Source organism: Strix aluco, chromosome 12, assembly GCF_031877795.1.
Source record: "Strix aluco isolate bStrAlu1 chromosome 12, bStrAlu1.hap1, whole genome shotgun sequence".
Taxonomy (NCBI): Eukaryota; Metazoa; Chordata; class Aves; order Strigiformes; family Strigidae; genus Strix; species Strix aluco.
In genome coordinates this window covers 12,475,904-12,610,121 of record NC_133942.1, presented here as the reverse complement: position 1 = coordinate 12,610,121, position 134,218 = coordinate 12,475,904, and the positions used below count along the sequence as shown (strand labels likewise).

The 134,218-nt window shown below is 49.3% G+C and overlaps 2 protein-coding genes and 2 long non-coding RNA genes across 17 annotated transcripts; 3 read left to right on the top strand and 1 right to left on the bottom strand.

The window, feature by feature from the left end:
• Nucleotides 1-24,848: 24,848 nt before the first annotated feature.
• CORO2B (coronin 2B) lies at nt 24,849-70,822 on the top strand. The gene is made up of 14 exons (XM_074837594.1): nt 24,849-25,123; nt 32,261-32,350; nt 39,107-39,173; nt 48,181-48,381; nt 60,290-60,406; nt 64,579-64,728; nt 66,057-66,221; nt 66,788-66,904; nt 67,000-67,104; nt 67,438-67,534; nt 68,012-68,124; nt 68,816-68,906; nt 69,031-69,170; nt 69,668-70,822. The coding sequence occupies exons 3-14, from the start codon at nt 39,123-39,125 to the stop codon at nt 69,797-69,799; spliced, it is 1,479 nt and encodes a 492-aa protein (XP_074693695.1). The 5' UTR covers nt 24,849-25,123; nt 32,261-32,350; nt 39,107-39,122; the 3' UTR covers nt 69,800-70,822.
• A 6,165-nt stretch (nt 70,823-76,987) lies between these two features.
• ANP32A (acidic nuclear phosphoprotein 32 family member A) lies at nt 76,988-99,441 on the bottom strand. Of its 2 annotated transcripts, XM_074837386.1 has the most exons (9): nt 99,423-99,441; nt 99,216-99,312; nt 83,372-83,521; nt 83,102-83,224; nt 81,498-81,696; nt 81,193-81,291; nt 79,595-79,692; nt 78,606-78,666; nt 76,988-78,390 (listed from the first exon to the last, which is right to left on the bottom strand). In XM_074837386.1, the coding sequence occupies exons 2-9, from the start codon at nt 99,267-99,269 to the stop codon at nt 78,329-78,331; spliced, it is 846 nt and encodes a 281-aa protein (XP_074693487.1). In that variant the 5' UTR covers nt 99,270-99,312; nt 99,423-99,441; the 3' UTR covers nt 76,988-78,328. The 2 variants fall into 2 exon arrangements, with proteins under 2 accessions (XP_074693487.1, XP_074693486.1); XM_074837385.1 differs by lacking the exons at nt 99,216-99,312; nt 99,423-99,441 and adding an exon at nt 87,644-88,376.
• Nucleotides 97,576-99,169, top strand: LOC141928725 (uncharacterized). Its single transcript, XR_012624848.1, has 2 exons — nt 97,576-98,077; nt 98,685-99,169. It is a non-coding gene; the product is annotated as an uncharacterized LOC141928725 (long non-coding RNA).
• Nucleotides 99,442-99,469: 28 nt separating the features above from the next.
• LOC141928723 (uncharacterized) lies at nt 99,470-131,720 on the top strand. 13 transcript variants are annotated; one of them, XR_012624844.1, is made up of 9 exons: nt 99,470-99,850; nt 100,781-100,933; nt 101,214-101,662; nt 101,936-102,158; nt 115,040-115,184; nt 123,762-123,953; nt 125,514-125,720; nt 126,763-128,856; nt 130,564-131,720. It is a non-coding gene; the product is annotated as an uncharacterized LOC141928723 (long non-coding RNA). The 13 variants fall into 13 exon arrangements; XR_012624837.1 differs by having other exon boundaries at nt 125,514-126,111; XR_012624847.1 differs by having other exon boundaries at nt 125,514-126,981; nt 128,819-128,856.
• The last annotated feature ends 2,498 nt before the right edge of the window (nt 131,721-134,218 follow it).

Genomic DNA, 134,218 nt, shown 5'->3' with positions numbered 1-134,218 from the left:
CTTGGAGCAGATGCCCAGGAGGCAGCTCCAGCAGAAGCTCAGGTCTGACCATGTTGGGGCTGGGACACAGCCCTGAGCACCGACAGACCAGACCACACAGCCCAGCTGGGGATGCTCTGCTGGGGAGGTGGGACCAGCCACCACCTTGCTTCCACCTTTTCCAAGTGGAAAAGGTAAATCCAGTCTTTAGTTTATTTTCATACAGTAGATGTGACGCAGAAGGTCCTTCCTTACCTACCCTCCAGCCCAAGCCCTGTTTGCCAATGGAAGCATCTCTGCTTGCAGTTGCAGTGATCAAGCTCGGTGAGACAGACCTTGCAACCAGGAGAAAAGCAAAGCTGGAGTGGTCTGCCCACCGCAGTCACCACCATGGTGCCACCTCTCTCCCCTTAAAGCAGAAGAGCAAGTGAAGGTCCTTAATGGGGTTTTTTCCCACCCAGTCAAGAGCAAAGATCTTTTGAGACAGGTCCAAGCACTGACGTTTCTGTCTACCAAGTGTCTGTCAGACAGTTTGGGGTCTGTGGGAAGGAGATAAGCTCTGCTCAAGACACTCTTGGATGAAACAGTCTGTCTGGGAGACCCAGTTTCTTTTCATTCTCCCCTCTCCCCCCTGAAAATATACGTTTGGGGTCTGCAGGCAGGAGAGGACACATGTCTGGAACGGAGATCAAAGCAGCAGTAGGATCCAAAACGGCAGAGATGCGGATGCTCTTTAGCTTGTTTGTACAGTGCTCCTTCCACCAGCAAAACGCTGCTTGACAGATATTTTCAGTTCTTAACCACGTTTCCCAGCTGGTTTTCCCCTATATAACTATATAACTCTGGAGCAAAAAAGCAGAATTTCAGGGCACAGCAGCAATTGAAGGGAACAAAATGGTGTGGTGAAAGTTAAAAAGGATTCTTTTTAAGAATAAAAGGAAATATTAAAAAGCTCAGGCAGAAATCTCAGATGAGATTTAAAACAGAGTAACCAGGGCACAGAGGGAGGGATCCCTGAGAAGTGAATGCTCTGAGAAGAAGTCACAGCCTCGCTGCTCCTGCTCCCAGCCCAGGGCCAGAGACAGGGCACGTGAGGGGAAATCCCTCGCTGGGAACTAAACTCTCCCATGCAGTTGGAAGCCAAGCCAGTTTTTCATAAAAAAAAAAATTACACAAGGCCTATATAAACTTCAAATTTGCATCTTGCTTCAGTTTTCAGAGATTGTTTGGAAGCAGGTCGCTGGAACCAGACAGCTTGAAGGGTTTTGGAGGAAAGATGGGAAAAATAACACCAGAGGAAAGGTTCTGGGCCTCGTGTTATCTCTCCCTCCCCAAACAGAACAAGTGAGGTCTCAAGCACAACTTTTCAGAAGTTAAAAATCTCCATGGAAAACCAAGCGGCTGCAGCTGCCTCCTGCCTTGAACTCCTCGACGTGGAAACCAGCGGAAAGTCAGATTTACAGGGATCCACATTTCCACTCCAGCCAGAGGACTGGCCTTGGGAAGTTTCTCTGCACCAGCCACGGATCCTGTGCAGCAAAGTGAAAGGAGAAACCCCCGGGAGCTGCTTTGGGTTCATGAGCAATGTCCGTCAGACCCCTTCTGCTTCATCTCTCTTTGCTGCTTCTCCACAAGCAGCTTGTAAATCCCTGGGGGGTGTCTCATTAGTCTAAATTGGACCCAAGTGGGATAGCAGGGGAGCAGGGTCTTACTTGACTGATCTTCTGCAAAACTAGTTTTATCCATACAGACACTCACATGGCTGCACCACACTGCAGACCCCTCCTCTGCCGAGTTATCAGCACTCACCCTCAGACATCTTAATGTGACCGAGCCTCTTCTCATGAGCCAGAAATGCCGGGATTTCAAAGGAAAAGAGCTGTGCTGTGATAATATTGATGTAATACTTCCAAAATGTAAACAGCTGTCAGTGGAAGTGATGAATGGGAAAACAAAAAACAAGGAAATAATAGTATTTCAACCCCTTGGAAAAAGTTATGGGACATCCCACGACATCCAGCCGAAAACTCAGCAGCAGGGCTCCTTAATGTCTAAAAAGCCTACAGAAGATTATTTTCCTGTATTTATCATATGATATTAATCCTGTAAAAAGAAAAAAGCTGGGCACATATTTAGAGCTCCCTTCCCACTTAATCTTTTGGATCCCACTGCAATTTCAGTGCTGTTTCATCCAGCCCAGGCGGCACTTTCCAAAAAAAAATCTCTGCCTGCAGCAGCGTGGAGTGGGGGGCAGCTGGGGAGACCCATGTGTTGGGGTGAAACAAACTCAGGCAGCTGAAAGAGGGGTTTTTTTCATTTTTTTTTTTTTCCCCACATCCCAGCTGCTGCCTGCCATGAATGCAGCAGGAAGGGGAGCGGTTTCACACGTGAGCGTCGCAGGGGACGAGGACCAGCCGGCATCACTGCTTCCTCGCGGGGCCGGCACACACCAACCATCTCCAATAGAGACCAGAGCGGCTGCAAACAAACAGCCAGTCCTCGTGCAGGAGCTTGGAAGGGTGGTAGGAAAAGATTTGCTGCAAGCTCTGCCTGGCTCTCAGCGAGCCCTTGGGATGGTTTTATGTTGGGTTTTGCTGGGGGATGCAGGAGTAGGGGGGTGCTAAGAGCCAGGATGCTGGGCTTCTGCAGGTCCTTGCAGGATCTGTCCCCACCGGTTAGTCAGGCATCCCACCACGCTGCAAAACCAACCCGATGAGAGTGACATTGAACCCTCAGCACCCTCCAGCAGCCAGGAATAAATTGGTGGAGAAAGTGAGAAACAAAATAGATTTCTCCTGAAAACAGCAAAGCAACAGCGTTTGGTTGAGAAGGGCAGCCCTCAGCTTCCGACCCTGAAAAAGTCTGGCTCCCCAGAAAAGTTTCTGCTCATGACTCAAATGTCAGAATTTTGTGACCAGAAAAACCTCATATTTTCTCTGCAAGCCTGATAGCTTCCAAGAAAAGTGTCCAGGTGCCAACTAAGGCTTGTGCACCTCGGAGATAATCCATGCTCTGTGGCCAAACTCCCTGGGCTTAAACCACCCCATCCCTTCAGCAGAAGCAAAACCCAGGAGCTGAACTCTGCACCCACCTGAGCCCCGGGCAAGGCTTTTACCTTCCTGAGCATCAGCATTTTCTGCAAATGCCAGCACAAGTCAGTAAAAAGCAAGGAGAGAGCAGGCAGGGATGGTTTCAACCCAGGCAGCAAGTTCATCTGGCTGCAGATCTGGTCAGGGAATTACACAAGCCGTTCCTGAGTCATTCCCAAGCCATTCCCAAAGGGAAGATCTCGTGTCTTCCCCCAGTTAACATCCTTGGATGGGCTTCTTATAAAATCTGGATAATACTGCACTGACCGTGCCCTTGCAGCCTGCATGAGGATGACCCCATGCTGCATGGCTGAGCCAGGCAAGCCTTCGTGCACCTTTTAAATAGAAAATCCTACAAGTAATTAACTTTAACTCCCATCCACACATCCGAGTCGCAGCTCAAGCTCGCACCCTGACACCTCCAAACCCCACAGCAGTTTGTGTTACCGGCTCACCAGCTGCCTGACCTTCCTTCCCTACATTTTGAAGTCATCCCAGCAGTTCACTGTAGGTTTTCCCACGTGTGGTCATTTTTTCCAAGCTTCAGCCTTTCCCTGCGGCAGATGCCTCTTTGTGCCTGACCTTTGGGAGGGTGTCATGTATTGGATGCTATTGCTTCTGGAGTTTTGGAAGAATTAAGCTAGGATACAAAGAATGTAAACAGAGGCCAGGAATGAAAACAAAATCCCTAATTCACTAATATAAACGGAGGAAGGGCTGACGGTGTTTTGTGGGGGTTTAATCACAAGCTGCCCTGAGGTGATGGTGCCGCAGAGGGTCTGGGATGCACCCGTTGCTCCCAGGGTGCTTCTCCCACAATTTGGGGGGAAGGATGGTGCAGGTTGGATGCTCAGGTTGCACATATCCCCCAGCTCAGGAGCATCAAACGCTGCTCAAGTCTGGGGTCAGGATTACACCCGCAAGCAGCTCTGACGTGGCAGGAAGGGAAAAGGCATCATGAAGCTGGACCACCCGCAGCTCCCTGGGGGTCTCAACATGCTCAAACCCCTGGGTGGGTGCAGATTTGTCACCCATGGGTGGCTGGGAGCAGCTCAAAGCTGTCTGCTGAGGGCGAGCGCGGGCCAGCAAAGCACGTGGTGCCGTCATGCAGCCCCGCTGAGCTCAGAGCTCTGGAGAGTTGGTTGTCCAAAACAAATCTGATGTAAACAGAAAGCCAGCCTCTCCTGGAGACTGTCAGCTTCATGCAAAGCCTGGAAACGTTACATCTCTACAGAGCACAAGACCAGGAAGGCGAGAGCCTCCCCTGCCCTGCCAGCACAGCACCTGGGGGGAGTGACCCAGAGGTTTCCCACTTCGGGATGCTCCAGGGTTATTTCTGTGCCCCAGGGTTCTCCCCATCACTCGTGTTACCCCAAGGACAAGAGCAATGTCCCAGCAGGGATCATCCTGAGTACAGCCTGGTCCAGCAGAGCTGAAGGAGACCGAAGCCTGGGAAAGGATGGGAAGATGCTGAGCAGGGACCTAAAGCTCCCATGGGGGTCTGCCCACAGGATCAAGAAAATCCTATGAGACAGATATTCAACATCTGCCTCCTTGCCGGCATAGTTTGGGGTTCCTGCTCTCAGCATCCTGTGTTGGTGGGTCCTTCCACCTGCACTCACCCTCCCCAGCAGGTGCAGACCCTTACCCACCCACCCAGCTCCCCTGGGGAGCTAAGGAGGAGGCAGCCACAAGCAACACCCAACTCCAGAAGCAACGTCAGTGGCTAAAATATACACTAACCCAAGAGAAATTCCTCTGGTGAATAGGCACTGCAGAGACCCATTGGCTTTTTCCTTTTTTCTTTTTTAAAAAAAGTAATTTAGCCACCGGAAAGCAGAGACTTGGCACCCCGGCAGTGTTTGGAAGAACTTTGGCCCTTAGCTCCCAGAACTCAATTAGCATAAGCCATATTTATTAGCCCTTGCCAAAATGCTTCTCTCTTCTTCCGTGCCACCAAGGTCATGCTGGGGCCAAAATGCTCTCCTGGCTGGACCAGGGCTTGCAGATGCCAGGCTGAGGTAGGCAGCAAAGCCCCTGCAAGTGATATTTTTGCAAAAATATATACAAAATTCAATAGCCAAGACATTTCTTGTCAGGTGTTTCTTGCTGTCTTGGCAATAGGTGCCCAGCTATAAACATCCACCTCTGAACAGATGACTTTACCTCCAAAAGCTGCTTTCTGAAACATGCTAAAGCCCCTCTTAAAGGGTCACCGGAGCCCCCGGACCCAACTGTGAGGTCAGGGAGCCAGGACACCCGCAGCCTCCTCAGGAGGGACTGTGGGGTGCAGGAGGGCAAGGAAGCAGCTGTGGGGATGGGGTCCCCCCATATTTAAGGTCACTCCTGTCCCAGCTGGACCCGAGGCTCCCCAGGTGTCTGGTGCTGCTGCGGTGACTTCACGATTCAAGCAGCTTTCTCAACACCATATTTACAGACAACTAACCATAAGAGAAGTGTTTGCTACTGAGGAATTTCTTTGTTTACTTATCTAGCATTAATTTTTTTCTATTTATTTAGTCTCGCCCTGTTTATTTCTTACTTTGAATGAACAAACATCCACCCTGCCTGGATAATGAATTATTAGGATGAATCCCCTGGGGCAGAGCTTGTGCTGAGTAACCGCGGTCCGAATTCCCCGCCTGACCCGTGGCACACGCTGTCTAGACGAGTTCCCAGGTACCGCAGCTTAGACCCTGCTCACATCTCTTCCACGCGTACAGCACACAAAAAAAGTGTCACATGGTTGGGTTTATTCCCCTGCTACAAAGGAAGGCTCAAGAGTCTAGCGTTGTCCCTGCACATCCCCAGTGCATCACCCCAGAGAGGCCCTGGGAAAGCCCTTGCACCCCCAGCACTTAACCCCCTCTCAAAGCAAGAAAAAGAAATTAAATACCTCCCTGATCAAAATGGAATCTTTCCCCTGGGAAATTTTCCATTACAGAAAAAAACCCTCTTATATAACTATTCTGAGCTATCTATTATGACTATTATTTTATCTCCCACTCCACGGCAGTGCTATCCACAGCTGCAGGTTTCTGCTACCTCCATTTGCCCGCACGCAGCAATTCCTCCCTGTCTGGAGGCAATCGCTGTGCAATATGAATTCTAGTTTTTGGTTTTTGTTTTTTTTTTTTCTCCAGTTTAATTCTACCAAAGTGACACACGCAGCTAAGCCCTAAATACAAATGGTAAAGCCATTTAAACCTTGATTTGTCAGAGAAGATGCCAAACTGGCTGTGTGCAGTTGGCAGTCCATAAAAATCCCAACATCAGAGGAGAGCTTGATTAATACGCTGCTGAACCTCCTGGAGGGGAAAATATGCAACGGTAAAAGTAACTCTGGGCACAGAAATCTTTTTCAAAGAGGGAAGAAAAAAAGGCTTTTCAAACCTGCTTTCCTCCCTGTTGTGTGAAAAGGGGAGGCATGGCTGGGAGAACAGTGCTGCATCCATCTCCCGTGCACCATCCGCTTGGGCCCCCCACGTTCCCACAGGGATTAAACAAGGGGGATCGCTTGCACCCGCACAGCTTCGTGCTTCACTGGCCCTACCAAGGGGGGATTTGTGTTAATGCAGGTAGGGTGGGAGAAAAACACTCCACAACTGATGGACTCCGGGTAGGGACAGTGCCCTGGCAGCATCACCCAGCCATCTCCAGCAGAGCTCGGTGGTTTTGCTGGATGTGCTTCAGGGTAGGTTAAGGAAGGGGTGCTGAATTTTAATACCAAGACCAAAATGCAGTTTTTCCTTCTTAAAGGAAAGCAATGTAACAGCCTCTCTTAGCGCAAGCTTTGAGGGGATTCAAAAATTTCAGAAAAGGGAAATACAAGTTTGACCTGAAAGCTGGTTGAGACTCAAGATCATCATGGCATGAGTCCCACCAGCTCCTCCATGCCAGCCTCCAACCCTCCCTCCAGACCAGTGGCCTTGAAAGGGTGAGCCCAGCCCTCGCATCACTTACTGGGAATTCTTGCACCTCTGGATGCAGGTTAGGATTTGAATATTTTTGGTCATTTCTCCAGAACACTGCACTGCAGAAAATAAGCACGTTACCCGCTCCAAGACACAACTAGGTTACTATAACAAACCTTCATACTTCCACAAAACACTTCCTGCAAGCAGCTCACGTGCCTTTCCAAACCAGAAATGCCATCAGGCCTCAAAATCAGATCCCCTTTCACCTGACTCCAAGGGCACTTGGTGCTGGCATTTTCTAGACAACCCTCTCTAAAAAGAGGAAGAATGACCCATTTTTAGACTCTGGAGACAGATTTAACACATTCCAGGTGTCTAGAGAATGCTCTGCTTTGGTGTCCATGCTCTGGTAAGGCCATTTCTGGCCAAGTGCCTGTTCCCCTGCCTCACCAACACCGATGCCCAGCAGCTGGGTGCATCCCCGTGCGGAGGTGGCAGCCAGGATGTTGCCTGTGCAATAACATTTACAGATCAATGGCAGATCCCTGCCGCCCTGTGATCCATCCCCTGCAGTAACTTCAGCATCCTCTGATAGAGGGCTCCCTCCAAGCAAGCAGCTTCATACCCCTTCGGTTTGTCAGAAGGTCAAAAGCTTTTCTACCACTCAGTTTCAGGCATGGAAGTGTGATTTCAGCTGCATTTAGTGGCCCTTTGGCTGTCGTCTCTGAAGCCAATGGACTTCGCTGGGAGTGGTGTGGAGCTTCTGATTTCCAAAATTCTCTTGCATAGTGCAAACCCTGCCCATCGAGAAGGCTGATGTTTAATGGTGATTAGCATAGAAAAAACACCAAACCAAAAAAAACCAGAAAAAACACCAAACCAGCCTCCCTGGCTGCAGGTCCTGTGAGAGCAGAGGGGATGCACATTGACCTTGGACATGACAGTCTGGCCACGGCCATGCTGTGCAGAGCTGCACCTGGGCAGATGTTGGGGCCAGTGGAGCAAGGCAGAGAAAAAGCCTCATCCTCAAGGCATCATCTCTCTCAATGTGCACCGCTTTAGATTTGATACTGGGGTTAGTGCAAAGTTTCCTGCTTCTGCCAAAGAATTTGAAAGTTGGATTTTTAAGTAAAGATCAGCCAAAAGAAGGTGCTTTCTTTGTTAATGAAATATGAGGTTTTGCTCCGAAGCTGAATGCCAGCACATTCTCAGATTTATTTATTTTTTTTCAGGAAAAAAGGCTGAAGACATTATAAAGCAAGCCAGTTCTTCATAGAGAACGCTGACCCTACTTTTCACTGTCCCCTGGCTGCCTGTGCTGGCTGGAGCACCGGCAGCTCTGCCATGTAGCATTGTCTGCAGAGCAGGAAACGCCATCCCAAGGCATCCAACTAAAGGAACCAAGAAAAATGGAAAAAAAGGAAAATATGAAAGCTAAAACACCGCAGCCATCAGACTGGCTCTCACCAAAACACAGTCTCAATGTCTAAACAAATGCCTCACAGATTCTGGAGATCTACACGAGAAATATTTCAGGCTAAGGAACTTATTACCTCAACGAGCAGGTGGTTTCTTTTCCTCCCTCCAGTCCATAAAACCAGCCCAGAGATGTCCCAGGGACAAGACTGCTTTGAAACCACACTAGCATCACAGCTGCTCACTCCTGCTTCTGTCTGGGAACTCACTGAAGGTTTAATTCCATCGCTTGCTTAAAATCATATAACAGCATTGTTAAGCTTTTTTCCTTCTCCTTTGCTTGGATTTTGGCTCCCTCCATGGCTTTTGCCATGAAACGGGATGGAGGAAGAGTCACCCCTTTGCTATAGCAGCTGCAGGGAAGAAATCACCCAGCCACACACACTTTTTTTTTCTCCTAGTTCAAGCTCCTAACCTGCAGTTTCCTCTGCCTTCTCCCACTTCTTTCCATGTTATTTTAGCGTTATTATTTTCCAAGTTGTGGCCTGTGCAGAAGCCTTGCCTGCAATGGTTACTGGGGCTAGCAAAGCCCCTGATGCCCGGTGGTCCTGTACCTGCTCTCCACTTGCCCATTTTCGGGATTGCACCCCCAGGTCCATCCCCAGCTGGTGCTCCCGGGACAGGCAGGGGGTGATTAAGTGACTATTCCAGCAAGTGGGGATGAGTCAGTGTCACAGAAATGCCAGCTCAGGGGGAAGGATGCAGCATCAGCAAGAAACCTGCCCTGGCTTGTAACAGGAAAAAGATGTTTCGCTGCCCAAACCAGCCCAGGGCCTGGGACGGATTAGGAATAGAGAAAACTCCCTGCCAGTGCGCACCGGGGACGTGCCAGCAGCTGCAGGGGCTGGCACCCACTCAGGAGGACAGAGCAGGGATTAGTTAATCCCGGGGGCTGCCCACCTTCCTGGCAATTTGTCTGTTTTAAACTAAACTCCAGTATCTCCTCCAGCTGACAGTGCTGGATCTCACCCTCAGTCTGCATCGCTCCACCTCTCCCTGCAGCTGGGACCTCCTGAGACCTCAGCCGGGCCCTGCTGCTGCTGCTGTTCCCTTACAAGCCTGTCCCAAAGCGGGGAACACCCCCTGACCCAGCCCAGGGGTGCAGCAGGGGAGCCCAGCCTCAGAGCAGCCCCTGCACCCGTAACGCTGCTTGCCACTGATAAAATCCTATCCTAAAGGGATTCATGCACCAGAGTGAAACAAAAGAAAAGAAAACGGGCTGTCTACTTTGTATTTTCTGACTTAAATGAAAAACGATTCCATTCACAAAAGATATTTATACCAAATGTAGCACTTTAATAAACGAGCACCTTCATAAACTAAATAAATCTGTCAGGAAGCAGGTTTTAAGACCTTTCTTTCAGTGGACATACAGATTTTTCTATGCCACCTGCATGCCATATTTGTGATGGAGTCAAGTATTATGTATAAAGGCACCTCTTCTGATGCCAGGATGCTGTTGGGATGGAACAAAACCCGGTGTGAAGCACAGCTGAGTGCCACACACTGCTCCTCCCGTGCAGGTTGACATTGGTGTCCAGTATGAAAAACCACTTGGGTTTCAGATAAAAAAAAAGTTATATAATTTAACAGCACGTTCAGCAAATCTCATTTTCCAGAGCCCTCAAAAAAACAAGGAGTCAGTGCCCACATCCACGTCTGTCAACACTCCCAGTGCAAAGTATCACCAACTGCTTACAGCACATCCCAACTTTCTCTCCCTTCCATTTCAGCTGCTTCTTCATAAAACACTGCATTTTTTTAAGCTCTCAATAGCTTTTGGTCGTTACAGATTTAAAATGCTTGAAATCATCTTATAAACCCGGAGTTTTAATTATTTCCACATCATTCGCTTTTAAAACCAGCCTTTTCCAGTGGGATGGGCTGATGCTCCGCAGGAGGGACACTCGGCTCAGCCTCCAAGCTCAGCTGAACATGAGAATTCACAAGTATCCCCTTTGCTGCCTTTTTAATTAAGCATGTAATAAGGAAAGACAGCTTTCCTCACCCCACAAGCACTACCCATGTCAAAGCAGACTTTCTCCTGCTCCTCCACGGCTGCCGCCGGTGTTGCAGCACATCTACTCTGCTCCCTCCTACCCCCAGCCAGCAGAAGCAGTCCCACTCCTGACTTGAAGAGCCTATATTTAGCACTTCAGAAAAAGAAAAAATAAATACAATTTTGCAAACTGTAACTAGAAGAATATATCATTTTGCAGACGTTTTCCTCCAGGCCAGACTGCTGGGAAAACATGTGTTTCATTAGATGCAGCAAGTCATGCAGGTGGTCAGGGCAAGGGAAGCTAGTCCCATGGCATATGCACTTGTTTATTGTTTGGGGAAGGGGAAAAAAAAAGCCTCAAATGAGGTCATGAAACCTGCAGACACTGCAATTCCCCTGCTCTAAAAATGAGGAGGGATTTGCCAAACCCTTTAAAGGTGTTTTTCCCCCCAATGCCATCAGAATTGTATCAGGAGCGTTACACAATTACTGGCTGGAGCCTGAGGGGCATCAGGGAGCCCGGGTGCAAGCTGAGCCTGACTTTATAAATTCCTGCTTATGTGGGACTCCCACAGCCCCATGGGAGCAGGTCCTTTAGGTCAACTCTGTACTAGAAACACAACAAAAGCTGGTTCCTGTGCCAAATAGGACAGTCTTCACCCCAACCCCATCACGGAGGGAGGCAAGGCAACATCCAGCCCTTGGTGTGATCCTGCAGCCTCTGCACGGTCACCCAGGAAGGGTCACAGCCAGGGACCCTTCCTCCAGCACCCACCTTTCACTGGGACCATTAAGGTCCTTGCTTATCCCCCAGCTCCAAGCTCAGCAAGACCTTGGGGACAGAGGGTGCCCAGGCAGGGGCTGTGGTGACGTTTCACTCTGCTCCACAGCGATCCTGGCACAGGACACCCTAACAGTACCCTAACCGCGCTCAGATGGCACGACCTGCACCCATCAGATGCTGCTGATTCCTGAGCACCCCAGATCCAGACCCAGACTGCATCTCTCCAGTCCAGAAACCCTGCTATAACCATCACTACAGGACCTCTTAACTGTAAAATTACTACTTCAACTTTTTTTCCATACTCCTATCACTTAAAAAAAAAAAATCTCGGTTTATGTAGCCAAGTCTCTATTACTCTTAAGTATGATGTATTGTTAATACATTTATGGAAGCAAAACCATTTCTTTCATTTAGTGTTATAGCCCATGTTATGCTACCTACTCACACCTGAAAACCATTTAGGGGAGCTCTAAATTATTGTTCTGCTGCTGTGCTCACCTAGATCTGTTAGAAAAATCAAACCAGAGCGGGTGGATTGGTTTCTCCTCTGCAGCACTTGGCAGCCTGTCTCAGGCCCCCATTTCAGCTGCAGGGATTTATAGAAGAGGAATCTTTTACAGTATTTTTTCACTTCACACACATGCACACAGGCCCTTTTCATCACCTTTCGAAGCATTAAGTGGGCTCAGACCAAATGTGAATGCCTTTGATCCAGCATACCCAAGCTGTTTTGCAGCCAGATGCCCCCATCCACTGCCGGGCTGGGGAAATAGAAAGCAAAGCTAGAACACCCCAAAAGGAAATTTTGGGGATATTTCTGGCATTTGGGGGGGCTGCTCTGGACCCCCCAACACTGGAAGTGAATCTGCCATAGCCTGGCAGCAGGGTTTTCTCATGCTCAAGGTGCTTTTATTTCCCTTGCAAAGCTCTCCTAGCTCAAGGCTGGCAGAATGATGTGCAGAGGTCAATGCTTCAGAGAACCAGTCTTTTCCTGACCCCCTTGCAAAAGATGTCACAGGGTTGACATTAAAAACCCATTTTTCATTCCTGAGAGCTCGCTGTGCAGGGCAGGCTGTGCTCTATACCTCCTTCCAATTTATTGTACCACTGGGGAGGGTGAAGCTGTTTAAGATTCAGGATTCACATCCCCATGCCAGGACCCTCTAACGAGCTCACCAGGACACACAGCCTCCTCGGCAGCTACAAGGGCAACAACCCAGTTATCAGCACAACTGGCCGCAAAGCCCTTGGGGAGGCCCCTGATCCCCAAATTTCCATATTTTGTCATTGGGGTTTTTGCCTTGCAGGTAGTGTTTGAGCCAGGAAAACAGAGGTATACGCTAACTCAGACTAAGTACATAGAGAAATTTCCCATTTGAGAGATGAAATAGATGTCTCCAGCAAGTAGCTGAGATGTCAGCAGCAGAGGCCTGGCTCCACTGGAGGGGGTTAACAGCTCCCTTTCACCCTGCACAGAGCCAGAGAGGAGCCTGCAGAGCCTGGGGACACACTCAGGGCTCATTTCACTAGCCCAGGGATACATTTCCATAGCACTACAGGAGCAAGCCCACAGCCACATAACTTCATGCCCACATAAGCAGCATCCTGCAGAGCTGAGCCCCCCAAGTGAGAGCCAACAGCTCACTCCAGCCTTCTCTAACACCTCTTAGAGCAGCAAGACCATGAAGTGTTGCTCAGAGAAGCTGTCTCTGCAGAGCCCATGGGCAAACCCACACAGATAACCAACACCAGGGCCAGGCTGGACCTCCAGGACCCCAACAGCAAAGTGCTCAGAGCCACCTGGCACCCATGGGTGCAGCAGTAGGTAAGGCTGAGCTTTACTAACAGCCACAGACCAACCAGGATGGCATCTCCCATGCTCAATCACCCACAGAACACAGTACTCACCCCAGGCTGCCTGCACAGGGCTCTTCACTCAGGGTCATGGCCACTTGGGTCACCTCTCCCAGGAGAGGTACACAACAGCAGGTGACACCAATGGGAAAAGCCTCACAGGAGCACCAACCACAGCCAGGCACCCTCCAGCACAGCCTCACAGCACCCTTCATGCTGTGGATCCAGCCTAGGGAGACACTTGCTCTGGGTGCAAAGCCAGGCAGAAAGACTTGGGTGACTCTCTAAGAGAGGCTTCTGAACCAAGGAGACTATAGGACACCACAGCTCCTTCCTGCACCTCCAAAACCACCCTTAGCCCAGCTCCAACCCTTTTAAGCAAAGGCTGCTAATTAGCACCTGCAGCCTAACGAGCTCATTTGTCTTTGAACTCACAGCTGACAGCACATTCCTGCTGCAGTCTCAAAACAGATCACCAAGGTGCTGGGCTGCTCTCTCAGCAGCCCTGGGGACAGGGCTGTGAGGGACAGAGGGGAGGTCCCTGCCTGGTGTGTGCCTGTGAGAGGGCAGGATTTGGGGCCAAGCTGTAGCTCCAGGAGCTGCTGTCCTGGATCGGACCCAGGTGGCTCCAGCCCAGTCAGGGCTGAGCACAGCAACAGTCAGAACTCGTGACACGCACCCGTGCTTCAGCAAAGCCGACCAAAACCTCCCTGTTTGAGCTCTATGACCAGCCGCTGCAGCAGTATTTGGCCAAGGTGATAAGAATCACCTTGGCCAAGGTGATAAAAGAAGGTGATCAGAAGGTGATAAAAATAAGCAGGGAAGGACAATCTGAGACAAAACCGGTGCGAGCAGCAGTGAGGGACCTTTTTGCAGCAGTATTTGGCCAAGGTGCGCTGCATGCGGCTGTGCTTCCAGCCTGAGTCACCCCGCGGAAGTGGGGTCTCCATCACCAGCCCCAAACCCACGTTTCTAACAGGACCCTGCTGACATTTGCCAGAAAATTAACCTGGAGCTGCATGAAACATGTGCAGCATGTGTGGGTGGGCCGGGAGCGCTTCTGGCACCGGAGAAGGGTCAAACAGCCTCTTAAAAACTGCCAAGAGAGGCAAGAGCTGAGGCACTTTCTCCATGTGTTGTGCACGAAGGGTCACCTTCCCTTGCTCCCTGTGGGGCTGCAGTGGTAGGGCCAAAACTCTCCCCTCCTGGGGAGAAAAGCTTGTGATTAAATAAGCATTTAGAAAATAGCTGCTGGCAATGATGCTCAGAAGTTTTTATTTTTGGGGTGTGAAGTATTGTTCAGCCGATGTACCCAGAGCACTGCAGAAACCCCACGCCTGCCCGGAGTCAGCGCTTGGAAGGCAGCGACTTCCATGTTCTCTGGGTAAACTGAGGCATGGGAGGGTGTGAACAGCTGAGCCCCCAGCGGGCTCCATCGCCAGGAGTCTCGGGGTCAGTTATTTACCACGTGTAAAAACCAGCTGAGCTCTGGCAGAGCTGGCAAAGCTGCTGGAAACGCACCCCCTCGGCCCAGCTCCTTGGTCATGCTTTGTTTGCTTTTATTTATTTTGCTCAAAAAGATTTGTAGAAAGCTGGGGGGACGCAAATGCCTTTATAAGCACTGTGCCAGGTGTTGGCGTCGGCGCATCGCTGCTTGGCCTGGCGTGTCCCGTGAATTGTGTGCTGCCCTGTCCCCCCTCTCCCCGATGCTGTCACAGCCCTGTGTCCCTGCCGGGGTGCCTGTCCCCTGTGAGGGCTGAGCACCCCATTTTATGAGCAGCTAGCCTTGGTGCTGCAAGCCCTCACCGCCTGTGGCTAAAATAAGAGGTGATGGAGGAAAGTGTGATGTATTTTGATAAAAATACATAATTATTTCCTGCCTTTGGTGGAAATTGTGGTGGCTTTGTGCACCTTCTCTCAGCTCTGGTTGTGCACGGAGTCGTGCTGGCCAGGCCTGGCACTCAAATGCTGGGGTGCACCCTGGGATCAGCCCCCCAAAATGCTGCAGTACACTTTGGTTCAGCCCCCTAAAATGCTGGGGTGCATCTTGGGTTCAACTCCCCCAAAATGCTGCGGTGTGTCTTGGGTTCAGCCCCCCAGAATGCTGCAGTGACCTCTGGGCTCAGCACCCCAAAATCCTGGGGTGCATCTTAGGTTCAGGCCCCCCAAAATGCTGCAATAAACCTTGGGTTCAGCTTCCCCAAAATGCTGTGGTGTGTCCTGGCCTCAGCCCCCTAAAATGCTGTGGTGCATCTTGGATTCAGCCCCCCACAATGCTGCGATGTGTTTTCAGTCCCCCAAAATGCTGGGATGAATCCTGGCTTCAGCCCCCCCAAATGCTGCAGTGTGTCCGGGGTTCAACACCCCCGCCCCCCCCCCAAATACAATGGTATGCCTTGGGTTCAGCCCCTCCCAAATTGCTGTGGTGCATCTTGGGTTCAGCCCCCCAGATGCTGCGGTGCACCCCGGTTTCAGCCCCCCAAAATGCTGCAGTGTGTGCTGCAGCCTCTCCAAAATGCAACAGTTTACCTTGACTTCAGCCCCCCCCTCCAAATGCTGTGGTACATCTTGGCCTCAGACCCCTGAAAAGGCTGTGCTTCACCCTGCATTCAGCCCCCCAAAATGCTGCATTGTGCCCCAGAGTCAACCCTTGCAAGGTATTGCAGTGCATCTGGGGCTCAGCCCCCCGAAAAGGTGCAGTGCCCCTGGCTCAGCCCCCCCCCCCCCCCCCCGAAGGCTGTGGTACCCCAGCTTCAGCCCCCTAAAAATGCTGCAGTGCCCCAGGCTGGGAGAAATGCTATGGGGTGCCTTGGACTCACCCCCAGAGTGCTGAGATGTGCTTCAGGCTCAGCCCCCTAAAAATGCCGCAGTGCCCCAGGCTCAGACCCCAGAAATGGAGCAGTGTGCCCCGGCTCAGCACCCACAGAGAAGGGGACACACAAAAGTCCCTTGGAGAAGTGTTTGGCTTGGGGCTTGTTTCTCAACATTTTCCTCCTCCAGCTCGTCCTGCAAACCAGGTGGGAACGGCAAATGGGTGTGGGGGGTAAAGAAGTTGGGGGTGCTGCTTTGGTGGGCTCCCCTCAGCTGCTGCTTCAGCGGCCCCTTCCCCAAGCACTGCGTGGGGTCTTTCAGCTGGGGAGAGGATCCCACTTCTGGGGACGTGATCGCTGTGGGGATCCTTGGCAGGTCACCGACGTGGGTCAGCGGGAAAGATTGAGGGGACCTGATCACCCCCCCGCCCCCCCCACTGCCCCCTGAACCCAGGGAGACTTGGGGGTGCTCATCCTGCGAGGGGAAAAAGAGCAAGCGGGCCAGGCGTTTCAGGTTTGCCTTTAAAATGCATGTTGGAGGCAACTGCCAAACACATTCAGCAAACAACAGACTCGAGCTATGGAAAACCCTTCTTAAATTGCCCGGGCTGGCTTCCCACAGCCCAGGACGCTTGCCAGGATGCTCTCCTTAAAATGGAGTCCCATTTCCATGCCCTCCGTGCTGTGAGGAGAGCTCCCAAGTCTGGCCACGTTCCGATCTGCCACCGTATCCTTCAGGTTTCCAAATTCAACGTATGCTTTTCCCCAGCAGATGTGACTTAGTGCAGCCTTAAATCTGGACTCTGTTTAAATAGAAACTCATATCAGGCGTTTGCCTGGCTGAGCAGTGGTGGTTCAGCCAGGAAGACCCAGACTGACAAGGGTTAGGAAACGAGCTCCCTGTACAGCCCCTGGGGCTCAACTCGGGTCCCCGCTGGGACACTTTGCACTGCACCCCCTTGTCCTTTCTGCTGCTCTTCCCTGTGTCCACCCAGCATCCCCCTCCATAGGGGACAATATTAAGACCTTGGGAACCTCTTGAGATGCATCCGCAGCTCGCGGGGCCCATGGTACCCAAACGCGGCTGGGTTGGGAGCATCCTCTGTAGGAGATGGCTGAGAGGCTGAGGCTGGACGCCAGTGCGTGGTTTTAACCCAATATTGTCCTTCTGCTCTCTCGTGCTTTAGCCATTGGCACTAGAAGCAGAGAGGAGCTTTGCAAGAGGGGTGCAGGGGGTTACCACAACACAGAGCCCATGGTGGGAGCCACAGCTCTGCCTCGGAGCTGGAGAATGGGGGGCGGTGGCAGAGCAGAGCCACCCATGCCAGGAGGGCTCCTCACCTCCATCAGGCTGGGGGAAAAGCTGGTTTCCACAGGATCTTTGTAAGTGCCTTAGGTTTTCCCACTTATCACTCATTTCAATATCTTCTGCCTGGGTTTAGGGTTAGAGCTTGTTCTGGGACCCTGCAGGTTCATCTTCCTCCAGCAGAGAGCAATGGAAGAGCTCCAGGAGACCCCAGCATCTCTTCAGCACCATCTGACGCTCAGCCCTCTGGTTTTCCACCAAGAAACTCTGTATGGGCAGAAAACAAGGAAGCTGGGAATTATTTTCAGAAAGGAGGGCTAGGTCCTGGTTTGCACGAGGCGCAGGACAGGCCTTTTACAAAAAATTTAGCCAGGGAGCGGAGCTGGCAGCAAACTGAGACGCTGAAAGCTCAGCTCCCAGCGCTGCCTCTGATCTAGGCCAGTCCTTCTGTGCCTGCCAGTGCAAATCCACATGTCCCGGGGAGCCCGGCCATGCCAGGTGGACACCAGAAGCACCAGGAGCACCTCCGTAAACATAAGAAGAGGGGGAAGGCCATTGCTGTGTCTCACGAAGAGGATGAAGGCTTCACACCTCCTTTGGGCAGCAGTGTTTCACCCAAGCTCAGGAGCCAGCACCCATTTGTGGGTACCTGAATGAGCCGGCTGATTTCAGAGCTCCTCATGGCACGTGTTAGGGAGGCTGAGTGAAAAGCTGCTCTTACCAAAAGCCCCCTCCTTTGAAAAAAGGGTCAGAAAACCTCCCTGGGTGGGCAGCTCAAGGGGAAGGTACTGTCTCCTCTGCCACGGCCAGAGCTGTCAACACAGAGAGTGATGCTGCACGGGAGAAGATGCAAATCTGTCCTTGAGCTGTGTGTCCCAAAGGTCACCAGAAATATCCTTGCTGCGACACGACCCCCCAAACCTACAGCACGCCCAGCCCATCAAAAGATAGTGAACACTTTCAAAGGGCTTCTTTTTAAAAAAAAATTTAAAATCTTTTGCACCCCAAGCCCTTGGTTTAGCAGCCAGAGCCCGGCCACCTTCTGAAAAACCCTGGAAAAACCCCACTGACCTCAGGGTGTTTTCCACTCCAGTTAGCCCAGAGCCCACAGATCGCAGCCACGACTGGTGTGCTGAGATGCTGGGGAAGGAATGCCTGAAACCACATGCACACTCAGAGTGGGGCACGGTGACGAGCCACCGCAGGAGCCACCAGCTTGGTGACAGGCGCTGCTGCAAGCTGGCAGCTCTGCTGAGCTGGGGATACGCAGGTGGGCACCGGCAGCCCCTTGCAAGGCCAGGGACAGGGTGAAACATGTTCAGAGGTGGAGATCAGCTCTGCATTTCCAGCGAAAACCATCTCCCTGAGATGTTGGTGCGATGTCCCCTACGAGGGACGGGTTTTCTGGGATAGCTGGCACCGGGTGAAGCTTTCAGATGGTTTCACGGGCTGCAAATGCCATCTCAACACCTGAATAACTACAGTTTTCTTTGGGTCAAGTGAAAAAAGAAAAGAACCACAACTCCTTATCTTATGAGGAGTGGCTGAGGGAACTGGGGGGGGTTTAGTCTGGAGAAGAGGAGGCTGAGGGGAGACCTCATTGCCCTCTACAACTCCCTGAAAGGAGGGTGCAGAGAGGGGGGATGAGTCTCTTGAACCAAGGAACAAGCGCCAGGACAAGAGGGAATGGCCTCAAGCTGCGCCAGGGCAGGGTTAGACTGGCTCTTAGGAAGTATTTCTTTGCAGAAGGGGTTGTTGGGCGTTGGAATGGGCTCCCCAGGGCAAGGGTGGAGTCCCCATCCCTGGAGGGGTTTAAGAGTCGGGTTGACCCAGCGCTGAGGGATCTGGTGGAGTTGAGAATGGTCAGTGTGAGGTTAATGGTTGGACTGGATGATCTTCAAGGGCTCTTCCAACCGAGATGATTCTGGTATTCCTTTACAGGTGACTCACACTTTAGCTACTCTGCAGTGAACTCAGGCTGTTTCAGACCCCGCTCCAGGCAGCGACCCCGAGGGAGGACACACAGACGCGTGGTTAACGTGTCCGTCCCTGCTGCTGCTGCCATCAGGAGCTCAGGCATGCGTTGAATCGCTCCCCTGCGGCCGGGGGACTGGAGGTCTTTGCTTGCAGTACGTGACCGTCCTCTCCTCGCTGCGCTGCCCAGCTGCAGGCTGCTCACCTCTCACTGCGGTGAGTCCCGCTGTGGGAGATGATGCTCAAGCACTGCAGCAGCCCCCAACCTACACATGTGGAAGCAGCCTACCCAGCAGGGTCGAGCTCTGAGCACCCCAAGGAGGGTATTTATATATATAATATCTTGTATTTATCTCCCCCAAAACACACCAACCCAAAATCTAAACAGCTCTTCGTCCCGGCTCTCTTGCTGCGCTCCAGCCTCTGACGCAACGGCTGTTTTTCTCTCTGTCATCTTCTGCAAAGCGTTTCTGATCTGTCACGTGCTATCAAATTAGCAGCTATGGCAAGAGCTGGCTATAAACAGGCGCTATGTAAACAACAAGCCACAAGAAGGGGCTGGATTTAACTCGCTGGTGTTGAGAGGCTCCCTCTTGCTTGGTTTTTCTTGGGAATAGCTTTTCCCACTCGTGAGAGGAGGGTTCTCCTCCCAGCCAGCTAGTAGAGGCTGCTGGCACCCTCGCCGGGGAGGTGAGCGAGGAAGGCTGGCCCTCCTCCTTGCTGGAGAACACAGCAGTTTCTCGCTGGGGTGAGAAGATGATGGGTGCCAGGAGAGCGGTTTGGGATCCTCCGCTTCCAGCCAGCGCAGAGCAGCCCCAGACCCCGGCGCTGGCCCAGCCTGACCGAGCTGGGCTTCTCCCCCAAGCCCACACTTCAACCACAGCTTCCCCCTTGCCAGGGGTCATTGCTACCAGGCCTGGTGGTTGCCTGGGGACCGGGGACACGGCTCTGAGGTGGGAAACTCAGCTCCCACCCTCCATCTCCTGTGCTGTTAGAAGTAATTTTCCACCAGGAGGAGCTGCCATGTCTCTTTGATTCCCTTCTCATGCTGGAGCTCATTGCCTTTTCATTTGTGCACCACATTCAATTCATACTTGAAATGAGTAGAAATAGCTCCAAGTTCCCCTCCTAGTTCCCTGAGCAAAACGGGACCTTATCCAGGACTAATCTGAACCAGATGACTGCAGCAGAGGGGAAGAGCAAGGAGAGTCAGTAATAGAGAGATGTTTGTTCTTGCTAACAGTGTTTTTAAATGGAAACATCTTGCTTTCAAGTAGAAGGGCTTGGGCTTTCAGTGCAGTCCAAGTGCCAGGTTCTACCAAGTATTGCTATTCCAGATGAACTTTCATCAAAGGAGATGAAAGCTTGTCCCTGGACTTCTCTATAAATTATCTGGTATGAAATCCAAACATTAACCTCCGTATAATTCACAGCTGCAGTAACTCTGGGGATAATCCAGGACAATTTGCCATGCACAGACTGTATGTAGCATACTATATTTATTTCAAAGTAATTTTGGCCAGCGCAAACAATGCGCTCAGCTTTGGCCACCCTACTACACCCATCCAGCGATGGGCGCGTCTCTGTGAACTGTAACTCTTTTGTGATGGAGCAAGGAACCAGCTCAGTGGATCTTTCTTTAAGGATCAAGTATTTGCTAAGGGAGAACCTCATGCCTTTCATTTCAGAGGGAAGTGCTGAGAAGGAGCATGGACCTGGAAGACATAAAGACTTTTCCCACCTGTGGCTCATGCTCATGGCAGCATCAGGACCAACACGTCCGAGGGCAGCGTTGGTGCCGGCACGTCCCTCCGGTACTAGCGGAGCCCAGCCAGTCCCAAGCGCCGAGCGGTTCCATCTCCCCACCGGCTGGGCAGACACCTCGTGCAGGAGATATGGGGCCTGACCTGCATCCTCAGAGCAAAGCCATCACGGGCTCACAGCAAGCGGCTTGGCCAGCTCCATTCATGAATCATCTCCTAACCAGGGCTCTCTGGTGACACGGTAATTATGTGCTACAGCGTGGCTTCGTTATTATTCTCATACGTCTGCAAGCACAGCCCAGTGCAATAGAGATGTGCCTTTCTGAGCATTTCATCAAATGAAGGGCTAAACTCATCCGTGGTGTAACCAGCTCAACCTCGGAGCGTGACCCAGAGCCAAGCCTGGCTCGGGCAAGCCAAGTAGTGAGTAATGGGTTGATGAAGTCTCTCCAGACTTACAGTTCAGGATGAGTTTGGCAATATTCCTCTCAGGAGCTTTCCCTGAGCAAGGTGATGGATTGTGCTGAAGACAGACGTGCGTCTGCAGCGTTACATGCCCTGAATCTCCTGGACACAGGCACCACCAGCCACGTGCTTCCCGCAGCCCCTGCCCCTCTGCACAGCCAGCCAGGCAGGCTCCAATTTTCCTGATGACTTGTTTTAATTGCTCGCATCCACCGAGGCAGCATCTCCTTCCTCCCACTCAGCAGCGCCAGTAAATTAAACAACACAGATAAATGGGGGGGGGGGGGGATGAGCCGCATGGCAGGAAGGATGGAAATGCAGCCGTGCTCCGCGCGTGGGCTCCAGATGCTGCGAGGCGGGAGGTGGGGGGGCGCAGCCCCCCCCCCCCCCCGCCTGGTTTCGGGACAGCTTTTGTTAATTAGCCCAGCTCAGGCCCCTGAGCATCCGTCTGCCTGGGTTTGCTCTGTTGCAGCAATGGATTTTTGCTTGCCCCAAGGGATGTGCAGTGCCACATGCCCCCCCCACATTGTCCCCAGGCGTCTTCCATCCTGTCCCCACGCCATCCGTTGCAGCCGGATTGTGCTCACAGGCTCGGCAGCTTCCCATCCCCACGATATATGCACCAATTTTATCTCGACGGAGCCGGGAGAGGGAGCCCAAGCCACCCCCAGAGCTGGTCCTCGCCCCAGCCCCTGGCACCCACAAAGCTCCAGGCCCACCATGGCTGCTCCGTGGGGCACCCCCTGCTCTCAGCATCCTGCTGCGGGTGGGAAATCCCTGCAGCAAGGGCTCTGCTCCACAGCTCTGTGCAGCAGACACAGCCCGATCCAACCCCACAGGACTATTCCCCTTGGCCATCCCATGGGCATCCTCCTGGGCCACGGGAGACACGATCCCAAGGGCGTGGGGACGAAGCAATCTTCCCCACCCAGCCGATGTCTGATGCTGATTTCCAGGACGGATCCTGCACGATGCCAGCAGGAGATTTTAACTCTTTGCAGGTGCTGAGCCTGCAGCAGTACAGTCTGTGCAGCACTGGCAAACCCCCCTCCTTGGCCCCCCCACCCCGGGAGGGCAAGTCCAGTCTGGGGCTTGAATGGGGTCCCAACAAACCTTCAAAGCCAAACCCCAGTAACAAAGCCCCTGCGATCTATCACTGGCTTAATTTTGATGCAAAGTATAATAAAATCCTTTCCAGTCTGCCAAAAGCCAGATGATTTGGGGTTGGAGTTGTTGTGCTATACCAGTGAAACAAGGAGCCTGTGATATTTTCCCAGCCACGGGAAAAAACTAAGGGTCCATTTGCCCGCACCAGTTCTCAGCAGTGCCCCACGCAGCAGTTAATACCATTTGCTGCTGGGACCCACACAGAGATGCTGCAAAAGGTGCCCTCAGCCCACAGCATTGCCACAAAATCCCACCTTCCTACCCCAGCAAGGGATGAGCCCCCAGCACCCCTCCGGCTCCCCACAAAGTCTCAGCTGGAGGGGCTGCACCAGCCCTCCCTGCTCTGTGCGCTGCCTCAAAGCAGGTCCCAGTCCTTTCCCCAATATTTCTGGGCTTCCCCCAGCAGCAGCATTTGGGGGATGTTGGGGTTTACCACAACGTGGAGAAACCAGGGAGCTGCAGCCTCCCTCCATCAGCAGGATCAGGTCCCAGCAACACCTGCCTTCCCAGCAGCCTTTCCCTTCTCACCCTACCTTCATCAGCTGTCCCAGTTTGTCACTCCAAGTGAGTTGTTTCAATCAGCTAATTGGTGCTAATTAATCCCAGCGGCTCCAGACGAGCACAGAAGGCACAGTGGGCCCTGGGTGCTGCTGCTTCCATGACATGAGTGACAGTGGCTGGGGCATGGTGGCTCCTCTAAGGCTTTGCTAAGCCTGGTTTCTCCCTGCTCGGCTTATCTGGGCCTCGATGTCCCCTGTCTGTCACCTCCCTAGATCTGTTTAGTTTTAAACATCATCTCTGTCTGCATCGGGCCTTCCACTTCCACCACCAGCTCCCAGGAAAATGGGGTTTTTGTTGGGAAGGGGTCATTACTAGGTGGTTTGGGAACTAGAGGTGGCTTCTTCTGCTGGTTAATGTCATTAGTTCCACATTAATTGTATTACCCTTTCTCACAGTTTCCAGTCCAGCTCACAGCACATGGTTTATCTTTAAAAACAGAGTTGATTTTTAGAAGAATATCAGAGGACAGACTTTTTTTACAACCCTCAGTATTCACTTGTTATCAGATCCACTGATATTTTAAGGGGAGGCTCAGCACTAGAATAAAACTCAGTAATCTTTCATCAGACTCTTGGCTGAATAATCTCCTTATAAAAGGGAAATCCTTTGTTTATTGGCAGACCGCTTTTCTTTAAGGGGAATTGGAAATGCATTTGGTATTGGCCTCAAGTAGTTTTAATTCAGCAACAATAAAATAAGTTGGTGTGACTTCTAATCTAACGGCTGGATACTTCTGCGCCTGGGCTGTATCCTGCTGGTTTCATTCCCAAGTAACCAGGACACAACAAGCTAAAATGCTACTTTTTCTAAGTATTGCTTCTCCCATCTCCAGTGATGGGAATCTTTAAAAATGTGAGAAAATGCTTGTGCTTTGTGTCTGGTGCAAGGGTGCAAGGCCTGGTGACACAGGCCGTGGCTAGCAGGGATGCTCCTGTGCCTCCCAGTACCCCACACCCCTGAATTTATTTTGAGTCGGTGCCTGTTTGCTCGGTGGTGAGAAGAGGAAGCGGGATAGAATTACGCATATTTTATTCCTGTGTCAGTGACCTCGTAGCAGCTGTTTGGGCCCCCATCTGTGGCCACATGGTGGGACACCGGAGTCCTAAGTAACCCTGTGCATCTGAGTGTCCCCTCCAGTCTGGGCCACCCTTCTTTCACCTAGAAAATGGCACTGACAGCTCTGGGACAAGGCATTGGTCTCGGGTGTTGTCACTTGTCGCTGTCTATAACAGGGAAAAAAAGTAAATCCCCTTGTCTGTGAAGGGAAACAAGCACTGGGATGGATGCCTATGGATGCTGTAGGGTGGGACAGGGCAGGAAGGTGTGAACCCACAGCACATCCCGCTGCTGAAACCCGATGGGAAAAGATGTGACTCGGTTGCGATGCCCGTGCGGAAGCCAGTGACCAGAAACCCACGGTTCTTTCCTGCCTTCGCAATGCTGAGACCTACCGCGCTCCCAGCGTGTACACACCGGTCTTACTGGTCACCACTGGACCGACTGGGTGCAGGGAGGCCCCTCCTGGGTGGCCGCCCCCCCTCTGCGCATCCCCGAAGGGGCGGGGTGGGGGGGGTGGTGCGGGCAGCAGGTGCCTTCCCATCTCCTGCCCCCGCGGGGCATGGAAAATCGCCTTGGCAAAGACTGAAAACCCTTTTCTCCCCGGAGCTGAGCGTCCCCCTCCCCACCCTCGCCTGCCCCCCCCCACCCCCCCGGGGGAGGCGGCCGCTCCGTCACGGCGGCGCGGGCTGACATCACCGCCGCCGCCGCGCCGAGCCCCGATCGCTTCGGCTGCTCGCCCGGGCGGGCGGCGGAGGGCTGTGGGGAAACATCCCTCACCCCCCCCTCCCCGCAGCGTCCTCTTTCTTCCTTATTTTTTTATCCCCCCCCCCTCCTTTTTTTCTCCACCCCCCCTTCTCCCCACGCCGCCAGCGGAGCTCCCTCACCCCTCCGCGACTTCCCGCATGACTGTCACCAAGGTAAGGACATCTCTGTGTGTATGTGTGTTCCCCCCCGGCTCGGATGCTGTGCTACGACGAGCCCACCCCCCTGCAAGGTGCCTCGCTGGGGGCTGCAGGGCCCGGGCACCCCCCCCAATCCAGCTTGCTGCTCGTTAGTGTTTTTTCTTTTATTGTATTTTATTGTTTTCTTCGCGTCTCCCGCTTGCTCGGCCCCTCCGGCTCGCAGCCCTGCTGCATTTTTAACCCTTGGAGCAGCTGGGGGGGGGGGGCGCGGGGGGGGTGGGGGGGGCTGAGCATCCCCCGGGGCGGACCCCGCTCTAAGCCGCTTGTTGGCAGATGCTGCCCAGACCTCTACAGGTGGCTGGGAGGGGGAAAAACCTCGGGAACGGGGCTGGGGGGGGGATTATAGAGATGGGCGGGGGGGTTGCGAGGTGGAAGGGCCTCGGCAGCAGCTGAGGAAACCCACCCTGAGCAGAGCTGCCAGGTGCGGGAGGGGACACCGAGCCTCTTGGGTCCCCTCATTCTACCCTCTCCCCATCTGCTGGATCACCCCCAGAGCTCAGCTCTCCCAGTGCTGATAGGGGAATATGTTTTGCTTTCTGCAGACTGTTTTCCCGTTTCTCCCCATCCTCACCATCCCCGAGTTCGTCCCCTCCCGCTCGCCCCATCCTCCAGCGGGTCGGGCTTGTGCCGGGGTGAATGTTCCCCCCCCGGGGTGGTCCAGGGCGTGCAGCATCCCGCTGGATTAGGGCCTGATGTGGCATGAGATGGCGGCGGCCAGAGGGAAAGGGCCACCTCTGGCCTGCGGGAGCCACGGGGCTTCGGGAGCGTCGCGGTCCAAGCTGGACCTGCTTGGGCCAAGCCCTCCTTTCCGCTCTGTGGCCCCGCTGTGAGGATGATGAGTCTGGGGGAAACAGCTTGGTGCATGCGGCGTGGAAGCAAACGGGGCTGAAGCTGTTGTGGTCCTTCCCCAAGCCCCAAAGAAGGACGTGGCTGGGTAGGGCAGCCGTAGCTGTGCTCTCTTTGCTGCCTTTCACCCCAAATGTCGCTGCAGGACACGCAGCGGGGGCACACGTGTTGGCATGAGCATGTTGGGGACATCCAAAGAGCCTGAAGCATTCCAGGGCCAATGCTGGTGCATGCTCAGGCTCCCCAGCGAAGAGGCCGCAGGGGAGGAATCGCTTTCTCCCGTCTTTGTCCTCAGCAAATAACTTGCATTTTCCCTGCTTGGCTTTCACTGGGTGGTCACCAGCGTTTGCATTTGTTGTTGGGTGTCTTGCGCTGCGTCGTGCTGTCCCGCAGCCCCCTGCCAGCAAGACAAACCCACCAGCAACTGTGTTCAAGAAAAAATACGTTTCCAGCTCTTCTGGGTGCTGAGAAAGGGATTGATGGATGGACCTGAAAGGTCAATTGGGTTAAAAAAGCTACAAACTCACTGATATCAAGTGTCACAGTTTTAAACCAGGCTGACTAATTTGTAGTGCACATTAACGGATTTTTTTTTTTTTTTTCTGAGTGCAAACGGATTTATTCAGGGCTACGTTGAGAAAAGGCCGCAGGGCTGGGAGGAAAGCATCTTCAGTAGGATGGGGAAGGACTCTGCTGTTAATTTTTGGGGAATGGAGCTGCGAACTGGGAAGATCTATGCCATGTGCACAAAGTATGTTTTCGCTAAAGCACTGTAAAGCTCTAACACACCCTATAGATTTTATTTCCTGCAATGTGGACTACCCTGATACAAGCTAAATTAAACCCAAGAGCAGGGTCCTGCCCTGCCACAGCATCGGCTTCGGGGTCTTTACAGTCAAGTCAGGACACGGACCCCAGCACCAAGGTGGTGACCTTGACCTTCACTCATGGGTCCTTCCCGGGGCCTGGGGCTGGCACACATGGCCCAGGCTGATGTGGTGAGGGAAAAAGAAAGTGGCACGAGCACCCGTGTGAGAGGACGTGGTTTTTTCTGTGTGTTTTTGGCTGCCGGGAGCCACTGCGAGGTGGGGACTCGGGGAAGGGTCCGTTGATCCAAGGCTGGGGAGAGTGGGGGAGTTTTGGGGACCCCAGGGGACTTCTGGGGTCTTCACATCCTGCCCAGCATCAGGTGTCTAACTAAAACCAGTAAAGCCCACAGCTCCCAGTGCTGTCAGGGCCAGGAGTTTATGGCATTCCTGCAACAACTCCTCCCACGCTGGGGCCGCTTCCCAGGCGGTGCTGGAAACAGGAGCCATGGGTAGGGTTTTACAAACTTCGCAAATATTCCTGAGCAATTCATCCTTAGAGGAAAATTGATTTGAAAATCAGGTCTGGGTGCCTAGCGCCAGGCCTCAGAGCTGTCCTAGCACAAGTCCGAGGCATTGGGAGCCACAAAAAGCTTTTCTTGGGGGGTGTGTGTGGGGGGCTGGGGAAGGCAAGGAGGGGACAGAAATATCTGCTGTCAGTATGTGAAACAAGCTGGTTTCATCGGTGTCCCAAGCCACCCCCTTCCCTCCCACAGGAAGAAATGCAAGCAGCCGCAGCACATCCCCAGACCTCACTCTTTTGGGGGAGTTTGCTACCCGGGAAAGTTTAAGCAGGTTATAAATAGGATGGAGAAGAACCGATTGAAATGCAAAAAGAGCCCACGCCTTGTGCTCAGGGAGCTGCCCAAACTCTGTGACACCTCCCTGGCATCATGGCATGGCATGGCATGGCCAGGGCTTTCCTTCTCCAGGCTCTGCAGTAAGAGCTGTCGAGGTGGTGGCCTTTGGCTGAGAAGGTGCTGTAGGAATTGGGGCAACCTCGCCCCTGCTGTAGAAGAGCTGGTCCTGTGAGGGTCTGGGCCTCGAGTTTGGTCTCTGTTGCCATCCAAAAACCAGCCCAAACGCATTAACTATAAAGAAAAGGGTCTGTGTTACAAAGCTGAATGAGTCTGTTTGTATCAGCAATAGCGTGGCCAGCAGGGACAGGGAAGGGATCTTACCCCTGTACTCAGCACTGGTGAGGCTGCACCTCGATTCCTGTGTTCAGTTTTGGGCCCCTCACTCCAAAAAGGCTATTGAATGACTCGAGCGTGTCCAGAGAAGGGCAACGAAGCTGGTGCAGGGTCTGGAGCACAGGTCTGATGGGGAGCGGCTGAGGGAACTGGGGGGGTTTAGTCTGGAGAAGAGGAGGCTGAGGGGAGACCTCATCGCCCTCTACAACTCCCTGAAAGGAGGGTGCAGAGAGGGGGGATGAGTCTCTTGAACCAAGTAACAAGCGCCAGGACAAGAGGGAATGGCCTCAAGCTGCGCCAGGGCAGGGTTAGACTGGCTCTTAGGAAGTATTTCTTTGCAGAAGGGGTTGTTGGGTATTGGAATGGGCTGCCCAGGGCAGTGGTGGAGTCCCCATCCCTGGAGGTGTTTAAAAGTCAGGTTGACCCAGCGCTGAGGGATCTGGTGGAGTTGAGAATGGTCAGTGTGAGGTTCATGGTTGGACTGGATGATCTTCAAGGGCTTTTCCAACTGAGATGATTCTGGGATTCTGTGCTTGCAAAAGCAGCAGGCAAACAGTGCTGACACACCTGGGTCTCATGGCAAACAGGGAATTTCTCGATGGTTTACTGGGGCTGGGTGAATGATTTCTCACCCCGGATGACTTTGTGCTTTATACCAGTGAGCAGGAAGAGCACGAAGCCAGGCTGAGGGCGGGCGGGCGGCGCGGGGCTCGGGGGAGAAGGGATGTGAGTCACAGGATACAGAACACAAGTGGGAGGAAGGAGCCCATGGCTGGGCTCTCTGAATTTATTTGCCATCAAAAGGGTAATGGGATCTTTGGGGAGACCCAAGTGGGAACCCTGTGGTCAGGGAGGGGTTAGACAAATTTAACATTCGAGCGGGGGTTGTGCTGGGTGTATTTTGGCAGGCAGAGGCATGGCAGCAGTCTCTTGGTATGGCAACGGTGCTTCCGGCTCCCACCCATCAGCAGAGGCTGTTTCCAAAGCCCTAAATAAAATTAACCATGAACACAAGTTAGTGGGGGCCTGGGGGCGTGTTAATTTGGGGAATATAGTTTTAAAATGACTGGAGGTTTTTCTAAAAGATGCAGTTTAAAAGAGGGTGCCATCTGGGAGGTCCCACGGCATGCATTAGCCTGAATTATCCTATGGTCTCTTCTGGCTTTATTATGTATTAATTGGCATTAGTCATCGAGCCATGCTGCCTAAATAACGGCTCATCCTCATAGTTCAGCAAGCAGATGAAGCCAAAACCAAAACCCAGAGGGGAAATTACAACTGTGGCCTGTCGTGATCAAACACAGCAAATAAATGATGCCCTAACATGGGGAAATAGTAATTACTGCAGAGGTCCTTGACTGGGAGGTCGCGGTTATAACGCCATGAGGTTCCTGATGGCAGGTCGCAGTGTCCTCTGCCTTGTTGGGAAGGGCAGAGTTAGTGTCTGGGGCAAATGCTGATCCCATGGAAAAGCTGATGCTGGTTCAATCAATAGGAAGCTTGATTGAAGGCACTGGGCCATGTTATCAGGGAAAATGGCTTTGCAGAAATTAGGCTTTGGACAGCACAGCTTGGCTTTATTTCTGGGGAAGTAATGGGTGGAGTCCTCTCTAGGCAGTTCGCTAAAAAGGAATTGATGAAGCACTGTGTGTGCTCTGATGCTTGAGAAAAGGCTCCAAATAATACTAATAAAGCTCACGTTAATGGCTTAGGTGCAAGCTAACCAACACCTCTAGAAAACAGATGGACAGGATTTATCATTGCATGGGGCTTTGCTCATGGTGTTCAAATCCAGCTGAACCCAGCCGGGGCTGTGTGCTGGGGGGAGTGGGGCCAGGGCCCCATGCAGACACGGTGCTGTGACAAAGGGCAGGTGCTTTTCCCGGCAGGAGAGGGGCAGCAGTGAAGGCAGACACAACCACGGAGGGTGCGGGAGGAGCAGGGCTTTCTCTGCCTCTTGCTGCCTTAAAATCTGTATATTTTCAGTTGGGGTTCAACGACATGGCAGTTGGAAAAACCTTGCTTGTTTGGGCTGCCCAGGCCCAGGCTCATAAATAAGTAATTGTGCAAAAGGGATTCCTGAGGTGCATTCGAGGTGTGGAGGGATGGTGGCTCTTTTGGAGGAGCTGCTTTGCAGGACATGCTGGGTGGAGAGCATGTAATGGTGTAGGAGATTGCGTTGCTGACCAGCTGGACGGGGATGGAACAAGGCAGTCAGCACTGAATTGTTAATAAAGTACAAGTCCCCTTGTCTCCAGCAGGGTGGATGTTCACTAATCTTTAGCTTCAGTGGGATTTCTGGGGGTTGGGAAGAGGCATAACAGGCTGCTTTGAGTCTAAAAATGGAAGCTCCCCATCGCAAGAAGTATTACTCTCATCAAAGGCAACTTGTCTGGCCTGCGGCTTTTTAATGAGTTTTAATTGAGATTCAATGCAGCATTAATCTGGCGCTTTAATATTGCCTGTCTGTGGCCAGCAGGCTCGCTGGGCGCTGTAATTCATACCCTGGAAATGCAATGCAGGGTCACACACCCCCCCCCTCGCTTCTTCTTCTTTTCATGGAAATTTTATCAAATGATGAATAGTTCAATTCATTACCCAGCTAGAAGAGAGCTCGAAGGAGTCGAATCCTGGATTCCTATCTCCCGAGTCAGTGTGTCATTACCCAAATCTGGCAGCCGGCAAAATCTACATGACGGAGCCAGCTGCTAGAGTCCCCCACAAATCTGTGAATCCCATCGCTCCCGAGCTGGGAGGGGACCAGTGCCAAGCTCAGCTCCCAGAAATCCCGCGCTCCTTTGTTCATCACAAAGCTGTTGGCAAAGCCCCCTCGCTGCGGCTCTCGGGCCGGAGTCGGTCTGCAGAGCCTCGAGCATCGCCGTGAAACGCCCCGGGAGCAAAACTGCCCGGGGAGAGGCTGTGCCAGGGCAGTGCTGGAGCAGCCAGGGCATTGCTTGAGTTGTAGAGAGCAGAGAAATAGGGCTAAAACCTTCAGACTCAAGCCCAGATTGGGGTCCTGCCACGGCATGCAGCTGGGGAGAGGGACAGAGACCCTGCTTGGTGGGAAACCCGGGCGTCCTTGAGCAGGGCAGAGTGACAGCCGCCTTGCTGCACCAAAAATGAGATTTTTCCAACCTGTTGCTCCACGCTCACTGAAAAGCACGGCCGAGGAACCGCCCGCTCCTGCTCAGCACCGGGATGGGAGCTGTGCCTGCAAGCTGCAATGCGCTGCCCTCCCTGTCCGGGTGCCGCCCGCAGCCCCCATCTCTGCATTTTCCCCTCGGAGCGGTGGTTTCTTCCACCAACAACCTGCTGTGCGAATCCCTCAAACAAGCTGTTGGGCCTTATGGAAAAATCCTCACCCACCCCCTGCGCCGAAGGGTGGGGAATAGCTGCACTCCAGCCAAAAAGCCTCGCGGCGCAGCCGGGGAAGCTGCTGGGACCAAGCTGGGGATGTGCATGTGCTGGCGTTGGGGACGGGGGGGTGCCAGCACCGGGCATCGCCCTCACAGAGTTAATGCTGTTTTGCTTTTGGTAACGGGAAGGACCTGAAAGGTTGGTTCCCAGGGTTGTAGGGGTGCTGGGGCTGTCGCTGAAGCCCGAGCCGTTAGCAATGAGGGTCCCTTTGCAGCCATGGCTGCCCCTTCGGACAGCCCAGGCCTTGCTCTCCGCCTGTACAATAGCAGCTATAAATTTCCCAGAGAATAATGGCCTCTCTGTCCGTGCCCAGGACCATCTCTGCCTGCCCGCCCCGAGCCACACTGGCCCTCGCGGGGCTCCAGAGTGATGGGGGGCCGCATCCTGACCGATCTGTGGTGCTTGGGGGAGTTCCGTGGCTGCGGGCAGCTGCCGGCACCCAGAGACTCTGCACTGGCTGCTTTGGGGCTCAACATCCCCACCGGTGAAGGAGGGATTGCTCAGCCCATGCTATGAAATCCCTGCTCACAGCTGGGATAAGCAGCAGTTTTGCCATGCAGGGCTGGGGGCCGGCAATGAGAGCAGGGGGGGGCGGCTGCAGCTAATCCTGATATCAGCAGGAATTAGCTGCCTGCAGCTGCACTGGCACCGGTGGCTGCACCCCGGGGCGTGCTGGCACCCAGCATTTCTCGAGCTGGTTTGGTCCTGGCGGGGGCTTGGGGCAGGTGTCAGTGGTGCTGCTGTAACCAAAGTGTTTCCCTCTCTTCCAGGGTCGAGGAGCACCCACATTTCCCTGAGCCCCGCGTCCATTCCTGGGTGGCAGGAGGTGCCCAACCAGCCTGTGGAGCAGAGCAGGGCAGGTGAGGACCCCGTGCTGCGCCCACACCCCGACCGACCCCGGGGTGGCCCTGCGGGGGGACCAGGGAGGGATGGAAACAGCCCAGGGACACAGTGCCGTGCCCAGGGTGGGGGTCTGCCACCAGCAGCCCCTCTCGCCCATCGCCAATTGCTCACAGATCGCTGGGCAGGCGGTTGCATGTCCAGAAAAGCATTTTTTATCAAGAATGCGGCAGCTGCTGCAGCTCTCCTCCTCCCCAAATTTGACCCTGTCCCCCAAAGAAGCTCTGTACGTCAGATGAGAGCAGATCCGTGGAAGGCTCGGTCCTTGTGGAAATGCTGAGTGCTTTAAATAAATGGCTAAAAAGCTGAATGTACAGAAATATTGCTGGGGTGAACACAAGCGAGGCTGTGGGCATCCCGTGCGAGCTCAGGCTGCGGGACGCCGGCTCCTGCCCCTTCCCGGGGGGTTTCACAGCTCCGGGTCACTTCACTACGACCCTCTGGCAAAGGGAGTCGCTTTGGCTGCTCTCAGGATTATATGAAGTGCAAAGAAACCCGATTCTAGAGCATTGTGTGCTGAAATACAAGGGAAAATAGGGAAAAGGGGAGATTTGAGGCTCTGCTGAACGCATGGACATGACTGAGCAGGGGAGGAATATCGCAACCGTTCCCCCATGAGCTTCCTTGCACTCTTGTTTTTGCCGGAATAACAAGTCTCCGTTTTGCTTCTGTGGATGGTTTCCCTCTTCCTGGGAGCTGGCGCACAAGGCAGGGTTTGTCTGGGCTCCAGCTCCCCGGCGGGCACTGCGCGGGCTGGCAGCGGGGGGGTCGGTGCCTCCCCCATCCCAGCCCCGCTGTCCTGTGACCTTCATCCACCCAGACTCTGGCACTTCCTCGCGCTGGCCAGGAAACGGATTTCTGAAGCCTGAAATATTTAGAAGATACTGTTTGTTTTTCTTATTCTTTTTTTTTTTTTTTTTTGGTCTTCTTTCCTTCTTCTCTTTTGGAAAACTTTTGCCCCCAGCTGGGATAAATTTCCAAAAAACCCTTGCAGTTTTGTAAGCTGTCCAGGAGCGAATGGCTCCGTGTGGGGGCAGCTGGGATGCAAAAGGAGCCGCTGGAGCCCAGGCTGTGGGATGCTGCCCCATGCCCTGAGAAGCACCCCAGGGTCCTCATTCCTGGGAACATGTCGAGGTTTTTGGGGGAAAACATCAAGTGAGGGACAGGTGTCTGAGCTGCTCACCCGTGCACTGTCTCCCTGCTTTAGAAAAGTCCCATTTGCCAGGATAAATAAGTTTCTATGGTTCATGTCCTGTACAAAGCTGGGGCTTCGTAAGGACTTTTTTCAGGCTGTCGCAAAAGTAGAAATGTTAGTGCTCCCAGCAGTCCTTTTTGCCCCAATTTTTTTACCTTCACCCACATGTAGCATCTTCCCAAGCAGTTTCTTACCTGTGGGGTCCAGCAGCCGCCTGTCCCCCCACTGTCCCCCAGCCTTTTAATACCTGTGTGTGTATTTTCACCTCCTTATAATTAAAAAGCAGGTGAGTTAAGGAGGGGTTGGATTTATGACATCCTCCCACTGGAGGCTTTCTCTTGTTATACAGGCAGCCCCGCTTATTCTGTTTAAAACTGCTGGATCCTGGCTGGAAAAAAAGCCTGTTGTAACCAAGTCTCTTGACTCAGTCTTCTTGGTGACGTGTGGTGTGATGTAAAATAACGCGCACGGACGAGTGCCTGGCTCGGTTACCCGCTCATCTCAACATGTGAAAAGAGACTTTTTTTCCCCTCTCTGGCTTTCCTAAAAACCTCTCAAGTTGAGAAAAAGCATGCAATATTTTTGCCCTCAAGGAAACATTATTCCAAGAAGCTGGAGGAGGGTAAAATCCCGTGGTCGGTGACCCAGGGCAGCTCTGGGGGCCAGAAACGCTTTGTGCTTCATCAGGATGTTTCCGTCGGCTTCGTGGGGTGGGAAGGAGTTGGAAAACAGAGTGGGAGGAAAATTGTGCTTGTTTACAGAATTTATTGATGAGCGTGAGACTTGTGTTTCTTCTCAGCACGTGGGCCCAGGAGAGGTTTGGTTTGCCTCCCCTGGAAGGTTTCCTGGGGAGAAAATGGTCCAAAATGGGGCTCCTGCCAGTACCACAAAGACTGGTGCCAGGGATTCCTTTTGCATCGTTCCCGGGTGGCCCATGACATCTGTGGGACCATGTGAAGTGTCTGGGGCGGGTGGGAAGCAGCACCGTGGTCAAGGAGGGATGGGGACTCATGGTGACAGCCCGGCCCCATGGCCAGGAGACATCTGGCCTCGCTTGCTGCTTTTTTCCCAGCGGCTTGGGAAGAGGAGAGGCTCTTCCCAGGCAGTCAGGGGGCTCTAGAAAGAAGAAGTCATTGAAAAGTTGAACTCCAGGGAAATCCCAGTCACTTCCTTCCAGGCTGGAAAAAAACTAGTTGGCAGATATCGCTTCAGAAATGTTCATCTGTCTTTTGTCCTTTGTTTAGACCATGTTAATGGGATTAATCCTTAATATTTGTAAAATCAATCTACTGCTTTTTACAAGTGGGATAAACATGGAGCTTTCTTTGCCTCTTCTCATCTGTGCACTAAGGACAAGCGGCTTTCCCAAAGTGAACCGTGCCTGCCCAGAATCCCATCTCAGGGGCTCCCTCCTTGCTCCAGGGTCACTGTCGGGGAGCTGGGGTGCACCCACCGCCCCGATGGGTGCAGGAGCAGAGATCTGCTCTGGCTCTTGGCAGCTCACCCCCAATTGGAGGGACCAAATCAGAGCTGTGCTGTGGCAGGGGGGTCTCAGCCCCTTGGGAGCTCTGCCCTGGGCTGTAGGGCTGTTGCCTGTCCTCAGTCTCTCTTCTGCCAGGATGTTGCCCCAGTACTAATTTCATCACAGCATTGTCCATCTAATCATGGCATTGCTCCTGGGCACAGGGTGCTGCTCGTCCCCTCGGTGCCGGCTGCTGCAGAGCACCCACTGAGGTGCTGGAGGGCTGGCGCTGGGCAAAGCTGATGCAGGGACATCTGGATTTGCACCACAACCTTGGAAACTGCCTTTTGGAGCATCACAATGCTGAACAGGAGCCAGCAGTGTGCCCAGGTGGTCAAGAAGGCCAATGGTATCCTGGCTTGTATCGGCGATAGTGTGGCCAGCAGGGACAGGGAAGGGATCTTACCCCTGTACTCGGCACTGGTGAGGCCACACCTCGATTACTGTGTCCAGTTTTGGGCCCCTCACTCCAAAAGGCCATTGAATGACTCGAGCGTGTCCAGAGAAGGGCAACGAAGCTGGTGCAGGGTCTGGAGCACAGGTCTGATGGGGAGCGGCTGAGGGAACTGGGGGGGTTTAGTGTGGAGAAGAGGAGGCTGAGGGGAGACCTCATCGCCCTCTACAACTCCCTGAAAGGAGGGTGCAGAGAGGGGGGATGAGTCTCTTGAACCAAGTAACAAGCGCCAGGACAAGAGGGAATGGCCTCAAGCTGCGCCAGGGCAGGGTCAGACTGGCCCTTAGGAAGTATTTCTTTGCAGAAGGGGTTGTTGGGCGTTGGAATGGGCTGCCCAGGGCAGGGGTGGAGTCCCCATCCCTGGAGGGGTTTAAAAGTCAGGTTGACCCAGCGCTGAGGGATCTGGTGGAGTTGAGAACGGTCAGTGTGAGGTTAAGGGTTGGACTGGATGATCTTCAAGGCCTTTTCCAACTGAGATGATTCTGGGATTCCGTGAATGCGCTGCTGTCCCTGGCCCCCTTTGCTCTGACAGGGCTCTGGGCTGAGGGCACGTAAGGCAGAGCCAACCCAGGAGATGCCCAGGCTCCTGCCTGCCCACCCGATTGTCACCCCATGGAGCTTCACAGCAGCCCTGGTGCTGCTCCTTGGGTCCAGGATGAGTGTGGGGCAGCCCAAATGCACCCCTGGATTGCGGCCACCACTCCTGCGTCACTTGTATCTTGCTGTTGAACTCTGTGTCAGTGGGGTCTGACCCCTCCACTGCCGAGGGGAGAAGTTTGGTTTTGGGGGGGGCACCTTTGTGGGGTGCAGCACGAGCAGACTGTGCCGGCCCCCCTGTGAAGGAGGCAGCCAGGCCACGTCCCCGCTGGTGCTCCTGCGCTGCGAGGCAGTTAAATCCATCATCCCATCACTGGTGATAGCAAACAGGGAAAAGCAAAACCCCACAGGTAAGGGCACAGAGAATTCAGCATCAAACCCCAAGCCTGGTTTTTTAACGCCACCTTCACGCACCGTTTGGTCTGGGGGCTCTGCGGGGCCCACGCCATGGATGTCCCGTGTGTCGGCACTCCGATGGGCTGGCAGCATCCCCTGCTGCAGAGCAACCTGTCCCCAGGCTGCTGCTGCTGTCGGGTGCTGTCAGTGGGGTGCTGTATGGGGTGAGACCCGAGCTACACCCCACACCAACCCCCCACCACCTCCGTTTTCCCCCCAGCAGATTTTTAGCTTTGCCAAACTTGTCCCCATTGCACAGCCCAGCTGTGCCGGGCAGGGCAAAGCGCAGCAGGACGGCAGGGATCGGGACATGACAGCCTGTTTGATGGGAACAGACTCTTTTTCAAGGCCTCACTCAGTGCATTTATTCCGGTGTTTATTAGAGCCCAAAGGTGTTTCCTGTGGTGGGTGCAGAGCTGAAGCCATTTGCTCAGCTTCCCCCTGCCGCTCCAGCTGTTTGTGCCATCAGCCAGATGCATAAATAAGGAGAAAACAAGGAGCTTTGCTGGTTACTGTAGGGTTTGGGTCTCCAAAGTGTTGTCAAGAGCAGGCTGAAGGGCTCTTCCCTCCTTGGTGGGCTGTGTATGTGTAAAGGGCTGGTGGGGACGGGGGACACAGGGTGTCTCGACAGTGGTATGAACACACACGAGCCATGGGACAGATGCTCCAGCGCCGTGTCCTGGCAGGAGCTGGTGGAAATGGAGCTGGTGGGGTGGGATGGGAGCAGGAGAACCCTCTCCCTGCCCAGCTGTTTCCCCTCTCCCCGCAAGAGGCGACAGGGCCAAGAGGGCTTTATCACACATGGCCTTGTGCAGCATCAGCTGGCAGGGACGAGGACTGGCGTGCCCGTGACTCGGCGCCTGCTGAGCTCTGCCCAGCGCAGTGCCCCGGGGCTCCATGTTCTGTCAATAAAGCAAAAATTATGCAATTGTGTATCAGCTTTCCATGGGGATCAAACCCGTATCAGGACCAGGGGAAAAACACTTCTTCCCAAGGAGACTCTTTTCTCTGTTCTTGAACATTTATAACTAATTTGGGCTATGTATAATGTTTTTTTTACTGAGGGATCGAAACATGCATAGAAAAACTTGATCTGAAAGAAGAAGCAGCTTCACGATGCTGATGGCATTTGGGACTGCATCCCCAGTGCTGGCAACGGAGCATTTCTGCTGTGGAGGGGCTTGCACGGGTCTGTGTGAGACCCCGGGGCAGGGGATTGGGGCAAGCAGAGCTGTGACCAGCCCCAGCCAGGGAGCCACTGGCAGCAGGAGATGGATGAGGTCCTGCTGCACCGCTGATGTTATCTTGGAGTCGTAACTACTGAACCATCCAAACCATAATAGCTGCATGGAGGCTTAATGGGGAGCTTTATTCTTCATTATCGACATAGTTATGCTGTAATGGGATCTGCAGTTTTGCCTGTCTCATAAGTACCCATAACTGCTTTTTAGTGGTCAATATATAATCCTGAACGACCTCATACAACTATTAACCCCCTTCTTCCCAACCTGGCCCCTGTAACAGTCTTAGACTGGCAGAATTTGGTTTCGGGGCTCCAATCGGCATCGCTGCTGTGCTGCTGCTTGTTGTCAGCCCGATGCGGGTGTGCAGGGCTCCGGCCGATGTCCCTGACGCCTGGGGCTGCTTCACGGGCTGGGAAAGCGTCAACAAGCTGCATCCATCAGCCTGTGCTGGATTTCACACAAACTGCCTTTTTCCAAAGGTCAAGCAAGGGCTTCTTGCAGAGAAGCACAAATTCTAAAATCAAAGCCTGTGCATCATTTTAGAAGTTTTCTCCATGGCAGCAGGTGAAACGGCTTCTCCCCACAGCTCAGTGCAACTCCCCCTTTTTTGCTGCTTGCAAAAAGCCAGTTGCACTGAAAATATCCAGCAAAAAAGTGTTCCCCCTCCTGTGCTTCCCCGAGGAAGGGGGAGGCTGCACGGAGCAGCCCCTCACCTGTCGCAGCCACCGCGGCCCCGCTGCCGTGTCAGGCCATCCCCGTGCAAGGTTTAGGGCCCGATCCTGCCCTGGCTGCGGCAGGCGAGGGGTGGTCGTGCCCATGCCGATATTTTGGGGGCTCTGGGCAAGATCATATCCCACACCTGGATGTATGAATAGATGTTGCTTTACATCCCACCGCTGATCCCAAGGTTTGCGGACAGGACAGGTTAATGAGCATGTTAGCAGTGTATGAGTCAGGTAAATGCTTCCATTTGCTAACGGTCTCAGGAGCAAAAACTGTTTGTGTTGGAATTACTTTGTTCTCTAGAAGAAAGTAGGCGGCGATGTGTAATTACCCTAAACGGGGCTGGCAGTCGCCGGGGAGGAGGAGACAGGGGTCGGTGTGATGGCTGCTGCCAGCAGCTGGGGGGCTCAGCCTCGTGCCCTGCCGCCAGCGATGCCAAAATGACCCGGGAACAGCCCCGTGGGGGTCGGACCCTGCCATGCGTTGCCCAACGCTGTGGCATGGAGAAGCAGGAAGGGGTTGTGTGTTTTATCTCAGCCTCCCGGGATGGTGAATTGAATGTTTTTGCTTTCCCTCTCTGCACAGAGCTCTTGTCGAGTCAATGAGAGACCTCCACAAGTCTAGCGTGCTGGGAAGCAAGCACGGCAGCCTGGTGAGTGTCCCGCGCAGGGCATTTTAATAAGGCTGGGACAGAGAGATGCATAGAAACAGCAGCTGAGCCCCAGTGAGCCAAGAGCCCAACTGGCTGGCTCTGCTCTGAAGGTCCCTTGGCACAAAAGAGAAACCACTTAATTTACACCGGAGACTCGGCAGTTCTTAGCCCGTCTGCTTTTAAGTCAAGCTCGGGCTGCAGACGCGCCCCGGTGCCCCGGCCGAAGCATCAATCCTGCAGCAACACTAAATCTGGACTTTCAGACACGTTTGGTGGCTGAATTACGCCTGCACACTGTGAACATGTGTTGCTCTCTGTGGTGGAATTGTTATTAAAATGAAGAACGGGATGTGCCTAAATGTTAAATCTTACTGAGCCTCGTTAGCATGAAAGCCATTAATGTGAACAAAAGCCGTTTTCAAGGTTGAATTGAGAAGCATCAGAGCATTAGAGTAGTGGAGAGATTAAAATCAGCATTTGTTTGGCTCTAATCTAATGTGCATGGAACAATAAGCATTTGATGACTAATTTTGGCAATGCTGGGTATCTTATCAAAATATAGCTGTTTAATTTCAAGCTTTTCTTTAGGGAGTGGATTCCAGCAGCATAAATCCTACATAAATGCTTTGCTAATGCACCGGGCATGCACTGAGCAGATCCCATCCTCCGTGTCCGGAGGAGTCTGGGCAGGACATGTCTTGGGGTGACACCATCCTGCCGCAGCCCACAAGTGGCTCTGCCAGCTCCTGCTTGGGCATTTTCCCCTCCGAGTGGAAAAAATGTTGGCTTTGCTCAAGCAAAGCGAGCAGGAATGGGCATGGGGCGGGGAGGTGGCTTTGCAGGGGCTCCCCCACCACGTTGGGCTTGCGGGGACGGTGTTTTGCTGTTTGCCAGTGTTGATTTAGGGTATGAGCACAGCCCTGCTCATCCCAGCGCTCCGCCAGCTCAGGTCCCCTGCCCCTGGCTGCTGCAGGGCCTGGGCTCCCCCTCAAGTCCGTGGCCAATATGTATCACATCCTTTGCGAAGGGGTTTAACCCCCCCTCGGCCACGAGGCTCCTAAACCCCCTAGTGCTGATGCTCACTGGGTGTGGAGGAGCATCAGGACCAGAGCAGGACTGTGCCTGTCTCGCGGGGGGCGTTGGGGACCATGGCTCTGTCCTGGAAGGCACATGGCAGTGTGCTCGGGAGTGTGGCATGGCAGCGAGTCTGGTAGTGGCTTTTCCTCTAAAAAGTTTGAGCTATTTTGATGTTTTCTTCCCCGCTCGCTGCACGAGGGAGCTGTCAGGGAGCTGTTGGGCCAGGGTGGGGGGGATTGGGCAGCTCTGTGCTTCCTACAAATGAAGCCATTTCCTTGGTTAAGACCTAAAAGCAGCTCTTGTTTTTGCCCGGTAACACTTCATTGCCTTAATGGCTGATCAATACTTGAAACCTCAAACTCGAGCACCGCTGACCTTTCTGATGGAAAATAACTTCTGCCCAGCGGCTGCCAGGGATGCGCAGGCAATGTGCTGGCTCCGGAGAGAGGGAAAGTAACCCCACGCAAGGGGGGCAGTGAGGGGGTGGGTTTCACTTGTATTTGTTTTTTTTCATACAAAACTCTGCCTTGATTTTAACTGGAAAGCCCCAGATGGGGAACGCTTGCCAGAACCTCTGCCTGCGCCACGAGGGGGCAAGAAAAAAGGGAATAATGTGATTTTGGAAAGGCATTGTCTCCTGGAGTGCCACAAACCCCCTCCTGAAAGCCCCAGATTTTCTAGGCAAACAATCACTGTTGGATTTCCTTTTCCCAACACACTTTTTCATGCAAATATATTTTCTCGCTAGTCAACCATAACCCTGACGCTTAACCATGTGCAGAACAACAAATGGGGGAGTCACGATGAAAGAGCACTGGTTTCCCATTAAAAAACCTCTCTAAGGCCATGGGAGATGCTACGTGTCATCGCAGCAACCCAAAGAGCTGCTGTAGGTGCCACAGCCTCCTTGTCACCCTGGGGGGCACCATGTGAAGGAGAAGGGGCTCCCACTGCGCAGGGGCTGGGGGGGTATTGCCAACCCCCCCAAAACGACTGCTTCATACAGGTGAAAGCAGAAATTCATTTCTCTGTAAAGCTTTCATGTTTGGGGCAGATTAAACGGGGCTATATATAGGAAATACAGATTTTTTAGGGATTACAGTCCACTGTGCTGTGTAACTGCCTATTGCAGCGTTAGGGGCTCTTTGCGCAAGCTCTCCCTCCCGGCTGCTGTTGCCAAGACTCCCGATGCTTGAAAAGATGCATTTAAAAATAAACACATTGAGACAAGAGCTGTGTCCTGCTGCTGCTGGTAGGCAAAGGCTGGAGCTGCCAGCAGATCAGAAAAGCCTCCAGAGAGGGGCTGGGTTTTTGCTTCTTGGTTCCTTTTTTTTCCAGGCGAATGGCAGTGCCGTTCCCAGGGGATGTGGGCAGAGCTGGTCCCCGTGGGGTTTGCGTGGGCTGCCTGGGACACGCGGGTCAGGTCCGCCTGCCCCATGGCATCTGCTCTGCCCGGCTGATGGGGGCCGCGGGGCGGGTACCAGTCCTCCATCCTAGAGAAAAACTCACAAAATAAAAAGTTGTTTGTTTGGTATTTTTTAATGCAATTGCTCCTGAAGCTGCTTTGTGCTGTAAAACCGAATGGCAGCCACTTAAAAGCTTATTTCCCCACCCTGCAAGAAGCAGGAGCTCGCGGGGTGCCCAGGACGGGGCAGCTCTGCCCCCCCCACAGCCGCAGGGTTGCTCGTGGGATGCTCCCTGCGCCGCCTGGGCAGATGCCTCCATTTCTTGCTTGTGGGTCAGCCCTGCACTAGGTGATGCAGTACTGCAGCTCCCAGGATAGATGGGGAAAAAGAGGGAAGTCAGGTCTCTGCAACCTCCGCTCACGGACCGGCCTGTGCTCCTGGGGAGGGAAACGTGCCCATCCCTTCCCTGGTACGGGGCTGCAGCCGCTCCTCAGCATCAGCACCTTAATCCAGGCCTATCGTGCATGGAAAATCTCTTGCTAACGGCCCTATGTGGCACGCTCCTGGCCGCCTTCTACCCATAGCTGCTTTTTCAGTGGGGCAGGGTCAAGTGAGATATTAATGTGGCTCTGTGAAGGTGCCAGGGAGTGCTGCAGGCTTCACCCAGAGTTGCAAACACCGAGCTCCTTGCCTATAATATTGTCCCTGAGGTCCTTCTCCACCTTCAGGTCTGTGTGTTTTCCTCTGGTTTTGAGGAGCAGCACAAAACCCGACGCAATGACACACAGAAACAACCCAGCACTCCTCTGCATTGCCCCTTCAGTGAAGTAGTTTTGCTAACGAGGGCTGTTCCCCCCAGCCTGGGCGCGGATGCCCGGTGGTGGCAGATATCGTTGCTCGGATTATGAAACCTCAATGAGCTGCTTTGTTCTTTTGTTTGGAGAGGAGGAGCGGGATGGCAGTGCTGCCTGGAGCTGCTGCGGGGAGCAGGGGTAGGGGAGGAAGGGGAAAGAGATGCTCTACACAGGCCTGTACCCCTGCTCTGGGCTCCCCAGCTCACCCATTTTTTGCTCAAATTGTTGTAACAAAGGAGATTTCCACCTTCCAGCTTGGGATTTCGGGACACGCTCTTCCCCTCAAGCACTTAAATAAGTAAAACATTGCAATGAGCCTAAAAACGCCGGAGCAGAGCAGAGAATTTCTCTGCTGCTGCTTGTTTCATGAGGTTAATGTTGATGCTGAATGTCGTGATTGGGGATGTGATTTATTTTATTGCCTCACTTCAAAGTGCTTTATAATATTCTCGTTTTTCATGTAAGTTCTGCTCAACCCAGAACAAGGGAGGAATTTTGTAATGAAAGGAAAAACCAGAGTCCAAGAATAATGCAGAACTAGAATGAACCTTGGAAATGGTGGCACATTAGTCCGATTCTGGAGATGGATGGAAATGACTCTAATAAATCAATAATACTTTTTTTAATGCCTCTGAGCCATTGAGAGTGAGGTGATGGAAAAATAAAGATGCCAATTAGCATCAGCAGAATGTAGAGAATTACTCAAAAAGCGAGTTTCATAAAAATTGTATATTGTAGGATTGCAAATGCTTTGGATAATAACTTCCAGAATTGCTGGATATTTCTGCATGCAAACCCCCGTGCAAAGCCCCCGGCTGCTGTCACCGTCCCCCTGGGAGGAAGCGTGAGGCAGTGGGGCCGGCGTGGGACCGCATCTGGGTCGCTTTTTCCAGCCTTTCCTCTCCCACTTTGTCTCGCCCGAGTCGAACTCCTTTGGGGAAGGGGCTGTTTTCCGCCCCGACTGGGAAATGTCAGCACCACCTGCAAAATACTCCGTGCCGGAGGGGTATGCTGAGCTGCATCCCGCCGGTGCCGAAGCATCCCAACATCCACCCTCCTCATCTTCAAAAGCCTTTGCTGGCCTGGCCAGGAAATAGGATGTTTGTCCAGCGCTGAGCTTCAGCGTGGCCCCTCGGAGCCTGGAAACCCCGGGGAGCGAAGGACTCTGCAAAGCAGCACGTGGAGGGAAAATAAATAAGTAAATAACAAAACTGTTTCCCATTTGAAAATATACCTCTACCTTGGATTGCAGAGACTGTGGGATAGGAGATTTTCATCCTCCTGGCTAGAAAATTTAACTTGTTTTCAACAGTTTTTCATCATAAAATGGTGTTTCTTGTGAAACCATGGATTTTGCTGTGATGACTTTCCACACGGTGGCCGTGTTTGCCAGCACAAGGGCGGTGCATCACCTTTGCACATTGGGTTTTCGAAAGACTTTCTTCCTCTTGGCATCCCTAAGGTCCCTTGGTGGCCTTGCGCGTGAGCTTGGGAGCAGCCGGGCACTGGGGAAATTTTTCCGGATCGGGGCTCTGATGTCCCCAGTGGCGTTGCCACAGGCTCAGTGTTGTGGCCACCGTGGGCTGCTGGCGGAAACCAAAGGGCTCCTTCTGCTTCCCCTATCCCCTGGATCCTTGGAAGCCCCAAGAGATATGTCTGTCTGCAGACACTGGCTTCAAAGAGAAGGATTAAGTATATATTGGGGAAAAATAAGTGCAGGAATACATAATAAAGTTAAATGGAAAAATAAAACTGGCATCTGCTTAGAAACTAGATGTTTTCATCAATCCAGAACTGAAATATCACTCACCAGAACATCCAAATGGGATAACGCAATGGGAAACTGCTGATTTTTTTCACAGCCAGAATATCTTTCCAGGTTTTTATTCGTAGGCAAAGCCTCCTGCAGCCCAGTGGGCTCCACGGGGGAAGAGGTCTTGGCAGAACATGGCAGTCTTGGGTGCTGGCAGCACCTCCACGTGCCAAACCCAGCGGTGTAAATGGCTCCGCAGAGCAAGACGCTGCTTCCTCAGGACGTTTTCCAGCCAGGGAGCACCACCACAGCCATCTGCTGAAGGACCAGACACGAAGATGACGTTTTGAAGGTGGACTTTTCCTACCCGCCTACCTCTTGAGCACCTTGCTCCAGCAACAAGACAAAATGCCGGCAGGAGCAGCCTGCTCCGGAGCCAGCCGAAGGGGCAAAGGAGGCTGAGCTTATTATTTTTCAACCAAAATCTCCCACCCATCGGCGTGAAACTCTCCCGTCAGCTGCTTTTCCCCACTCCTCCCGCACCGCAGCACCCTCTCCATCCAAAGGCTGATGCTCGCCGCAGCCGGTGGGGCTGGGACCCCCGTGAGCCCCCCCAAGTCCCCAGCTCTCCCACGTGGTGCAGGGAGATATTTCTGGCACGGGAAAGACTCCGCTGGCTGCCAAACCCAGAAATCTGCAGGAAAGGGCCCGGCCGGGAGCCGCCCGCCGCACAATGCCGGCTCTGGGCAGCTCTGAGCCCCTTGCCAGGGATTTTTCCGGCGTTTCCGGGCTGTCTGCATCCCCGGGGCCGCGGGGTGATGTGACGCTATTTACAGGAAATACTGACTGAGGTTAAAGGAAAGAAACTCTAGATTTCTCCAGCGAAACAGGCACTTGAGCTTATTGCTTCCTCCCGGCGTGGCGGGGACTGTGTGGAGACTTGCCCAGTTTTTGGTGAAAAGAATAATACAAGGAGGGCTGGAAAAAAAAAAAAAAGAGATGCAAAAGTGCTGAGGTCCTGGAAGCAGCATCACCCTTGCGGCTGGGGACCGTGGCGGGTAGGGAGCATCCATAGCACCCGCATGAGGATCCACCTTCAGGGTAAAAACACGTCTCCGGGCTGCTTGGAGCTCGTTTGTGCTGGCGCTTCATTTGGCAGCGACTCGTTAAGATGAATTTCTGGATGCAAAAAATATTGGAAGCCCCTTTTCTGCTACCCCTGTGTGCTGGAGGGGTTTCTGCAGTGGGGGGGTCTGTGGGATTTCTCCTGCGTGGGGATACGCTGAAAAGTTTAGTGGGGGAAGGACTGAGCAAATGGCCCTTTCGGTAGAAATTGGGGCTTTTTTGCAATAGGTCCAGAGCAGAGGCGCAGGGATGGCAGAAAGTTCTGGGATCACGAAGAAAATTGAGAGCTTAAAAGATATCAAAATACATTTTTGTGTTTTTTTAATGTTATAAAAAAATCTAATTTCACTATGAAAACTCATCTGTTCAGACAAAGGAAAATGTAAGATTTAGTGAAACTCTTGAAAGCCACTCCTCAAGCTGCGGTCGGGGTGTTTTTCCTTGCCCTGCCTGGCTCCGACCGCTTGGGTAGGTTTGGCAAAGATTCACAGCGCTTTGTTGGACATGAGTCTGCATTTTTTCAGAGCAGAAGCCTTTCCAGCCAAAAATGTCTCTCCGCTCTTGTTTTGGGTTAAATCCTCAAGTATCTGTGTCCTTTTTCCTTGCGGCCTGCAGATTGCCGACAGCAAATGTGCGGCCCCGGCGCTGCCGTGCATCCTCAGAAGGATGCTCCCTGCATCTGTGCTGCAGGTGGGGTGGAAAATACAGCTGGGATTTGGGGTGTGATGGGTGGATGCAGGGTCAGGGCAGTGCAGCGGAATCGTCACACAGGGCCGAGCAGGTTTCCTGCAGGCAGGGAGGGTGTCAGATGTGGTGAGGAATATCGGCACAGCGGGGGTCTGCTCGCGCGAGGTCCTGGCGACAGGTCCCCTGACATCAGGCCTGCAAGGCACAGCGCAGGATGTTACCCTCTGCTTCTCCTCACTCTGCCTTTTGCCTCAAAGCCCTGAGTTAAGCTGATGAGCTTGTTCGTACGAGTTAGAGATGGAAACACCACTGTTTCCAGCCTTAAAGCCTTCCACTTTTCCATTTGGGAGACGCTGATCAAGCACACTGTGCTCCCAACTGTGTGCCCGAGGCGTTGAGTTTGGGGAAAAGCAGGGACTGGGGTTTATTTAGGATTAGAGCAACCACCAGAGCATTTCTGTGGTGTTGCCTCTTGCCGAGGGATGCTCTCAGCGAATGACCCAGTACACGCTTACACACTTTTGTGAATAAATGCGTAACTGAAGACGGCGAATGGCTATGAGTCCTCAGGCGTGCAATTATGGTGTGTTTGGATAGAGCTGAGTACTTACGTTGCTCTAAAGTGTCTTAAACACTCACCCAAAGTGCCTTAAATCTTTATAGATTTCATTGTGAACACTTGTGCTACCGTAAGGACTGTTCAAAAGAAGACCGAAATGAAAAAAGCAGTCTTGGGGTTTTTTTACTTAGAAAAAGCAAAGTGGGGAGGACAAGCGAAAGTGCACTCATTGCTGTGCATGCAGCTGCAGCGCTTGGGCTCTGGGGAAGCAGGATGAGACAGTGGGTCCTCGGGATCCCTGGTGCACTGGGATGAGCTGGGGGGTCCCTGGGAGCTTCCCAGCACCGCAGCGATGGCAGCCGGCCTGCAGCACGCGTAGGGACCTGGGACAAGTCAGAGAGGGACCTGGGGGTGTTGATTGCCAAGCGGCTGAACAGGAGCCAGCAGTGTGCCCAGGTGGCCAAGAAGGCCAATGGTATCCTGGCTTGTATCAGCAATAGCGTGGCCAGCAGGGACAGGGAAGGGATCTTACCCCTGTGCTCGGCACTGGTGAGGCCGCACCTTGATTACTGCGTCCAGTTTTGGGCCCCTCACTACAAAAAGGACATTGAATGACTCGAGTGTGTCCAGAGAAGGGCAACGAAGCTGGTGCAGGGTCTGGAGCACAGGTCTGATGGGGAGCGGCTGAGGGAACTGGGGGGGTTTAGTCTGGAGAAGAGGAGGCTGAGGGGAGACCTCATGGCCCTCTACAACTCCCTGAAAGGAGGGTGCAGAGAGGGGGGATGAGTCTCTTGAACCAAGGAACAAGCGATAGGACAAGAGGGAATGGCCTCAAGCTGCGCCAGGGCAGGGTCAGACTGGCTCTTAGGAAGTATTTCTTTCCAGAAGGGGGTGTTGGGCGTTGGAATGGGCTGCCCAGGGCAGGGGTGGAGTCCCCATCCCTGGAGGGGTTTAAGAGTCGGGTTGACCCAGCGCTGAGGGATCTGGTGGAGTTGAGAATGGTCAGAGTGAGGTTAATGGTTGGACTGGATGATCTTCAAGGGCTTTTCCAACCCAGATGATTCTGTGATTCTGTGGGACACCTGTGTGAAATAAGCTGAGACAGCGGAACGCAGAGTGTACCAGCTCTCCCGATGCTCGCTCCCTGGCTAAGTGCTCTTGTTCTGCCCTGATGCAGCTTACGTGTGGTCCAGGCCAATCCATTTCCAAGTCATTGCATTAAAAGCCTTAATTCATTTGTCATATGCACATGAAGTAGTAGTGCTGTGTGTTCTAGATAAGCGGTTCATGCTGGAAAGGAGATCAGCTTAAATTTTGCAACAGTAGAGAGCCTTTTAATGCCTTTTGTGAGTTGTACCTTGTGCCAGGGGGACATATTACATTTTTTTGGGGGTGTTACATCCGCAGATCTGGGCTGCCCTAATACTGCTGCACCTCGTCAGGCAAAATCCCTCTTGCAGCAGGGGTTGGGAACTGGAAAGCAACTGGGCAAGAGCCTGGTTTGGGGTATTTTCAGAAGGCTAAGCCCTCTGCATTTGCCCTGCAGATGTCATGGCGCCCGCAGTACCGCAGCTCCAAGTTTCGGAATGTCTACGGGAAGGTGGCGAGCCGGGAGCACTGCTTCGACGGCATCCCCATCACCAAGAACGTCCATGACAACCACTTCTGCGCCGTCAACGCCCGCTTCCTCGCCATCGTGACGGAGAGCGCTGGCGGGGGCTCCTTCCTTGTCATCCCCCTTGAGCAGGTAAGAGGTTTGACCTCGACGGAGGCGACTCCGATCCGGAGCTGGTCCCTGAATGTGTGTCCCTAAGCAGATCCACCTGAGAATCCCTGCCTCTGTGTGTCGGGGCCTCTGCTGTCCTTTACTGGGGTTTTCTTCTACGGGGAAGGGAGGATTTAGAACTGCTTTACTGAATTGGTTTTTTTCTTTAGGAAGAAAATGAAACATTGGTTAAAAGCGTTTTTGGCATCTCTCAGCGAGCATGTGCTGGCAGGGCGGGCACAGGGCACATCCCCACCCTGCCCCTTCACAGTGGCAGAAGCCACTTGGGTCTGTTACCCAGTATTTCACCAACACAGCTCCCAGGAAGCAGGGGAGTCCCCGGGAAGCCCCTCATCCTGCCAAGCAGGTCCTTGCCCTTGATTTTCAGCTTGTCCATATAATCTCAGCCCTCAAATTCGATGCCCTGGGCAGCCTGAGGGGCAGAGCACGGCTGCGCACCCAGTTTTCCTGCTGCAAAACCCCAGGGGCTTTTACTTTGTGCACTGCAGCAGATGCCACCTTGCACAAGATTTTTTTTGAAGGATCCCTCACCAAACGGTCGCCCCCCACGAGCAGCCCTGGAGCTCTGTGCTGAGCTTCGCTTTGCAGCTGGACCCGTCTAAACCACTTTGCATGGGAGAAGCGGCACGGACGCCTCTGCACTGTCAATCCTGTTCGCAGCACGCATGCTTTCTCCCCACCGCGCTGGGATTTTGCTTCCCCAGCTAAGAGTTGCCACAGCTCCTTGCGTGCTCATGCGATTTTAAACTCCCGTAAATTCAGCTGATGCTGCAGCAGCCGCCCCGTGGGACCCCAAGGTGTGCAGCGTGGCTCCTGGCTGAGCACTTGTCCCCGTGACAGATGCAGAACTGCATCTCTCAGAGGAAAAGCCGGGCAGCAGCGACCTTGAACATGAAATAAATATTGCCTTTGCTTTCTTTGCTTTGCCCCCCAAACTTGAGCACAGGGCAGTGCCGCGAGGTACCATGGTTGCACCGATGCTGGAGCTCCAGCTCCAAGCTGGCACCTGCCTCTCATCCCTAAGCATCCTGCTCTCGCCCCACAGCTCTTGGGCTGCAGGATGGGGGACACGGGGGCTCCCAGTCACTTATTTTTGGGAGCATTTTTGACACTGAAGGAGCTGCACTCACTCCCTTTAAGGATGCACCTACCCCTTGTAACTCAAAGACACATCGCGTAGGAAGACATGTATGGGGAGAAGGTGGGTGTCCCTCGGGCTCCTGGACAGCAAAGTCCCAGTGCCAAACCTGCCGGGATTTCCAGCCGGGAGGAGAAGGTGGCAGAGCCGGCGGCAATGGGATGGAGGAGCACTCCCCTCCAAGCCCCCCCCGCACCCTGTCTCCCCACACCCTGGCATTCCTCTTAGACGCTTTCCCCATGTAACGTTCACATCTCTTCTGAACTTCTCTTTAATTTCTGGAGTAGAATCAGCTACAGATGGAAGAAATTATAATCAGCGTTTTAATTGCAGCGCACAGCTTGACTCTTATTAATATTCGAAAAACCAGGAGCTTTGTCTGAGCACTTGGAGCGCTCCAGCCCCTCCCCACGCCACCGATCCCGAGCTGGGAGGATGCCCATCCACACACCACTTGCTCGTGGCCCTCAGTCCTGAGCTAATAACCCTGTATTGCCAGTAAATTACCTTTTTTTTTCTGTCAAATGTAGCCTGGCCCCAGTGGGATAAGAGCAGAGGGAGTGCGATGGTGTTTGCAACCTGTTCTGTGTGGAAATCCTGGCAATGCTGCACCCAATAAATCCCAGCCGAATCAGACCTGGGCCCTCCGTGTCAAGTGGCCTTTGTACAGTCTAATAATTTCATTATTTTTTTAAAAATAGGGACTGATTAGCTCATTAAGAGTAAACTAATTTTCTTTGGAAATCAGCAGCCGTCTAATTAATTGGCATCCATATTTAGCCGAACATAATTAAGGTAACCTAGATACTGCAGATCTACTCAGGATTTGATTTGCTGCCATCTTTTTTTTTTCCTCTTCTTTTTTTTTATATTTCTGCCCTCTGTTCTGCTCAGAAATGTTCACGAGAAACCCCTCTGCTTTATGCTTCAAGTGACAATGCATTTGCATACCCTGGGCCATATGTTCCTCTGCCTGCACATCAGAAATGCGGGTTCCTCGCGCGCTTACGCAGCGATTGAGCGCGTGTGTAACCACTTCTGCAGGGCTGCGTAGGTTGGAAAGACGGAGCACGGCTGCATTTTGTTCCCCCATCCTTACCGAGCCCGTCCCCGCACCCCGCTCTGCAGCAGAGCTGGGGCAGGATCCCAAATTCTGGAGCCTCGGCCACTGGGAACCAGCCTCTCCCCAGCACTGCAAAGGTTTTGTGCTATAAATACCCCTGGGAGGTGGGCGAAGGAGAGCTTGTGCGCGGATGCTTGGGCTGAGGCTCGAGAAAACGGTGATTTGCTCCCCAAACTGTAGCGACCGAAGGATTTGGTCCCATCTGCAGCTGAAGGGGAGATGAGACCGCGTCAAAAATCTTTATTTTGAGTCAACAATAACCCAGCCTGGGTTGAGCTCTGTTACCACGAGCAAAACCCAGTCTTGCTCAGACGGTGCAATTCTACAGGAAAGCAGCTCGGTGTGATTCCATCCTCGTTTGTGGTCCAGTGTGGACTGTGTGTCTGCTCCAACCGCTCTGGACACGCTGCCAGCACCGGCCATCCCCCCCCGAGCCATCCCCATGCTCTCCACCTTGTGAAGGGATGTGTGGACAGAGAGGGGCTGGGCCAGAAGGACCCCTAGAATTATAGGAAAGCCAGGATTTGGGCTCCCTTTTTTAAAAAAATCTGTGCAAAATTCCCAGAAACATCAGGAATGGTGTGGCTGCCTTTTTTTAGCAGAGAATGTGCTTATGGGGAGAATCTGAAATTGGACATTTTACAACCCAAACAGCAGCGTTTTCCCCAGTTTTCCCCACATAAACGCTAAAATCTAGAGTTTCCATCAACATCATCCACAGCACAAAGTCACCCATGGAGGAGCCTTCGCCTCTTCTGGGCTTTCAAATGCTCCAGGGTGCATTTTGTGGCATTTCCAGGTTTTTAACGGTAGCCATGAAGCATTTCTGTTCCTCTGAAATGAAAACTGTGGCTCTCACATCCCTGCATGACCCCAGAGCTGTGATGGGGCTGAGCAGCCCCAGGAGAACCTGCTCTCCCCCTCCCTGGGGAGACCGTTGTGCCCAGCTTTGGTCTGTTTAGTCTCCAAAATGCTTTAGCCTTACCCAAACGCGTGGGGAGCCCCTGAGCGCACCGGCCAGGGAGGGGACAAAATATGTAGTGCTTTTTGATGACGCTGTGCTTGTAGCCCTTGAAATTCCAGAGCTGGGACAGCTTTTGGCAGCAGTTATTAAATCAGAAAATAAACTGGTGTGTTTGTGCTGCAACTCACCTGTAACAGTATACACCAGGGAAGCTCGTCTGCTTTGCTGGCTCTGGGCTGGCCGAAACAGCTGGGAAAAAACAAGCTGCAGCAGCGTGTGGATCTATCTCAGCTGTGCCTGATTTAATTAACTTTATATAAACAGGGTTGTGGGGGTGGTGGGATGCTGTGGGGGTCCCTTAGGGCAGTGGTTGCAGGGGTGTCTGGCATTGCTTGCACAGCAGCAGGAGGATTTTTGTTTCTAGAGGGGATGAAGAGAACTTGTTTTCCCCAGCCAGACAATGTTATCTGTGTGCCTGAAGGAAGCAGTGAGCAGGAAGGGGGAGTCTGTTTACATGGAGGAAGCTGAAGTCCGGAGCTGTTGCTTGTGTAGCTGAGGCTGGTTGTGTGTGCGCCGTGTCCCTGTGGCACACTGGTGCCCATCACCGTAGCCATGGGGGCCTGTATGGTCCTGCTTGGAGCTGGGGCACCCCATGGAGGTGACAGACCCATTGCTAATCCCCATGGGGGACCCAAATCTCCACACCAGCTGTGGTGGGACGGAGGGATGGGGACAGCAGTTGGGCAAAGCCTGAGCTGTGCTGCTGGGAACTGCTGTCATGGGCTGTTTGTCCCTTCGTTACCCTGTACAAAGGGAGGTGACAGAGGAGCAGCCCCTGTGTCATGAGGAGCAGTGCCACCGCCCCTTGTCCCTGGGGGATTGGTGGCAGGAATGTGGGTGCCCCCCAGCCAGCTGGTGAGCGGGAGGAGTGGACTGTGTGCCCCAGGCAGCCTGCCCTGGCTCTGCAGTGGCTTGGCTTAACTCAAGGTCCTGGTGGCATCTGCTCTGCCTGTGTGCTCATGGCATCGCCCAAGGGACCCCCCTACATGTCCCCCTCTGCGGGGACACCTGCTTGCCCTGGCTGGGCAGAGAACGGGCAAGCTCATCACACAGCTGCTTTCCTTGCTTCTCAGAGCTACTGTGTTTCAATGTACCAGGAGGTTTTCTGCAGGAAAAAATACAGACTTTTCTCCATTTTTCTGTGGTATGAACCAATTTTCATGTCTTTAGAGATTTTCTACCTTTAAACTCAGGACACAGGACTTGTGTCTGTATTTTTTGTTTTCTGTGAATTTTTCTCTATCTGATTTTAGTCTGCAGGAGACATTTCCTTTAATTTATTGACCGTAAAAAAAAAAAAAAAAAAAAGACCTGAGGCTTACAAAAATGTTGATACATCAGCATTGCTGCTCCACATTGGAGCACAATCTGGTGTCCCTGCATTTATCAAGGAGATAAGGAGGGAGAGCAGCTGGGGGAAGCCCAGACCTGGGATCTGGCTGCTTTTAAGCACCTGGATCAGTCAAAAAGTGTCAATGTACAATTTTAATGCTGCTCTGAGAGCTGGTGGTGGATCAGAGGAGGAAACAGGGTTTGAAAATGTGAGTCCTTGGGCCGGTGGAAGGTTGGAAGGGGAAATACGGGTTTTTGCCTCCCTTAATGCGGCTGCATTTGCAGCAAAGCCTGAGGTCGAGCCTGGGGAAGTGAGAGCTCGGCTTTGCCTGGGCCATCGCAGTGCAGCCCTGCCTGCAATTGCCTGCCCCCTCTGCCGGTTAAAACAGAGAGAAACCCTGTCCTCTCTGGGGAAAAGTGGCTTTTTGTTACCAATAAACATGGATTTATTTTTAGTGTCCGTAATCCCATTTAACAGGGACATTATATGGGCTTTTGTCTTTTTAATTAACAAGCTTGAGCCTGGCTACTGTTTTTATGGTGCAGATAAATACTTCTGCAGCAAGGCTTTGGGGTTTTAAACTCTGCAAATTGTTTGTCAGAAGCTGCTGTGTGCGTGACTTTATTGGTTTTGTGGCTCTGTGGGTCCAGCGTGGCTGGAGAAGCTCATCTGATAGTTACCCCAAGCACAGGCAGAGTGGGGGGCTGTCTGCCTGGGCAGGAGATGGGATGCTTAGAGCCCACAACAGTATTTATATTTAATTTAACAATATTTCTATCCCCACAAGAGGAATAACTGATATTTAAACCTTTATCCTGGCAAAAATGGCATTAAGCAACACTGATTTCTTTTGCTGCCTTAGGACTTGCATGGTTTAGTTGTATAACAAAGAGTAATGAAGTCGTCTATAAAATGATGTAAGTATTTATGGTAAGTAACCTGGTAAATCTGGGAGTGTTTATCCCAAAGTACCCCTGAACAAGGGGTTTGCCAGAGGCAGCGATAGCATTATTGCTCCTGGGGAAACTGAGGCACGGAGATTCATGGTGTTTGCTCAAGGAGGCCGAGGCAGAGCTGCCGTCCAGCTGTGCGGGGGAGAGGCTGGCCAGGAGTGCTTGCTGAGCAGAGGATGGGCGCTGAAGCCTGCTCGGATCGCAGCTTTTCCTGCCCTTCCCTCCTCCCACCCTGTGGCGAGGCTGGCAGAAAGGTGCCCGTGGACCCGTGGGGGTGGGAGACGCACAGGCAATAAAATCCACAGGGCTAAGCAAAAAATCCTGCCTGGCTCTGCACACTCCTGCGAATTTCCACGCTTGTTTTAGCAGCGCTGGAGGGTGCACAGAGCATGTCTCCATCTCCTTCCCCTCGCCATTTGTATTTCCCAGGTGTTACAGGCTGGGAAAAGGGGTGGCAGTTTCTCACTCCTGGTGTTATTTTCCTGGAGGTGCACATCTGGCTAAACAGCTTCTTCACTCAAGGTGCCAGAACAGGGGCTGGGCTTCTAGAATCTGTTTACTAGAAAGCTGGCGCTCGGTTTAGTGTTTTGCTTCTCTCATTCACAAGAGCAGTCAGGAAGCTTGGCAGCATGTCCACGACAGCCAGGTTACTCTCTGCAGGACCCAGGAGCACGTTCAGACATTTCCAGTGCCTGGAATTGATGTTTCAATCAACAGTATTGTTGACTGCATGCATGTTTTGGTTTGTTTGGGTTTTTTTCTGATGAATTTATATTACTGAGAATCCCCAGACCAGCTTCCAGCCAGGCTATTTGTGTGCCCTGTCCCTCCCCGGGCGATGATCCTGCTGGGAACACATGTGGTTGCCCAGTCTCCTCAGCCTTGGCTAGCTCTGGCCAAACTGGGGCTGTGAAATCGCTCCCGTCCAGTGGTTTGCGGTCGCTGGAGGCTGGATGAGTGACCTGGCAGAAGGGAGGCTGCTAGGCAAGAGCAGAAAAGGTGGAGAAAGGCTTGAGGCATCTTTGTCCAGTTGTTGGAGAGAAACCTTTCCAACAGCAGCATCCTTCCACCTGCACATGGGAATTTCCTTGGGGAATTATTTGTGCAACGGCAGCGAGTGCCCAGTAACTACCTCCAGGTAACTCATCCCCGCATGTTCAAGCTCTCGCTGGGGTTGCAGATGTGATGCCTGGCTCTGCCTGGAGCCTCCTTTTGCCTCCCCCTTCCCGTGGGCTCTCGGCAGCGCGTCGTGGCGCGAGTTGTCTGGGGCCCTGCCAAGGGTTCGTCCAATTTCTTTCTCCCTCTCTTGTGCTGGTTCTGTTTGACTTGGTTCCTAATGAGGATCAGTTAACCTGCAGCGACCTTCCCTTGTACATCAATCAGCCGGGGAGCTGCCCCGGGTCAGGGAAATCTGTGTAATTTCCTCCTCTTTGGTTCTTGAGTAGGAGAGCCCTTCTTTAAAAAAACAGCAGTAAATGTATTTACTCTTAATCTCAGCCACTGGAGACTTGTGTGTACTCAAGGATTTCCTGGGAAACCCTGTAAATCCCCTAAGCCTCAGGCAGTGTTTCCCTGAGCCCCCTCTAAGAGCTAATTAGGGATCAGGGAGCATCTGCGGGAAGCTGCTGGGTGGGGACGGGTGGCCTGGCCAGTCCCCAGGCTGGGAGTGGGTGATCTTTCCTCGGGGAGGCTTCTCCCCCAGGGACAGGCGCTGGTATTGATGCTGCTATTATTTCTGTAAAGTTTTCCTTGCATGGCTGATTTGAGGGTTGAGTTGAATAAAGGTTCTCACCACACTTCATAGGGAACAGGAGGATTTGGAAACGTTCTGGGTTTGTATTTCCCAGGAACCTGGTAAGAAGCAGATTTTATGAAATACATCTATTAAAATGATTTAATCCGGGCTTCGTGCTGGTTGGTTGTAAAGTAAATGTGGAGCCCTGCCATCATGAGACAGAAGCTCGTGCTGCTTGGAGGGTGTGGGGTGATAACGCTTCCCATCGCTTGACTCTGACGATGGTTCAGAGGTGGACGCTGGTATCGGAATTACTCGTGAGCTCACACTGCTCACAGCAACACTTCGATGACTTAGAGTGCTTAAAAGTATTGCTTTTAAGAATAAAGAGGCATTGCTCCTCCGGGTGATGATGTTCCCCTTCTCAGGGCAGTTTGACCTCCTGGGGCTGTGTGTCCATCCCGCCTGGGCTCTGCCCTCGCTGCTGCTCCAGCCATTCCCAGGTGAAGGCTTCCTCCTCAGTCACTGAGCCACAAAATACCTGAATTCAACCAGCTTAAATTCATTGTCCTTTCCTCCCTTTCTCCCCCAGCAAGAATACAAATAACTGGCTCCTTTTCAAGTGCCCCTAATTGCTCCAGCAAAGGGAGGGCTTTGAGGGGCTGAAGTTGCTGGAAGGTTTGCTCCTTCCAGCACATGTCTTGGAAAATATCAGAGCTGCTGGAGCTCAGAGAGCCACTGCCCGACATGCTCTCACTGAAGGGACAGTATCTGGGTCACCGAGTTTCCCTTGGCCAGGCGTCAGGGATCCAGCGATTAGGGTTCACCGTGGCTTAATACACAGCTGCTGGTGAGGTCCCTCTAAGAATGGCTAAATGGGAAGCTATGGCATGAATCCCTGGGTTTTAATTTATTTTTTGCTTTTTATTTCCTTTATTTGGCTCATCACCTTTCAGCTGCCCCAGGCACAGGCACAACCTGCCCCTGCTCTCACACACGGGCTGTCCCTTGCTGCAGGCACCATGGCAGCTCCTGTGTGCTGGCTGCGTTCGACTAATTTTAGTCAAAACTCTTGATTTCTTGGGCAGAAACTATCCCTAGTAACCAAACTCTGGTTTGTCCTCTTGAAAGCCTAATGAATTTTGACAAAAACCATCAAATCTACTTTGCAGAGGAAACCACTTGGCTGGTTGCTCAAAATTAAAGTGATTGCATATTAACTTGTGCTGTTAAAAGGTCTGTCCACCTGGAATTTAACAGCTGCTGCATGAATTTCTACTCTAGACAGTGTTAATAATGTCATGCTAATGCAAATATGAAAATAGGGGGAAAGCTAGATAATCTGAGCTGTTTGGGTAAGCAGTGTCTGCTAGCGTACTTAATATAATAACCCATAAAGCTGTGCTTTGCATCCCATTAATTCACAGGAGGGTTGCTGCGCGGTGCTGGGAGCCAGAGCTTCGTGCTCTAACGAAGCACCGACATTGCTGCATTACCCTCCACCTTCTGTGTCTCACCTTGGGCTTTTTCCTTCCCAAATCTTGTCTGCTTGTCCCAGGGACTGCATCCCTGCAGCTCACGCTTTGCTCTCTGTGATGCTCATGTGCAGGAGAAGACCCAAAGCACCTCATCCTCTCTCCAGGGCTGCAGAGTATATGGTTGAGCTCTCCCGACCTGGGAAAGGAGGGCATATTTTTTTTTTTTTTCCCTGTGGGAAAACTTAATGTGAAAAACAAGATTTTTTTTTTTTTTCGTAACTTTCCATGGCATGTTTTTTTGCAGTGGAGTTTGGGCGAAGGCAGTAGCTGACTCGGGGGCTCTGCGGGTCTCCCCAGCAATGGGCAGCTCTCACCCTGTGTCCTGAGCACCCATCAGGGCAAACAGCCCCTCTTGGGTGCCCAGCCTGGCAGGGGCACCTGAGGTACCGGGATTCTGAGTGAATGTGAATGCTGGTTTTAGATATTGAGATGTTTTTAGCAAAAAGTAACATTTTCCTAAATATTTCTCTCCACCCTTTTGGTAAATTCAATTTAGTAGAAAACTAATTTTTTGATCAAATCTGTTTTCTAGGCTCTGCATTGGGAAGACTTTATTTTCATTTAAACGAAGGGTTTGTCTTTAATTTCCCTTGAGTTATGGCCCATGTACTCTCAGCGCTCGGTCAGTCGATGCTCCTCCTTGGGCCTCACTTTTTCTGGGGACTGTTGGCTCCTGGCATGGAGATCTTAGTGTCTTGGGGGCATACACGAGAAGCTGGGGGCTGTTGTCCCCCACCATGCAGGTTTGGTGTGACAGGGACTTCTCAAGGGGCTTCTTTTGCCACTAGGTAAAAGGAAAACTTAAAATCTGTGATACCTTTCCTATGGGATGCTCCAGGGTTCACAGTGGTTCTTGAAGCAATCTAGGCAAAGAAAAGTATCCTGGGGGCAGGAGGGGAGATGCATGGCTGGGGGGATTCAGAATGGCATCATCCAGAGCCACCAGCTGCCAGAGGTTTGGTCACCCTGGCAGAACTGTCAAAAAGTCACTTTGTTTTTATCCCTAAAAACCTGAAGTGACTTATAATAGTGCTTATAAAACCCAAGTCTGGGGCACTACCCAGGAAAACACCCTTTGAGCTGTTCAGTAATGTCAGAAATATTGTGTATGTCAATCGCAGCTGCTTGTCTGGGGCAAATGCGGGGAAGAAAATGCGTTGGTGGCTGGCAGGAGGCAGTTAAGTGTCCAGGGTTGATGTGGCAGCTCAGATCTGAGCCAGATTGTTGCTGATGGGCAGAATGATCAAAATTTAGGCTCTCTGAGCAAGCCGAAGTGATGCTGTCAGCAGCTGAAGGAGGAGGCGGGCGCAGCCGCCCCGTCCCGGCTCTTCCATCCATCCCTGCCCTGACACCCCTGAAATTAGCCCTAATAGAGGTTAAAATCACACCAGCGGATATCAATCAGCGAGGGGAGAACGAACCCTGCGCTGCACGGGTAGGGAATTACGTGCCCTAATTAGAAAGAGGCTCATGAGTTACAAATCAGTCTTGCGTTAAGTGCTCATCACAGGCTGGCTAACAGGGTTGTGATCCTGCGCCTGCCACGCCGGGGAATTAATGAGTGTTTGTAAGAGGGGAACGGCTGCCCATGACCCTGTTACCGGGCCAAGTGATGGAGCTGAAGGGGTCTGTTTGTTCACGTACTGAAGGCAGCGAGAGCTGACACCTAATTTTTTTTTTCTTTACCTCAATAACTGAAACGACCCATACAACCGAGTCACCGGTGTTTTAAGGTCAGCCTAGTTCTCATATATAAGTCCACGAGCTGACTTAGAGCTGTTGTAGCAATTTGAGCAGCAAGAACTGGCTTTTCGCTAATAACGCCTGTGAAGAGTATTTTAAAAATTGATAAAGTGGGCTCGGGGAGGGCTATGTTTGCCTGTGTTTCTCAGTGCGTTGGTTTTCTGCATCTCCATCCCTGCCTGACTAAATCCAGGCAGGCAGAGCTGCTCTGCCCGTGCATCCCGTGTTCGCCGGAGCGGTGACCAGCCATGCACCAGGCACTGTGGCTGCCTGACAATTAGCAGCTGTGTCTCCCTGGGAGCAAATTAATTCAACTAAACCTTCCCAGCAGCGATGGCACAGGGGTGAGCCCCTGGGCCTGATCCGGCTGCCCAGAGCACTCCCGGCCGTTGCCTTTAGCCGCAGCTGGTAAAACCGTGGTGTGTTACCCTCGGTGCTTTTCTTTGTTCGCGTTAAATGGAGCCAGGAGCTGGATACGTTAAAAGGTCAGCGCTGGAAGGGCTATAAAATATTTAGTGGCTGTGTTGTGCTGACCTAGTTAGTTTGCACGCTCCAAGCGTGCCATCACCTCCGGGCTGCAGCGAGGAGCCAGCACAGGGGAAGGAAGGGCAGTGGGGTGGCTGGTTGCAGAGACACCCTACAAGGTTCCTACAAGGAGCAGGGGAGTCCGGCAGCCCCCCTGAGAGGGGAGCCTGAACAGGAGGCTGTGCCGAGTGCTGCGTGCTGTCCTCGCTCTGCTGGGACAGCCAGAGTGGACCGTCCCTAAAAGTCTTGCAAGGATTTCCATCCGTCTGGAAGGATCCTGTCAAGTGGTGTGATGGGTTATTTGCGTCCTTAAGCAAGAGTGTCAATGATCTCAAAGTCGCGGGGGATTTGTCCTTGCTTGACATCCCTTCCAAAGTTTGGGTGGGAAGTACCAACCGTTTCACGTGTGACCCAATGGTTGATCAACCTCAAGGCCCAAGGATCGGTTTGGAGCCTCGCGTGTCCCTTCCAACCCTTCTGCCCGTGGTTTCGGGTGGTCATACAAAGATTTCCAGCTGCATGGAGCAGCACCGTGGAGTTGTGGTTGCAGAAACCCCTTCTCATACAGATGCCCTGGGAATATTGATGGGGTAAAACCAATCCCCAATTCAGCCAGGTGTTTCCTCCAGCCAAAAACCCCATCCTGGGGTGGGCTATGGAGCTCTTTACCCTAACAAGGCTCCAGCCTTAAAAAGACCAACTTTATCACTAAATATTTTTTCTTTTTTTTTTTTTTTTGGTTTATTTTAAACTACAGACAGGCCGGATTGAACCAAACTACCCCAAAGTCTGCGGTCACCAGGGCAACGTACTGGACATCAAGTGGAATCCCTTCATTGAGAACATCATTGCATCATGCTCCGAAGACACCTCGGTGAGCTGGGATGCTTTGGGCTGGCACCTCCCAGGCGTTGTGCAGCTCCGGGCACCCTCCTGCTTTTAATTAAGATGCACAGAGGTGCAAATTGTGCCAATCCCTGGCTCCTATGTCGGCGGTGCAGGGGCTGTGGCTGGTGCCTGGCTCCTCTGCTGTCCCCAGTGTCACTTATTGTCACAGCACTGCTCTTTCTGCGTCCCTCACTGCAGATAAGCTCTACAGCTGTGCACAACGAGGTCTTTTTTTTTTTTTTTTTCCCAAGCCCAACAGCAATGCTATTATTAATCCTTTTTGCTCTCAGGGACCACAGGGGCTGCAACCGCTCTCGTGGCCTGATCCATCAAGTGACAGGAGCAAAAGGCAGTTTTTCAGGCTGGGGGATAGTGAATCAGGTCATGTTTATGTAGCTGTTATTTGTATCCTCCTCCTTTTTATCTTCTGGACTCAATCAAGTCCATCCCAAAGGCTGTATCATAACGGAAAAAAACCCACTTTTGTACAAGGGACTAGAAACCATCACCCATTCTGCACAGCAGAATCCGGGATTTGGGATGATCTAGTTTTTAACCAATTACAAATCTGCCTCACCCGATACTTAGCGTTTCACTGTATTATCACCTAATGTCTCATCCTCTCCTTCAGTATATTGGCAGTTTTTATTAGCTGAAAGCTTGTCAAGGAAGATACTGAGTGGGGAAAAAAATTCAGATCATGGCCATGAATCATGGTGAGCTGTCTCCCACTTTAAATTATAACCTTTTATATACAGTTGCTGGGGAGTAGGAGGTGCTGGGAAGGAGGGAGGATACTGGGAAGACTTCATGAGCCATCGTTAAACCTGGGAAATTAAGTTAATTGCCCCTGAGGCTGTCTGGTGGGGGGTTTTCCCCCCCGATGAGGATGAGTTGGATGGGAGCAGCCCCACAGCAAGGTGGCCTCCTGGTGCCACCCCACACCTGGGGTGCTGCTTACGGGCAGGTCCTGCACCTTTGGGTGCTCCCCGCTCACTCCCCAGAGGTTTAATGAAGTTCAGGCCAATAGTCTTTATCGAAGAGCGAGGATGCCTGGGTCCTCGTGGAGTCCAAGCTGTAGAAAATAGAGTATTTACATGATATTTGTCACCCGGAGGCACCGTTGGTCCCAGGCTTGGGAACACCACCGTGGCAGGGGAGACGGAGGAGCTGCCATGAGCGCGGCAATGCAGCTGGCCAGTCCTGCTCCAGACTCTTGGCTTTCCTCCATCACAAGAGAATGTGTGGCCTTGTCCCCCCAGGCATCCCCACGGGCTCGTCCTCTCCTTGGGGGGGCGGAGAATTTTACATCTTGGCAGCGCCCGATATTAACGGCCGTGGTTTGTCGCTGCCTCACTGGAGAGGGATCTCTCCCACAGCCCACCCTGCTTGAAACCCCTCCTGTAATTTCTCCTTTGCTGTCCAACCCATATCCTGTCTGTCCCCGCTCAGATAACGGCGTCTGTCCTCGCCTAACGCTCTCCCGTGGGATGGCGGGGCTGTTAATTATTTGTCCTCGTGGGATAATTAGTGGCAGGGCTGATCCTCGAGTTCCTAGTCCCCACTGTGGTGCTGCGAGATGCTGAAATGCTGTGAAGGCTTTCCTTAGAAGGAAAGAGCTTCTAAAGGGCAGGACAAGGCAAGGAGGAAGATTAAAAGGGAATTACCCGATTTCTGTAGGTGTTTTGGGTTCCATATTTCCCTTGTGCCGGAGCGCTCTGTGCGCTCAGGCGTGGGGAGCTGATGTGGCATGCAGGGATGGAGCGGGGGGGGTGGAATTTTGCAGCACGGCGTCTTGTTGGCAGGATACGTTTTTTTGGAAAGGGGTGTTTCGGGGGAAATTGCCTCAAGAAGGTTTCTTAGGGTGGGTTGGGGGAGGAAGCGTCCAGTTTCACAGGCTGCGTCCCACCCTGGTGTTATGGGAGGAGGTGGAGGAAGGTACTTCAAGGGCTGTTCCTCTGGGTCTTTTTTTTTAACCAGAATTTTCCAAAACCATCACTTCTATCCCAGGACAGGACAAGGTTGTGAAATGCAGTGTTTGATTTCCAGGTTAGCTCCAGCTATGTCCATACTGGCACCAGAATGGCATTAGTGGTGCAACTGGTTCTGAAACGTCCATTTTCAGGTCACGGTGACTGTGGTAATGGAGAAACCTGCCTCAAATAGCCCCTCCCTGGCACTCACCCCCATTTTTTTGCAAGACACGAGGAACAATGCAGCTTGGTTAGGAGCAGAGCGTGGAGCTGATGCTGCTCTGTGGAGCCCAGTGATGATTCCCAGCTGCGCACGGAGGCAGAATGCATTTAATAACCACCCTTCAGGCTACCTGTGCAGTGGAAGGTGGGAGGTAGCTCCTGTTTGAGCAGACCCTGGCGATGCGGGGAGCCCGGGCATTGCAGCTGAGCACCTGAAGGTTTCCCTGTGTCGCCCCCCGGGGTTTGACAGAGCATCCCCCAAGCAGCGAGCATGCGGCAGGTCCCTCTCCTGTGTGTAGGGCTGGCTCGGAGCAATCCTGGATGCAAATAGCCGGAGCGAGGCGCAGCTGGAGGTTTGGTAACAGCCTGTTTCGTAACCAGGCGCTTTTGTAACCGGTTCCTTCGACACCCAGTGATCAGGGTTGTGGTGCTTGTTCCTCGTGTCGTGCCGTGTTTGAAAACCACTGATGCCCTCAGAATCAGCCCTCCGAGCCCGACCAGCCTCTTTTGTGTCTCCCTCATAACTCTGTTTCCTCTGCAGACCCTCAGAGCAGCGTCTTCCACCTCTAAATGTGCAGGTTCAGGCAGAAAAAACTCACCGCTCCACCCGTACATCCTTATGCAGATTTTTCACTGCAATATTGCAAATTGAATTTTGCCCCACCCCAGGCTGTAGCTCAGCCCTTAGCTGGATGAGGCGACCCTTTGGGGTGCTGGAAAAGAGAGGGAAGAGCGGCCACAGGGGCAGCAGGATTAGTCCTCCCCGGGCAGCAGATATTCCCTACGTTTTGGAAAAGCTTTATTTCAACTTAGCGATGCTCACTGGGGCAACACAGCCCTGGCCACCGCGTCTGCCTGAAGGTGAGCTTGGCTTTTGGGATGCTGGTGGAGGAGGTGAAAGGGAACCTGCACAGGCTGTGCATTGTGTTCAATGTGTGACTTTTTTAATGGGTGGTACTTCAAGGGGTTGTGATGTGTCTGCAATGGGTATCAGAGCTGAGGCGAGACGAGGGCTCCAGGGAGGATGAGTGTGCCGGCCAAGGCTGCCTGCCCTGGGGAGGAGACGGGCATGCAAAGCTCTGTCGTTTCATCTCTTCACCCGAACCACGGGGACGTGTACGTGCACCAAATGCTGATGGGTTTCGGGTGGCTCTGGGAAGCTGTGGGGCTGGCAGGAGCCCGGGCGCTGCTGCTTGGAGGGGTGCAGGGTGCTCGGGCATGGAGCAGACTGAGGAGGGTTAGATAAATGCCAAGTGTCACTTCAGCTTCCTGCTGGTGACCTGCTGTGGGGATGAAAGCATCTACAGCTGCTCTTTGATAGCATTATCTGCAGCTTTTTAATTGAAGAGGAGACACTATTGAAGCCTTATTCTGTCCCAATGCATCACCTCCTTTTGTTCAGCAGAGTATCTTGTGTGGAGGCTTTCCTGGCTTGTTTTTAATCCAGGTGTCCTGCTTTCAGCTGAGGGAGTTAATTTTTCTTCTTAGTAGCTAGAACAGCGCTGTGTTTGGGATTCAGTATGGGATTAGGTGTGAGGAGAATGTTGATAATATACTGAAGTTTTTAGTTGTTGCTGAGAAACCCAGGACTTTTCAACTCCCTGTGTCATGCCAGTGTGAGGGTGCCCAAGAAGCTGGGAGGGAGCAGAGCCAGAGCATCAGACCCAAATGGACCAAGGGAATATTCCATGTCACATGATGTCATGCTCAGCGTACAGAGGAGGGTTGGCTGGGAAGCTGGGTCTTGCTGTTCTGGGATTGTGGGTTTGGGATTTTCCCTCCTCTGGGATAGCTAGCTGGGAATGGGCTGGACGTCAGTCAGTAGATGATGACCAATTGCATTGTGCCTTACTCATTTGTATGTTCTATTATTACTATCATGATAGTTATTACTTTTATTTTATTTCAATTATTAAATTGTTTTTATCTCAACCTATGAGTCTCCTTACCTTTCCCCTCACAGGTGCGGATCTGGGAGATCCCCGAGGGTGGCCTGAAGAGGAACATGACAGAGGCTGTCCTGGAGCTGTACGGGCACAGCCGGCGCGTCGGCCTCGTCGAGTGGCACCCCACCACCAACAACATCCTCTTCAGCGCTGGCTACGACTATAAGGTGAGCCCTGCCCAGCTCCTCATGCTCGGCCGCTGCCCGGGGCTGCCCTTGACAAGGCTTTTCCCTGCTCGTGGTGCGAGTGGGAGTCACCTGCGTGTCTGCGATAACGTGACCCACCAGATCTTACACCCGGTCATAAGGATTTTAATTTTGTACAAGCAGCAGCTGCAGGGCAGCGCTGGGAGGAGGGAAGGGAGCTCTGACTGTGATGAGGGGCAATTTCAGCCAAAATAGGAGATAATAGGCTCGATGTCCAAGTGGAGAGCGGTGACGAGTGGTGTCCTCAGGGGCTGGGGTTGGGGCCAGTGCTGTTTAACATCTTTGCTGGTGACATGGACAGTGGGATCAGCACGTTCCCTGCTGACACTGAGCTGTGTGGTGCGGGGGACATACTGAGGAGAGGGATCCATCCAGAGGGACCTGGGCAGGCCGGAGAGGGGGGATGTGCAAACCTCATGGAGTTCCACAAGGCCAAGGGCAAGGTCCTGCCCATGGGTCGGGGCAATCCCCAGCAGAAATCCAGCCTGGGTGAAGAGTGGCTGGAGAGCAGCCCCAAGGAGAAGGACTTGGGGGGGTTGGTGGGTGGAAAACTGCCTGCGAGCCAGCAACGTGCGCTGGCAGCCCAGAAAGCCACCCGTGTGCTGGGCTGCATCCAGAGCAGTGTGGGCAGCAAAGAGGGGGGGGGGATTCTCCCTCTCTGCTCCGCTCCTGGGAGACCCCCTGCAATGCTGGGTCCAGCTCTGGGGGCACCAACATCAGAAGGACACGGACATGCTCAAGCGGGGCCAGAGGAGGCCACGAAGATGCTTGGGGGGCTGGAGCACCTCCCCTGTGAGGACAGGCTGAGAGAGTTGGGGGGGTTCAGCTGGAGAAGAGAAGGCTCTGGGAAGACCTTAGAGAGGCCTCTCAGGACTTAAAGGGGCTACAGGAAAGGGGGGGAGGGACTCTTGATCAGGGGGGGTAGGGATAGGACAAGGGGTAATGGTTTTAAACTGACAGAGGGCAGATTTAGATGAGATCTAAGGAAGAAATTCTTCCCTGTGAGGGTGGTGAGGCCCTGGCACAGGTTGCCCAGAGAAGCTGTGGCTGCCCCCTCCCTGGAAGGGTTCAAGGCCAGGTTGGACGGGGCTTTGGGCAACCTGGGCTAGTGGAAGGTGTCCCTGCCCGGGACAGGGGGTTGGAACTGGATGGGCTTTAAGGTCCCTTCCAACCCAAACCATCCTGTGATTCTGTGATATAAGATGCCTGAAGCAGATGTGGAGGTTGCAGGAGGGGTGGGGGGATCTCTGGGAGCAGAGACACCAGGGCAGCCTCCCCCCTTCCCACAGGTCCTCATCTGGAACCTGGACATCGGGGAGCCAGTGAAGATGATCGACTGCCACACGGACGTCATCCTCTGCATGTCCTTCAACACCGACGGCAGCCTCCTGGCCACCACCTGCAAGGACAAGAAGCTGCGGGTGGTGGAGCCACGCTCTGGCAGGGTCCTGCAGGTGCGGTGCTTGTGGTGGGGGGCTGGGGGGTGGCTGTGTGCTGCATGGGACGGGGAGGGGATAGAAGGAAGGTGTTGGGGAGAAATTCTCCTGAAACGTGTGAAAACATTTGCAAGGTCCTGTACATACTTGTGATGTTTTGTGTGTGTCGGGGTCTGTGGGGAATTCTCTGCTGGTTGTTTGAATTAGGTGGAGGTGATGGGGAGGGCTCAGCCTCATTCCAGGCACAGGAGTTGGAGGCTTTTATCCTTTCATTTATTAAGGATTTGTGGAAAACAATAGAAATTAAGGGTGAAGGAAGCGGAAAGTTCCATAAAGAGCCACAGTTTGGAGGAAGATGGTGGTTAGGTGTCAGTAACGCTGCTACCTAATATTCAGGGAGATGGGCATTTTTGTTTTGCACAGGGAACGGGTGCTGAATCACGGTACCTCTGGCATTTCACCGTCTGGGGGGCGGCAGGTCGGGGGACCTGCTCAGGAAGGGGCTTTTACCTGGGGGGAGGGCCGGCCCTGGGGGCCGCAGGGGAGCCGGAGGGGCTGCCAGCGAGCATGCTCCTGCCTTGCAGGAGGCCAGCTGCAAGAACCACCGCGTCAACCGGGTGGTCTTCCTGGGCAGCACGAAGCGGCTGCTGACGACGGGGGTGTCGCGCTGGAACACGCGGCAGATCGCCCTTTGGGACCAGGTGGGTGCCAGGACCCCCGCTCCGTCCCCGCCAGGACCCCCCCCACTCAGCACGAGCATCTTTGGGTTAATCAAGTGCTTTTTCCTGTGGTGCAGGAAGACCTGTCCATGCCCCTGATCGAGGAGGAGATCGACGGGCTCTCGGGTCTCCTCTTCCCTTTCTACGACGCTGACACCCACATGCTGTACTTGGCTGGCAAGGTACGGGCTGTGCTCTGCATCCCGCAGCAGCAGGGGCTGCTGCACCCCCTGGGGAGGCCGAGGGGCCTCTCTCCAGTGAACATCATGGGGAAGCAGGGCCGTGCTGAGCCCCGAGCAGAGCGTGACACAGCTCTGGGGCCACAAAACCCCAGTTTGGAGAGATGCCCGCCACTGTTGCATCCCGTGGGGTGATGCATGGTGCTGCAGTAGCCCCAGCCTGGGTCCCCACTGCAGCGTTTCCCAAGGACGGGGCACTGGGTGTTGTTATCACAGTCTTGATTCAACCTTGTGTTTGCCAAAGTGCTGAACCATCCCTCACTGCACTTACTCCAGGGCGACGGCAACATTCGGTACTACGAGATTGGCTCAGAAAAGCCCTACTTGAGTTATCTCATGGAGTTTCGCTCCCCGGCCCCGCAGAAAGGACTGGGTAAGGATGGATGATGGATGGTGCTTAATTAAATGTCGCTTGTCAATGGGTTGGGCAGGGGTTTGGCGGGCGCTGTGCTGGCTCTGGAGCACCAGCACGGGGCTGCGGAGCTCGCAGGGAAGCGTTCCCATGGCTGTGCTGTCCCTCTGGCCATGGTTCAGCCGGGTCCCAACCAGACGCATGCCTGGTGACACCCTTCCCGCTGTCACACGTGCCACAGCTTTACTGGGGGACATCGGTCAGTGATTCCTGTGATTTGTCCTGAATAAAAGCTGCTCCTCCCTTTCCTGATGGCCCTGGTGTGGCCCAGCTCTCTGCCCCAGGTCCCCAGTTGTGATGGCAGGGGTTAATTCAGTGAAGTCCTGGGTCTCCTGATGGGGAGCAAAGACCTTTTGGGGTCCAGGGGAGGTGGATGTGCCTGGGCGGCTGCCCAGGGTTTGTGTCACCCCAGGGTTATTTTCCGTGTCTCCTCTGCAGGGGTGATGCCAAAGCATGGGCTGGACGTGACGGCCTGCGAGGTCTTTCGTTTCTACAAGCTCGTCACCCTCAAGGGGCTGATCGAGCCCATCTCGATGATCGTGCCGAGGAGGGTGAGGGAGTCTTCTGGGGCCCAGGGACGGGCTGTCGGGGGCGAGCAAGGTCCGGGGAGTGTCCGAAGCGGGGTCGGTGTGATGGAGCGGGGGGCTGGCACCGCTTTGCTGACTGCTGGGTCTCTTTGCACCGGTTTTAAGACCTCCCAGGTCGTTACGCTTCCCAGGCGTGGGATTCCCCAGGGGATTTTTTTAGAAAAAATGGGAATGTTTATAGAAAATGCATCTCTGCATTGGTCCTGGCCTTGGTGCAATTGTTTTGTGAAAAGTCAGCTTGGTCTGTTGCGACAGGTAACGAGGGGCTTGTCTCACCTGAGGTTTGGGGGCTGTTTCTGATAAAATATATCCCGGAGCTGGAGCAGGGTTTGGCATTTTCCTTCCCAGCGCTGTCTGAGGCTGGCAGCAAACCCAACCACAGGCTGGAGGAGCTGGTCCTGGGCTCGGCTGCTGCTCATCCTTCTCTGGCCCTGCTGCTGGCAGCCACCATGTGCCCTGAGCAAGGCAGCACCGGCATTTTTCATCTGACTTCATGGTGCAAACACCCAGTTTATTAGTTCCCCGGATGCCCCGGGTGGCTGCAGTGCTGCATGCCAAAGGGGTGAGCGCAGCCGCTTGTAGCACGTAGCAATGTGTAGTTAAACTCGGGAGCAGACTCACGGAGGCGGTTGCTTTTCTTTCCCTGTGTTTTTAGTCAGAAACGTACCAAGAGGACATTTACCCAATGACTCCGGGTACGGAGCCAGCCCTCACGCCGGATGAATGGCTCAGCGGGGTGAACAGAGGTAAAGCCACCAGTGCCACACTGCGGGGGGGTGACATGGAGCCCCGAAAACGGCTGGGCAGTGGGATGGGACCGCAGCCCCCCCCGCCCCACCCTGACCCCCTCCCGCGCTCTGCCCCGCTCAGATCCCATCCTGATGTCGCTGAAGGAGGGCTACAAGAAGACATCCAAAATTGTCTTTAAGGCACCGGTGAGGGAGAAAAGGAGTGTCGTGGTTAATGGCATCGATCTGCTGGAGAATGTGCCCCCCCGGACAGAGAACGAGGTAGGGCAGTGTGGCCCTGGCCGGGCACATGGGGATGGGAGGGGATGGTTGCTGGCTGGGGGGGACACACACACACACACTTTCTGGGTGCAGCTTGGAAAGGCACAACTCTGCAGGTCTCTGTACTCCCAAACTGCCTGGGCACAGCGTTTCCCCGTGACTTCGAGCACCCTGCTCCGCGTTAACCACAGAGCACCCCAAAGGAGTGGCGTTAAGCTCCTCGTTTTATTTTTTAATTAAAATCCTTCTCTGGAAACAACATATGGAAGCACTGAGGAAACATCAGCACTTGGTCCCAGCAGGAATTTGTTTTGCTGGAGCTGCAGATTGCGTGTGTAGGGTATCCCTGAGCTGGAGGGTGAAATATTAAATCCGAGGGCACAGGCAGCATGGCAGATGAAGTCGTGTTGCAAAAGCAAAAGCGCGGCTCTGGGGGCTGGCCTGAGGGGCGAGTGGCTGGCATGGTCCCTCCAGCTCCCTTCTGCCTTCCCTTCCAGCTCCTTCGGATGTTCTTCCGACAGCAGGATGAGATCCGGCGGCTGAAAGATGAGCTCTCGCAGAAAGACATACGGATCCGACAGCTACAGCTGGAGTTGAAAAACTTACGTAACAGCCCGAAGAATAATTAACTTCCAGGGACGTTTTATAAATAAACTCTCTTTGTTTATACTTGCTCTTTAATTTTATTGTATCCACTTACACAGAATATGAGCCAGAAGTCAAGTGACCTGCCAAGAGCCCACTCGCTAACTGGAAATACGTCCTCCTAGTCTTGTCTAGCACTAAAACCGCTATAACCGAAAGCTACTGCATGAGAGGCGGCTGGGGCCTCCGCCTGCCCCAGCAACGGTCTTGGAGTAAGTAGACGAGCCGTGTCCCCTCCGTCGGGATTAACTGGCACGGGGGAGCCGAGGCGGCGGCGGCGACTCCCCGGCAAAGCGCGATGCTTCGTTGCTATTAATTTTTTTTCCTATGCAAAAATGTGACAGCGGGTGCAGAACTGGAATGGGGTGCGGGAAGGGCTTAATTCACAAAAACACGCTGCCATGGTGGCAGCCCGGGAGCCTTCCTGGGGCGGCGCGGTTGTGGCGTGGCACGGCCCGGCAGGCTCCGGCACGGGCGGCCTGTGAGTGTCCTGAGGCACCAGCCTGGGGAAGGGAGCTGCTCCACCTCTGTGCGTGCATCTGTGCACATATATCCTTCTTTAAATAATAGAAAGAGGTTGCATTTCTGAAACGGAGAGAGGGATTTTTGCACCCTCCGCCTCTGCAAAGAGGGATTTACCCTCCTCCTTTCTGCTGGGACATGTGCCAGTGCCATGGGGAGGGGGGTAAGGATGCCACCCATCCCATCCCAGCACCCAGCGGGTGCTCGATAGGTTCACCACGTGAGTACAATCACTGGTTTTTGTGGATTAGGCCTGTGGCACAGGGAACGACACCAAATACTGCTAGTTTACCTATATATATATTTTCATTAAATCAAATCGCTGAACTGCCCAGCACTACCAGTGCACCAGTTTCTCCTCTCCGTTAATTTACATTGTGCCCTGCACCCACCGCTTCCCCCTCTTTGTTACATGTGCTGTCATTGCCTATTATTTATGCTACTACAGAATAGTGATGAAATAAAATGTTTTCAAGATACCAAAACCTTGCCCATTCCTTCCTTTCGTTGCCGAGGGGCTGTGCAGGAGCACTGGCCCCCACCCGAGAAGGGGTGGTGGGGCCCAAAGGGGCATTTTTGAGTGTGAACAAAGGCGTCTTCTGCTGCATCATTCGGTGTCAGGACTGGAGTTTTCTGGGTTTATCGTGTCTCAGAATTGGAAGGTGAAGCCACTGTTAAAGCTCAGCTTGGCTGTTTTGTGCAGAGCAGCAACGGCTTCGTCCTGTTCGAGGTTATTTATGTCTTACGGCTTTATTCGAAGGGGGTGTGTGGGGACTTACTGCACTAAATTACCTCTTGTAAGGGAAGAGCCAATGTTTCTCCAAAGCCCCTTGAATCGATGTGAAATGAGCCCAATTATGGCTGCGGGTGGTGATGATTAATGAACCAATTAGCATATCTGCAAACATCAGCACCAATCCAGCGGTAGTTGCCACCTCTGCTGCAGGTGAGGGGGATGTCTTGGGGTGTGGAGGCAACTGGTGCAGGATGTGGCCCCACGGGATGGCTCTAGGTGGGTGTCAAGGCTCACAAAATGGTTTGGATTCACCAAAAACCTCCAGCCTGAGCCGTGGCCATGCAGTTTCCAGGGCAAACCCTTCACCCGGATCTCACTGCTTCTCTTCTTGCACCTTTCCTCCCAAACTCCCCTCTCTTGGTAACAGCTCGAGCTCTTCCCGACGTTTCCTCCTGCACCATCTGGGTGCTATTTAAAGCAGAAAGGCCTATTTTTGGGCCACTTGATACACCCAATTTTAGCACTGAATTCCCTGCACTGCTGCAACCTTATGAGTCAACCACGGAGCAGGGGCCCTGTGCAGCTGGGTGCAACCCTAAATCGCTGCGAGGACCCACTGCATCACCCCTAACCCTGTCCTGTTCTGTTGTGGGGTTTTTTAGATGCTTCTGGGTAGTTTGCAGTATTTTCCAGGGTCCAAACGAGACCCCTGGCTCTGTAACCTCCCAGCTTTTTTTTTTCTCACATCCTTGCAGACAACATTAAAGCTGCTCCTTGGCCCTGCAGTGTTAGCAGAGCTGATCCCTTCCACCCCAACACCAGCCCCTCCACAAACTTTATTCAGCCTCAATAATTCAAAAACATCCATTTTATCTGCAGCATTTCCCAAGCTGTCCCTGTCCAAATCCAGGCTGAGGTCTCACCCTTCCTGTACTGCTGCTAATTGCAATTACCTCTCCCTCACAGCTGACATCTTCAGGGATAACAGGTTTTAAGGAAAAAAGCTTAAAGATCTCAGCTGTCCACAGCAGACAGCCCCTTCCTTCTTCAAATAGGGCCATGGGGTGATTTCCTTCCTACCTTGTTTTTTCCCCTCCATATTAACACTATCCCTCTGTGCTCATCCTTATCAACCTGACCTACTTTCTGCTTCCTAGAGGTTTTGCTTTGTTTGAGGCTCGGCCTCCTCATATGCTTCCTAGCTGCAGGATTATTGTTAATTCTCTGTTTTCCAACATTTTATGAGTGCCTACTTGAAATGATTTCTGGTGATTACCCCCCCCCCCGCCCCCTGAATTTATGGATGAAGATATAAGATCTGGTTTTGGAAAACTAAAATTAAGCAAATGCAGAGGAGAAGCCACTATGGGTTTTATTTTAATTAAATGGAAGTTTCCCAGTGATTTGCAGAGGATGAGTGCTGGTCCCTCCTTTTTCTGACATCCTTAAAATCAAGGGGTGCTTTGCACTCACAGAACTTGGCCGAGCAGCTCCAGCTGCACACTCGAGGACCCTGTGCTGGGACCTCAACCCCCTCACAGCGAAAAATTATCAGAAATTTTTTACAAATTTAGTGCATTTTTAGAAACGATGCGCTGCTGCCTTTTGCCCTAAAGTGAGATCCCCAGACACTGACTTCCCCATCCCCTCCTGGGGGCTTTCAAACACCAGAAGGGGAATTTGGTGCTGAAACTACACCAGGATTTGTGTAGCAGCCAGCTGCTTCTCTGGGCACCCTGGCGAGCGCCAGGCCGGGCACTGGCCACATGGACCTGCCCACTAGGACGTATCTGCTTCAGCCAGATGCTGCTGCTCCAGATGTTCCGTAAGGGCTCAGCAAGGAAACACCCTTGCCTGTTCTACTGCCCGAGCAGCAGCTTTTGAAAGCACCAGGAAAATCACAGTAAAATTAGCAATTGCAGCGAAGCTGTGATGTTTGGAGCGAGGACTGCTGCATGCTCTCAGGGGAAGATGTCGAGGGTGAGACGCTTGCCTGGTTCCACCTCCCTCCTCTGCGCACCTTTGGCAAGTGTCCAAGTGTAATGGAAAAATAAAAACTCCAAAGAGAAGGTGTTAAGCCTTGCCAAAAAGGTCTTCGCTGGGTTTTTACTGGCTTAGGGCAGGAGCAAAGAACCAGCTGATAGTGGAAGAGTCACACAGGGATGTTGTCTGGACCAAGCGAGAGCTGCCGAGCTGAAGAGAACAGCGAGGACTTCTCTGAAATGGGAGCCAAGGGAGGGCTCTGCTTTTCCACAAAGAACCTTTCCCCAGCACCTGACAAGTTTTAGGTAAAGCAAATTTTCTGCCACACGTAAGCATGACTGCACAAAAGAGAATAGTTTGGGTGCCTGGAGAACAGAACAGCAAAGTACAGTTGGAGACGCACCAGTAAGAGTTAATGGGAGCTGCTGGGGCAGAAAAAGTGGTCAAGTTTTCCAGTTAAAAGGGGATTGATAACCACAGCTCCCGGATCACACACGTACTCTGCCTCCAGCCCACCCCGTGCTTACTCCCCAACAGCATTAATCCCCCCCTGCCATCCCCTTACCCAATGCATGAAGCAAACCAGCAGCTGAATATTTAAATCCTCCCTCGGTGCTTCCTGGGCTCAGGGCGCTGCCAGAGCCTCACCCAGAAGAAGGGCGAGGGCTGTGGGTTGTGCAGGGCCAACTCCTGCACAACTCCTCCGCCGCGAAGGAGGCCTTCGACAGCGCGCAGCAGGGCAGGAGGGAGGAGGAGGAGGAGAGCTTTCCCAGCTCCATCCCACAAGGTAGGAGGAATTATTTGCAAGAGCAGAAGAGAGTGGTGAGCCAGGATGCTGAGGGAGAGCAGCACCGGCTGCCCTGGGCTCTGGGCACCGGGAAAGCATCACGGTCCTTGCCTCCGGCGAGGGCAGCACCCGCAGGGCTGGGGGGGCTCCCCTCACTGCAAACCCCAAGCTGGGGCGTCCTCCCCCACTGTGGAAATGGCCGCTGCCCACCCAGGCCCCACGCTGGCAGCAGGCAGAGCTCTATCGGCACACAGACATCAGCAACCAGAGCTGGCACGACTGCCAGAAAAATGATTTTTTCCTTACTGAAACATAAGACATCTTTAAGGATAAGTGTAAGACTCGAAGCAGGTATTGTTCTGCAGAAATCTGGGGCAGCAATTTAATACAACTGAAGTATCACAGTGCAGAGTAGGACCCCAGACTCACTGCTTTGGGGAAGTACTTTTGGCAAGGCTGGGCAGTTGTTGCTGGCTGCAGACCAGCAGATTTGCCTCCCTCCGTCACCAAATCTCAACTCAAAAAGTCATCTGGGGTATGTAAGTGGTTGAGCAAGTCACCAATCCCACCTTGGGGAACAGGATGAAGGAACAGCTTTCCCCAACCATCACAAATTGTGAAGTTTTAAGGATGTACTGCAGTGTCCAGACAGAGCCTTGGCTCAGCTGGGCCAGCAGTTGTCTCCTGCATAATTGGCTCATGTTGACAAACATTTGGGCTTGGAAAGCCTTCCTGCCCTTCACCAGAGCCCTGTGCCCTTGCTTTAACCACCACAAACAGTTCAGGTCCAAGAAAGCATTATCAAATCAACCAAGGAGAAGCTGCCCTCGAGGGTGCCAGAAATGCAAACACTTAGGCCATTATGTTATTAAGACTTATATGGATTTGCAGTCCCCATACGTTCAGCTTGGCACGTAACGATTCTGGCCAAGAGCATCTTGTTCCCAGCTTGTGTACGCTGACAGGCACTGCACAACCCTGAGCGACACGGGAGAGAGGTTGTGTTTGTGATGAGGGGTCATGAACAAGGCTGGGAAGCCCCAGCAGGACATTTTAGGCACTTTGGGCTTTAGAACAGGCTCAGGACAGCGCGGTAAAGTAAAGCACCCCAGGAGGAAGCTCTCTGGACTTCTCTGAAATGGGAGCCAAGGGAGGGCTCTGCTTTTCCATGAAGTACCTTTCCCCAGCACCTGACAAGTTCCAGGTCAAGCAAGTTTCCTGCCACATGTAAGGCTGAATGCACAGAAGAATAGTTTGGGTGCCTGGAGAACACCAGGCTCTGTCCCCCCGGTCCCAGTCCAGGCAGATCCCTCAGCCCTGGATGGCTGCATGACCAGAGCTCTTCAAATTACCGCCTGGTTGGAAGGCAAACTGCGAGCAGAAAGAGCCAAGTGACACAAAACCTTGGCATTTGAACAGCTGAACTCTCTCATTATTCATTTCTGACAGTATTTCTACCTGGTTTTTCCTGCTGAACTGTTACAAAATACTGAGGTTTGGGTTTTTTCCAGGAGTTGGTAAGTTGCTAAGTATCATTCTGAGGTGCTAAGTATCTTTAGCCAGCACTTGTGTACACAGAGTACTTGGGAAAAGAAGCCCTTGGTTCCCAGTGTGACAAGACTGTACTTCTATACCATGAAATATGAAGTTATCCACATTGAGCAATCTTTATTTTTGTTTTCAGTGGCAGTAGCCAGGCAGAAGTCAGTCTCTCAAAACACACAGCCCAGCCTTGCTGTTCATCAGATCCCCTCTTACCCCTCTCGTGTCCCAGAGGATCAGGGCTCCCGCAGCACTGCACAGCCGAAAGGATTCTGCTTCCCAGGGAAAGCAGGCACGAGTGGCAAAGGTCTTACCGCTTTCTTTGAGAAAATAATTAATTCCAAAGTAAGCTTTGGAACAATTAACGGTACAAAGAGTCATTTAAATGACACCTAGGCCAGTCACTGCTTACACAAGGTGAAAAGCTCGAGGGTTTCTGAACGATTCCAGGACAAGAAGAGAAACAGCTCTGCAGGCTGGCGGTGGCTCGCCGAGAGCCCCAGCTGACAAAGGTTAAACCAAATGTCACTTTGGCATCACGGTGTGAACCTGGTACCACCGCACCCTCCACACACAACGGGGACGTTCACTGACGCATCTCGGGGACCTGCAGAGGCTCCTCCTGCAGCAAACGTCAGGTCCAGCTCTGACGACCCCTCAGCTAAAAAGCCATGTCTTTGCAAAACCCTGTTCCCCACTATAAAGCCAAACTGAAGCCTTAGACTAAGCTGGTTTAGTGACAGAAGGGCTCTGTTTGGGCTGTAGCTTGAGCTGCCAGCCCTGCCCCTGCCGTACTCAGGGGTGGCAGCTGCTGTTGGCTTTGCAGCCTCTGCTGGCCACGAGTTCAGTGTCACAGCAGCAGATCCTGCCTGCTGAAGGAACAGTTTGCCCAGACTTCCTCTTCAAAAAAACAACCAAACAAAAAACCCCACCTGACACAAACACTTCAGGATAGTCTAGCTTCCCACCTATAATAAAAGCATTTTTTTTTTTTCCAAAAGAGATCCACTCAAGATGGAACAGGGGATTCTCCACAGCTTCTCACACTCTTGCACGGCACAGAAACCTAATTTTAAGCACGCAGAATATGCCACTTGCTATGCCATTGGCTTTAATACACAATGCATTCACAAGAGAGGAAAATGCAGAGACTTAGCTCTGGACTGGCAGAAAGTCACAGCAGACAGCCCTTGTCTCAGACGGCCAAAGCTCTGAGATAAGACTAACCCAGAACTCACACACCGAACCGCAGCACCGCACTCTGGCGAGGGAAATCGAAACTTCTTTCTTCTTGGCCTGGAGAAACAGAGGCAGGACCAAACAGGAGAAATGAATGTGCTTAACTGCGATAATCATGCTGGTAACACAGAAGAAAGCCTCATTCTGAAAGAAAAATGGCATACCGTTATTTGCACTAAAGCCACAACCTCTCCCTTGGCTTCACCCAACCATGGCTAAGAGTCATTTTTATGGAGCAGAACATATCATCAAGCTACTAAAAATATCAGGGAATTCACCAGAATAGCTTAGTAAATGTCCTTTTTGAAAAGGTATGCAACTCCTTCCCAGTGGCCCATTTTACTCAAATAAGCCACAGAAAAATTGTATAAAAAGATTTATTGAAATTCATCAATGACAAACAGACATAAAACTCAAAGTTTGGCTCTTCTGGGAAAAAAAACTGTTGCAAATGTATTTATACAGATGAAATATTGACTAGGAAATACAAGTCACTTCTAAAGCTATTTTAAAGAGGGATATGAAAGTAAAACTGTACATTCACTAGGTATTTTCAGTCATTTTACTGACTTCCACTAGGTAAGAAAATACAATTTTGTATTAGTATCTCGTGCTTGAGTGTATGAAAAGAAACCTCCTACCCTACATGCTGAACTGCCTCCTGTATTTAGGTTTGTAAAAATTTTCAAAGTATATAGCACAAGTGGAAGTAGTTTCTCATCACTTAAAATTGACTAGGTGTTATATATTACAGACCAAAATAGTACACACCTTATTTAAAAGGGTTGAAACATTTTTTTATTACAATTGTCAAATTCATTTCACTAGTAACTCAGGAATTAGGAACACTTTTTATATATATTTATATATATATTTAAATGCCTGCCATTTTCAGTGTATTGGCTATACCCTAGCCAAAAAAAAAAAAAAAACCCAAAACAAACAGAAAGGAAAACACACAACACACAGGGCGGGGAAGGGGGGGAGGGGGGGATTGCAAATTCACCCCACAAACCAGATCCAAAGGAACACCCCAAAAAAACCCAACAAAAACATTTGGTCACTATTTACAAACAGCAAAATAAAAGGTACCTACAAAAGCAGGGAAAGCATTGGCTGAAAATGGCAGTCATTCACGGACAGGCAACAAAGAAATCACTTTATCAATATGCCATTCTCACACCTGTTGCTGTGGAGGGATGCTTTGCCTAAATTTGCAGCATCCCCCAAAAAAATGCTTACGATGGATTTAGTGACCGGCAGTGGTGGAAAAATCCCAACCACCAATGCCACTCAGCTGTCTCGGAACAGAGTACGTGTATTTGGGGGATCATCTACTGATCTTAAACTTTTTTGACTTTTTTTTTTTTTTTTTTTTTAAAAAGATGTCACTACCCACTCCAATAATAAGAAACAAATTACCACTTGGTTTATACTTACTATTGCAGTTACAGGGACTAAGAGAGGGACAAAAAGAAAAAATTTAAAATGAATAGGAGGAGGAGTGGCAGTAAAAATAGTATTTTATTCCCTTGCCCACCCAGTCTGCTTCTCCCTCTCGTTCCCACAGCAACATTACAATCAGAAAAAAAAAAAAAAAAAAAAAAGAAAAAAAAAGAAAAAAGGTTGGGGGTGTGGGGAGGGGAAATACAGGGTAAAAACAGTCAAATCACAATAGGAAATTTTCAAAATAGGTTATTCAGTTTAGTCATCTTCATCCCCTTCATCTTCAGGCTCTCGTTTTCTCTTCTGTCCCCGTTCTTCATCTAGAAAATAAAACACAACTTGAGTTATATGAGTGTTCCCTCATGCTGCTGAGAAGCTGAACAAGTTCAACAAGCTTCTACTTTGGCAACTGGCTTGCTATCAAAGGAGCAGGAATACAAACATGAGCCTGCTTTTTAGAAAATAACATTTTACTTATTAAAAAAAAAAAAAAATTCTTGTTTTATCTCTAGCAAAAACTGGATTGCTGCCATACCGGGCTCTTCTTCGTCTTCATCATCATCTACTTCACCATCATTGTAGCCTTCTTCATCCTCCTGGATTTAAAGAGGGGGAAAAAAATAAAAGGATTAAAAGAGTCAGTTTCAGTGCAGGACCTTTCACAATTTGGCAATATTCAACAGCATTTTACAACAAAGTCCTTGAAGCATCTTAAACAAAAACCAAACAAAAAGGCAGACACTTCCCACGCGCTTATATAAGCGCAGTTTTTTGCTACAGTATAACTGGACTCTGGCCCAAGTTTCATTGCAGAAAATCACAAGTGATCATAGCAGCCACTTCTGGCTTCAAGTCTCCGGCGAGAAAATGGTTTTATACTTCATGCCGATACGCAGCTGCAAATTTTGTTATGATGTCCTGAGCTTAGTAAGGCTCGACGACTGGTCAGCAAAAGGGCCATGTTCTAGGGGTGGAGAGAGTCAGAACACGAGCAGACATCTCCAGAGCCTGAGGAGAAGAGGCTGATCCCCCCTTCAGCCAAATTTTAGCCCCATCCCAGCAGCAGGGCTAACAGCAAAGTTGCAGCAGACTGTGACTGGCTCAGCACACCCTACACAGGGGCTGGACTACGCTAAGAATTAAAGCGTCCTGAGGAATCGCAAGGTACCTGCCCAAGGAGGAACCTCGCTCTGAGAGCACAGAGTCAGTAGTTCATATACCACTCTCTTGGCTTTAACCCCCAGCCCTCCAGAGGCCCCACAAACCGGGTCTGCGACGTTCCCGCAGTGTTTTTGACATCAGCCCAATAAACAGAAGGATTTCGTGTCAATGGTCACTAGATGGCAGCTGGCTCACAGACAGGCACGCCTCAAAGCCACCCCCTGCTGCGATGCTTCTCAAGTAAAAAAGCAAGCGCACGCTTCAAGTCCTAAAAACCTCCAATATTTGGTCCATTTCTTGCCCAACTATTTCCAGTTAGAGCATGTTTACTCCACACCCGTTATTAACTGCAGAAATCCTTACCTCCTCTTCTCCGCTCACGTCCTCCTCTTCTCCTTCCTCCTCTTCCTCCTCGTCTTCTTCATCTTCTACTACCTGAGCATCATCATCATACTCCTCTTCTATACAGTCAAACAAGATTAACAACTCAGACATTTAAAGTTTACTTTTTTTTTTTCCTCGCACCTGAGACGTGACCTCCTACTGACACAAGGAGCAAACTGAAAGCACTGCTGAAGGGCCGTACAGAATTAAAGCAGCTTTAGATGTAGTCCTGGGCCTCTTCAGCCTAGTGAGAAGGTAGTGGGGCAGCTGCACCCACGCTCTCGAGCTGCTCCAGGGGCCTTGACGGCAAGTCCCAGCAGCCTCAGGACTGCTTGAGCTTCAGCTGCTCCAGTTCCCACTACTAATCTGCATTTTTGAGCCCATGGGACACTCACAGCTCTTCATCTGCAAGCGCCCATCTGCTCCCACCAGGGCTAGAGCAGAACCTGACAAACCAACCAAGCGCTGGGTCCCTCCCCAGGGGACACCCTTCGTCTTTGTGCTGCGAGAGCGATACCAGAGGCTCACACACAATCCATCTTAGGGGTTCGCGATCTCTTTTCAAGAGGAAAGAGATGCAAACGCAACTAAGCCCAAGCAACAAACCAGAAATTGTTTTTCCATGCTGCAGGTAATGGCGTTTTGGAGCTTTTTTCATGCATTTGAATGCAGGCCCAGCCCTGGGCTCTGGTGAGGAGAACCTGCGTGGTGCTGGCTGAACACATGGCTCTGCCAGGCACTGCTGCAGCCCTCGCCCCTCTCACCAGAGCTCGCATTCAGCACTCGGGGGAAAAGTGCAAGTCCAGCTATTCTGCTTTTGCTGTGCAGCTGGGTTTGAAGAGTCTAGCAAATTCCCCAAACTCAGCCGGATACTCATCCGACCGGTACGCTGCTGCCTCCGAGGACAGTCTCCCAGGGAGGCAGAACGGCACCCACAGCACAGAGGGACCCACCGTGCACCTCCCCAACATGAAAAACCTGCTCGCTGCTTCATTAGCGCCTTTCACAGAGCTTGCCCCAGGCAGGCTTCAATACATACACTCTCCCCTTTTCTGCCTGATCTCAACTACTTCAATTTTGTCCTCCCGGACAGCCACAAACTCCTATTAATGCCTTGGCTACTTAATTCTGTGAATTGGCTACTTTTTTTGATGCCCAATCTGGTTCTCCACCCTGCCCTTCTCCATCAGGCCCTGCACAACTGCTTGTACTTCCTGGAACAGCGCAGCCCGTGCACGCCATCCTTTCTTACCCACTCCTGCCCTCGTCCCTGGGGTGTACTGTTCCCAGAACTATTTCAGCACCTTACCCCTCTTTTGGTCCCTTTCTTCTACCACCCTTTCACTCCCCAGCTTTCGCTAGAGAGAAGACTGAGCAAGCAGCTCTTCCAGGCCCTGTCCATCTCCTCTCCCCTCATTCCTTCAGAGGACACTGAGATACTTCTGCTTTACACCAGTCACAAGGAGCTGCTGAGGACACCACTTCTCCTGCCAGCAAGTCAGAGCTGGAAGCAAAAGGTACCACGCAGCACATCAATCTTTCAACTTACGTACACCAAGTAGCACAAATTCACATACCATCTTCATCTTCCTCCTCGTCGTCTAAGCCCTCCACGTAGCCCTCTGCATCAGAGTCCGGTGCTTCTTTGTCATCCCGATCTTTCACTAGAGATAAGACTGAGAAAGTAGCTCTTTCAGGCCCTGCCCATCTCCTTTCCCCTCGTTCCTTCAGAGGACACTGAGGTACTTCTCCTTTACATCAGTCAGGAAGGAGCTGCTGAGAACACCCTTCTCTTGCCAACAAGTCAGAGCTGGAAGCAAAATGTACTAGGCAGCATATCGATCTTTTAACTTACGTACACTAAGTAGCACAATTCACATACCATCTTCATCTTCCTCCTCGTCGTCTAAGCCCTCCACGTAGCCCTCTGCATCAGAGTCCGGTGCTTCTTTGTCATCCCGATCGTAGCCATCGAGGTATGTGAGTTGCGGGAGAAGCTTGAATACATTTTCTCTATAATCGTTCAAGTTGGTTACCTCGCAATTGAAAAGATCTAGACTCTTCAGGTTTTCTAACTTTTTCTGAAAGGAAAGAAAAGTCTCTGAAGTTCAGCGTTACAAAAATTCTCTACAGAGCAAAGGATGCAACGGCAGCCAGAGTTAATGTGCTCAAGAGCTTCCCATGACAAAAGGGTCATTTTGGTCTCTGCCTGCTAAGTTGGCGTGGAACAGCAATCTGCAATGCCTGGCCGTGGCTGCTTGGGTATCTGAGAGGGGAAAATGCTCTCTCTGAAGTTCAGCGTCTCACAAGTAGAAGACTGAAGTTCGGAAAGAGGCAAAAATCACACATGCTGCGAGGGGCCAAGCTAAGAATAAGTAATAATCCAGTCAGTTATCCCAAAAGGCAAGATATTGGAACCAGCGGTCAGGTATATTGAAACCACTGCTTTCAATGGAAGAAGAAACAGACTATTCTCTGGACATAAGAATTTTACTAGAAGAGATGTAAAAAATTTTAATGATTGTACCTTAGCCTTTGGAAAAACGAAAAAAGGCTTAGAAATTGAAAAATTGACCGTCCTTTTTTTTTTTTTTTTTAGGAGGAGGTGATCTGAACTGCCCACAGCACTTCAAAGAACTAACAATAAAAGCACAAGCAGCTGAGAATCTGTATCAAGTCTTATGAAATATCTCCCTTCTGGAGTTTGGCGCGTAGAGCAACGGTGACATCAAGAAAACAATAAGCCTGAAACTGGGAGCAGTTACAATCCTCTCTCTCTTCTGTTTGCTACATGAATTTAACAGCTCTGCTCTCCCCTTCTGCTGGGGGAGAGGAGATCCAAGATGAGAACTGCTCCTTGAGACATTTTAAGAGCAAGTATTGAGGAAATAAGCCTGAGCCAAAACTCCTCATTTCTGGAGAGCGAAGGGCACAAGAAGCAAAAATTAGAAAACAGCACAGCCAGAACTGACACTTGGATGCCTTTTGGAACTTGGTCTCAGCACTGGAAATAAAAAAGTATAATGACCGTGAGCGGGAGAGGTGATGGAAAGCAGCAGGAATAAGCTGGAAGCTCAGCAACCTCTGCCTGGCTGCAGCGAGCGAGCCCAGCACGGCGGCACACAGTGCCGCAGCCCTGGGCAGAAGTGGCAGCTGGTGATTTTAGACCCGAGGCTCCAGAGGAAAGACCCGGAGCTGAAGCGGAGCGTCTGGCAGAGAGAGCCCCGAGCCCCCGCCTCCGAGGAAAGCCGCGGGGCTCCCGGAAGCAGCAGCCACTAGAGGGAAGCAGCCGCTCGTGCTGCGGGCACAGCCCCGGGCCAGAGCTCCCCGACAGCCCCGGGGCCACGGGAACCCGCCCCCAGCCTGGCCGGGGGAGATCAGCACCCACCACACTCCACTGCAAGCTGCTTTGGGACTGCCAATCCCTAAATGCCTCTACTCATCGCAAAATGGGGTTTGATTTCAGCCCGTACTGCACCAACTTACCAGAGGTTCTATTGTACCGAGATCTTTTATTTTGTTGCCGCTTAGATTTAGATGCGTGAGGTTCGGACACTTTTCTGCCAACACTTCCAGTCCGCCTGAGATTCTGTTGTCACTTAGCTCGAGCTGAAAGGCACATAAACATCTTCAGGTTTTAGTGCAAACATGTATCACAAAGCAGTCTGGTCAGCTAAACTACGTTTTTATACAACTACTTCACACATGCGGTATAGTGCAAAGAGGGAGGCACACGGCATAGGACATTTTATTTACCTTCTTAAGTTTGTTTAACTTTGGTAAGTTTGCAACTGAGGTTAAGCCTACGTTGATTGTACTTAAGAATTCCAGCTCTTCAAACTCATCTGTGAGGCCTTCAATTTTGCCTTCGTATGACCTACAGTTGTCAAGAACGAGTTCTTTAACCTGGAAAGAGATGCAAAACGTGCATAAGATGTTTTGCGTGGAGAATAAAGATTTCACTCCCAAGCAAAGGATGACACTGATCAGGCGAAAATGAAAGGTATTCCGGTAAACTGGCAAGTATGCGAAAGGTTATTTTCAGTGTCTGATCCCTGCTTTTGCTGGTATGGTTAGCAGTGGTTCAGAAACAGGTATTTGTCTTTGCTTCAACTGCCTTTGTGTTGTTCTATAAACAACGTAAACAGTTCAAAAACATTAATCCTGGCTTAACCAATTTGGTTGTTAGAAGTAGCATCGTCTTTGGCAAATGCAAGCAACAAGCATTTTAAAAACTATGAAACCAATCTATTTATTTTTAAACTAATCTACCACTTCGACACCCCGTACAACTCGTGTGCCATTACAACGTATCATCAGTTGTTAAAATAGCCTCTCTCCTAATGCAAAAATTATTCGAGCTTTTCAAGCGTGGAGAGGTCACTGCCTGCTCAGACACTCCTGAAACCTGAGGTAGGTCCTGGTGATCCTAAACCAGGTCCTGCTGGAGCCTCACCCCTCCGCACCAGGGTAGCTTGATGATGGTATTTTAGGGGAAGATCCTCTCCATGGAGGCAACTCCTTTCTTGGGGACTTACAAGGGCTGTGCCAGATGATGCTGGCAGGGGTGGTTCTGTGAGCAAAGCTGCTGTGCACCCTTATCTCCCTCGCCCCATTGCAGCAGGGAGGCTCGGAGGGAGAGGTGAAGATAACGTCCCCACGGGCCTGAGCCCCACAGCCAAAGTTACAGACTGCACGGTTTTGTTGTTTTTAAACAAGGCACCGCTCTTTTTTTGCGGGTGCTATCTTCACCGGACACAACAACAGCATCAATGCGAAAGAGACGCTAAATACACCCTACTCTGAGTAAAACTGCTCCTTTTCACCCTAAAGCCAGGTCAGCATTATGGGATTCAAGTCTCTTAGTAACCAACATGACTCTGGGGAAGCTCTGTCACCGAGGACTGTGACTCCACAGGAAGGGCCCACCCATTCGGGGAACATCCAGACATTTTCACACTGACAGAGAATTTCTGGGAGTTATTTCTCCCCTCTACAACCACCGAAGAAAACCCATCCTTCTGCGGGCACTGCAGACCCCATCCCCTGCTCGAGGTTTGTTTACAGGTTTGGAGAGGAACGGCGTGCTGCTTTACACTGCGGAGGGGATAAAGAGAAGTCTGCAAGAGGGGTGTACACAGAAAAAACGAAGCAACTTCTCAGTTCATACCAAGGACAGTTAATATGCAAATATTTAATTTTCTTAATTTCTTTTTATTACTGTAATCCCACAGCACAGAGAAGAATCCTATATAGTTTTATAGCTCCAAATAACATCCCTAGATTTCTAATTAAATCCCAAGCACTGAAGTCAATAGGGAAGTCAGCCCAAAGCAACACGAGAGTACAAGTGATTCATTGAGAGTAGGAGGATCAGTGTTAGACAGGAAATACATTTTCCAAGACTCTACAATTTTCCTAGAGGAATTATGATAGGGAATGACTACACAAAAGTCTTCCAGAATTTTAGGCTGGTTAGAAGAAACCAAAGATCAAGTCAAGCGCTCCTGATCCCACATACATCTATTCCATTTGGGGGGGGGGGGGGGGGGGGAGGGGAACCCAAACCCCCCAAAACAAATGACAAAAAAACCCTCTTTGCTTTGAAATTCAGACAGCTAGAAAGCCATTTTGAAGGCAAACATGCGTATCTTCTTACTGTAACAGTATTTAAGTATCAGGACCCTCCAGTGAGATCAATTTGGGGACAGTCACCTTCACACACAGAGCTCCCGCCCAAAAAAAAAGAAAAAAAAGGAAGGAAAAAAAAAAAGTAGAATAGAAGAAGCTCCACCCTAAACCCAGACCCTAGAGCAGCTACATTCTGCCCCTATCTGTGTCCTCCCTCGCCAGCACATGAGGCCCCGGCCTGCTCCGTTATCTCCCTCGGCCAGTGAGGTGGCTCATCAGAGCTCCCACCTCCAGACACGTTTGGGAGGAAGGAGGGCGAAGGAGCATGGTTGCAGCATGCCGCGGGAGGAGAGGTTCTCCGCAGAAGAAGAGGTTCTTCACAGAAAGAGGCTGATCTCCACACTGCACAGAGTGCAATGTCTTTTTTTTTTTTGCCCTACCCTCTTCGCAAAGGAAGTTTGCAAGAGCTCATGTCGGAAGATGAAGCAAGGCAGGAGGGCATTTGGGGAGGGAAAACACTCGCAGCCGCAGCAGCCAGCAGAGTGTAGAGTCAGCTCTGGCTCCAAGCTATGCAGCAGACCAAAGGCACAGGGTGAAGAAGCACCTGAACAGCACACTGAGAAAGAAACGGCATGGGCCCTCACCCTGGGAGGTGGGACAGCCACCCCTTCACCCTCCCCAAGGGCAGGATGGAGGCAAATGGGGAATTGGACAAAACTTCCCTCAGGGGTAGAGAAGAGATTTGAGAGGGAGTTGGAAATAGCAATGGATGTAGAAGTAAAACCTTTTAATATGGTGGTAGAATAGTCAACTGGCTTCTACTTTTAGTTTGCTCTTTTCAGGGCAAGAGTGCTGCTTCCCCTCTGCTTTTCAGAAAACTTTGCTACAGAACTGCAGAACTTCCTTGCTGTGCCCAGTACCAAGATACTGGGCAAAGATACAGTCAAAACAACTCCCTGGGGAAGCTGTCATGGAATAAAACCAGCCAGGTTTGCAAGTTGAAGAAAGCCTGGTTGGATTGAAGAGTTGAGTAGGAAACAGCAGAGCACAGGCTCCTAATGCTCCCCAAGTGTGCCCGCAGCAACGTCATTTCGGTGCTTATGTGGTCAGAGGTATAACGACACACTGAATCGCTTCTGAAAGAATGTAACTCCACAAGAAAAAAATAAAAATTCAACTCAAAATTAAATGGCTTTATGCTCTAAGAGATTTAAGAATCCCGTAGGAAATATATGCCTGCAAGAGGAGGATGAACTGGGCTGATGGGGCTTCTCCCAACTTCACTGCCACATGCACGCTCACCGCCGCATTGCACCCAACTCTCCTGCGTACAGTACAAGCAGTAGAACTACCACCAGCTCAGACAGTTTTTGTAAGTGTTAAAATGACCTGCAGCTATTTGCCCACAGCCTCGCAGCCTGCAGTCGTGCTCATCCCACTCTTCTCCCCTTCCACTCAGACTTGCCATCTCCTCCTGAAGAACTTGCCGTTTCTCAGTGAACCGGAGAGGCAGCGCCGTCCCCCCGCCCCAGGAGAGGGCATCACTCTCTGAGGCCCCTCCGGTTATTAACAGGCACTTTTCCAAGGCGCTGGCTGCTGCACAGAGGTCTCCTCTCAAAGCTTAGCCCCGCTGCAAGGATGCTGGGCCTCATCCAGACATACTACAGCCCTGACAGTTAGCGAGCACAGAACTGTGTCAGTATAGAGAAGGAGAAGCGGAAAGGTGACCTTAGCAAAGCTACATTCCTTCTAAAACAGCTCACTACCACAAAAAGTATGACAGAAGGACTAAAAACCTATTCCTCGTTTGGTTTTCAGAAGTCTTTGTAATCTTAAGGAAAATTCCACCTCCTGAATCACTCTCCAAACGTCTACTGAACTTCCCTGAAACCACACGGTAACACTACAAGTTTTACATCTCTTTCCTCACCTTCCGTGACCAAAACACAGAATAAAACATTGCCTGATGCAAGTGGCCCACGTGAGCACCCTTCCTGAGTCTTGTTATATACCCAAACGAGATGAGTGGGCCTCGACCAGTCTGAACCAATTTAGTTGTATCACACTGCAGTCTCTAATACTACAGGCACGCAGATGCGCAGTCAGGATTAGGGAGGACAACCTGCATGTATCTGGAGAGAGAGGTTTGAGGGAATAAGTGTCCTCAGCTGATTTGCATTTAGCTGCATCAAAGCCAAGACGACATAACCTGCAGAAGTTGTGTATCGTTGACCTCATCCCTGTTTATGCGCTAATTGGAGTAAGTACTAATACAAGTACAAGACAAGCCACATGACCCTTTCTTATCTTCCCCCAAAACTGCTGCATAGTGAGAAATAGTGGAAGAACAACATGCCACAGGGAACCAACCACCACAAACACCACCGCAGCGCTCACCTGAACAGCTAGCAAGGCACCCACAGGTGAATGTCTAGCAGAAACCCTCAGATGCAGGTGGGTAGGTTGGTTCCTGCAGTATGTAACCATGTCTTCCCCAGCCTTTGTGACAAGGCACCATCCGGTGCTTGGGTGGGGAGATGACGCATTGCACAGCTTCAACCAAGCGTTCCTCGCCCAGCCCGCTGTCCTGCCTCGTCCCCTGGGGTGGCTCAGGGCTCCGCTGCCCCTCTCCCTGTGTTGGGCGGGTGCCATCTGCTCGAGCAGGTGCTTCCTGGTTGCCTGCACACCTTCTGCTTCAGTGCTGTTGCTCTGCAGTTTGCCAGTACTGGTCCTTAGTTTTCAGCAGTCACGCGTAAGCAAGTAGGTTGCTCCTTCTCCAACAAACCCTTCGGACCATGCTCCTTGGACCTGTTGTCCTGTGGCCATTCCAGTTGCTATTTCTAATATCCCAGGCGTTTTCAGCACATGACATCACATCTCAATGCAGGCTGTACTGTTAACTGTGGGTTACAGCATTCCCTAGATCTCTTCAGGACCTTCATGACATCACGCTCTACATTACCGCCTGCTTGATAACTCTTATCTGTTTCCTAGTATAGTTACTGCATTAAGCTGCGTTCCCAAACGCGTATACGACTTCCTTAATATAGCCACAGGGTCTGCTGTGAGATTCCACCCTATTCCTAGAGGAAGTACAGGCAACCGTGTGTAAGCAGCTGCTGGATTTCATGGGAGTCACCACAAGTGGCACCCAGGACCCGCTCGTCATGCGCGGTACGTGGCAGGACCCCCCCCCCCTCCCGCCTCCCTTTTCCAGCACCAGCCGCCTCGCTGGAAGGGACCGTACTCTCGAGTTATCAATGCACAATCAGTAGAATATAATTACACACAGACAACTATTAAGCTGCACATGTTGCTGCCTTAACCTTTAATCTATATTTCCATTTCAACAGGTAAAAAGGCAAAGTCTCTACTTCAGAAAGCCTACAACCCACGGGGGCGGGGAGATCCATGAACTTGGGACTAAGTTCCCAAATCCCAGCCTGTAATTGAAGGCTTAACAAGGTGACAGAAGGACACAGTTGTGGATATAATTTTAAAAGATAAAAGGCAAATTTACAAGTACAAATACCATTCTGCTGGCTTTACAAGCAGAAACAGCAAAGGCTGTAACATCTCATTTTCAGCACAATGGACCAGATGCTTTTGAAGTGTACGCTGCATGTGGTACCCCTAGGTCAGGAATATCCCATGTGCAATTTTTTTGAAAAAAAAAAAACACGTAAAGATGAGAATGTTAACTCTACCTTGCACTGCTCCCAACCCAACGATCCAGGGGAGCACCGAGAGAAGCCCTCCATACCTCTTACCCCAGTGGGAACCTGATTTAGAGGAGGGAAGAGCTGTGGAAAGGAGGGAGGGGAGAGCAAGGGAAGCCTGCTGTGGTAAGTGGAAGCAAAGTCCAAATTACTTTTGAAAGCAGATACAGTTTTGTGCTCTCCCAGATGCACAAACACTTCAAGATACTTGGGTTCGATCTTTGGTATTTTTTTGGTCTCAACAGCCTGTATAGTCCATGCAAAGCTCCACAGTGAAGAATGACCATTGCTGCCTGCTGTAACCAGACTGCCAAGAGTTGTGGCCTCCTGGTGCTGGCACTGTACTCTAGACCCGTACTCACGCAGATCTGGGGATCCTTCAGCAGAAATGGATCCCCTCAGGTTTCTATTCCACTTGATTTGTGCAGCAAAGTTCAAGAGAAGCCAGCCCTGCACAGTCACGCTGTTCTCATTTGCTGGGGAAGGCACGGGTTTGACCAGGCTCAAGATAACGCCCAGGTCTTGCAGGAGCCCATCATTCATGCTTAGCTCCATGGCGATGGTAAGGATATCACGTCCTCCACACTTATGTTAGAAGCTTCCCCCGAAGTTACTACTGGAGGAGATAAGCGTTGCATGGATTTCCATTTCAGATACTATCCGGAATGTGACTAGGTCAAAAAATGCTTGAATGAACAGGCAACTTAATACCTTGGGCTAACAAAGCTGCTCTGAAGGCTCAAAGACATGATGCAATTTCTGCTCCAAGATGATCACCAAAACATAACCAACCTGCAGAACTGATTTAAAAAGCAAAAAAACCCTCGATAGTACCACATGCCATTCACCACCAGCATTCAAGATCGATCTTCAGCCACGTTAGGACCCCCCATCATACAAACACAGAGCAGAGCCAGGCTACACAAAGCTCAGCTCCTGGGGGACAACGGCGCAAGAGGAGCGCAGAATAACCTCTAGCCCAAATCACAGCAGCTCCTGGGCCGCCGTACGTCCATGAAGACACACCTCAAGAGCTGTTCAGCCTTCCCAGAGCGCTGCCCAGCCAGGCTGTGCCCCCTCCTAGCTCTGGCGTGCTGCCCGCAGGCAGGCAGGGGAGGGAGGGAGGCAGGTGCCGTGGCACCGACTGCGCTGGCTTGGTGCCACGGGGGATTCCCCTTCAGCAGGGCAATCCTCAGCTGCTCCTTCTGGGCAGCTCAGCATCGCCCCGTGGAGATGCTCGGGGATGAGGATCAAGCCACAAACAGAATTAAATGTAACAGGGAAGGGGAAATTCCAGTAGTGTTGACATCCTCTTCCTCCCCCAAGACACACAAGTAAAAAGCAAACGAGAATAAAGGCACCAACAGCAGGTGACAGCAGTAAAGTTTCTTTCCTTACCAAACCAACATTGCGATTCTGGATTTTGACATACCTCTTCAAGGCTTTGTTATCATAAGTATCTAAGATGAGATAAACACTTGCAGTCCATGTCTTAAACTAGTTCATCAACGACCACCGACCTTTCACAGGCTCTGGTCATTACTGTACTGGGCAAAGAATCTGCAAATCCCGGGGCAGGGAGAAACGCTGCACAAAAAATGCCCACGTAACATGAACCACTTCCCTTGAGATCCGGGCAAGATTATCTAGCAGTACTTGAGAATCCTATCAGCAGAGGCAGCGACTGATGGCGGGGAAAGGACTGCATGGGATTAATGCCTGCAGTTTGTAATTTTGAGCAGTGCTCCGTTACCACCATTACAGACACCGGGTGCAAACGCAGAGCCTCACCCTGGCTGAATGCCAGGCACCTGTCAGGACTTCAAAGAGGTTCAGGCTGAAGTTTACAGGATTTCCCCCAGACGTACTCCCCACAGCCCAACAAAGCCATCCCTTCCACCAGCACTTTGCAACTGGCCCCTTCCCCACCGAGCAGTTCACATCTGCTGCATAAAACAGCCACCAGCGCAGGCTGGTTCAATGGCAACCTGCTCCCCTTTGTAGCTGTTTTGCCTATTTTTTACCCATTCAACCTGGCTGAGCTCCAAATGCTTGCAACAAGGTCATGTGAAACTACTACCGGACCTCAAAATTCATCTAGGGTTTCTCCAAATGACGTGATCCTGTCAAACTTTCATATTTGAATTCCCCTCCCACATCTCTTTCTCGGAAACTCCCACCAACACTGTTAAACACTTCAGCAGAGGGTTTTAGAAGCCCAAAATTGAACTTCCAGCATCATTCATACAGTTTTGGTGCCTCTCACGTTTTTCACTACAAGCACCGACACACGTGGATGTGCACGGATCCCGATACTCCTGTCTCTGAACTATAATGCTGTGCTTCTCTACAGGTTTACTCTGTGTTTGTAAACTACACGCTAGTAAGCGCTTTGTATTTCATTTAGTTGATCCAACAATTGCGTGATGGAGAAACTCGGATTTACTCCAGATGAGGGTCCAACCAAGGAATTGCATGAGAACACTTGCCTAGGAACCAAGAACGATCCAGTGACAACACAAGCATCTCTGTGGACGTCTGTCAGCCTGGGCTCAAGCAGCTTCTTAAACCCCTGTCCTCAAGTTCAAAGCGGTGCAGTAAACTAGCTGTTTAAAGCCACCTTTTAAACTCCCCTCAAGCTGGGCTCTGTTTCTGTTAACTCCCACAAGGATGAGCACAATGTCCTCATTTTGGTGGCCCCCACGTGTATGGGAGACCCCGCATCATCCCCAACCTGGCAAAGGGAAAGGAGCAGGAGAGACAGGGAATTTGTGTTGTTTTGTTTGGTTGGTTGTTGTTGTGATCTTTTTTTTTTCTTTTTAAATCAAAGCTGCTCTGTGTTTGGAGACAGCTTAAGGCTGCTTGCACAGCTCAGAAAAAATCTGGCTCGATATCAATGCATTTACTTTTTTTACTCTCTAATATTTTACATAGTATAGCTGTAAACCCTGAGAGCAATACATATGGCGCCAACTAATTTTACATCCTTTTGCTCTGTTCTATGAGAAACTAAAGGTCCAAGGGAAATACCTAAGTGGCAGAAGGGTGAAGTGTCTTGCCAATTCTGACGTCTTACACTTGTATCTAATTACGAGGCATCTCTAGTACTAAAAAGTTGCAGAAAGAATAATCTACCCTTGCCTTTCTCAAAAAACAACCCCCAACCAAGAAACCCCATGAGTCACAGAGATACACTTTCACACATTTACAAGGGTCACTATAGCCATATGCATAAGCAACGCACTAATTAATAAATCGAGAACACACTCCAGTGACACGGAAAGCTGGTTCATTCAAAAGCATACAGCTAGTTTTCGGTTTTGTTTCTACTGTTAGCAGCATAACTTGGTAAAAACTCCAAATATTTCTGTAGACAGACTGTTTCAAATACGTGGTGAAATTGCTTCTATCTTTGCATTAAATGCTTTTCAATATTCACATTAATGTTGCTTGCTTCTCTCTTTTCTACAGATGGTATCACCTCCCAGCAGAGCCCTTCGCTCTGCTCCTGGCTGGGGTGGGTGACTTTGCACGGGTCACTTCAGCTCCACGTCTCAGTTTCTCTCTGTTTGAGAAACAGAGCACCTGACATCACATCCAACGTGCTTTTTCATTCACCGCCAGCTATTATTAAATAAAATAGAAGCAAGACATTAAGATTGCAGTGTACCTTTTATCTGAAAATTCTCCAGTTCGAAATTTCCAGCGTTTAGCTGAACTGCTTAGTTGGTGCAGTTGCACGTACTCCGAATTGCCCTCAGCAACAAAGGACTGATGTAGAGACACACATAAAAAAGAAACACTGCATTTAAATGAAGACTAATTTTAAGAGCTGCATATTTAATACGGAAAGCACTCTCTGAAGATGTCAGCTGCTATAGAATGCACTGGCAAATCATACTTGCAAAAGATAAGCTTCTCCTAGCTTTTTTTATGGCTTTAAAGGGAAAGTGTTCAATAGACCAAGTCGATGGACAAACGAGCGCTCCGATAGCGAGCACAACTTTTACACAGTGGCATAAAGGCAAACCACTGAGGCTTTTTTTTTTTTTTTTCCCCCCCTTTTTGGAAGTATTTCAAAGGTCATGCTTACATATGCAAGGGTTTCACGACTGATTTTAGCAACCTAGTCAAAAAATACAGACTACGTATTTACTAGCTATTTTGTCTGAAGGATAGCTGAGCAAGAGAGGAGACAGGAAAAAATTATATGCAGAACAAGTCCAGTAGTGTCACATAAATAGCTGGGAAGTGTCCATCACTCCAAAGCACAACAAAACCACCGCTGCTCCCTATTCCCACTTGAGACTTGTACCTCGCAGCAGACACAGAGGGTTTGGTTCATCGAGCTGAGCTGTTGTCAATCAAGGCTGCTGAAAGCCATCGCGCGCTCCGCAAATGGCAAGCCCGTCTCGGCGGGTGGCAAGGAGAGGACCTCCCTTCCTCCCTTCCCAGCACCCCAGGGCAAGTCCTGCTCCCTCCCAGGCAGGGCACCGGGATCCCAGTAGGCCCCTGGGATTCTGGTGTGCAAACCAGAACTACTACTCCCATAACCTTCCCTTAGTCTTAATTCATTCAAAAAAACATTCAAGACACAGCACCCACACATGTTTCATAGGTCCGGTTCTTAGTTTTTAGGCTTTTTCAACTTACCAATACCTTATGGCAGGAGGATGGGGGGAGTAACCCATAAAATGAATGAAATTGGAATAATCAAAGTCAGCCTTATGGGATGCAAATATTCAAGCAAACAGTCTCCGATACCTGCGCCACCATTCAATGTACATTTAAAAATGCATCACTGATGCAGATAATATGCTCTTTTAAAATATTGTACTGTATTTAAAAGTCCTAAATCCTTGCATGTGGTTAGCAGTACCTTGAAACACTCAGGAGTTTTTGGTGTACACTTAGAGCAGAACAGCAGAAAGGTATATTCTATTTATTGACATATAACACACAAATCCTGCTGCAAGGATGGATTACAATAGCTAGGCTTAACCCTAGAAGGTTTGTACTAAAAAATTGGGGGTTTCCTTCTTGTTTCAACAACTATTTTCATTTGGTGGGCAGGACAAGACCCCTTACTTCTTCAGGAGATGCATTTCTTGATGGACTACCAACACAGTTACATCAACTAAAGCCCAGCTATTTCTCTTAATGCGTTTTTATCTAGCCAGTATTTGGACACACACCTGAATCATATGGAAAGCTCTGTAACTGTGACTGTACTTTATCTATTGCTGGTCAAAAGGGAATTCTCAAGTGTTGAGGGAAAAAAAAAAAGAATCTAGCATTGATACTTTCTAGCAGCATCACAGAGAAAGGGGAAAATTAGGCAACCAGTTTTGGATCCATATACTGGTGTTCTTTGATTCTAAGTCTTTCAAATGCTTAAAACTTGGTCCAGGTTAAGAGAAGAGAATTTGCCACATACTTCCCTGGTCAGCCCAGTAGTCAGCTGTGAAACCAATCTAAATTTCAGAAAGGATAGCTCACACATCACGCCCATTCTCCAGCCTGATTTTTGTGGGCTGCAGTCCCTCCAAGATGAGCATCCACCCACCCACCCAATAGGATGCTCATTCTAGAGGTTAGCATCTGGAAATCAGAGTCGTGAAAACCAGCTGTGATACAAACTTGGGAAGTTTGCAAAAAAGACAGCTACTTCTTTGTACATTTACACCCTGCTGTCAGCTACATAAGTGGTTAAGTGATACAAGGCTGCAAAAATCCATGAGATAATCTGCACACGCCACACGGAGTTTGTACGTGCTGATCTCATGCCTCCCTAGACACAACCATATCTGACTTTGTTTCGAACATAGAGTACATCCCCTTCCCATTTTGAGGTTGTTCAGTCTGGGGAGAGTAAAAAAGTAGGTATCTGCACTCATATGTAAGACCAAAATATTTTTTTTAAATGCGGGTCTTTGAAGTGATGCATGTCACTTAAAACTCTCTATGGTTCTTGCAAGCACCACAACAAGGAACTAGCTTGGGGAAAAGAGCCTTTTTATTTATATTCTTCATTTGAAACACTTTGTATAGATGCTTGCACCGTATTTCTCTTCAGTGTTAAAATCTACAGAAAACCAGAGAGAAATCAGACTGCCAAATTAAGTTTTAAAGTGCAACACAGAGTTAGAAGAACTGTAAGAAATACTCAACATTACAGTCAGTATTTTATCACTATCACAATTTTGAGCTGATAAAGCACTAAATCCTCAGACTAAATGAACCAGCGTGGTAGCCGGAAAGCAGAGAAGATGAGTTTTGTGCATAATTTCAAAAACCTACCTCCGTGTCACACAAGTAAGAGCCTCAGTACTGAACCTGTTCCACAGTCTTTGTGCTTTACTAATGAGTTTACGATGGGAATGAACAAGAATGCCCACAAACACGTCCAGGTGAGCACCCCTCTGCGAGGTCAGTAGTTACACCACTACCGGCTGATGGTTCTGGAGGAAACCCACGTGAAATAATTGTACCTGGCCCATTTCTGGCATGCAGTTAATTATAATGGAAAACCACGTTGGTAAGATCGGCAAAATGACAAAGTCAAGTGCACTACTGACTACTGTAAGCGACCATTAAATGTAATGGGATAAAAAGTTCTAATATCTGGGCAGAAAGTAGATGCGCAAGCTCAACTCTGGCCGTACAACACACAGAAAGAACAAGTTTCAAGCACTAAAACCCTGGACCTATCACCAATGCCGAATTCATAGAAAAATGGAGGGAGAATCAAAAAAAAAACCCACAACCAAACCAAAACAACAAAAAAAAGACGGAGAAAGAAAAGGAATAGCTCCTATACAATCCACTTCAGAACATTTATGTTATGTTTTATTAGTCAACATGTAACCTTGCAGGATTATATGACTTAACAACTCGGAGTAGTTAGCTCAGCCGCACAGCAGCACACAGTATTCTACACAAGAACCGTATTGGCCAGATCAAACTATAAAGTATCAATGTAGGCTCAGAAAGAACCACAACACCTTATCAACATCCTCTTATCTAACTTTGATTTACAAGAAGTTTTGATCCTGCACTCTCTGGTAACAGGATATATTAAACGTAAGATATACCGCAAAACTTAAGCACACATAGGGCAGAAGCTCCAAAACAAGCATATTCATGGCTATTTTCACCAAGATTTAGTTACGTTACACTTAAAAGTTTGAAAATGATCTTGCACACAATAAGGAAATACTGCCTATCTATCAAAGCAGAGACTAATAAAAACAATTCACAGAACTGTCCTGTTCATGTCCAAAGACTTACTAAAATTTGTAAATAAATGACATGGGCATTAGAATCGCTTCTAACCCCCAGTTTCAAGTATTTTAGCTAAAGCATTAGCTGGATTTAGCCAATAGGTATTTCAGAGAAACAGACTTCAAACCGTACACTTAATTCTCCGGGACACAAAAAGCACGTGCACACATCTGTAATCAATGTCTTTACAAAGCGGGCTCTAAACAGAACAGCATTCCCGAATGGCATCTCCATCCCCCTTCGTATGAAGCCAGAAAGATTTGGCTTTCTAACAGAGGTGATCACCTTTGCTACCTCGGGAGGGCTGATACACGTAACTCATTGACAGAGTTAAAGTCTAGCAGGTAAAAAGTGACAGGTTCAATAAGCCTGATTTTACAACTAACTGCTACAGATTTCCGAGTTACTGAGGAACAATGAAGCCCTATCAGCTCAGAGCTCTCTCAACTTTCTTTGGCGTAAGCCGGAACAGAGCAAGAGCTGAACAAAACCAAAGCGTGGAGGGAAAAAAAAAAAAAAAATCAAAACAGAAGTCCAGTTTATACCTAACGCACTTTGTATCAAGTCTTCAAACCGTAGGACTGTGTTTAGAACGGTGAATAAGCCTCCAGCAGTAGGAGCGACGGGTAAATGGACTAAAAGTAAGGGGAAAAAGGCCAAAAAAATGATTAAAAATAAAATAAAATGAAAGGAGCCCCAACAGCAGAGACCTACCTTCCCGCAGGGCCCTGCACAGGAAGAAGGCGGACTCCCGGCGCCGCGCTCCCCGCCCGGGGGGCCGTAGGGGCACCCCACGCCGCCGCAGGGCCCCCCCCGGCCCCAATGCCGGGGCCAGGCGAGGCAGGGCCGGGCGGGCAGGTGCGGCGGAGCTGCCGGCCCGGTGGGGCCCGGTCCCCGCGGAAGGCCGGGGGCGGGAAGAGGCGGCGTCCCCCCGCCCCACAGCGGCACCCGCGGGATTAAATAAAAAAGAATAATAATTAAAAATAATAATAATTAAAGGGGGGGGGGGGAAAGGATGGCGCCTTTTTACCCTCCTGGCTCGTCCCGCCGCGGTCGTCACGAGCCTCCTCCCGCCCTGCGCTCGGCGACAAAATGGCAGCCCCGGCGGCTGGCAGTCATGTCGGAGAGGGCGCCCGGGCGCCCCTCGCCGCCGCCCGGCCCCGCCGCCGCCGCAGTGCCGGCGGGAAGGGCCCCCTCCGCCAACGCCTCACATCGCACCTCCACACACCGCCGCTCCCCCCCCTCCGCCCCACGGCGGGAAACCGGCGGCGGGCGGGCCGGGGCGGCGGGGCTTCCCCTCACGGCCCGGCGGGGCGGGCAGGGCCGCCGCCCGCGTTCGGCCGTTGCCGCCGCCGCAGCTGAGGAGAAGGAGGAGGAGGAGGAGGAAAAGGGGAGGGAAGGTGGGGGGGGAAAAAAAAAAAAAAAAAAAAATGGCGCCGCGTCCTACTTGCCGTGTGGCGCTGCCAGCGCGGGGCCGGGAGCGGCTCGGCGGCGGGGGGGGGGGGGTCGGTCGGCCCCGCTCGCCTCATTGTACCCCCCGCGCTCGAACAATGAGCCCCCGCGGGCCGCACAGGGCCGGGCCGCGCCTCAGCGCCCGCCGGGGACGGCGGCGGCGTGTGCCGCGGCGGTGGCGGGAGCCCTCCTCTGCCCCCCCCCCCCCCATCCCCGTCCTCCTCCTCCTCGCCCAGGAGTTTTTAAACTTTAAAGAGCAGGTTCCATCGACCTGCCCCCGCCTTTGTCCCTCGGACACCGCGCTCGGTCACCGAAAAGCCGCGGGGCCGCGTCCCGCCGCCTTGCCTCCGCCCTCCCCCCAGCGCCCCCCGGAGAGGTACGTTCTCCCCCCTTCATCCCCTTCCCGGTTCCCCCCCCCGGCCCCTTTCCGCGGGCGGGCGGCGGGGCCGGGGCACACCTCGCCCTCCCCGGCCATTAGACAAGGGCCTGGCGGCGGCGGCGGCGGCCCTCGGCGGGGCGGGGAGGGGAGGAGGGGGCTTCCCCGCCGCTGCCCTCGGCCTCCCCGCGCCCCGAGTTCGCGCCCCGCCGGAGCGGGCTCAGGGCCCCGCCTGCCTCCGGGCACCCCCCCGCACCCCCTCCCACCGACTCTTTTAGGGTGGGATTTTTTTTTTTTTTTTTTTTTTTGTCCTGACAAAGTTTTTCTCTCTCTCTCTCGTTTATTCCGCCAGACGCGGAACAACAACCTGAAGTCCGGCCCCAGGGGAAGGGGGAAGGAGGGGGGGTGGGGGGGTGGAGGGGGGGAGAGAAAAACACGCACACGCACACATCCAGCCTTTTTGTGCGTGTGTGGGGATGGAGGGGGTGGAGAGTGCGTTTATTTCTTGCAATATTTTTTTTATTCAACGCTCGCGCTACCGGCGGCGATACCCGATCGCCAAAAACGCTAAGCATTGGTTTAAAATTCTTTTCTTTTATCTTCTCAGCATCTGGAGAGAGGGAGAGAGAGAGAAAGGGCGCGTTCATGAGGACTACAAAGTTACAAATATGGCTCCCCAGTCTCTCTTGCCTGATCACTGCAAAGAAATGAAGACGCACTTTAAACTAAACCATTTGCAACTCACTCGCAGTCCCTGTCTGCCTCTCCCTGCCCAGCACCCAGTACAAATATTTGCGAACTAAACACGCCAAGAGAGGAGCACCAACTTATTTTTATTTAATGCACGGCGAAGCCCCCTCGAAGGCATCGCACACCGGCAGACTCAGGAGCAGCCTCTAGTTTCCCCCTAAACCACAACGCGTGCGCCTTCGGGCACCCCCAAATTGGGGTGCACAGCCACACACACACACACACACACACAGGTAGGCACCTCAAGGGCAGCAGCGGCCCCGCCACCGCCGAGCCCCGCGGGGTTGGGATGCACACCCTCCCTCCCCCCCAAAAAAATAAAATGTGGGATGGATTTTTATTATTATCATTTTTTTTTTTTTTGGGGGGGGGGGGAGGAATTGCTTACATCTGAGGGCGTCCTGTTCCGCAGCTCTAAGTGGATCCTTTTCTTCATGTCCATGTCCGTGGCTGGCGGGAGTCGCTGGCTGTCCCCGGCTCCGCTCCTGCAGTGACACCGATGCGGACCCCCCCAAGGCCGCCGCCGTGAGGGACTTTGAGGGCTCAACCAGCTCCGCTCGGAATCCCGAGCCCCAGCACCGCGGCGAACACTAACCTGATAACTGCGGAGGCGGGCGCTCCCGGGGGCTCCGGCCTGATTGACGTCCACCGCCACCAACCGCCGCGCCGTAACGCGAGGCCGGAGCCAATGGGGCGGGCAAGGGGAGGTGGAAGCCAATGGGGGAGCGGCGAAGCCGGCCAGGGGGACAGCCCGGCTGGGAGCGGAGGCTCATTCCGTGCTGGTGGCTGATGGGGAAGGAGCGGCGGCGGCTCCGCGGCGGGGCTGGGGTGCGCTCTGCCTTCGCCGCGTCCTCCGTGTCACCCCCCCCCACCACTGCCGCCGCCATCCCCCCCTCCCCTCCTTCCTTCTCCACTCCCCTGCCTGCCGGATCCTGGGGGAGGCGCCGAGGCGCGGGGCGGGGAGCGGGGCCTAAGAGCCGGAGCCGCCCGGGCAGGGGCGCGCAGCCAGGAGGGAGGGAAAAGGTGCGGAGCGGGGCGGCTGAGGGGCGGTGGAGCGCGAGGAATGGCGGCGGGAGGGGGGCGGGCGGGAGCGGGAGGCGGGCGGACCGGCGCGCGGGGGAGGGGCGCCGATCTCCTCAGCGGCGGCGCCGGCCGGGAGGGGAGGGGAAGCCGCCCCCTCCTTTACCGGGGCGCTCCCGCCGGGCCCTGCCCGCCCTCAGCCCCGGGGTACCCCGCCGGGAGAGCGCGTACGGTGGCGGGGCGGCTTGTGGAGGCGGGGGTGGCGGTTGGTCAGCGCGGGGTGTCACCGCTCGGATTCCGCCCCCCGCCCTTCCCGCTTCTTTGGGTGAAGGGGCTGCTGAGGGCTCTGGGCAGCGGGAGGGAGGGCGGGGAAGTGGTGTTTGTGCAAAGAAATCCCGGGTCGGCCCATTCCCTCTCTGGAAGGCTTCCTTGGGGGTGCTTGTAGCTGCTCGGAACGTGTCAGCAGGAGCCTCGCAGGCTCTGGGAAGCCTCAACGTCCAGTTGTTGGGTGAAGCGCTGGGGCAGGGCCTGTAGTGCCAACGGGAGGTATATTCTGTATCTTTTGCCAGGCAGACTAATGAAATGAGGTGCCAGATGTGTCCTGGCAGGGCTTGCTATCTGCAGCAGGTTCTGGCTGTGGCCAAACCCCGCGCTTGCTTGTCTCCACGTGCTTGTGACTGGTTTATCAAACGGAGGGGACTGTTTTCGTTGGGTGTAGCAGATGATGGATAAAATGTGCTTCATTTGCTTAGCGAGGTTCCCGCTTGTCCCTTCACTCTTGGTTCGGTGGACTTGTTAACCTTGCCTTTGCCTCAGCTGGCTGAAAAAGACAGGGCTGTAAAAATCCGTAAGAGTTGCTTGAAATATTTGCTCTTCAGCATCCACAAAAATATGAGAATTGTTGGAAAACTGTCTTGTCAAAATATTTTGCAGCACAGGATGGAGATACTTCTTTTTTACCTGCGGTGTCTGCGGATAAACTGTGATGGGTGCGGATAAACTGTGATGGGTGCGGTTGACAACTAAGCACAAGTTCTGTAGAGAACGTGCGAGCTGGGAGAAAGGTCAAGCTGGATCCAGTTTAAGGTAAAAAGTGTAACTTGTAGTACACTACCACTAGTATTCTGCAACAGGTTAATATTTTTGTGATGGTTTAGGGCCTTGTTTTGATTAAACTTGTTAGAGCCGTTGGATTTCGGCTTTGTCTGTGGCATGGACAAGTTGTTTCATTTATTGTTCTGTGGTGCTAGTTTCAACGAAAAAGAAGTTACTGCAGTAGTTTTAGAATATAAACTTTACAAAGCGTTTAAGACTTCAGGATCAGGATGAACTTTGTTTTAGCTCTGTTTTAAATTCTCCTTTACAGGTGTGAACAAAGGTGGCCCTTGGGCTGAGGCGTCACAGAGGAAGGTTTGGTCTGGAATTTGTTTTCATGGCACAGGTGAAGACCTTTGGAAAAGAACTTTTAATATGGAAACAAAGTGTCTATAAGTATTAACTACACCAACATATGTTTAAAAAAAAAGTTTCTGGGAATACAGAGATACTTTTTCCTTTGTTTTCTCAGAAGAAAGAATGTTGTGTGTTATAATTATATAAAGTTGTATAAAGTGCCCCCCTCCAAACTACCGGGGGAAACTTACTCACAGTTCAAAACCAAAATTAAATGTTTAAACCCATTGGTTTTCCCTCTGCCCCATTCCTCTGCATGCTGGTTGTATCACAAGGGTTTGAGAAGTCTTGAGAACTGTTTGGAGAACTCAAAATGAATGGAAATGTTCTACAGACCAAATATCTAAGCATCCTATCACAACGGTGAATAAATTTTAAATAACATCTTTGTCAAGTACAACTTTTGTTAAACAAACAGCAACAACAAAAAAATCTGGTCGCTGGACTGACTAATACTTTTAGGATATGAAAAAAAGCAACTCAGCTTTAAAAATGCCATTTAAACTAAGGATCTGGTTTTGTTCCCTTTGTAATAGAGGAAGAAACTGTTGCGTTTTGATGAAGCACTACTAAGTCTTAGTTGAGGAATTTTTATGATGCGTTTCTATGAATAAAGCTGTCAACTATCTGTTATAGATGTCATTGGTTAGAAATACTGCGTTCTGATACAGAGTGTGGAATCCTGTCTGCTCGGAGTCTTTAGCAGAGCGGAGCAGCAAAAGTGGCCTGAGCCCTGCTTACCGTGACGATAAACTGCTTGGTAGGATCCTGGTCACTCTCCCCTTGGAAGATCAAAATATTCTCCATTCTTATCTGTACGGTCTGGTCGTTAAAGCTCAAGTACAAAGAAGTTAGTATTGTGAGTAATCACCATAATCACTACAGTTAACGTTTGATTTTTTTTTTTTTTTTGTATGTGGTTCACATATTTGTCCAATTTCTTCATCACTCAAAGTAATTTGTTATTAACTGTATGAAAAGGAAATTCTAAATGCAGGTTTGCATGTTGAAGCTGATTGTATATCAGAATCCTGGGCCAGAATCTAAAGTACTAAAAACCCTCGCTATAGAAACTTCAGTGGTGGCTGAGCCTGAGTTAGGTTTTCATGAGCTTCTATATGATTATCTTTCAGGTATTTTCTGATCTAGCTTTAAAAACTACTTAATGTAACTGCAATTTGGCCAATTAGGTGATTTCATCCACAGTTCACACTTTGTTTTGGGTGGTTTCTTTTTCTTTTCTTTTTTTAAACATGAACACTGCAGCCTGACATTAACACCAGTTATATGAAGGGCTCCTATACATTAAGCATGTGCATCATGTGTGAAATCCTACTGTGTTCTGTGTCTGTAAAATTCCTGGGTAGCTGAGCATTTGCTGAAATGAGCTGCTGATTGTTTTTTTGTGGCTTATAATACTCTTTTGTAGATCTGTTGGTATCTTGTTTGTCCCTGCTGCATCTAGACAATGCGTTCCTTCATGTTTTGTGTAACATCTTCTTCAGCAGTTTCTGTGTATGTAGATATGGTAACTGGAAAGAGAAAATTCTGTTCTTAAATTGTCCCTCTTCCTGCTCTTAGCTTCCCCACCTCCAGCATAGCTGGAATATTGGTCATTAAGGGGAATTTAGAACAGTCTTGATTGCTGGTATCCAGGAATTCTGGGGAAAAGGGACAAAAACGAGCATTGGGAAACTATATACGTTCTCTGAGAACACAAATTTACTCTGTGAGATCCTTAAAATCAATAGGGGAGTGCTACAGGCAGAATAAAAGAAGCAAGAGGAAGAGCTCAAGACGTTGGATGAATAAGCTCTGGGGCTTATGACTGTTTTAAGACGCTTGGATGTTGGTGCTGTGCCTTTTGTCAGTTGTTCAGTTGTCTAAATCTCTCCCAGTAGTGGTTAGCAAGGTGTAAACTGGGTGGTCAAGTCTAAACCCAGAAGGGTTCTTGTCTGCTGTTACTTGCTTTTTTTTTTTTTTTTTTTTTTTTTTAACGTAATCAGCCCTTTGAGGGAGTTGGGCAAATTCAAAACAATATGTTTTTCAGTGCTTGCTTCTGGGACCAGTGTACAATTGCTCTGGCACATGAGTGATTCCCATTGGTCTCCGCATTAATTGCATGCGAATACTCCACATTTGTGTCACAATATTCTGTTTTCTAGCAGTGTTTCAAGTAAGAGATTGATACTCAACTGGGAAGCTCAGACAAGAAAGGAAGAAAGGCTATTTAAAGCAGTGTATCAAATGGGAAGCAGCTGGTTTAAGTTAGCAAATTAGGAGAAGAAGAGGTGAATGCTTCTGGTATGTCTCAAAACCGGCTTTTTTTTTTTTTCCCAGAGTTGTGTAGGATGTTATTTCCCTTTTATTTGCACGATATCAGGCATACCAGCGGAGCCTAGACATTCATAATTAACAAAACAAGGAGAGAAATTGTTTCACACGTTTTTGCTGGTCTGTGAGAATAGACTGATCAATATATAAACCCATAAACCTTCTGTCACTTGTACACCAGTTTTTAAAATAGTTTAAATAGTTTTCTACAAGTCTTTTGCAGTATGCCACTTCCCACTCCCCTGTTTCTGTCTCTCAAATACTTGTTTTATTTCCTGCCAAAATTGGTTGTGTAGTTGGCGTGCTCTTAGGACAGGGTTTAGATGAGTTTTGGAGGGATTGGTTGGTTGTTTTAACCAGGTGGTGCACTGTATATTGTCTCTTTTTGTGAAAAGGATGCTTAAGAGTATTCATTAAGTTTATTCTTCGGTGTTTTTTTAGATAACCAGGCAAATTTGTCTTTCTTTTCTGAAGCATTAATCATTTTATATGAAGGTAGGATGACATCGTTACAAATAAGTGCTTTTTTTATTGCTTTGATACTTCATTTTACTGTACAGGATTTAACAAATGAAAAATAATTGTTCAGTTAGTTCCAGTGGCTTATACTGGAACTTATTTTGTAACTGAGTATTCAGCCATTCTTACTGCTGTTGGTCTTCTTTTACAAGCTGTCCTGTCTATGATCAACTTCAGAACGTTTGTAAAAATCTCCTGAATTAGGCATGGTAAGCCAAAAATAGTATGGATTAGCTTAATTACCAGATAGACTTTCAGGATAATTTGGGGGAAAAATGTGTGTGTAACACGAAAATAAAAAAAAATCCTAAACTGAAGAAATAGCGTAACTTTGAAGTCAAATGAGCATGCCCTCTGGCTTTCCTGAGTAGTTTGTAGAGAATCAAATTACAATAACTTGGTAGACATGTGACAGGAGGGAGGGTGGGAAATCAGCATTATTTTTTTTTGTTCAGCCTGTCATAAATCTATGAGTGGGTCAACACAGAAGTAGGAAAAGAACTTTAGTGATTGTTGCAAAATTCCCGATAAAATTCCTTTTAAAAAGCTGATAAACTCAGCTGTGGTATGGCAGAATAAGACACAAAATCAGGAAAGGAAAATAACAATTTTTAGAACAGAAAGTTTAAGAAGGTTACATACCCGAGTTCCAAGCTAAAAATATGCGTTAATGTATTTTGTAACGAGGTGGAAAATCCAGTGAATGATGACATCAGAATGAAACTGGATAAAATGAAGTTTATTGAAAAGAGTTTGCAGGACTGATTTAGCTGTTCCTGAAGATGACAAGAGACATTTGGAGGACTCTAATTAAAACAGAAAATTCGGAGGTTCTTGTCAAATCTGTGTGTGTTGGGGTAACTAGAAAGGTGTTTTGGTTTTTTTATAGCAGTTTGTCTGAGTAACTTAAAGCAACAAGAACATGATGTCAGGTTTTTACAAGGCCCGCGCACCGGCAGTGTGAATGTAGTTGAAGGTACAGCAGCTTTACTGCTCCACCAGGACTTAAAATTTTGGGACATTTTGACCAGTTCTGCTCTTTTTGGGAGACGGGGAAGGAAATGCACTTGTAGTTTTTATACTTCGTAGAATGATTAGATTTTGATTTAGCAGAAGTACTTGAGAGGAACAGAGTGTGTTTCTTTCTTGGACTCAAAATAAGAAGCACCAACTGTAGAAGGAGCGTATTGTACGAAACTTGCTGCAGGGGATGTGGGAGCTTTCAAGTCTGACAGTTTAAGTAGTGAAGATGAAAGTGAGGACAGTTCTTGGGCAGGGGACTTCAAGAGGAATGTGATTCATGGGACATAGTTACTGGTGGAATTACCAGCGCAGCTGCCGTAGTAACTTCTGCCAGTACGAAAAAGATCTGTCATGTCCAACGCTCTCCTGGGCGCGGCGTAAGCGATAGAGATGGGAGCAGCAGAAGTGCAGTGCCTTGGTCCACTTGCCAACTGCAGACCAGCGCACACGGCTGGAGCTATTTCTGCTATGTTTCAAACTGACCCCAAAGCTTCACAGGATTTCCTAAAGTGTTTGGGCTGGGCTAAAATTTTGGAATTGGAGGTGGTAAGATTTTGGTTTTCTGTAAAGAACAGTGAGAGGGTGGGCGTTCAGAGGGACTGAATTGCTCTGATAATGTGTGAAACCTGTTGAATTCAGGCAAAAAAAACCCCAACCCTTAAACATAAATACCTTCTACTTTCGCACTTCATTACATGAGGTTTTATTTCAGTAATGAATTCATTTGTTTCGGTATTGTAATAAATAGGACTTTTATACTTCACTCTGTGATAATACTTTCTATTTGCCATTCCTTACACGGTAGGTCAGACTTTTCATTTATTAATATTTGTTTCCAGTTATGTTGAATGGAACTTTTCAGATTTGTTCCAAAATGAAATTTGGAGGTAGGAGCTCTTGAAAAATTTGGAGGGATGATGGACAAGGAATGTTCTGATAGACGGAGGCTTCCTTTTAATATAAATCCTAGTTCAAATGAGAAAAATCTTTTACTGGGATGGGAGGGACTTCTGAAATACTAACCCCAAAACATTGTTTTCTCTCACTAACATGTGTCATCAAGACTCACTTCTCTAGCACGCGGTAAGTGCAATTTCCACTTAAAATTGTTCAAGTGAATCGCCAAAGGTCATGCATCAGTGTAGTGTCAAAGATGCGTCTGGAATTCAGGAACTCTGATTTTTATGGTCAGAGCAGTCTATTTAACTGCTTGGCCCCAACAACTGCATTAGCAGATCATAAAATTTCATCAGTGTGGTAGAAATAATTATTCTGTCCTATTTAAGAGAACACTTAACTTCCTTCCTAGCTGTTCTGCGTATCGGTGGCACGTACGTACGCACACGTAACCTTCTGAATTTCATTCAGTCTTCCTCACCCCCCTCAAAGAATTGCCGGGTTCAGTCTTCTCAACTGCTCATCTGCTTATTGCTTCACTTTGTCATTTCCATCTCCTGTTTCTTAAGAACCTCCTACAGCTTGTTTGGCCTTCTTGAGCAAAGGCTTTTGTGGCTCGATTCAGGAGGGGGGTAAAGGGAATCAGAAGTTCCAGTATACAAAGTTACCACAACATTATTAGTTATTTCATGAAAATGTTCTATAAGCATCCCCGGCTGTTGCCTCTGACTGCTATGGTGCAATTCCTACAGACTGAAATTCAGGTGCAACACGAGTCCTACAGTAGCCCTACTATAGGATTAAGCTCTACTATAGGGCAGGAGGGACTCCCTTTACTCCTCCCCAGCACCTCCTGGCCACAAGCAGAGCGACAGTAAATCGTACAGTTCTATAGCCTACACGTCTGGCACGTATATGGGTGCGCTGGGGCTCAGCCCTGATGAAGTGACCTTTTTTGTGGCAGTGATGTTGCATATTTTCTTCGTCACAGATGGCTATCAGTTTATGGAATGAGAGTCACATTGCACTTTTGAAAATGCCATTAAAAATTAAGACTCTCTACAAAAATTATTTTTGCCTGAAGGTTGTGGTTATTTTTTTTAAACAACGAAACCCCCAAGTCTGAAAATTGTAGTTTAATGCTTTTTCTGTGCCATCTTTGAATCTCTTTCCAATACAGAAAGCAGGGTGAAAACTGATGATTTTTTAAAAACTTAAACAATCTCCTTTTAAAGCCAATGAAACAAAAATAGTTCTAAAATGAAAACTACAGTTTCAGGTGGTGTAAAAGGAGATCAGCTCATCCCAGAGTGTCTTTCCTTGACAATTAGGTCTTCACAGTCTCCAAAGTAGGTTAACTAACAGAGTTTAATAATCCTTTAGTTTCTCTGCATTTCTCTGACTTGTTAATTTTTCTGCCTAATGTAAAGGTATGGTGCATTGTACATCCATCACTTTTTCGCCCAGTTACATAAATAATTGCATTGTTAAACTCCGAGGTCAGTCAGAGGTGGCGATAGGATATGGAACTCCTGTTTTAGCCAGTGCTCTGAAAGAGGATTTTGCCATTCTTGTAATGATTCAAAACCTCATTGAGCCAGAGGTGAAGGTGGCTGATGGATTGATAAGTATGAAGAATCACAGAATCGTTCATAACGATGAATAATTCCCATGAGATGTACAAACGAGGAGGAAGACTCGTGTCCATTTTATAGATGGGTCAGTTTTCTGAGGTAAGTGACATGTACACGGTGTGGGAAACTGAGATAGAGCAGAACTTAGAAATAAATCCCAACTGACCGTAGAGTTACCCTTCATGTCCACCCGGAAGGCCTGGCCGCTCCTTAGGCATGCGGGCTCATCTTCAAATGGGGGGTCTGTCTTCCACCATTTTTTATGCCCAGTTATAAAAATAAATGCAGCTCAAAGAAAAATAAATGCAGCTCAAAGGAAAATAAATGCAGCTAAAAGGAAAGCTGAAAGGAAGAAAAGTTAAATTGAAGACCTGACTTGTGCTAGAGTACGTGGATACTTTATTCAGAGACAGAATGGAGGGGAAAGGAAGCAAATTCTGTAGCATAGAAGTTATTATCAAAACCAAAATAATTTTAAAGATAAGGTAGATAGGCCTTTTTAGAAAGTTACAAAGTGGGGCTCTTGCGTGCCTGCACCATTGATACCTTTCAAGTGGAGCGATGTGCTGGAGTAAGCGCAGCGAGTTGGTGCGGAAGAGGGGCTCGAGCGCACGCGGGATGTGGTGGCCTGGCTTGCAGAGCGAACGGGGCCGTTGCCATTGGCTTCGTGAGCGCTTTGGTTTTGGCTCGTAAGCCGCTTACGGTTCCGCTTCTGCAGTCAGAATAAAGAACAATCAGCAAGTTTGTACAGAAGCTGCTGGTAGACATCGGCCATGAGATCTACCCTGGCATTTAATTAAGATTTAATTAAATAAATGTTTTTCTAGAAATAATCGAGAATCCTAATCCTCTTGTGGCCACCTTGTGTAGTTTTCCCTCCTAGGTGGGTATGGAGTTTGCAGACAGCAAAAGCAGGAGTTTTACAAGTAGTCTGTGCGCTCTGTCCTGGAAAGCTGTAATTCAAGTATGTTTTGTGTCTGACACAATAATAGCTACAGGGGTGATGGAGGATTTGGGTAAGGAATATTCAGTTTTAGTTCAGTCTGCAGAGTGAGGGTCCGTGCCTCCTTCCTCCTGGGAAGAGGACCCTAAAACACGGGAAGCGCTTCACGCGCCACCCTAGGAAATGGAGGCCTCTGCTGAAAGACAAAACTCGGTATGCTGCTCCAGTGAAATACGTTACACATTTGTTATTTTCTGGGTAACAGCCAAATCATTTGTTGTCCCTCCCCACACGCACTTCCATTTATAAAGGAAGTCTTCAGTCTTTTGAATGTCATACAAAACTGTTCAAAACCAGACTTGAGCAATTGAAATTCAATTAGTTCAATCAGAGCAATTGAACTGACACAGCTGAGTTCTGTGATCTGAACAAAAGATTTCGCTTTAATTGTGTAGGAATATATAAATGATGATGTGATTGTCTCGTTCCCAGCCCTCCAGATAGATGTAATGCATTTTAAAGTTTACTGGTATACACCCCATTTTACTACTTGAGGTTATGTGGGGCTTCAGCCTTTTATAAAATTGCAGGTGAAAACAGTCCCCTGGGGAACAGTGTTGGTGTTTGCTGCGGGCAAGGCCGGTGAACGTTGGGGGCTGGCAGGTGATGTTATGACTAAATTTGGTAAATGGCTCAGTCTCCGGTCTGTCTTGAGGCATATGGTCCTGTAACATCTGTTTGCAGATGATAAATCATTTGAAGTTGTGATTCATGGCTCAACTGGAGTGATGTTCAAGTCAAAACCTGAACTTTATCTCGGAGCAGGAGAGGTTATGATGTCTGCTTTTCTTAAATCTGTTTACACTGCTCAGCCTACAACATACAAGGGGGTGCAAAGCCAACGTAAGCAGGTTTATTCCCTAAGAAGAAGGCCAAGATTCTCCACTAGCTGGAAGCAGAAATTTCCTTTGACATCTTGCTCCTGCTACTAGAAGTCCTGCTCTTGGACTGCTGTTTTCCCATGGCATCTGTGGCTGGTTGCCACCAGTTCTGTCACCTTCCTAAGCGCTTCCTTACAGTGTCATGGTGATTTTTCTGTAAGTAAGCAAAGATCACAGTCGTCATCTTGCTTCCTCTGCCCCACACTTTGCATAAGCACGGAACTAGTGGTCATACCAGCAGTTCTGGTGTTGCCTAGCTCTGTTTTCTGTCACAATTAAAAAATCTCATTTTGTCTTTCTGAAAGTGTCTTTGTAAATGAGGCATCAGCTTATGCATCACACGGTTAAACTGGAGAGTCTCTTCCTCTGCCAATCTTCCTTCACCGTCTTAGTCATGGCAGATGAAACGGCCTAATTTGCTTATCACGCGAATTCAAATCGGGCATCATCTTTGAAATAAGATTCTCTTTAATTCTGAGTAGGGTTTTCTAAACTTCTGTATTTTCTATATGAAATGATGAGGTCCTTGGCCATCAGCACATGGAAAACTTAAGCAACGTCTCACTGGCTAATTAATCAGTCCTTCCAATATTTTTTTTCTCTAGCCTGACACATTTCATCATGTGTTACATCCACGCAGAGTGATGCTGCGGAGGGCATTGTACGGGATGGGGATTTGATAGTTCATCCCTTTCTCGTGCTCTGCTCTCTTGCTTTCAGTAGGAAGTATTTTGCCTTATCTCAGATCCCGCCCTGCCTTATTTCGCAGCACCTCACTGTAGTCAGCCACCGGTGTCTCTTGATGCAGTGTGCCAGCCTCCACTGTCTGCCTGTTGCATTTTAAACCATTATTTTCATACAAGGAGGAGTATCCCATAAACAACCCATTCTCCTAAACAACCATTAATTTTCCTTTACTATGGTGACTGCAAAAGCCTTCAGAGTTGTTTGTTGATGGGCTGTTGGGACTGTTCATTCTGTCTTGCTGTTTATTCGGGCCTCCCTACCTGCCTGCTCTATTGCTGCCTCTTACATTTCTTTTTTTTTTGTGCCCATTGTGGAATTTCTGTCACATGTTTATCCTATGCCAGGACTTGGCATGAGTCAGTGGCTAGACTTCATAGGCATTATAGTAAAACAAATAAATAATGACAGACTATGACATAATCAAACACTGACTCATAAGCGCAGAAGGCCTAGTCCATACTTCCTTTCAGGGCAGGGTCAGTTACACATAACTTTCTTCCTAACAGATAGTTACGTGGGCTGCTCTTGGCGGTGAGCAGTACCGACATCTCTGCTCCAGTACCTTGCCATCCTTGCTAGTCATAACATCTAACCTGTGTCTCCCTTGCTGCAGTGTAAGCCCTTTTCTTCTCATACAGGCTGTGAACAGAAAAAAAAAAAAAAAAGGATTTCCTCTTTTTTTTTTTTTAAAAAAACACTTTATTTAAAGTACTTGCAGACGTTGTGGTCTTTTTGTCAGGCCAGCCTCCGTTGTTGCTCGAGCCCTTCCTTGTAGGCTGTTTGCTGAACACCTGATCGTTCTTGCTGACTTTCTGTATACAGTCTGTACTGGGTACACCTCTTTCTTAAGGCACAACATACCAAAGCTGGGTGCTGTACTCCACCTGAGACCTGGGTTATATTTGTCTTTGATCCCCATGAAGTGCAGCGCTGCTGTCAAAATAAATAAACGCTGTTGACTCGTGTTCACCTTCTAATTTCTCTGCGACCATTAGATTCTTCTCCGTAGAGTTATTTAACTCGTTCTTTCCGTCCAGTATTTATGTGACTGAAGTGGCAGTAATAATAAGTAGCTGTAGTGTTTTCCTCGGTGAGGGTCTCTCTCTGGATGGTCAATATGTCAATGAAAAAGCTAATCCTAGAGGGAAGTGTGATCAGCACGAGGAAGTTGCATGGCCTTGAACTGGAAACAACTGGAAAAGATGCTGGGGCTGTTCAAAAGGCTTTGGTGGATTTAAGCCATCTAATTTTTTTTTCACGGTGGTTTGGTGTATCCTTGTGGTCACAATATCTGTTAGATTAAATAGCATTGCTTCTCTGATATTTATCCCTTAGCTATGTAGAAGAAGGAATTTTATCCCTTTTCAGCCTTCATTTTTGTGAAGTGTCTATATACTCGATGAGATCTGTTATGAAGATAGGCTTAGCTGTTCTTCTCTGGGCTTGTTCTTTGCGAACAGGAACAATTACATTTTTACTAACTCTTCTGATCTATTTCATGCTGGGTGTCACTTGTGACGCGAGCGATCCAGGTTTCATTGCTGAATCTTGAACCTTAGATGACATAAAGAAGCGTAAGTATGTCAGATGGTACTTTGAAGAGTGAGTCAATGGGCCAAGTGACTGAAATCCATCCTTGCCATCCACACAGTCCCGGAGTGCTGCAGTGGCTGAGGGGCAAACTGCCAATACTGGACCCAGAAAAATCTTACAAGGATTTTCAGACTGAAAAAAAACCCCAAAAAATAGAGAAAACAAAGATCTGGGTAGGGAGAGGAAGGATTTCTTGTTATTAATTGCTATCCATATTGAGTGCAGTACTACTCTTCTAGGCCTTGGAAAATGACACATTATTTTCTTTTCTTTTAAGTATGACAAAAGCAAAACCTAGGACTAAGTGGTGGATGTTAAATCTTGAATATACCAAAAAGGATTTGTCATCTGCTAAGCATAAAAAAACTTCACTTCAAAACAAAACAGGCTGGCTAGGCCCTATATTTTTGTTTTTCTTCATATGGATCATGTATTCCCATTTCTGTTCAAGCAACATTTATATTTGGGTAAATGGAAGTGCTTTTCCTTTACAGAAATGCTATTGCAAAAATAGTGATTTAATCAAATGAGCTTCACAAAATATTCACAGTTCACCCTCCTGTGTGCTGGAGTTCAGCATTGTACAAACAGGATCAGAAATTCTCTGCTTACCTAGCAGCAAATTGGCTGCTTAGTCAGATATGCAAAACACCCTGTTGAGCATACAATGCTGAAATAAAGTTTTGATAATTTAGCTTTCTTCTATAGTGTCATTTGTTGCGGGGTCAGACTTTTCAGATAATAGCTGTACAAAGTGCCTCAGCATTCTGTGTGTCTTCTGAATGAAGCTCAAAGCACGGATCTTTACGCTGGAATGTGTGCTTGGAGATGAGCTAGGGAAATATTCAGAGGCTCTGAATGTTATTACTGCTTATGTGCTGCGTTATTCTTTTTGAAAATTCCCAGAGCTTGCGATACGTTGTGTATATTTAAAAGCCCCATGAGGGGAGGAATAAAATACACTCTTCTTCTTTCCTCCATACTTCATGAATAGCTGCTTTCTTGAAAATACAAAATGATATAACCTTGTTTATTTTCTTACATCTGCTTCTACGGTTTCTACAGTAATCTTAAAAATGTACTCTTTCTGCCATTGTTCCTTAAATATTTGCTTTCTGTCTCAGCCTCATGAGTGGAAAACCATAGGAAGGGGATGTTTGTAGTTTATTAACTTTTTAAGTTCTTCTGGTAGTTGAGAGTTCTAGAAATCACTGAAGTATGGGCAAAACAAGTAGAGTTGCGTTTTCAAATATTCTTTCTTTGTGGATATTCTGTGGCCACCCTCTGTTTTTTTCTGAGGCGGTTCCACAGGTTGGCCAGGCATTCGAAACTCAAATTAATTTGTGTGAAAACAGATTAAAAAAATAAAAATAAAAATCAGTTGGCAGTTATGGGGTATCTTACCACAGGCATCAGAAAACACAGGGATGCCAGCTAGCATAAATGAGTGTGTGCTTATAAAGAAGGGTGGGTGTTCATCTGAGGAAATGGGTAGATTTACAGGATCAGATTCTGAAAATACAGAAAGGGCTGAAGGAGCACGTGCAGGTGTGTAGAGCTGCATGTCAGATGTACCTGCTGGTTTGCAATGACACCCCCCCCCCCCCCCCGCAAACAGCTTTTGTGTGTGCTGAGGAGCTGTACTTGTTTTACTGTGTGCGTATTAATTCACACACAGGTTCATGACAAGTGATTATACAAATGAGAAGTCAAAGAGTGTTTTGTATTAATTAGTATGTTTGTGGCCTTTTAAAACACTTTGATAGACATGGTCATATATATTTGAAGATAAATCTCTGTATACAGCTTACTAAAGTTCTAGTACCAGGAAAAGCATTAGTACAAGGACAGTACAATGATATAGACAAGTCACCCTTGGGTTTTTATTCTTTGAGGTAAAATGGAGGGGTGCTGGTGTATTATTTACTAGCTAGGGGTGAGTACTGAAGGTGGCTTTTTCTTCCTCTAAAAGGAAGACGGTGGCTCACCAACTTCTGGTTTTCACAGACACCAGCAAAATATCTTCCCCCTTGATTTAATCTTCAGCTTGTTCCAGCTTACCACCTTCCTTCTGTAAATACTCACATGTCTTTAGTCAGCATCTCTGAATGCAAGGGAAACACGGGTGGGACTTAAAGCTAGGGGTAGGGATTGAATTTAAGCAAAGGAGATACTACTTGAGGGTTTTGGTTTTTTTTTTTTTCTGCAAAGGGCTGCTTGTGTCACAGATTCACTTTATAATCATAGAGCGATGCTGTACTCTCCAGAAATATCCAAACTCCACCCAGAAAAAGTCCACAGTAAAGGAGGGACAGGAATGTAGAAGTAGATATAGAGAGCATGTTTTGCTTTTTTATTAAAAGGGTATTCTTTAGATTCCTGCCAAAAGGTCCATTACCGAATCCTGTACATTAAGCGTTGTAATTAAAAAGTGTAGACACTCCCCTTAAGTCTTGATTAGCTGCACACATAGATTGTTCCCTCTGTTGAGAGCCATCTTTACTTGGTTCAGGCCACTTCTTGTGGCCTAATCCCCTTTTGACAGCATCTCCCTGCAGCTGACATGAGGCCTGACAGAGGATGGAAACCCTCGGCTTTACAGCGCAGTGGATCACACATACAGAAAGCTGTTGGCTTTAATTGATAGTTAAAATGTTGAAATCTGGGAAGAAACGCTCTTGACATCCGTGGTGTTGCTGTCCTCTTTGATCTCCTTGGCAATCCCTGTTTAGGCAAGTCAGATCCTTAATATTTCATTGAGGTTTTGATACAGGCAAGTCCACCTCGCTGCAGGGATTAAGTGGATCTTTCCTGCCCTCTTATAATTTTACAGTTTCTTTGTTTGGTGATTTTTTTTTGATCACCTCCAATCTCAAATCCCTGCAAGATGCCATCATTTTCCAGGGGGTCACTCCTCTTGACAAATCAGTTCCCAGTGAGTTGTAGTTTACTGTCCAGCTTAGTTCCTCTCAGTGGGATGATCCTAAAGACAGATAGTCCCCTGTTGCTAGCCTGTACCTTTTAGGGATCTTCATCCTACATGGAGAGTAGAAGACAACAGGATGAGGAAAAGCCCAGGTTTGCATTTTGACAGGTACTGTCGTTTCAGCAGGAGACCAGCAACTGTTTGAGGATTTCCAGATCGTTTCAAGACAAGGACTGGAATGAGCTGTGCCGAGGGAAAGTGGAGCAGAAGGAGCAGGGTTCGTAGCCTTGGTATCACTGCGACCAAAACTGGATCTTGTTATCTTCAGGTGAGCAAGTGAGGGTCAGTGAGCACAGTGATGTATTGAGGAGTCTTGGAACCAGGCTTTGAATTAACCAGGCCACCCCATTTGGAACCTCTAACAACAATAAAAAGAGGATAACTGATGAGGCAGAGCAAGTAAACCAACCTGAACGTAGTTGCCGTTGTGCAGGCGCGTGGAATTGGGCCTGCAGTGGAGCTTCAACCATACCGCTGTGGTTCTCCTTGCCAGCTCTCCCCGAGATGGAGTTCACCAAGAACCAAACCTTGCAGTAAGGAAAAGGGGCTGCTGTTGTGAAATTAGTGCTGAGAAAGGGTTCAAACAGAGGAGGCGGATCTCACTCCCTGATGGTTGTTGAGGTCCGATGGTCTTTTTATTTCATAACTGAAATTGCAGCAAATATCCTGTAATAATAGCAGAGTAGAAGCCAGTTGCTTCTCTGGTGAAGCTGATAGAAAGGACTGGTTTTGGGTTAGCCTACTGCTAATTTGCTTTTCGAAGGTTTTTTTTGATGTGATGAGCACACCTGCTTCTTAGTGTTCGTTAGTAGCAGTGAATACATTTTAGCTTTTCTTTCAAGGTAGAAGAATGAACATTAAATGTATAGACAGCAGCCTGTCTTTCAAACAACAGCCATAAAGTGCCACAATGTTTTTAACCTTCCCATTTACTATTTCTTCAAGGTAAGTAGATGTGACGTGTCTGTAACTTAGCACTGAAGTGCAACCATTGCCCACCATATGCAGATATTCCGAAAACAACAAAATAGTCTTCTCTTTGTGTGGATGACTGTGACTGTCTGGTGAATGTCATCTATGTTAAAGTGCTTTCAACTTGTTGCCCAACAAAAAATGTGTTATAGCAGCGCTTTGTTAGCATTAACATTTTTCTGGCCATATCCACTGCATTTTCCAGGGTCTTATCTTATGTTTCTGGCTCTGGAATTCTGCATCTCTGGACTTCTGGAAACAGGGTTTGTTAATCTTTCATGCATTTAGTAAACATATATCCCAAAGCAGACTTTGTTTTGTCTTTTGCCTTGGGGCTATGTGCATAGAGCGCAGCGTAAGTTTTGCTAGCTATACTTTAGAAGTGGAAGTAATTAATAAGGTAAAATCCTTAGTGTACACAAGTTTGGACTGGGACGGATTTATAGTCTATGATATTTGCACAAAAGAAAGGTGTTTCTGGCTGTCTTTAACATTATTTTCTATAAATATGTTCCTAAGGCTTTTGTATTGGAATTTCTTTTTACCAGTGCCCCATGATTTGCAGATGTGTTGTTCCTCAGCAGAAATAATGGCCTTGGCTATTTTGTAATGTTATTGTTAGAATATCCATAAGTAATATTATTTAGAATCACCTTCTACCAAGTTTACTGTTCCGCTGATGCTGATCTTTGGCAGATGCCAGATGCAAAAGGCTTGAGAATGACAGGAGTGACTAGCCACAGCACTCAGATAGGAGCAAAAAGAGGGAACAGAGTGATCAAGCAGTCTCTGTGGAGCATTAAGAGTTCTCCAGACATGACTTTACAGCCTCATGTCCCCAGAAGGGGTTACCGGTAGAGATCAGGTGTGTGTAATACCTAAGGAAGCATGAATCAGCTCCTGGATTCCTCAGCAGGCTATGAAACACTCTGGGGAACTGTCTGCCAAGAGTGCTGGTGAGTGAGTGACTCTTTACTTGCGTTTCACTGGGGAAATGTGTTGTCAGTCAGTATCTTGCCAAGCAAGTTTAATGGGGTGGAGATTCTGGGAAAACTGGTGGGACTGGAAGTAAGTAGTACTCTTCTAATATGAAAATTGAGTTAGGCTTCTGAATAAAAAGTTATTATTTGCCTAATTTCCCCTCAGATGTTCCAATATACACATGGGTCCAAAGCTCATTCTCTGACTATTTAATAGCTTTTAGCTGGTTAAGATGCAGACCTTAGAACTGGGGGGGTTGGGGAACGGCGAGAAATCCTGGCTGGGAAATAAAGTAAGTAGAAAACTTTTGAGTTTTGTTGTTGTTGTTCCTTCTAACATCTTTTCCATGGTTTCTGTTATTTCCAGTTTTCTCATTCCTTTGTGATCTGTTATTTCTATGGATGTTTCTCAAAAAGCTGCTGTTCCTACATGTAGCAGAACGGGGAGAAGTGGTTTGTAATGTCATTTTAAAAAAAATATTTTCCGTGATGCCTAAAAAACAGGATGAAAAAGAAATCCTCTTTATATTTTCAGAAATATGGCTTACATTTTTTTTTTTTTTTCTGTGGGGAGACTGTGGATAACCCAGAGATGGGGGGCTGTCAGCTTTGGAAGCCCTTGCTTGAAAAGACAAGGATTTGAAGTCTCACACAACATTACTTCTCCCCAGGTATTTGAGTTAATGAACATAAATAGTAACCAGATAATTTTAAGCCACCTGTAGTAAAGCAATTTCCTTTGCAGAGCAGATTTTTGCTACCATCTCTCTCAGATTCTGACTACACATACCCCACGGGAGAGAAAACCTCAGCATCCAATGTAAGATCTCAGCAGGCAGGAAAATTTTTTATTTCCTTTTAAACAAAATGTAACTAGTTACACTTCGCCTTTGGTTTTTAGGGTATGTAAAGAAACTTCACAACCTGAAGAAAAAAAAACCCAACAAACAACCAAAAAGCTTTTTAAATCTTTCCCCCAAATGAATATTGGATATTTTCTTGGAATACTTTCTTTGAGCAGGCTGTCTTTCCCTTTTGCTGTGTGTGTGTGTTCTATAGGCTATTTGTGTTCAAAGACTTCCAGGTATTTAAGATCCTCATTCCTGAAGGTACCATGTGTAAAAAAAACTATTCAGGAGTTCCTAGAGCGCATCCACATTTGAAACCCATCTCAGAGTCCCAGTATTTGCATGAAGCATTTTGCATTTCAGCTGCTGTTGAGAGCTCAGAGTGCCGGTAGTGTACAGGTACATTGTGATTAAGTAATTTTAAGTCATGGTGTAGCCAAACAGCCGGTTGGCATCTTGGAACAAGTCGTCACCCTTCTGGTAAGCCACCCCATGGCTCTCTGTGCTGGAGGTGTGCCACAGTTAATTACCGTGGTGGGTGTTGTACGAGTTGTAGCAAGGTAATTGAAATTTGGGACTTAATCTCAAACTGTGAGCATCCCTGTGATGCTTCTTGTTTTATACAGAATCCCAGAATCATCTCAGTTGGAAAAGCCCTTGAAGATCATCCAGTCCAGCCATTAACCTCACACTGACCGTTCTCAACTCCACCAGATCCCTCAGCGCTGGGTCAACCCGACTCTTAAACCCCTCCAGGGATGGGGACTCCACCCCTGCCCTGGGCAGCCCATTCCAACACCCAACAACCCCTTCTGGAAAGAAATACTTCCTAAGAGCCAGTCTAACCCTGCCCTGGCACAGCTTGAGGCCATTCCCTCTTGTCCTGTCGCTTGTTCCTTGGTTCAAGAGACTCATCCCCAGTTCTCTGCACCCTCCTTTCAGGGAGTTGTAGAGGGCGATGAGGTCTCCCCTCAGCCTCCTCTTCTCCAGACTAAACCCCCCCAGTTCCCTCAGCTGCTCCCCATAAGTCCTGTGCTCCAGACCCTGCACCCTTCTCTGGACACGCTCGAGTCATTCAATGTCCTTTTTGGAGTGAGGGGCCCAAAACTGAACCCAGGAATCGAGGTGCGGCCTCACCAGTGCCATCAGTTTTCTTGATGTTGCCCCCCCCAGCCCCAAAGCAAGGAGGGATGTGCATCTGCACTGCACTCCTCATGCTGGCGAGTGCTGCAGGCTCGTGTAGATAGGCAATAGACTCAGTGACACTGAGAAAGGGACTGATGTAGAAGAATGTGCTGCTTTTTAATTTATTTATTTTTTTTTTTAGTTGAGAAACTTCATGCAACAAATGCCTGTTTGGGGCTCAGCCAGCTGACCCTGACTGGGAAGTGCTGTAGGTCTGCAATAAGAGAAGTTGAGGATGTCTAGAATGACTTTTCTCTGTCGCGGATCTTGTTTTGTGGCTCCACAACATTTATATGCATTCGCTACTGCCTCCTCTCCAGGTGCAAGTCCATAGCCAGCCAATTTGGTATTGACAGATAAATCATCAGGGTTTCTCTAATGGAGCCAGTACTGCTGACCGGAAGGCGTTTGTCCCCCTTTGGGTTATTTTTGTCTGAGTAATGCACAGGAACTTGATAATGCTTTGAGATTTTAAATTTTTTTTGTTTTCTTTTTCCTTAGTGGAGTTTCTGAATTGCACAAAACTCACTGTTGGGGCTTGTGTCACAGAATCATTTCAGTTGGAAGGGACCTCTTGTGATCAACTAGTCCAACCCTTCTGCTGAAGCCGGGTCAACTGCAGCAGGTTGCCCAGGACCGTGTCAAGTCCAGTTTGGAGACTACACTTCCTCTGAGCAACCTGCTCCAGTGTCTGACAACGCTCACAGGAAAAAACAAAACCAAAAAAGTGTTTTCTTGTGTTGAGGTGACACTTCCATTTTTTTTTAAATTTGTGCCCGTTGCCTCTTGTTCACTGAGCACTACCAAGAACAGTCTGGCTCCCTCCCATCAGGTATTTCTACGCACTGGTAAGATCCCCCTGAGCCTTCTCTTCTCCAGGCTTAAGAGTCCCAGCTCTCTCAGCCTCTCCTTGTATGAAAGATGCTTCAGTCCCTCAATCACCCTAAGCAATTAGTCAGTTTTTTTGAGAAGGGCCACAAGCTACATGCAGGCTACGGCACACTTTGTGAGTGTCAAACCAGTATGTTATTCAGGAAAACCTTGGTTTTGTCAGCCCTGCCAGGTAGTGACTGTTTCTGTCCTCTCTTCTGTCGCACTTCATGGAACCTTCACTCCATTCTTCTGCTTTTTATCTTTGTTTTGGCCAAAGCAGGCCCTCCAGGAGTGTATTTTGGGCCACTGTTCCTTTGGTGTAGATTGGCCAGGAATTCAGAGACATCATCAGCTTTGTTCGTAGCAGCCACCAGCACAGTCAAGTAGCAGGGGGAGAAAAGAGAAAATGAATTCTAATGGTTGGGGAAAACATACCAGTGGAGAGTCTGGCAGAGGTGCAGCAGCTGCTGGGGGTGACCGACTGCCTCTGAACTCCTGCTGTGTCCCAGTAAACCTATTTCCTAACAGTTTCTAAATACCAGTTGTTTCCTAACAAATTCTTCTGTTTATCACAGAAAACTCTGTAACCCCAAATAGCAAGCAGAGCTGCAAGAAATTTCCAGTATAGGCAAATTGTTAGGCTTGAGGCCTGAACATATTTTTTGGAACTTAATGCCATCTCTGTGTTCCTGTTATCTCAGATTCCTAATTTAGATTTGAGATCTCTAAGGGGTTCACTTGAACATACTCTTTACTAGCACTTTAAAAATGTCAGGCATATGTTTGTCAAATTTAGAGCTGGTTTAAGCACAATTATGCATGCATTTAAGCATAGTAGTTAAGTGATTTCATGAACTATATCAGTAAGTTTATACTAATATAATTACACTGATACTAGCAAGTTTTATGAATTAACTGTATTTGTTTCCAAACAAATGTAGCTGGTTGTGTTGGTACAAAATCTGTGCATAGACAAACCCTCACTTTTGCTAATAATACGGTATTACAAGGTGGGATGTGTTTTGTAAGATGCATCATAATATTCTTTCCCTTAAGAAGAAACTGAGGAGCTGGAACAAGATGCTTAAGTAAGAAGTGGGTGTAGATTTTGTTTATTTTGGGGGGCTTTGGGGTGAGTGGGCTTTTTGTGGGGTGATTTTTTTTTTATTGGGTTTTTGTTTGGTTTGTTTGTGTGGGGTTTTTTTTGTTTGAGGGAATAGGGGCTATAGGTTTCAAGGAAGAAGTGTGCTTGGCAGTAATCCAGAGATTGTTTCCAGTGTACCATAGTTTAAAAAAAAGTAAAAAGTCAGAATAATGTGCAGAATGAGTATTGTTGGGGTGGGGAAGGTCATCTTTGATGGGGGCACCTTTGTCTGGCTCCTCACTTCTACCCCCCCGAGCATTCATCGGGTAGAGGTCGAAAAGCCGCGGAGGGAGAGGCGTGGATTGTTCCTGGGAAGTCGCTTCTAAATCAGATTCCGCTCCTGCAAACTGTGCAACACAAGAAACCTCCTCTCTGGAGCTGGGGGGGTTGATGGGTGCAGGGGCAACGGCTGCGGGGGGCTTGGGGGATCTCTGGATGCCTGAGGGGAGGAACAAGGGACTGGGAGTCCCGCTGCAGTAGCCCAGTCCCTAAGTTTGCTTCTGTCTGCGTGCAGAGCCATTGTGACAGCCGGTGGCCCCCGGTGTGGCGTTCCCGACGTTAAATATCAAAGTTAGCCTTTTCCTTCTGTTTCCCAATTCCAGAAACCCCACATACGTCCTGCCCTCTCTAGCCCTTGGGAGTGCTGCCGTACTCTGTCTGCTGCGGCCACCTGACAGCCGTGGCAGCCTGGATTCATCTCGGAGGGAGACTTGTTTGAAAGGGATGAGCCTACATTTTTAAATTAGCTGAGCTGCCAGCTCTCTCAACAACAATTCTGAGAGGAATGCAGTAAAAAGTCCAGTCTTTTGTCTGGAGTGGATGCCATCTTCACTCCAACTGCTTTGCGGGTAGAGAAACCTCTAGGATCAACTTCTCCCTGATTTGGTTTAGGGACTAATCTGGAATGGGCAGAAATGTGTGGATAGAAGCTTCATATCAAAGCATCTGTTTTTCAAAATTAATGTGATTGTTTCAGTAATGTTTGGGGGGAAAACAAAAATGTAAAATCTTCAAAAATTGAAAGTTTTGGTTTGCCTTCCCCACCTCATTTTCTATTTGATAGCATAAAGGGTCTTGTTTGACTTTCAGACTTCAGATGGTACTATGTTCGATATTTTGAAGGTGGTTCTTGCTTCCGCAGTTCCAGCCAGGTGCTGCCTTTGGAACAGCTCAGCCGGCCGCGGGGAATTGCTGCTCGGTCGCAGCTACTCCACGGTGTTCCCTTCCCCAGGGGTGCTCGCGGCACGGGACCACCCTCGCAGCCGCGGGGCCTCGCACGCTGCAGGCCGGTAGCTGGGCCAGGCTGTTTTCTCTTCCGTTTTGAAACGCAGACATCAAAGTGAAAGAAATATTCTAGTAAATTTTGTTTTGAAGCTCTAAGAGAAAACTTTCCTTTTCCCATGTGTTTTTCATTTTGTTAGTTTTGCAATATCAACTTTTCATCCTGATGCAGATTTATTTTTTTTTTAAAACTAGCACTTTCCTAGAACAGAAATCCCATTTTCACACATGCATTTCCATTGATTTTTGTGGGACTACTCACATACATAAAGTTAAACAGCTCCAGAGTGTTACTGAAATCTCAACCATAAATTTTGTAATAGGTTAAAAGTGTCCTGTCAGACTGTGGATAGTAAATTCTGGATGTAATGAAATTGTTCATAACTTCTGGGGAAAAAAATGAGACGGCATTTCCCCCAGTGATTTACAATGGCTGTAATTTTTAAAGGGCTTAAAATAACTTTCCAATTCAAAATTATTTCAATCACTCCCCTGAACAAACAGGGATGCTATGCTGGCCATACTGCTATCTAATTAAATATTTACTATACATCTGTATCTGGTGGCTGAAGCAGGAGGGTGGAAGTGCTGATGCAGGCAGCTCTGAAGTGGCGTGTCTTCCAGCTCTGCCCCTGACCTTGGCGGGCTGACCCTCCGCCTCCTGCACCCTCGCTTTGCTCTGGCTACTCTCACCCTGGCACTGTCACTGCCAGCCTTTCATCCCTAAAGCTTTTCTGGCTCGCCTGGATTTTATTTCCAAAAATCTCTTTGACAGGTGAAAATGTCTTTCTTTGAAGTTCCCCGGAGAGGCAGATTCCCCTTTGCTCTGCAGTTTGCCGCACCAGCGCCTGTGCTGCTGTGTGTGTAAATGTTTCTGTTTGCTCTACGAGCCTTTTGCCTCTGCTGTGCTCTAAATATTCCTCATTTAACGAAGCAAAGTTCTTTAATTACTATTTTTCTTTGTGGAATGGCTCATGGTCCCTTGGTCTTTTGATACTATCAGACTGAAAGGGAAAAAAAAAAATCCTTTAAACAATTTTCTGACTCCCTCTAGAGGATTTCTTTCCAAGCCCAGAAATAGCTCCACAGTGGGAGAAGCCAAGCGTTCAGTCACTGCGCCTGCACAGCCAGGTTTCAGTGCAGATTACATCTTTTCCAGTACCCACAGACTGCTTTCTTCTGTCAGTTGCTGCTAATGTCTCCCAGATTTTATTCCCACTGTTCTTTAAATATGAATGCTCACGGTCCGTTTTCCCTTAGGCAACGCGAGCCCGTAGGTCTCTGCCGAAGGACCCCACTGCAGTCATCGCTGCCCGGAGAACAGCCTGTCTTGTGATGTGCTCACTTTGCACCAAACTTTCTGAGACTATCACGTAGAAAGCTTAATTTTAACACCTTTTGGATGCCTTCTCTCCCATTGCAATAGTGAAATTTAATGTCTGTCATGAGTAGCAACTCATTTTCACGATGACGTGTTTTTTTTCCCCTTCATATCAAGGGGTATGCATCGTTTTCTTGTGTATTTGTCCCTTCTTATTGCTGTCCATTGTGTCATGCCACAGGTGATGAAAAATGCCATTGAAGTTGGACAGGCTGGTGTGGCTTCTTCACAAAGGTCATGGGAAGAGCAGAGACCTTTTTACTGGAGCATACTAATGGGCTCCTTCTCTGAAAGGTGATAACGTCATGTCTGTAAAGCAAAATCCTCCGGGGCACTCTGGGTGTGAAGCCTGGTTTTCTGACATTTTTAAATGGTAAGGAACTTAACCGTCATACTTCAGATGCATTATCTTATGTAACCATTCAATACCATTATCTTATTTAATCATTTCAGGTGTGTTGTCTTATTTAACCAACGGAATATTGCTAGTGAAAATTGGAACAAGCAATCCTGGACAACTCTTACTGCCACTTGTTAGTTCAAAATTCTTTCAGGATCTTCCTTAGCAAGAGGCTGTGGATAAGGACTAATAGCTGGATTATTGCTGCACTAAATCAGTCTCAATTTGATATAGGTTGCAGCCACCTCTAATTCACCCTCTTATTTCCTAAAGGAAATGTTAACCTGAACAATCGCTTTAAGAGCAGTAGCTAATGATGGGCAATATAATTTGATACTTTTAACATACTTGCAATCAAGAAAAAAGTAAATCGTGGTGTAACCAGCTAACGCTACCATCAGTCCCTCAGCCGGAGGGTCAGGTGTGGGTACATGCAGGGACCTCTCCCCCTCTGCCCTCCCTCATCAATCCTCTGCTCCACAATTCAGCTGGTTTCTTTGCAGAATTGGGACCTGGAGTGGCTGCAGAATAAAAGTAATGCTGGCTCCCCGCTTCTCACCCATCGCCTCACTGCTGGGACGTGGCAATCCCTGCCATGCTACCTATAAGTAGCAGGGTTATTTCTACCCCTTGACCAAAATCCCTGCAAAAGCACAGTAAAAAGGACCTCAGGGGTTGGTTTGTCTGGTGTGTTTCTGGAGGACACAGCCCGTATTGGTGGCGGTAGGCACCGATGCTACGGTGGAATTGGTTATTTATTGCTGGTCACGCACCCAGCCTACAGCTGCATGTTTCTCTGCCCTAATTACAGCAAATTGTGATTGCAGTAATTTAATATTTGGATCCCACATCCTAAAAATTGTTTGGTTTTATGGTTTTTCACTTGCGATAGCAGAGAACCCCCAGAGCACCAGCATTTAACTGGACTTTATTCATTTTTTCAGCGTACGGCTAACACGCGCCCACACCCTCTGGCCCGATGAGCCAGGCTGGCCGTACCCCGCGGGTCCAGCTGCTGGTAGCAGCGAGTTGGTCCCCAGCTCCCTGCCTGGGGAAGAGTGCTGGCAGATGTGTGTGGTTTTTTCCTCTTTTTTTTACCCCAAATCCCACCAGTCTGAGGTTTTCCCAAGGGTGCTGCAGCGCCTGAAAGGGGCCAGAGCTGCAGTGACCACTTCCGCAGGTGGCTACTGATTTATTGCGTAGCTGGTCCTGGGCTCATGTGCCTGTTTACTTCCCAGGAACCATCGTGGTTTGTGCTGTGCTTCATTCGTGGTGCCGAGCATGTAAAAACAGATAAGAAGCATTAGAATTACTCATAAATGGGATGCTGACCTGCTTAGCTACATATACAATTCCTCACCAAATGAAAATGCTGAATGCCAAAAAAAATTTTAAAGGGACTGTCGTTATACTACTGAAGTGGCATTAGATATATTGTTTTAGTGTTTCGTGATACTTCTTTTTAGAAGGTTTTAAGTGCCTAGAAGCCACGTAGCTTCTCTGTGCTTATAAAAATATATTTATGCCCTATAGGTTAAGGGTTGTTACTCCATCACATCATGAGGGGCCTAAAGGAACATAATGTTCACCTATTTAGGGAAGTGGCAAGCTGAAATAGCTCTTCTGCAGCACTTAAAGTAGCAATCTGGTGTGAATGCTTGAGCTTTTCTGCCACCAAGCGAGGCAGAGCGTGAAGTGATGAGTGACTGGCCCATCTTCTCCCTACAGTCATTGTCTCCCGTGAGTAATGTTGCTTTAAAATTTCATTTTCTTCGTTGTGTTTTCTACCTGTTTCTTCAAATTGCTCCCTCGTTTCAAAGCTTGTCATTTGTTTCACTGAAAGTATTTGGTTATGCCCCAAACCACAGGGTTTGCTTAGTGATAGTGCATTAGTCTATTGTTGAAGGAAATGATAACTTATATCAAGGCTCCTCTTCTTGCTTAAATCCTGACTTTATCAAGAATGATGTTGTCAGATGCGTTACTTGGAGTTCAGCGAGCGAGCAGGCTGGGGAGCCCCGGAGCCGCTGTTACCAGCCTGAGGAAAGCTCATGAATTTATTCCAGTCTGAGCTCACGTTCTTCCGCGGCGTATCACCCTCTAACCTTCGAAAGGAGCGGGCGCAGAAGAGGTTTGATATTTCTGTTTGTACAGGGGCCTCTGCCTCGTGGTTAATTGTACGTGTGCCTGCGGGAAGCCGTTGCTCCTGTTAGTCATGCTGCATAAACCACCTTTTTCCCTTTGATTCTATGCTGAGTAATGGCTTGTTAGGGAAGACCAAAAAACTTCACGTTCTTGCTCAGAGATTGAATGGACTAGAATAAATCTATGGCCTTTTCACACAGTCTTCTGTGGACCTTTTTATGGAATATATATTTTAAATACCTAGCCATTATAGAAGGTTTTACAGAAATGAAAATAATATTAGGCTTTGCTTCCTATATAGCAATAAAACTTTTAAATTGTCTCCACAAAATTCTACCTGAATAAACTGTTAAAAGACTATTCGTAGCAGAAGACAATGCCAGATAAACCTGTTAAAGTGCATCTATGACCTGAAACCTTTCCTCCTTTACATACACTGTGCCCGGGGTGGTAGAAGTTGTAGGGCTGTTGCTAACTGAGGCATAAGGAACATTTGGAAAGAGCAGAAGGCACTTGCAGATGCCACCAAAGTTTATAATATTTCTATTCTGTTGGCAGTTTACTTGATTGCAGCATTTATAAATGTTTTCTGATGAGATAGAGGAAGGGAAAAATCTTTTTTCTTTCCCCATTTAAGAAATCAGTCCATATGATAGCTCTGCCTTTGAGCTCCCAGCTGACAGCACGGAGCCCGTCAGCACCTTTTGTGGGATGTGAGTGCCGTTTCGGTGGATGGAAGGACTTTCTGGGGAGCCTCCGGGCAAGAGGATGCAACGTCAAGTCACAGCTGATGGGCCTTCTGCTCCTCCACGAATTGCTATTCGGGGGAGGCTTGGAGGAGATTTTGAAGAAGACAGCTGAGTACAAATCAATATTTTTCTTGACAGCCCTGGTTCTCTTCCTCTCTTTCCAATTTACATCTGTCCTCCAGAGATGACAAATCGCAGTGTAGGAACCAGAGAGGCTTTCCATCTTCTGGATTACAGGGTGGGGTTGGGGATGGGGTTTTTTGTAATTCCACAGGCAAAATGGGTTAATTGATATACTTTCTGTTCTGTAAACACTTTGAGATCCCTTAGATTTTCAGATTCTCCCATTGCTTGAATAGGAGTGTAGCTGTGATTTCTTCCCCCCCCCCCACCCCGTTCTCAGGTTAATTTTTAGTCATTAAGATTGTTTGTCTAAATTAGGAAATTAGAAAGCTTCATGCTATTGAAAGCACTGCATGAAAGTCTCTGTAAAACCTCACTTGTTAGAGAACTGATGGGAGGAAAGCTCTTTGTCATCAAAGGTCAAATTTATTTTCTTTCGTAGTTTCAGCCTTGCTCCAAACACGATTTCTTGTGTGGATGCTGTTCAGTAGTTAAAGTTTTAGCTGAAAAAGTTATAGAATCTTATTTATTACGTACACGTTGAGGTATTGTGAAGCCTCACGAAAGACAGGAGAAAGGCAGAAGTTTATTTGCATTCTTTCAGAAAAAAATCACACACCCTTTTTAGCAAATAAATGTTTGTGTAACATTTTAATTTGATTTATATAACAGTTTTGTTTGCAGATTTGTTTCTTAGATTTTGTTTCCTGATTAACCATGAAGTCTTTAATTGTGAAATTCTTATTATTTTACATTGTCTGTCTCTCAGAAAAACGTAGAATTAGGAAACAATTTGAAGTACTTTAGGTTGAGCAGTTACTGCAACACAGCCTTACTATTAAGTTTCAAGGTTCAATATTGTCTTTGCCGTTTTTCCCTTTGTGTGCCTTTTTAATTTTGGAGACTTCCTGAAGTGCAGTTTTTAAATGATGTAGATAGTAGCAGAGCCATTGTAATGATCACACCAGAGGAGCGGTTGTACAAACGCACGCTGGCATTTCATTAGTCCTGTTCTGCTGTGCGAGTTATTTAATAGCTGAGGTGGAAACTTGCACAGCTCCTTTATCTAGCACTGGAAGATCAGATCTCATTTTTATATTACCTTTCATGTATTTTTTCCAAAGCTGCTCTTTTGTATTGCTCAGGAGGGACCAGTAAGATTTTCTGTACTCGTGCAGTGTGTCAGACGGGCAAATTGTGACCAGCTTTATTTCGAACTCACTCTGACATGGTTAGGATGAACTGATTATGTAAGGTGGAAGTCAATCCCCCCAAAATAAACCTCTGAACTTTTGTGAACACTTGAACGCCTTCAAATACGTACCTGGGGGATCCTGAGGGCAGTGTGGCATGGGGGAAGCAGGTGTGTCACGTTCTCTAGGTCAGTAACTGGAAGTGGTCAGACTGCGTCGAGTCACTAGATAGGATGCTTCAATATAATATCTTTTATAAGATGCTAAACGGGAAAATAATTCATTTTCTCTTTGTTTTTAGAGGTTCTGATCCTCCGAAGCAAATTCCAGCTTTGGCAGGGAATCTCTGTTGCAGAAAAAATCTGTACAAGTTTCAGAGGATTCACTGCAAAAAAAAAAAAAGAAACTGAGCTGTAAAAAAGAGACCACTCTCTTGTGTTGTTTCACAATAGAGCTGTGCAGCTTTCCTTTACCAGAACTGCTTATGACATGGCAACTTCTATTCAAAGCAGAAGATTATAAAGTACAGAGAACAGCAAATTCAAGCCTATGTATCAAATTGAGATCACGTTGTTTGTGTTTGTGCTGAGTGACTGATTATGTTTCTAAAAATTTTTCTTTCTTTTAGCATTGCAGCATAATTTCAGGAATGCGAAATATATAAAGGTAATTTTAATGAGGGGACTTTGGAACGTGGTTGTATTTATTTCTCGTTAATTACTCACAGCTTTGGTGCTGCTGTGTATATGATAAACCAAATTCTTTTGCTCTTGAAACTATTAGGAAGCTTTCCTGTTGATTTTTATGGGAGCAATGTCAAGGGAGACAAAGGGCAATCCTTATAGGTTCCCAGTATGGAAAGACTTGCATGAATTTAATTTTAAAATTTGCAAAGTGGAACCTTTCATAAAGATGCTTATGTATTCCCAGTGAAGAGAATTAATTTCACCAAGTGGCACTTTTTATAATATGTCACTTAGTTTTGACATGTCACGTGATTCCAGTGCTAGGATTTCAGTGTTGAAGTAGGAATAACAGTCATACGTTGTTTTCTGACTTCGTGGTTTTCAAACATAATAATGTGCTATGTTTTTCAAAAGTTTGTGATATACTGTGAATTTTAGGACGTTTTATTGTAGTTGTTAGTGATGACCAGCTTGGTTCAGTATTTTAAAATAGCTCTGGGTGGAGAAACTTTGCTGCTTCTGAGATGCGAGTAATTTTAAAGAGTGCACAGTACTTTTTTGTAGTTGTACGGTACTCTTCAAAAGTTGTACTTTTTCAGTTGTGCTGTGCTGTCCAAAAATAATAACTCTAATGATAAAAGAATATACAGTACACCTGTGGGGCCACTGGCCTTATAGGAGGCTTTTAGACCTGAATGTACGTTAATTCATACGCAAAGTTTGTACACCTATTTCTTGTGTTTCAGTATGCAGACTGGGCACCTATTTAGAATCTACCTGCTGTAAATTTTTTTTCCAAGAAAAAAGGTGGGAAAGCAAAGTGTAAATTCAAACGTTCATTTGAAAGTGTTCATTTGCAAGTTGGATTTTGACATTTTTAAACTTGAAAAAGCCTATGTTCTCCCCCACATAGTGCATATAGAGGAGAAGCAAATTTATGAGTTGTGAGTATTGTAAAGAATATATTCATGAATATACTGGGGTTTTTTTCTTGGCCTGGTTTGATTGCTTCTTCACTAAAAATAGTAGCCTTGACTTTGAGTTTCCAGGCCTCTCTAGGCATAATGTTTTGATTAAAGTTGTCTCCTTCCACCCCAGTTTTTTTACAGTAGTTCGTCTTAATTTGAACCTAAAAAATTCAGTGTGATGATACGGCAATGAATATTATCACTTCAATGAGCTGGAAGTCCTGATGTGATTAAAGTTAGTTTTTGTGTTTGACAGATGATGGTGCATCATCCGTCCTCATCTACTGAGACTTCGGCTGTCGATGCAGTCGGTGCTCTGGTCCCTGGGAAGAGCTTTTCCCTTGCACAGCAACCGCCCGCCCTTCAGCTGCGTGCTGAGCAATGGGACCTTTTTCAAACCAATAAGCTCTTAAGGAGCACGTTTCCCATGCTCGTCAGGGCATAAAAACTGCGCCTTTCGGGAGCGGCGTGGAAAAAACTCCATTTCACTGCAGAGACAGAGTGAACTGGCGAATTCACTGCATTATTCATCCACTCGAGAAAGCAGGGTTACCATCTAGTGTGGCGAACGGGATGGATTTTCTGTAAATAGGACGATTAGAATTATTCTAGCCAAAGCGCCTTTGTGCTGAAGTTTGTGCTGTTTGTGACGCTGACTGAAAGGTGAGCGTGGAAAATGTACATCTGACATTTAAAAGCTGTTTAATACTCTTTTGCAGCACCTCAAACCACTCCCTGTAGGACAGGAGCAGCTAAAGAGGGGGAAACCCTGAAGAGCCTCGTGGACATTCTGCAGTGAGGAACATGAAACGTGCCCACGAAAGGCACACCAGCTCAGCGTTCAGCCACTACACCCTCTCTTAATGATACCACTGGTGCTCTTTGCTTAAAAGTATACAGGAAATACGCTAAAAAGAAAAAAAAAAAAACCTAGAAAACATCGCAATAACAAGAAAACCCATTCCATCTACAGCGCTCCAAACTGACCCAGATCTTTCTGTAGTTTTATGTGTTTGAGTCCACTCAGCTGAGAGCAGCCCTGAAAGTCTTAACATTGCAAACTGCTGCTACAAAACAGAAAAATGAGACTCTCAATCAGTTAATCAACGGATTTAGCGAAATCTTCAAAGAATGTTTTAAAAAAAGGAATGTTAAATATCACAACTAAGTTTGAAAACACAGAACCTCCCAGCAAAATGATAAAAAAGGTTGCCCAAGTGTGAGGAGGTGGAACATCAAGCATGTTAAACAAACTGCATCTCAGTGGGCACGTTGAATCGGCTGGAATCTAGACAGCAACAGCTCAAGCACTAGAAAAGAAGTAGAAAATTTGTAAGAACAACCATATAATTCTTCTAACGCTTCCTCTGCTCCTCTGTCTCTGTCTGTCTGCTCTAGGAGAGAGCTCAACTGAAACCAAGAAAGTGAGATCTTTGATTAAGCCGCTTTATGATTTTAGTCATCAATTAAATACATATATTGATAGTTATCTTGAGAAAAATATTCTAGCTTTTAAGAATGGGGAAGACACTATAAAAAATATAAACAGTTAAATACTAATATCTGGAACATTACCATTGTCTTTCCTTGAGGTTTAAAAGATCGATTTTCAGTTTTGTCAGTCACCCATAGCAGATATAACTGTATTTATCCCAGCAATTAAAAGTTACAATTTTAAAATGTTTCTACTCATGTCTGTTATGTGACAATGCTAAATTGGACTGTAGTGAAATAAAGAGTAATGCTCATTTGGCTTTTCCAAATTTTACTGTGTTTCATATGTGCATGTAAGAGATGACAACTCAAGTCACTCATTTTTTTGAATGCACTCGATGTTCTACACTAATGGCACAACAATAAATTGGCTCCAACAGTTTCTCAGCTTTTTTTTTTTTTTTTTGTGGACATATTCCAGTTTTCATTTTATCATTGGAAAATGTGTTCTTACTTAAAAATAGTACCATGCAATATTTGCATTTTCTGCTGCTAGTTGCCATATTTTTGGAGCTCTATATTATTTCTATTTTCTGACTGTTTATTTAGATTTTCTTTTAATTTTAGTTAAATTCTTAGAAGGCTTCTGTCAAATATTGTTCTTTCTTGAAACAGTCTTCTGCAGGTGTCCAAAGCTGAAATGGGAGTTTTGGGGTTTTTGACATAAAGGTGTTTTTAAACTAAGTATGTTCACTTGCATGTCTTTTAGTTCAGTATCCTTGACATGCTTCTTTATTGCTTTTTCCATTAAAAATGGGTTTATACCATGATGATACAAGGCTTATATTCAGAGAAGTCCAGCATGCACGTTCTTGGTATTTTAATACCAAGTAAAGGAAATAATTATATTTAATTTTAAAATATACTTCTAGCATAGTCATTATTTCATATATTTGGCATATTCAGTTAAAATGTTTATTTAACACATTTTTTCTTCTGCCTGACGAAAATTAAAAACAATAGGCTGTTGGCTTTAAGCAATTGACTTATAATGTGTGCACACGTAAGTGGTACAAAGAAATAAAAATGTGGCGTGGAGATAGCAAAAAGCCTCACAGAAGGCAGCGGATCCTGCCTGTTGTACAGCAGAGTTTCACAAATATGGGCAATTGTGGTAATGAAGATGAAAATGAAAGTCGGTGGGGTCAGAACTGAACTGTCGTGGGAAAGTTTTGGAATAATCTGGGTAAGGAATCTGGAATCTCATTTGTCTTCTCTTGTAGGAGCAATTGCAAGGAATTTATCTGCTTTTCCACTTGAAACTGTACATAAACAAATGGACTTCTTGATTCTGTGGAGTAGTTGCTTAAGTTTTTACTTAGAAACAACTGAATTTTCAGTATGCAGTTTATTTATAAATTGTTGACAACTTTGATTTTTCATTTATTATTATCGATGTTGCTTGTTTGAAGTTAATAATTCATGTTCCTTCAATGGGTCACTGGAACTTTGTGGCAGAAAAATAACAAATAGTGAATACAGCACTCTGAACCACAGATTTTTGTACAAGTAATCGGTTTTGACTAAGTTTTTAGAGTTCTCTGGCTTTGCAAACGTTCTCACCAACTCTAGGTAGCTGTCTCGGTAGGTATGGCTGTCAGTGGAACAGCAAGGTCGTAGGAAGTGGATTTTTCTGCTTCATGTGAATTATGAGTTTTTTTACTTGTAGGCAGTATTGAGAAAGATTAAGACTCTAGACAGTTTTCAGTGCAGGATTTTGGAGAGTCAGATGCTTTTAGAACAGATGCCTTATTTTCACATGCTTGTATCGATACAGGCTAATATATGTGTGTTTTGGTAAAGTGTGGGGTTTTTTTAAATACCTCTCTACTCTTAGTATGTTGGAGTATAGCTGTCTTATGGCACAAGTCTGTGGACATAACACATTTGCACTTGTGCCCGTTGACTGTAATAAATTGTTTGTAAGACTTTCTGCAAGACCTGGGGAAAGAATCCCCTCTGGGTTTGCACAGGTTGGATGCGAAATGGAAGCAACCTCCACGACATGGCTACCATCCGCACAAGAGTGGAGCGCCTGGCATGTTACGTTCTCTAGAGGGGTTTGAAATATGTACAAAACATGAGATTAATGCCTGGTTTGCCAAGTGGGTGGATGGTGTTGTCACATCAGGCGCGTGACTCTGGGGATGCAGCAGAATCCTAATCAAACTACATCATGATGTCTCACCTGATTTGACCTCCCCACTCTGTAGATCATTTCTTTTCTGGTTTCAAACCACTTTGTCTGTTTTTCAGTAGCTTTATGCTTCGAAATACCCTGATTCACCAAAACTTGGCAGTGCTTTAGAGCATGGTGGATGGAGGCTTTGGAGCTCGGTGTCTCCTGTGCTCCAGCCCCCAACACCATGATTGCTGGCACTTGGGTGGTCGGTGGGATGCTCTTAGCCAGAGCCCCTCGACGCACGTCTGACTGTGGGGTTAAAAATTATGGGATATAAATGGAGTTAGACCTCCTTCTTGACTGTGAGATCGAGGCACCCTCAGCACGTTCCCCACCGACACCAAGCTGTGTGGTGCGGGGGAGATGCTGAGGGGAGGGATCCATCCAGAGGGACCTGAGCAGGCTGGAGAGGGGGGACGTGCAAACCTCATGGAGTTCAACAAGGCCAAGGGCAAGGTCCTGCCCATGAGTCGGGGCAATCCCCAGCACAAATCCAGGCTGGGTGAGGAGTGGCTGGAGAGCAGCCCTGCAGAGAAGGACTTGGGGGTGTCGGTGGGTGGAAAACTGCCTGTGAACCAGCAACGTGCGCTGGCAGCCCAGAAAGCCACCCGTGTGCTGGGCTGCATCCAGAGCAGTGTGGGCAGCAGGGCAAGGGGGGGGATTCTCCCCTTCTGCTCCGCTCTCGGGAGACCCCCTGC

What these genes read in the sequence shown, in the direction of transcription:
- CORO2B (XM_074837594.1), top strand. Translation starts at nt 39,123, where the DNA reads ATGAGAGACCTCCACAAGTCTAGCGTGCTGGGAAGCAAGCACGGCAGC. An exon ending in GCGCTGGCTACGACTATAAG is followed by an intron (nt 64,729 to 66,056) that starts GTGAGCCCTGCC and finishes CCCTTCCCACAG; the next exon opens with GTCCTCATCTGGAACCTGGA. An exon ending in GGCCCCGCAGAAAGGACTGG is followed by an intron (nt 67,535 to 68,011) that starts GTAAGGATGGAT and finishes TCTCCTCTGCAG; the next exon opens with GGGTGATGCCAAAGCATGGG.
- ANP32A (XM_074837385.1), bottom strand. Translation starts at nt 87,898, where the DNA reads ATGGCACCCGCCCAACACAGGGAGAGGGGCAGCGGAGCCCTGAGCCAC. An exon ending in AGTTAAACAAACTTAAGAAG is followed by an intron (nt 83,225 to 83,371) that starts GTAAATAAAATG and finishes TGTGCCTTTCAG; the next exon opens with CTCGAGCTAAGTGACAACAG. An exon ending in CGAGGAGGAAGATGAAGATG is followed by an intron (nt 81,292 to 81,497) that starts GTATGTGAATTG and finishes CTACTTTCTCAG; the next exon opens with TCTTATCTCTAGTGAAAGAT.